This window comes from Acomys minous (genome assembly GCF_964271855.1).
Source record: "Acomys minous genome assembly, chromosome: 18".
Taxonomy (NCBI): Eukaryota; Metazoa; Chordata; class Mammalia; order Rodentia; family Muridae; genus Acomys; species Acomys minous.
In genome coordinates this window covers 53,119,594-53,231,152 of record NC_140501.1, presented here as the reverse complement: position 1 = coordinate 53,231,152, position 111,559 = coordinate 53,119,594, and the positions used below count along the sequence as shown (strand labels likewise).

Genomic DNA, 111,559 nt, shown 5'->3' with positions numbered 1-111,559 from the left:
ACTTGAGCATTAGTTTTAGATCATAAAGTTCTTATGAGTGGTGTCACTTGTAGTTTAATGAGTGACTTCCGCTGTCTTAGGGCCAGGCCCATCTTGACTCCCACAGGTGTTATGTTTACCTCAGTCAAGAACCCTTGACCCTTATCTTGAGCATAGTTTCTAAGTCAGCAAGAAGCCATCTTACACATGAAGTCATCTTACACATGAAGCCATCTTACACACGAAGCCATCTTACACGTGAAGCCATCTTACACATGAAGCCATCTTACACATGAAGTCATCTTACACATGACGCCATCTTACACATGAAGTCATCTTACACATGACGCCATCTTACACACGAAGCCATCTTACACATGAAGCCATCTTACACATGAAGTCATCTTACACATGAAGCCATTTACACATGAAGCCATCTTACACATGAAGCCATCTTACACATGAAGCCATCTTACACATGAAGTCATCTTACACATGACGCCATCTTACACATGAAGTCATCTTACACATGAAGCCATCTTACACACGAAGCCATCTTACACATGAAGCCATCTTACACACGAAGTCATCTTACACATGAAGCCATCTTACACATGAAGTCATCTTACTCATGATGCCATCTTACACACGAAGCCATATTACACATGAAGCCATCTTACACGTGAAGCCATCTTACACACGAAGCCATCTTACACATGAAGCCATCTTACACGTGAAGCCATCTTACACATGAAGTCATCTTACACACAAAGCCATCTTACACGTGAAGCCATCTTACACATGAAATCATCTTACACATGAAACCATCTTACACATGACGCCATCTTACACATGAAGCCATCTTACACATGAAGCCATCTTACACGTGAAGCCATCTTACACATGAAGCCATCTTACACACGAAGTCATCTTACACACGAAGCCATCTTACACAGGAAGCCATCTTACACATGAAGTCATCTTACACATGAAGCCATCTTACACACGAAGTCATCTTACACACGAAGCCATCTCACACATGAAGCCATTTTATACGTGAAGCCATCTTATACATGAAGCCATCTTACACACGAAGTCATCTTACACACGAAGCCATCTTACACATGAAGCCATCTTACACGTGAAGCCATCTTACACATGAAGCCATCTTACACGTGAAGTCATCTTACACACGAAGCCATCTTACACATGAAGCCATCTTACACGTGAAGCCATCTTACACATGAAGCCATCTTACATACGAAGCCATCTTACACATGAAGCCATCTTACACACGAAGCCATCTTACACATGAAGTCATCTTACACACGAAGTCATCTTACACACGAAGCCATCTTACACATGAAGCCATCTTACACATGAAGCCATCTTACACATGAAGCCATCTTACACATGAAGCCATCTTACACGTGAAGTCATCTTACACATGAAGCCATCTTACACACGAAGTCATCTTACACATGAAGTCATCTTACACATGAAGCCATCTTACACACGAAGCCATCTTACACGTGAAGCCATCTTACACGTGAAGCCATCTTACATGCGAAGCCATCTTACACGCGAAGCCATCTTACACGTGAAGCCATCTTACACGTGAAGCCATCTTACACGTGAAGCCATCTTACACATGAAGCCATCTTACACGTGAAGTCATCTTACACATGAAGCCATCTTACACACGAAGTCATCTTACACATGAAGTCATCTTACACATGAAGCCATCTTACACACGAAGCCATCTTACACGTGAAGCCATCTTACACGTGAAGCCATCTTACATGCGAAGCCATCTTACACGCGAAGCCATCTTACACGTGAAGCCATCTTACACGTGAAGCCATCTTACACGTGAAGCCATCTTACACGCGAAGCCATCTTACACGCGAAGCCATCTTACACGCGAAGCCATCTTACACACGAAGCCATCTTACACGCGAAGCCATCTTACACACGAAGCCATCTTACACACGAAGCCATCTTACACACGAAGCCATCTTACACACGAAGCCATCTTACACGTGAAGCCATCTTACATGTGAAGCCATCTTACACGTGAAGCCATCTTACACGTGAAGCCATCTTACACACGAAGCCATCTTACACACGAAGCCATCTTACACACGAAGCCATCTTACACGTGAAGCCATCTTACACGTGAAGCCATCTTACACGTGAAGCCATCTTACACATGAAGCCATCTTACACATGAAGCCATCTTACACATGAAGCCATCTTACACATGAAGCCATCTTACATACGAAGCCATCTTACATACGAAGCCATCTTACACATGAAGTCATCTTACACACGAAGCCATCTTACACACGAAGCCATCTTACACACGAAGCCATCTTACACACGAAGTCATCTTACACACGAAGTCATCTTACACATGAAGCCAACTTACACATGAAGCCATCTTACACATGAAGCCATCTTACACATGAAGCCATCTTACACATGAAGCCATCTTACACATGAAGCCATCTTACACGTGAAGTCATCTTACACATGAAGCCATCTTACACATGAAGTCATCTTACACACGAAGTCATCTTACACATGAAGCCATCTTACACATGAAGCCATCTTACACACGAAGCCATCTTACACACGAAGCCATCTTACACACGAAACCGTCTTACACACGAAACCATCTTACACACGAAGCCATCTTACACGTGAAGCCATCTTACACGTGAAGCCATCTTACACGTGAAGCCATCTTACACGTGAAGCCGTCTTACACGTGAAGTCATCTTACACGTGAAGTCATCTTACATGTGAAGCCATCTTACACATGAAGCCATCTTACACGTGAAGCCATCTTACACGTGAAGTCATCTTACACATGAAGTCATCTTACACGTGAAGCCATCTTACACATGAAGCCATCTTACACACGAAGCCATCTTACACACGAAGCCATCTTACACATGAAGTCATATATACTTTGCAAAGAGCTTCTTTGTAAACGTTTTTATCTGTTTGGTTGGTTTTTTCAAGACAGGTTTCTTTGTGTAGTCCTGGATATCCTGGAACTTGCTTTATAGACCAGGCTGGCCTAGAATTCACAGAGATCCACCTGCCTCTGCCTCCCCATTAAAGGCATGTGCCACCACACCCTGCTGTAAATATGTTTCTAGCTTTGTTGTATTCATGGAGCTGAGTTAATTGGCTTTTGTTTGCTTGTTTGTTTTTGTTTTTTGTTTGTTTTGGCTTTTTGAGACAGGGTTTCTCTGTGTAGCCTTGTCTGTACTGGACTCATTTTGTAGATCAGGCTGGTCTTGAACTCACAGCAATCCACCTTCCTCTGCCTCCCAAGTGCTGGGATCAAAGGAGTATGCCACCACACCCGGCCTGAGTTAATTGTTATATGAACATTTTTTCCCCAAAATTGTGCTGTGCTTAAATAAGATGTGCTAAGGTAAAGTGGACTGGACATGGTTTTGGAAGTGTTGGTCCAGCACCAGCTACAGTAAAGTCAGGCCAAGCAGAGTTCATCCTGTCTCACCCTGCTTGTTTTTCCCTGCTCCTGTAAAGCCAGCAGGGGCATGACCACAGCTGGCACTGAAACATGGGGCCATGGGACCCTTGGAGAAGGTAAGAAAAGCTTTCTTTAAATAGAAATTGAGGGTTTCAGCTGGGTCTGGTGGTGCAAGCCTTTAATCCCAGCACTCCAGAGGCAGAGGCAGGTGGATCTCTGTGAGTTCGAGGCCAGGCTGGTCTCTAAAGTGAGTCCAGGACAGCCAGGGCTACACAGAGAAACCCTGTCTCAAAAAACCAAAAACAAACAAAAAAGCATGAAAGAGTGGAAATTAACATGAGTTCTTCTCAGTCCTTTGAGACAAAGCATTTTGTACAACTCTTGAGATATTTGTTAAGATCCAGAAGGAGCAAAATAGTCAGAGCTACAGCTCTGCATAGCTCATCAACAAGGTCGAATCCCTGTTAATTATTTCACAAGCCGGGGTGCGGTGATATATTTGCTTGGGACTTCTCAGGAGGACAGAGACAGACAGACAGAGAGACAGAACAACAGAGACAGTCAGACAGACAGACAGACAGACAGACAGACACACACACACACACACACATGGGGGTGGGGGGGAATTTTTCACCATACATCTTGGCAGGTCTTGGCAGGGTGGGCCAAATAAGATTCCAATGGCTCAGACTTCCCAGTGCTCACAAGGCCATTTGGGGCTCTCGCCTTCCTGATGATCTGGCTAGGACTCAAAGCCCTCCAACCTGCAGCGTTTTTGACCACCAGGGGCTGGTGGAGCAGAGTTCCAAGGAAGGGCCCACGGCACTCCACCATTGCAACATGAGCTAGCTTGGTTGCCTCAAAACTTTAGAGTTTTTATTTGTTGGCTTGATTTTCTTTTCCCTCATAGAGGGAATAACTAAATATAAAAGGTCCCTTTACGGGAAATTTTATTTGTTTGTTTGTTCCTCCCTTGTAGCAGGAATAACTCAATATCAATGCTCCCTTCACAGGGGAAAAGATTAAAACAAGCCCAAGCTGTGGTCCAGAAGCAATTGCAATCAGGACGCAAAGCATTAAGTCAATGCTGTTTAAATCCCCAGAGGTATTAGATGTTCGTTATATGGAGGATATTATCTTCCTCTGCTTGTCGACCAATGCTTAAATAAGTGTTTACCTTTGATGGTAAGAGAAAAATTTGAAATTTTAGGTCATATCATTGGCTGTGCTCTTACCTGTCTATCACCATTGAGGATTTGGCTTTGCTCTTTAAGGCACTTCCTGGAAACTCTTGGTTAAATTCAACAACAACAACAAAATGCATCATTTAAAGCAGAGCAGGCTGTTAATGTATTAAACGATGCAGGTGCTAAAGCAGTAACTCCTGGAAACAATCCCTTCCTGGTAAGGAGCATATGCGAATTATGGCGCCACTAGGTTAAAACTCAGGTCTATCTGGTTCACACTGGTCATAAATAATTGGTGGGTTGCATTAGTATGTTGCTTGGGAATCTATAGGTAATTATCCAAAACATTCCCTCTTAAGATTTTTAAAGATACCTCATGGGCATTGCCTAAAATTACATCTTAAAATCCTATAGATTATGATTTTTAAAACTAATACAGACTGCTTTTAGTACTTTTATAGATGATTCTTTTTCTTTTCTTTTTTTTTTTTTTTGTTTGTTCGTTTTTTGAGACAGGGTTTCTCTGTGTAGCCTTGACTGTTCTGGACTCGCTTTGTAGACCAGGCTGGCCTGGAACTCACAGAGATCCTTCTGCCTCTGCTTCCCAAGTTCTGGGATTAAAGGCATGGGCCACCACACCTGGCTTAGATGACTCTCTAAAGACAAGGAGCATACATTCTATCTACAAACTCCGCGTGGTCCATAGAGATTGTGCCCATCCCAGATGACACAGCGCAAAAGTCTAAGCTTGCGGTGACCAATCAGCTTGTATTAGATGTTCCACTGACTCAGCTATTTATGGAAATATAGATGGTGGTTTATTGGATAGCCTGAGAAGAGTCAGAGTCTTCCAGTTATGATAGTCAACCCAGTGAGAGAAGACGGATGTTGCCAAAGGCCTGTGACTGTAGAGAGGATGCTGTGGAAGGGACCGTTAGGCACGAGGCGCTTAAGGATGGTGTCTAGGAAACAGAAAGTTGGGATGGGTGGGGCCCGGGTCGTTTGGAGATAGAAATGGAAAAACGGTTTCCTGTGCTCCTTCAGCTCACAGTCCTTGCAGTCAAAATAATAATGACAAGTAGATAAATCCAATCTTGTTGAAGCACGACAGTAATACTAAACTGCTGGCCCCTCTGTCTCTAGAAAACACTAGCAGGAAAATTTTGCCCAGGAGAAAAGCTAGAAACAGCGGTGGCTGTTATTGGTAAAAGGTGGCGCCCACACTGTTTCTTAGTCCCGATGAACACTCTGCTTATTTTTTATATCTTCTTTTTAGACTAAGCAGATGATGGCAAGTCTCCAAGATATTTTGGGTTAGAATGGATTTTTGTGTGATAGATTCCTAATGTTATAAAGGGATATGAAGGTTAACAAAAATTTAACTTAGAGATGTATGCCAAGCACTGCAAAATCCTAACCTTATTTAAAAAAAAAACTACTATTTGTAAATTGTTAAAGATAATTAATACATGCAAGTTAATGGCAAATTACCTTATAAATGATCAAATTCTTTCTTTCTATCCTCCTCCTCCTCCTCTTTCTCCTCCTTTTGTGGTTGCTGGTGGTTTTTCAAGACAGGACTTCCCTGTATAGCCTTTGGCCGTCCTGGACTCGCTTTGTAGACCAGGTTGGCTTAGAACTCACAAATATCTGCCTATCTCTACCTTCCTGAGTGCTGGGATTACAGGCACGTGCCACCACACTCGGCTTTGATATTATTTCTCAGGATTTCTGGGATAGGCAGCTTTCCTGAGAGAAGGTTTTCTATCTAGGTGATTGACAGGTCTATTTATACCAACTCTTAAGGACAGAGGCAATGGTATACCTTTGTTCTCTACTAGCAATCCCTGGCCAGCTAGGCATCTCATGACCTTTTAGGCTGTTCAGAAAGTTGTGTTTCCACCCAGAGCCAGAGAGACACTCATGTTCCATTCTTTTGACCAGTTATCAAAGCCCTGCCATTTTATAGGCTATGCTGAGGAAGGGGGGTCCTGAGGGTGGGCAGACCATCCTAGGTTGTTGCCTTGCTCCCAAGAGTTCGTTATATCATTTATCCCCCAAGCCCAGGTCCTCCAACATCAAGCCAACTTTGTCGGCTTCCTCCACCACAACTTCCCTTCCAGCTGGAGTTAGGTCTGAATCTCCTCTTTTTGATGAAGTGTGGGTTTTCTGAGTCTAGTGCCATAACCCAGGCCTGGAAAACCCCACAGCCTAGACCTGTCTGAGGGATCCCTGCCTCCTCTTCCCAGGTTCTCAGGAGCTGGCTTTGTGCAGGGGGTTTCTGGCTATTGTCCCGCAGTGAGACACTCCCTCCCTAACTGATGCCAACCACATCAACATTATAAATCTTTGTTGAAAAATGAAATAAAAATACACCGAAAAAAATAAAAGCAAAATTGCTGTGCACTACTTAATTCGATCTGTGCTGTCCTCACCGTGTGACTGAGGACCAGGGTTTAATGGTTTATTTCCTCCTGTAGAAAAGACCCTGCTTGTTAAGTAAGTGCCAAGTCTTAACTTTTTTCCAAACATTCATTGACAAGAAAATCAATGTCGATGGTCCAGAGTTCACCAAAAGGCTGGGGTCATGACCTCTCTCTCTCTCAGACTTGCTTACCCAGGAGAATGAGCTCTTTCATTCCGAGTGCACTCTGTAACTGAGCCTATCTTGTTGGGACAGCCATGCTCTGGTGATGCACCTTCTGAAGGCAGTTTAGTGTTTTGGGGGTCTGTGTATGGCCCTTCTGGCAGGAATGAGGCTACTCTAAAGGAACCCTTGTACCCTCTCTTTGACAATCAAGCAGTTAGAACAATGAACCCCCAAGGGACTGGAGTACCCTTAGGAATCCCATGCTGGAGGTGGGGGTGGGGGAGAAAAGGTTGAAGTTCGGGTACCAGCCAGAGGGGGGACAGGAACATGTCTCCCAGAATGAGATTTCATGCAGCTCTGTGAGCTTACCAGTCCACTCTTCTTGAAATCAGGCTGTTACTCCATATGGTCTGACACAGTGGTTTTTCAGGTTGTACCTTGCCCTCAGTGACTCCATTTTGGAAGTAGCAGTTGGCTCCATTTTGAGGATGGAACATGGATGCACCGTGGTGAACATGTAACATACACGTGGGGCCGGGTCCAGCTGAGCATCAGAAACTGGCGACTTATTCTTGAAGCAGGAATGCTGGCATCTTATACATTTTTTTTTTTAAGCCAAGGAGATTGGGACCAGATGAGCACACGAGTGTATTAAAATCATATGAGTAAAACCAAGCCAGAGAACCCTTTGAGCACACCAGACTGAGAAAAGAATACAGCTTCCCCCAGACCTCATGAAGAGGTGGACACCTAACACTGAGATGGTGACAAACCGCAGTGACTTGTCTTCCGACCTTTCTAGTGCATGCATCAAGGGACCAACAGTCGGACCACTCCTATCTGCCCTAGGGACGGCAGCTTGGATCAGTACCCACCAAGATATGGCCAACTTGCTTTGCTGTCCCTTCATTCACCTGGCCGCAGTACTACCTGTCACCTCTGCGGCCCCTAGCACACACCGCTTCTGCAGATCAGCTCTGATCTTGCAGCCTGGCTCTAAAGCCCTGGTGGCAGAGGCGACAGAGGCAGTGGGGGTGGCAGCAGCAGCAGCCACAGTCCTGCAGACTGATTTGTTACCTTATTCTGAGGATATCCTCCAGGCATCCCTATCAGCTTCTGTATCCTCGGGCCTTTTTGAAACTTCTGGAGTCTCTTTAGCACTCCATAGCTATAACTTAGACTAAATATATGTGCATTTATAGATGCAGATGCTCTCTTTCTACACACACACACACTTAATGTGTGATGTGAGAGTTAGTATTTGAAACGGAGAGAAAAAAATATTACCAACTAAATTGATGTTCCTCGTGAATTTGCTGTTACTCAGTGTGTTCTGACATTGTGGAAAGACACTAACACATTTGTGTAGGCTTCTGGCACAGTGCACTCATGACAACCTTATAGGCGATCAGGCTATGTGATAGGTCAGTAATGAACAAGGCTACACTTCCTAGGATGGCTTCTTGCCTTCTATTTAAACCTACACCTTGTGCCAATACCCAGAAGATGGGCTTGGGAGGCCACTGAACTTCTTCATTTCTTCTTTGTCCCAGTGTGGCCATATTGAATAAGTCTTATGCCCTTACCTTTTACTGTCACCTGCCTCTTCAATTGGCTTCTTGAGAACAAGTGGCAGAGTGTTATATCTGCCAGAACCTGGGCTCTGACCCTAACAACTTTGCCATTGTTTGCTTATTGCTTCCTTGTCCCGTTCAGTCAGCCCATCTTTGCAACGTGCTATAAGGCTCCCAGTTGCCTGGATCTCAGGCTGGAGTAGGAAAAGAGGTTCCTATAGTATCCCATGCCATCCAGGGTTGATTTGCAGCGGAAACTAGGATGCCAGATTAATTCCACAAGCAGACATGTCCCCTTAAAGCCACCAAATGGGAACGAACACACATGAAGCGTCCCAGAAGAGCTCTTTCTGTGAATTGCAGGAACAAAGAATTGCTTCTGACTTTGAAATTTTGAGAGAATTCCAAAATAGCCACCCTGCAGGCTGATGTATTTTGCACCCCCACTTTGCCAGCAATGCCGGGGAAGCAGCTCCCTCATTAAAAGGACTTGAATCCTAACCCAGGAACTCTAAAAACAAGACATTGGTTTTCAGTTAGTTAGAACACGCATTTGCTGCTCTTGAGGTTCAGGAACAGAATTCTAAAGTTCCATCCTTGGCATGCTGAGTCTTTTGAACTGATGGATAAGCTCAAATACAGAGGCTCTCTCCCGCTACTGCCTTTTCCACCTACTCTTGCTGTATTACCAAACCCACATTCCTATCTCCGAACTTGTCATAGAAACCCCTTTATCCCAAAGCAAGCCGTAAGAAAGGTACTGTATTCTGCTCTATCCCACTTCACTCAATTTATTTATTTATTTTTTGTTTTTTTTTGAGACAGGGTTTTTCTATGTATCCTTGGCTGTCCTGGACTCACTTTGTAGACCAGGCTGGCCTCGAACTCACAGAGATTCGCTTGCCTCTGCCTCCCGAGTGCTGGGATCAAAGGCATGTGCCACCACTCCCGGCAACTCACTCAATTTATTACCTGAGATCAGTCCTGAGTGGGTCCCTGCAGGTATCCAGGCAGGGAAGCAAACTGTGTGAAGAGATAAGAATTAAAACTCGGGGCTGGAGAGATGGCTCAGTGGTTAAGAGCACTGCCAGCTCTTCCAAAAGTTCTGAGTTCAATTCCCAGCAACCACGTGGTGGCTCACAACCATCTACAGTGAGGTCTGGTGCCCTCTTCTGGTGGACAGGCATACATGAAGGTGAAACACTGTATACTTAAATAAATAAATCTTTAAAAAAAAAAAAAAAGAATTAAAACTCAGTGCAGGAGCAGGGCCCGGTGGTGTACACCTGTAACCCCAGCACTCAGAGGCAAGCCGACCTCTGTGAGTTCAAGGCCAGCCTGGTCTACAAAGTGAGTCAAGGACAATCAGGGCTACACAGAGAAACCTTGCCTTGAAAAGCCAAAATGAAAGGAAGGAAAGAAGGAAGGAAGGAAGAAAGAAAGAAAGAAAGAAAGAAAGAATAAAACTCAGTGCAGACTGACTTCGTCAACCTGGATCAGACTTAGGGAGTCTGATTCTAAGAGGTTTATGGTAAGCATATTTAAACACAATAGGATTTGGAAATGGGGCTCTCCAGGCAGCAGAAATTCTTATACTTCCAATTCCATATGCACAATAAAGCTTAAGGTGTAATTGCATAGCAGCTCCTTTACAGAGTCCATGTGACCATGAGGGTAGGTTCTACAGCTAAAAGGCCTAGAACCAAAGGTGGCCTCTGACTGATAGGGAAGAGGTCAGCAAGCCATAAAATGCTTGTTACACCTCCCCTAGGTATGAATAATAGTCTAGGGATAGAAGAGACTGGAATAATCATTATTGGGAATTAGGATGATGTCTGTCCCTTCAGACAGTAGAAAGGCCACCAGCTTGTTTGCAACCTCCACTTTCAGCTTTCTGCACGGAATGCAGGTGTTTGATTTGATCTCCCCATTGATCGACATTCCTGCTTCTCTTAGCATTTCTCTGCGAGTACAAGGCCCTCAAAGCCTTCACACAGTCCCTTCTGTTTAACCATATTTTTACCATACTGCTGATTTTGCATTGAACATAGAATAACTAATGGGTCTCCTCTAGGTCTTTTTTTTTTTTTTTTTTTTTTTTTTTTTTTTCAGTTTTTCAAGACAGGATTTCTCTAAGCTTTGACTGTCCTGGACTCACTTTGTAGATCAGGCTGGTCTCAAACTCACCTGCCTCTGCCTCCCGAGTACTGGGATTAAATGCATGTACCACCACACTCCCAACTCCTTACCCCCCCTACTCCCCCCCCACCAGACCCCCACTTTCTACCAAGGGAAAGACTAGGAATGTCATCAGATGTCATCTGAAGCCTGGAGGTTTCCTGCCTTTGCTGTAACCATCCACCCAACCTTACCACTGATGTACTTGGAATGTGTCCTACTTTATGATTTTTCTTTATTCTGTTACTATTAAAACTTCACAAAGCTAGTCAGTCATGGTGCCACACACCTTTAATCCCAGCACTCAGGGATGTAGAATCCAGGGCAGCCAAGGTTGCACAGAAGAACCCTGTTTCAAAAAACAAAACCCAACCCCCCCCCAAAAAAAAATGCAAACTGAGCATGGTGGTGCATGCTTTTAATTCCAGAACCCAGGAGGCGGAGGCAGAATTTCTATGTGTTCTAGACCAACCTACATGGTCTACACGGTTAAGTTCCAGGCCATCCAAGGTTGCATAGCCAGACCTTGTCAAAACAAACAAACAAACAAACAAACAAGCCAAAACAAAACAACTCCAACCCTAAATCAAAACAAAACTGTAATCATTTGGAATTTGGTTTTTGAGATAACTTGAATTTGTGTTCCCAGGCTAGGATCACTCATTTTTAACTTCTCTTATTCTCTTTCAGGTGATAGGTGTGGTTTCTGTGTTTTTTTGTTTTTTGTTTTTTTGTTGCATTGACAGTTTATAAAATAAACCTGCCATGTGTTTTCTCTTGCTGGATTGCCCTTTGTTATAGATGCTTAAGCCACGCTGCTGATGGGAGGTGAGAAAAGTCATTGCATTCTCGGAGGGTGGTGGAGTCTATGGCAAGTATCTCAGCTGGTCTTGGGGCAGAGAGGGAGATCCTGAACCCACACTGTGTTGGCGTTCCACCACTATAGCAAACACACCCAGACAGTCAATTTAAAAAGAGCAAAGGTTCATTCCCGCTCACAGCTTTGGAAGTTGTAAGCTACAGTTGCTTTATAACCAATTGGTCCCCTTGGTGATGCAGCATGTGGTGGGGGAGGTAGGTCACCATTAAAGGCCCTTCCCCTGTGACCAGAAGACCTTCCCCTAGGGCCCACATCTTAATTCCCCACTGCCTCCAAATAATACTGATTTAGAGACTAAGCCTTCAATACACATGTGGGGACACTTAAGATGCAAACTACAGGCACATGCGCAAAACTGTTCAGTGACAATGACTGAGTCCTTGGGCACCTAGAGAGGTCACCTTGTTCAGTTCTGTACCTTGCGCCTTTTGAGAGCTCTGGGTTGGTGCCATGGGAGTAGGGAAGGGGTGGGGACATTGATCACTGTCCCTGCTGGGTCTGCAGTTGGAGATGTTTGACCAGAGCCATGTTGGCTTGTTAATTACAAGCCCACTCATTTGTAAGATTCGATTACAGTGGAAAATCAATGCACACCTTCTGCAAGGTGATGAATGCCAGGCAAGAAATAGCAACGGGAGGCCGTAGCCAGGCAGTGATGGATGAGAGCCTGGCTGGCCTGTGAATGGACCTCCTCCGCCAGGATTCTTATTTACTGAGAACTGACATCACCCCAGGAACAGCTATTGTTGATGAGCACAGGGGCATGTGTCAGTGTCTGGGGCCCTGCAGAGCCCCCCACAGAGCGCTGATCTCACGTGGTGTTTAGAAGAGTAAACAGTTGGTGTGACTCAGAGCACACAGTAAATAGCTCAGCCCACTCACATGAAAGCCCATCAAAGCTGACAGGGAGGGAAAGGGTACAGAGGTGAGGGCCGGAACAGGAGATGAGAAAAGGGCTTGTGCTCCTGGGTATGTGCCAGCTGAGCTCTGTGACTGAAGTTATCAAAGGGGAAGGCTGCATTTCATGATGACAAGTGTCCAGACTGCTCCCTCTGTGCTCCCGAGCCGGAACTAAAGGCTGACCTTTAGGGCCTAATACAACACGGCTCAAAGCACAGCACTGGCTCATGACCCTAGATCTCTATAGCCTGGGTTGATCCATCATCCATCACATGGGGGTTTGTGAGGATCCAAAGGGCTTCTGCATGGTCCTGTAAAAAATATTTTATTTGATTTTAATTTATGTGTGAGGGTGTCAGATCTTGGAGTCACAGACAGTTATGAGCTGCCATGTAGGTGCTGGGAATTGAACCCGGGTTCTTTAGAAGAGCAGGCAGTGCCCTTAACCGCTGAGCCATCTCTCCAGCTCTCTTCCCCATGTTTCTTATAGTCATTCACTGGCTGATGGTTGGCATTAGGCATGCGAACATCAGGTGATTGTTGTCACTGTCACTGTCCTTAAAGTTGTCCCAGTGTACGTTTTTGTTGTTGTTTGTTTTCCTGTCTACAGTGAAGGCACATACTCACTAGCCCAGCAGATTCACTTCTGACATGACTTGAGAAGTCAGCTCTGATGCAAAGCCCATGGAACAAATCTGCTTGGTTGTACCCAAAACCATCCTTAGCCATGAATGGAAAGATTTCAAGACTTTTAGGGTTTTACCTCAAAGTGTTCCTTGGAGTGTTGGAGGAATGAGAGTCCCTAAGATACAACTTCAGATAGAGGTGACATGAAGGGAGCCCTCAATAGGACTCATCAGATGAGCGGGTGTCCTTTCTAACCACCCTTCTTCTTGCTTTGGAAAGAAATGTCAAGTTTTGTTTTGACAAAAGCAACTGAACGGAGATAAGTTTATTCGGCTCACAGCTCCGGGTTATGGTCCATCATTCCCATACAGGAAATCAAGGCTGCAGGGACACGAAACAGGAAATCACATCTACATCTCAGTCAAGAGCAGAGAGAATGTGCACAGATGTGCTTTCTAGTGCTCATCTGGATTTCTCCACTCCTGTGCAGTCCAGCACCCAAGCCTAGGGAATGGTGCCACTCACAATGGGCGTGCCATCCCATCTCTGTGGCACTGCTTTTCTGGAGCTCCTCTGGCACAGCTGAGGAGATACCATCCAACGGGAATGTGTGTCTGAGTATTGTGATGCCCTCATGACTCTGCAGCTCAGCCAATCAGAGGGAGAAGCATGGAGAGTCAGGCTCAGAGTGGCTCTGAAGGGACCAAAGGCACTCAGGTGCCACCCACCACTTCCGTTCTGCATTGTCTCTTGCTTATTGTTAGCAGCACTAAGTTGACCAGACCATTTCTGAGGCAAAGCCTCTCAAGCTGAGGTGTGTCATGTGCCTCTGTCGGGGTCAGGTAGATTATGAGTAGGCTAACACTGGGTGTGAAAAAGCCAGGTTTCAAACTCACGGTATTTGGTTCTTTTCTCCATATTGTATCGGCACCAGTTAAGAATATGAAAATAAAATGAATATGAAATAAGACGAAAGCCTGGCGAGTAGGGAAGCACAAAGAAGCACTTCATTTGTTCTTAGCTGTCCGGTACAATATAAATGACCCTCAACAGCAGATCAACACGGAAAATCATGGCCCATTTCTGTCCTCAAATGCCATGCAGTCTTTAAAAAGGATGAGATAAATCTGTACTCAGGAAGTTTGCTCAAGAGCCAACAAATGAAAACGCAGCACTAACCAATTTGTATTATAGTTCAGGAGATACATGCTGGCACCCATATTTAATTAAAAGCCGATTTGAGAAAGTGCTGGAAAGCACCCAACTATTGCTAGCAGCTAGCTACGAGGAGCCTCTAGGCAGCTGGGAAGAGATTTAACTTCATCCCTTTTGAAGTTCAACTTCCTCCCCTTTCCTCCCTTCCTCCCCCCTCCCCCCTTCACTTCTTCCTCCACAAAATAAGCCATAAGCCGTGTCCCTAAGGACCACCTACCCTTGCAGCCTGAAGGAGCAGGTATGTTCCAGAGGTTAGGATGTGCCTGCCTCTGCCTCCTGAGTGCTGGGGGAGACAGTAAATTCTCTGGTGAAGGACTGACTACAAGGCAATTAACTGAGCTGGGCCCAATGCTGCTCTTCACGGTCATCCCAGCAAATGGCAGCAGGCTCTGCAGATGGAGACTGTCTTAAGAGTCTCAAAACAACTCATCTTGTTGAGAGGGGAGAGCTGTGGGGACCTGGCTGGGGGGAGGGAGGCAGGAAGGAGGGGTCATTTAGTGACCCCATCTCAGCTGATGCTTGATGCTTATCACCTGTTTGAGACTCTCCACCTTCAATTTTCTGCACGTAAGGAAAGAGCTGTGGGTAAGAACTCTCTTTAGTCTCTTTGGTGATAGGATAGTGGGCAGGCCAGTGGTAAGGCCTGTGGCTGGGCTTCTTCCAGCCCAGTTATGAGCTGGCCAGAACCATTCTCAGCTGGGGGTTGGACTCACCCCAGGGTTGTTTCTGTGGCCAGGTCACTAATTTGGGTGTCTAACAAAGTTCCTGTCAAGAAGCATTGTGCATGAGAACAAAGCCGTCTCCCAGCTCTTATTACAGACAAGCCCAGGGACTGCCCGGAACAATAGACTCTCTGATTCTTTCACACTGTAACAACCTCCAAGACAGAACCTTTGTTCTTCCCAGAGCCATTATTAGTAAGCAGCTCCCCTCAGGGCCACTTTTCCTTGAGGGCCAGGAGCTAGTCTTAATTGCCTCCATTTTCTCCTTGGCTGTGCTTAGGATGAAGTCCACATTTCTTCCCAGCATGGAAGCTTGGGTCAAAACTCTGACCTGGTCACATGGCTGCCCTTTGTCACGTAGCTCAGAGCCTGTTGGCTCAACTGGGGAAAACAAAAAGTTTCCACAGTTTGAGTGATTCTTGCCAAATTTGCTATCAGTGTTTGCTGACCTCCTGAAAGCAATCAGATTATGTGGGGCTTCTAAGGAGACTGTCCAGACCTGAGACTTCATGCTTCTTTTTGTTAGGATTGCTTTGAATAAATGCAATAGCCTTTTGCAGATATTAAAATTCTGCTTTGATCATCTTTTCAAAGTGCTATTTTAATTAATTAATATACATACAGTGTGGTCTGTCTGCAAGTACACCTGCATGCCAGAAGAGGGACCAGATCTCAGTCAACATTTGTGAGCCACCATGTGGTTTCTGGGAATTGAACTTAGGACCTTTGGAAGAGCAGACAGTACTCTTAACTTTTGAGCCATCTCTCCAGACAGTAAGTGTTCTTAAGTCATAGGTTTATGAATGTGTTGCCTTCCTCAAATACTTAGATTTAACCATTATATATAGAAAATTCTCTCTCTCTCTCTTTCTGGTGGGGGACAGGAGCTCATGTAGCCCAGGCTAGCCTCGAACTCACCAAAAATAACTGAGAGCTTTTAATCCCCCTGCCTCTACCTCCCTGGAGCTTAAGCCATGGGCGTGTGCACTGTGCAGAGTTATTTCAGTGCTGAGGCCAAATCACACGGGCATGCTAGAGCAGCTCCTATCAGCTGACAGGCATTCCCAGGAATTTACCTGAAGTTTAGTTTAAAAACATGATCTGGAATATTCCACATGTGTCTGGAGCCATTTCGTTCTGAGCTGTGAGACTTTATGGCTGAAGTAAGCCTGAGGACTCTTTGCCTTCCGTAGAGCAACACTGCTAGCCAGCTGGTGGAGTTGGCAAGTTTCAAGGTAAGGGAAGCTGATTGTCAATGTGGGAATGGGACATGAAATGCTGTGAACGCTCCCTGGCCTCTAGATAGAAAGTTTAGGAAGAAACAGTCCTGTGTGAAGGTTAACTGTTGTCCATGTTCCAAGAATACATGCAATCTATTTTGGATAAATACCCAGTATAAAATAAACTCGAGGCTACAGTAATCACCGTATGCTTTCCCTTTTGTCTCTACTATCTTCTTGAATCTATTCCTTATCTCTGTCATCTTTCTTTAATCCTCACTCCCCCATCCAGGTGATGCTTGACTTGGCTGGCAAGCTCCAGCACACACGATACATCAAACCTTACTTCTTTGTAATACATACATACATACATATATACATACATACACAATTTGTAGTATAGATTTTCCTGTTGTTGTCAGAGTCACATAGGTCAAGTAGACTACTTTTGTTTGTTTGTTTTTGTGTTTTTGAGACAGGGTCTCTCTGTGTAGCCTTGGCTGTCCTGGAGTTGCTTTGTAGACCAGGCTGGCCTTGAACTCACAGCGATCCGCCTGCCTCTACCTCTCGAGTGCTGGGATTAAAGGTAGGCACCACCATGCCCAGCTAGACTACATTTTAAAATTATATTTTCCTATTATCTAAGGAAATGATATTTCCTTAGTAAATGTAATGATTTTCCTAATTCTCTGGCTAAACTTTGCTTTGTGTATGGTGAAAGTTCATTAAAACTCATGGGGTCTGGTTGGCACAGTGTTTGCCTGGCATATGGGAAGCTCTGGGCTCCATTCCCAGGATTACAGGAATAACCAGAAAATTTTATACTTTTTAAACTTTACTTTGCCCTTAAACTGTCCCCTTGACTTCTGGTGTCTTTGTCTTTCATCTCCACAAAGGCTCCCAGGGTTCAAGTCCACCCTCTTCTCGTGTGTAGGTTCCTGCTTGGGTATTGTTTCATCCTTCCCTTTGAATCTGCGGGCGGGCACTTCAACATGAACCTCTTATAAATGCCATGTGCTTTGACACCATGTACTAGAGTGTCTTCTGAGTTGTAGGACCATTGTTTTGGGCTGGTTAGGAACTATCAGACTACAACACGACAGCGTATCCATTGTCCTTGAGTCATGGTACCACATTTATTTTATTACAACCTTTCCTGTAATGCGCCTACTAGATAACACAATTTTATGCCTACTGGCTACCAGAAATAGGTAAAATATCAAAGAATAATTCAAAATTCATAATCATACATTTCTTAAAAGTAAATCATCTTGTGGAATTATATACACATGTATGTATCATTACGATTTCTGGTGAGATGAAACCATAATATGCAGGCTTGACTTCCAGGTGATCAGGTAGTGCACATTTTTTCTTTTCCACTCTTTTTCTTGTCTACCTAAGAGAATTTCTCTGAAAGAACACATAAAGGAGGCGAGTCACTCACAGAGCTAGCCAGGTTAAGCCATGCTGGGTGCAAACAAGACCCCAGGAGGATCTCAGGAGGAAGGGCAACTCAAGTCTCTTACTTATTAGCTTTGACAAGCATTTGAACTCAAGAGTTCTAAAGGGTGCAATTGAAAACATAATGCTTTTTTTTTTTTTGGAGACACTCTGATATAGTTCAATGACAAATTGTGATATCATTTATAACGTTCTCACGTTATGGATATTAATGATAACACTGCAAATTATTCAGCCGTTGTATCATATGGAACCCTATGACGATCGCCCTTCATGTCTCAGACTTTTCTCTTCCTCCTTCCCTCCTTCCTTCCCCTGGAATGTCGGAGGCTCACCGTGACACTGTGGAATCTCTGCTGCCCAGACTAGTCTTTGGATCTGGATTCAGTTTCGGTCTCAAATTGCCTATATGGTTAGAGACAGGGACAGTTCCTTAGACACAGGGACACAAGGGTACAAGCTGGAGTTCATTCCCAGATTCTTTTGTTCTGTTCTGTTTTTGTTTTTGTTTTGAGACAGGATTTCTCTGTGTAGCCTAGCTGTCCTAAACTTTCAAACTCACAGCAATCCTCCTGCCTCTGCCTCCCTGAGTGCTGGGAGTACAGGTGCGCACCACCATGCCCAGCTTCATTCCCAGATTATTTGTTTGTTTGTTTGGTTGGTTTTTTGAGACAGGGTTTCTCTGTGTAGCCTTGGCCATCCTGGACTCACTTTCTAGACCAGGCTGGCCTCAAACTCAGAGATCTGCCTGCTTCTTATCTCCCAAGTGCTGGGATTAAAGGCGTGGGCTAGCACTGCAGGGCCATTCTCAGATTCTTAACATTTTTTGGCTAAACCGCTATTAAGCTTTTGTGGACAATTCACCGTCACCTTTTCCCGATGATGTTAACTTTATTAGCCCCAGCCAGCCTCTCAAACCTCTACTTAGTTTTCATTGCCACTGTCAACTTGATAAAACCTACAGTCACTCAGGGAGACGGAATCCCACGTGAAGAACTGCCTCCAACAGATTGGCCTATGGCTGTTTCTCAACAGGTTGGCCTATGGCTGTTTCTCTGAGTCGTGATTGATGCAGGTGGGCCTGGGCTGTGTAAGAAAGCCAGCTAAGCCTGAGCTAGAGAGTGAGCCAGTCTCCATGCCGCAGTGCTGGGGGTCAGGTGCATGCTGCCTGCCACCCAGTCTTTCTGTGGGTGCTGGGGGTTGAACTACCACTTTGCCCACTACACTATCTCCCCAGCCCACACCCTCTCGTGTTTTCTTTCTGAGACAGAGTCGCACTGTATAGCTAAGCCCTGGGCTGGAACTTGCTACCAGGCTGGCCTGAACGCATAATCTTCCTGCCACAGGTGTGTGCTACTATACTGGTGTCACGTCCTATAATTCTAAATTTGTTCGTTATTGCTTACCTTTGGCTGCTTTGCTCTCCGTTTATGTAAATTTTAAAATGTTAAAACTGAATAAAAGGAAAACTACTTTCCTGAGGGTCATTGTTATCTTTTCAAAACAGCATTGAAATTTTTTAACAATGGAGGAACAGCAAAAATTTATCAATATTTAGTACATATTTAACAATTAAAATTAATAAGCAGGAGATAGTAATTTTCATTTACTTTTTACCCCTGAACAGGCCCAAAGTTTTTTATTTATTGCTTTTTCTCTCTCTTTTCTCTCAGTAGCAAAAAACACAACAGTCTCATTGTGGCATTTTTATGCCCACTAAATTTTTAAAGATTAAAACCGGTTAAAAAAACCCCAATTATTAATTGTATTAATCATTAATATATTAAGTATTCAATACATTAAGTTCAGAAAGAAAAATGTTAAATCTGAGTTACTAGCTACATCTGCCCTGATGCTGTCAATACTCTATTACGCCAACTAATGAAAGAAAGGAAACAGGTATGAAATCCACACACTCATCGCTTGAGTAGTCATCAGTTCTCCAGTTCTTCCTCTGGGAATGAACTTTGATCAGCATGGCGATCAGGACACAGATCACAATGTAGAAAGGGATGATCAAGAAAAATGGCCAGCGTGTAGACTTGGAGCGGTAAGCAGTTTCAATATAAGGCCGTACTAGCAAAGACAAGTACCAGGGGTTAGAATGCAGGCGCCGGGAATGTAACACTGATTTTGCTGTGTGTGTGGCTGTGACTGTTAGAACACACATGCTACACTATACGCAAGCTTTATAAGTTACACATTTGTAAAAGATGTAGATAACATCGGATTACCACCACCGCCCCCACACCCCGCCACACACCCTCCCCCACACCCCGCCACACACCCTCCCCCACACCCCGCCACACACCCTCCCCCACACCCCGCCACACACCCTCCCCCACACCCCGCCACACACCCTCCCCCACACCCTCCCCCACACCCCACCACACACCCTCAAGCTCTTTAAATTCTTGGGCTTTTCTTTTTGTATATCTATTTTCTTTGTTTTATGTGCATTAGTGTTTTGCCTGGATGTGTGTTAGTGTGAAGGTGTTGGATTCCCTGGAGCTGGAGTTACAGACAGTTGTGAGCTGCCATGTAGGTACTGGGAATTGAACCCAGGTCCTTTGGAAGAACAACCAGTGCTCTTAACTGCTGAGCCATCTCTCCAGATCCTGTGTGTATCTATTTAAAGTGTGTGTGTGTTTAAATTCTTGTGCATGAGTGTTTATCTGCAGGTATGTATGTGCACCATGTGTGTGACTGGTGGCTGAGAAGGCCAGAAGAGGGTGCTGGATCTTCCAGAACTGGAATTACAGATAGTCGTGGACTTCCATGTGGGTGTTGGGAGTCAAACTTGGGTCCCTTACAAGAGCAAGAAGTGCTGTTGACAGCTGATCTATCGCTTCTGCCCATGTTCCTTGCTTTTCACTGGAGACGTCTCTGTTCCAGGTGGTCTCTGTTTGATCATATAGTCAAAATGAATTGTAGTGTGATCCCTGTTGCCACTGAAGCGCTCTTAAACTCTCATTTCTAGTAAAAAAAAAAATGTACTCTACGTAACATTTTAGGTCTAAATTGTGATTTATTAAGAAATAGTTGCCGGGCACGGTGGCACACGCCTGCAATCCCAGAGATTATTCAGGAAGGCAGAGGCAGGTGGATCTCTGTGAGTTTGAGGCCAGCCTGGTCTACAAAGTGAGTCCAGGACAGCCAGGACTACACAGAGAAACCTTGTCTTGAAAAACCAAAAAAAGAAAGAAAGAAAGCGAGAAAGAAAGAAAGGAAGAAGAAGAAAAAAAGAAAACAGTCATGTTTTCAGAGCCTTTCTCATAGATTTGTTTCAAAAATTCCTTTCAGAATATTTATAGTTTTGGTTTTCATATTTAGATCAGTGGTCTACGTTATACAGCATCAATATCGGTTGGTTCGTAACAGTGAGGGGGCTCCAAGGCCTCTGGTCTCTGAGAATACGCCCACTCACATGTACATACACATACATGGAATACATACATACCATTTAAAAAACCTGGCCGTATCATGAGTTCCAGGCGAGCCAGGGTTGTACAGTAAGACCTTTGAGAAGGTTTTGTTTTATTTTATTTTATTTTATGTTAGGATTTTCTCTGTGATTAATTTTATCATGCTTTGTAAGATCAACATCATTTCATCTTTCCTAGTCTTTTTCCTTTCTTGGTCTTTCCTTAGTTCAAGGCCTGGGTCATAGGAAACGTAATGAATACAGAGAGTGAGGGCAAACTTCACTGCTCTGCTCCTAGTTTTATGGGAAAATAGATCCTGAATTCAATTTTTTGATGTCCTTTATCATCCACATTGTGGATGCCACATGATGCCACATTGTGGCAGGTGAGGAATCTCAATCTCAAGGTCTGGCTTTCTTTTGATTTTTTTTTTTTTATCAGCACCAAGGACTGTACTAGTTGCTGTTTTAAGAGCACCTCATGGACTGGCTGATGGTGGAGGAGATTTGTGATCCAGCACTAGGAGGCGGAGGCAGGAAATTCCAGTTCTAGGCAAGCCACACACTCCTCCTACGGGTTAGACATCTTCAGGTCAGAGCACAGTGGTGTGGCAAGCCATTTTCTGATAACTGGGGGGAGGGCAGACAGCCTGGGTTCTCTGCTCTTGTTATGGGGGGGGCTACAAAGATGAGGTCCTTTCCCTTCCTTGTCCCATCTCAGCTTCCTTTTGGGGTCTGGGGTCTCTTTCCTGTTTGTAGTCTCCTTAGGGCCTGTGGAATGGCGCCAGCTGTCTGCACCACCAGAGTCAGGGGCTTTGACTCTTCCATGTTTCTGGTGCAGCTCTTGGTCCACACAAATTATCCCCAGGCACCTGAACTTGGACAGTCAGCGGCAGCCATCCTTGAGGCGGCAAATCCCTCAGGTCTTCATTGGTGGTCAAGCACTCCATGCGTTGGGGTGGGGGTCTTAACCTTCTTTTGTGGGTCCTCATTGCTGATAGGGGTCCTTAGACTGAGAGGCTAAGTTCTATGACCAAAGAGCCACAGCCAAGCTGGCCTGGCACCCACTGGTGGAATCTGGAACAAGGTACTGTTGAAGGGGCAACGCGATTTCAAATAACAAAGATCGTGGAATCCCATGCTCTTTTGTGTCTTATGTGAATGCTTGACACTGGCTGCCGGGAGGCCATCGTGGGCACAGGGACTATGCTCATTTCTCCAGGAAGAAGCCTTCCATGTCAACTATGCAAGTCATACAATCCGTATTAAAAGACATGAAGACCCTGGGGGACAATTTGGTCTTAAAGGTATATAATTTACATTAGAATATTTCCTTCATCTTCACATGGTCAGTGTGTTGCGCCGTGGTCTTCTAAAAGTGGCATTGGACACTTTCAGAAATGTCTCCGTGGCTGTTGGTTTTTCCTGTACCGCACAAAGGCATCAGGACAAAGACCTCACTTGGGAGAGAGTTTGAGTTATTCTAGTGAGCTTGGACAACGGTGTTTCTCCAACTGAGAAACATGGTTGTTTGTTGGAACTGGCGGTAAACAAAGTGAAAAAACAAGCATGGGGGGTGGGGAGAGCTGAAATATAGACCTGCTGTGCAACTTCCACAAGCATGCAGTTTATAGGAAAAGGTACCACAGTTTCCACAGGGAAGGCAGGAACAGCGAGAGAAATCATTGTGCCTTCAAAATTATATATATATATCCATCCTTCTGGATTTACTCTAAAGAGTGTCTCAAGACAAAATAGCAACAATAACACCTCAGGAGTAAGGGTTAAATGCCTTGCAATGAGTGCCATTTTGTCTGGTGTATTCTGGGACTATGGTGATCTGTACTGATTGACAGCCTTATAGTAGACACCCAATGGTACAGATCTGTTTTTTCCTTCATGGTGGTACCTGGGTTTGAACTCAGGGCCTGATATATGCTGTCTAAATTCCCTACCACTAAACTATATCCTTCCCCTGGTCTGAAGTTTATTCTTTTTAATACAGCTAAGTACACACTATGAGCTAGAATCAGGCTGAAGATTTTTACATGCGCATTTGTAAAGATGCTCTTTAAAATTTCTTTTATGTAAGTTTGACATCAAGGTTATCATGTCCTCAAATGATAAATGAGTTGATAGGACTTAACCTACCTTTGTGTTTTGTTCATTTGTTGTTGTTGTTTAAGATTTATTTATTTATTATTTATACAGTGTTCTGCCTACATATACACCTGCACACCAGAAGAGGGCACCAGATCTCATTACAGATGGTTGTGAGCCACCATGTGATTTCTGGGAATTGAACTCAGGACCTTTGGAAGAGCAGCCAGTGCTCTTAACCTCGGATCTCTCCAGCCCGCCTACCACTGTTTTAAGCGGTATTTCTTCTTCCTTGCAAAAATGTGTCTCAGTTTACCTTGGAAAGCATCTGGGCCTACATTTTGTTTTGTTTTGTTTTCCTGTTTTGTTTTTTCCTTTTAGGAGAGGGGTGGATTTCTTAATCACACACGCAAAATTGGGGAGAAAATTTGACTCTGGATTCTTGGTACTACCCTTTGGTTGACAATTCCTTGCCGCACCTGGGGTGGCTTTGTCATCCTGTTTCTTGTTGGTAGAAGACAGGAGCCCAAAAGTATGAACATGTCTCCTAACCAAGTCTACTTCATAAGGACAGGAGTCTTTTAATGTGAATTTCTGAGTGTTGGATTAAAAAAAAAATGCATTAAAACCACAATCATGGATTCCTTTGGCAGAGGCTTCTCTCTGCTTTGGACCTTGCTGTGCCTACTGTCAACTGACCTATCTAATGCTCTTAGGAGCCTTCTCAGGGTTTTGTTTGTTTGTTTGTTTTGTTTTGTTTTTTTGAGACAGAGTTTCTCTGTGTAGCCTTGGCTGTCCTGGACTTGCTTTGTAGACTAGGCTGGCCTCGAACTCACAATGATCCGCCTGCCTTTGCCTCCTGAGTGCTGGGATTAAAGGCGTGCACCACCACGCCCGGCATTCTCAGGGTTTTTTGTGCGTGCATGCGTGCGTGCGTATGTGTTTTAGTCTAGATTTGCTCCTGTCTCTGCATCCCCACCTCCCCACTTCCCCCTCCCTCCACGTCTTCCCCTCCCCCCGCCCATGACTGGATTCCAAGGTTGTGCTGCCACCACTCAGCATTTTTACATGAGTTCTTGGAATCAAGCTCTGGTCCTCAACTTGATGAGGCAAGCATTTTACCTCCCTGGCCCCGCAAGGCTCTAACTGTTTGCTAAGCGTTGTAAGACTTACTGGGGATTGGCTCAGCTCGCTGTTGATTGCCACTATCAATGCTTCCACCGGGCCAGGCATCTTGTGTGTTTTTACAGTCTGGAGGTAAGTATGTGGGCTGACAGTGGCAGTGCTTCTTGTTATTACATACCTGAAGACACCACAAAGTCAGAGGCTAAGACAAGCAGCCAGGTTCAACCATACCCAGGAAATCTGTTGGCTAATGGTGGTGTAAGGTAACAGCCATTTCCTGCGTGGCTTACTATTAGGGAAGAGGGAAGAGGGAATAGGGAGGGAGGAGGAGGAAGGAGAGGGACTTAGGCCTTGCTCTCCCCAGTGTCAGTGGCTCCCCTTTCTCACTCTGCTACTTACACCGTGATTGTTGCATTTTTCTGGTGTGCAATCGTAGTCCAGGAATGCATCTTCCACACACTCTTTATTCAGGCAAACCTAGAAGGGACAAGGTAAGTGATATACCAGCCAGACTCTCCCCTTTATTAAGTGCAAGATAGAAGCCACCCTGAAATATCACCTCATTCCGGTTAAACTGGCTAGTGGCAAAATGACAAATTAGCACAACTGCAACTTAATTTTAAATGGCTGAAGTTGACACTCTCAATGGTCCTAGGGGGAAGTACAGATGAAGAGCTGCAGTGACGCAGGACAACGGCACACGAACAAGAGACCATGAACCAAGGCATCAAATGTAAAGGGACCACACACAAAGTCTAGGGTAGAGAACATCCTAAGAGAAGTGAAAACGTCATTGGTCAGCACGGGCAGGGGATGGGCTGTGGATGATGCTGAAGACAGGGTGTTTAAGGCAAAATGGAAATAGAAAAAGCCAGAAAAAAGTGATCAGAGTCTAAGGGACAGAAGGAGTGCCATCAAGCTGGCCATGGCTTGGACCATGACTGTGCACTTTGATGATGATGATGATGATGATGATGATGATGATGATGATTAATTTGTCATCCTGGTCATTACATGAGGGGACTCTGACCCACTGACTGTGTTAATGTAATCACAGACGAAGAACCTGTTTTGACGTTTTGGTCTCTCATATCTTCAGATACTGCCATAAAAAAGTATGACCCAAACCTAATGATTCCAACTATAGACAATCCACCTGCAGCACTCACGACCAGGGAAACACCAGCCACAGCAGCTTGTTTTCAGAGGCACACTGAGGACCCACCGCATGGCTTCTGTATTTTATTCACAGTTAATGGTCTAATCTTCATCTTGTATACATCTGGTGCACAATACACTGTTTTGATGTACAAATGGAATTTAAAACATTTCATTTGGAAAACAAAACCGTGGCTCCAGTATGCATGTGTCTATCTTCTTTCTACCCATAAAATAAAATATTACTTAGTCTTTAAAGGGAAGGAAATTCTGACTTTGGTGATGTGGATGAGCTCTAATGATGAATGACACCACACAGACACAGAAGGACATATACTTCATGACCTTATTCATGTGTGGAAATTAGGAAGACTGTAGATACTACAGGAGGCCAGTGGTGATGAAAATGCAGAGAAGTCATGTAAGCTCGCAGTACTACAACTTACAGTAGTGAAAGATGATGGAAGATGAGTAAATCTAGGAGCATAAGGGACAGCATGGGGACAGCGGTTGGTATTGCATGCCTAGAGTGTGGTGAGAGAACAGGCCTGAGGTGCTTTTAACATGCCATATGCACAAAGGTAATGTACATGAAAATGGAAATCACAGGCATATGTTAGACACGTGGTACAGTGGTTTCATTTCTGTTGTGAGAAAATGTCCTGGCCAAAAACAACTTAGGAGAGGAAAGAACTTATCAGGTTTACAATTCCTTCTTATGATCTGTCACTGAGGGCAGGAACTCAGGCAGCTAGGCACATCCCATTCATAATCAAGGACAGAGAGAAATGAATACATGCAGGTTTACTTGCTTATCTGTTTAGGATCTCCTGCCTAGGGAATGGTGCTGCCCACGAGGGACTGTGCCTTCCGACATCGACTAACAATCAAAATGATCCCTTACAGATACTCTTGGGCCAAGCTGATCTGGGTAATTCCTCGGCTGAGACTCTCTTTCCAGGCAGCAAGTTGACAGTTCAAACCAACCATCACACGCTGGTTAGGTTGATTTGGTTTTTGCTTTACTTTGTGAGCTCTTTTATCTTCACCATTATTTAAGAATAATCACACCAAAAGACAATTCACACCAGAAGTGCTCTCTTTCCGTAACATTTTGAAAATGTAACAAGATGCAATAGGTGAACCATGAGATTGTCTCTTCTGGGAATTTGTATGACTTCCAAAAGGAATGGAAAGCAGCCAACGAGAAAGCAGCTGTGCAAGATCAATGGCTTCACTCTAGTTTATTTTTTGAGATTTGTTCTTATTGTCCAAACATCTATGTTGACTGCACACTTACATTTTGAGAGAACATGTTACTCGGTGTATGTACCAATAAGGACATACTAGTCAACACTGGGGGTACCAGGAGAGGAGGAAATAGTATACCACACTGGAAATACCAGGAGAGGAGGTAATAGTACACCACACTGGGGATACTGGGAGAGGAGGTTGGTTGCCTACCTTGTTTAAGTTGCAGATGGTCCCATCTTGTACCCACATCTTCTTGTTCTCTTCACGTTCATGGGCATATTCAAGGGAAATGCAGATTTGCCCACTGATATTGGCATAAATAATGGTGGCGGATCTTATTTTAATTATATTATCACTTTCATATTTACATATTAATTTCCCACACCTCAGGTCACTGTAATTTACAGATAAATGTAAGCTGTTATTTGAAGAGATGAATATTTGAATATAATTTCAAAAACAATAGATTTAAATTAAGCATTGCAATTGGCAATAAGATGTAGGTAGGCAATTAGTTTTGAATGTCGTGCACAGAGTCCTTCCTGGATTGTTAAAAATAATGAACTACTTAATTATGAACACATCGGTTATCTGAGTTACTGTTGTGATTGTTTTCATCTGTATTTGATCCTTAATTACAATAAAAAAATTTAAATGAAAGCATACTTGGGGCTGGAGAGATGGCTCAGTGGTTAAGAGCACTGGCTGCTCTTCCAGAGGTCCTGAGTTCAATTCCTAGCAGCCACATGGTGGGTCACAGCCATCTATAATGAAATCTGATACCCTCTTCTGCCTTGCAGGCATACATGCAGCCAGAATATTTATATACATAACTAAAAAAATCTTTTAAAATTCAAGAAAAAAGAAAAGCATATTCTTATAATCTTTCTGTGTATTTTAAAGCAGCCAAAATCCCAAAATTCTCAGTACTACATAGGTGACCAGGGCTGATTTATAACCACAAAATATGGAGACAAAACACTGGCACCTTCAGCAAATCATATCTGCATACAGACACATGCATGTGAATGTACACACACACACACACACACATGAGAGAGAGAGAGAGAGAGAGAGAGAGAGAGAGAGAGAGAGAGAGAGAGAGAGAAAGAGCACATAGATATGGCAATCGTCCCATCACGAAGCTAGTGTGATAGACCATTGTTTTTCTACCAACCACAGCCTTACCCTGAACACTCCAATTTTCTCTCTTCACCTATGTATTAAAACACACAGACATGGGATTGTTCCTCCTTCATGAAAACATCTATTTGTACAACAACAATCTTCTGACACCCTTGCAAAAAGCCCTGAACACAAACCAGATCTTAGAGCAAGTCTCTAGGGAGCCAAAACTCAGGTGCTTGCCGGTGGCCCTGAGGTGGGCATATAGCTCACTGCCATTTGTCACCATATATCAAAAACACCATGTGTTTGTGCTGCTGTGCCCTGGTCATGACCTTACAGGATCTTCATTCCTATGGTTCCCTTTCTTGTACTTTAATGTTAACTCGATAAAGAATGCCCATTCTTTGCTGAGTTGGCTCAGTGGTTAAGAGCACTAGCTGCTTCTTCCAGAACATCCAAGCTTGATTCCCAAGTCTGTACATGGATCACTCACAAGCATAACCCCTATAACAGGGGATGTGACACCCTCCTCTGGCCTCCTCAGTCATCAGGTATACAGCTGGCACACGGACTTATATTTGGGCAAAACATCCATACACATAAAACAAATAAACAGAAATTTACAAAGAAAGAATATAGAGACCATAGGTCAATGACAGGTGTCTTTATCTATCTGTTTCTTAGTTTTTGAGACAGGGCCGCCCAATGAACCTGGAGCTCACCATTTCAGCTAGACTGGCTGCCCAGGGCATCCTTGTCGTTCACCTGCCACTGTTTTTCAACAGCAGAGTTACAAACAAATGCTATCACGCCTAGCTTTTATGTGAGTACTGGGGATTTGAACTCAGGTCCTTATGGTTGAGCAGGAGGCATCTCACCCACTGAGCCATTTCCCCAAACCAGGATGGTCTATTCTTTGTTAAATTAAGGAGATAGATTATAAATTAAAAAAAAAAAAAACACCTCAATACTTATGGCTGACTTGGTAGAAATAAAACACTGAATGGCAAAAGACAGAAACTAATTCAGGCCCAGTTGAAGTAGCTCAAGGAGGATACAGCCTGGGTATGTGGGAAAAGACAGGGAGCCTTCTCCCCTCTGTCTCTGTGGCAGTCGGTCAGTCTGTCTGTCTGTCTGCCTGTCTCTGTCTCTCTCTGTTCTGTCTCTCTTTCTCCATGTGTTTGTCTCTCTCTGTCTCTCTCTCTGTCTCTCTGTCTCTCTCTGTCTCTGTCTCTGTCTCTGTCTCTCTCTCTCTGTCTCTCTCTCTGTCTCTGTCTCTGTCTCTCTGTCTCTCTCTATATATATCTCTTGCTCTCTGTCTGTCTGTCTCTGTCTCTCTCTGCACCTCTGACACCTATCAATGGATCAAACATGTCAGTCTTCACGGCCGCCTGTTATTTTACTTTCATGTGAAAGTAACTGGTAACATATTGAAGTGGAAGGCCACATTTCTTAGGGCGTACTTAGGTGCACAGGCCTTGTAGCCCACGTCGCTGATCCCGCAGTTTCCAGACACGTCGGCTTTAGAATTCAGCTCTTCATAACATTCATCTGTACCAAAGTCAGCTTCTGGAAGTTAATTGAACGACAGGGTGTTAGTCACTTTGGATGCTTAATACTTTACACTAAAATAAGTAATGAACATTTTCAAAATTCTGAAGTGGTTTAGAATACATTGCACAAAATACAACTGTCATGTAAACCGGAAAAGAAAAGGGAGATGGGGGATGGCACAAAACCACTTCAGTGAAATAACTCCAAACTTCAGGTAGCCTACCCAGTGCCTGATATGTAAGTTTAATAACCCTATACACATACACAAGAAAGTTATTTTTTTAAACAAATGATTGACTTACTGGTGAATAAAGGGTTTTTTTGTTTGTTTGTTTTTTGTTTTTTGAGACAGGGTTTCTCTGTGTTAACAGCTCCAGCTGTCCTGGCAATCACTCCATAGACCAGGCTGGCCTTGAACTCAGAGATCCATCTGCCTCAGCCTCCCGAGTGCTGGGATTAAAGGCGTGTGCCACCACTGTCTGGCCATAAATGCCTTTTCAATCAAACCAATTACTTTTCGCCTCTAATTTTTCTAGCTTCAATATTCCCAAGACCCAAACTACTTAGAGAATAGTTTCTATTTTCAACCTCCATGCATTCTCCTTCTGTTGAAGCCTCTGACTGGGACATTTGACAACCACAATTGCTGGGCTGGAGGAGAGCGACCTGCCACAACAACATCCCCGTCCAGCCGCTGGGTGGTGCAGCTCGTGACCTCAGCTACTTAGGAAGCTGGGGCAAGAGAGCCACAGAGGCAATGCCTGCCTAAGATGCAGCGTGAGTTCAAGGCTAGCCTGGGAAATTTAGCAAAGGTGTGGCCTTGGATCAATTCTCAGTACAAAAGATAAAACAAAGCAGACCCATCTATGTCTTCTAAGCACCCAGAAAATGATGAGGTGGGAACACCAAATGAGTAAAAGAGTACCGTTGCCAAATATATCACGGCATTGGCTTGTTCCGCTCCGACATGAGCCGTTGATGCAAATCCACTGATCATCTGCACACGGATGCCCATTGTGAACGAAGAAGTCTTCCTCACACACTTCGGATGTGCCGTTGCAGTACTCTGTCACATCACACTCCCCAGTGGCAAGCCTGCATACTTCCCCTTTTTGCTTTATCTGAGGAGTGAAGCGAATCACACAGAATAAGGCAACAGAGGAAGCAGAGAGAGTGTGTAGGTCGTACAGAAACAAAGGCTTTTACTGACACACAAGCATGGAGGTGCACTCTCACAAGGCTCCAGCCCAGATGAACAGCCTCAGCTAATTAATGACCATTGAAAGAGGGGGAGAATGAGTTTTCCCTAGGGGTGAGCCACCTAATTGATTACCAAATCTCAAGTGGTCACACACACACACACACACACACACACATAAACACACACACACACACACACATATATATATATATGTGTGTGCACATAAACACACACACACACACACACATATATATATATGTGTGTGTGTGTGTGTTTATGTGTGTGTGTGTGTGTATATTTATGTGTGTATATGCAACAATAAATGAACTCACATATATATGTGTGTGTATTATATATATATGTATGTGTGTATGCAACAATTAATGAACTCAGTGTGTTACATTTACATATTTATTCATTTGTATGTAAATATATATGTAACAATAATAATTAAATAAAAAGAGGCCATGAATTTCAAAAAGAGTGAAAGGGTTGTGGGAAGAGTGGGAGATAAACTAAATATATTGCACATATATAAAATTTAAACATAATAAAAACACACTATTAAACTAAAATATGCGCTGCTTATAGCACGTTTTTAATTATATATGCATGTGATAGGGACAACGTTTCCATTTCAACCATTTCGTACAGCCAGTACATTCTTGTTTTAATTTTTAGGGAGTGATTAATTCAAATATTATAGAAATGCAAAAGAAAATTAAATTTTCATGGTTGAAAGACTTTTATAGACAATACTCTTGACATTTTGGGTGGAAAATGTATATAAATAGAATAAAAGTTAAAATTATTTTCTTAAGAATAGAAATGTCCGCTGAGTGGTGGTGGCACATCCCTTTAATCCCAGCACTTGGGAGGCAGAGCCAGGCAGGTCACTATGAGTTCGAGGCCAGCCTGGTCTACAAAGTGAATTCAAGACAGCCAAGGCTACAGAGAGAAACCCTGCCTTGAAAAACAGAAAACAAAAACAGTTTCTGAAGACCTTAGTCGGGTCCCTCCACTTGGAACTCACCAAGCTCTGCAGAAGTGGGCGGGGAATTGCAGAAGCTAGAGGGACCGGAAGGCACCAGAGAAACACAGTCCACAGAATCAGCTAATAGGGCTTAGAGAGGCTCACAGGGACTTAAGCAACAGTCTCGGAGCCTGCATGGGTCTGCGTTAGGTCTTCTGCGTGTAAGTTAGGGTCGTTAACTTGGTGTTTTTGTGGGACCCTTTTCCTTCTACTGCGTTGCCTCAGCGGGTCTTAAAAAGAGGGTTTGCTTAGTCTTGTATCTTGTTACACTGTATCTGGCTGATATCCCTGGGAGGCCTGTTATTTTCTGAAGGGAAACAAAGAAGGACTGGATCTGGGGGAGAGGGACTTGTGGGGGCATTGGGAGAACCTGGGGGGAGTGGAGAGGGGACACTGGAGTTGGGAAGCAGCATAGGAGAGGAGAATTAAAAAAAATAAATATAGCAAATTTGGAAAAAAGAAATTACAATATAATTTTGAAGAGGACAATGTAGTAATACCTGTGACATAAAAACAAACCACTGACAAATGCCAAAAAGAAATTAGAAATGTCAATACTTTTCAACCGAAAAAGCTTCGGTCTGAAGAGATGTCTCAATGGTTGTGATGAACAGCACTGGCCATTTGTCCAGAGAGCCCACGTTTATGCCCAGCACCCACATGGCACCTGAGAACCATCTGCAACTCCAGTCTCAAGAGGTCTGACACTCTCTCTGGCCTCTGTGGGCACCAGACATGCACATGATACTCAGACAAAACACACATACCCATAAAATTTAAGAAAAAAATAACTTTTTAAAAAGAGAAAGAAAGAAAGAAAGAAAGAAAGAAAGAAAGAAAGAAAGGGCTCTTACTTGGCAGTTAGAACAGCACGGTCCACTAGCGCATGTTGAACCCTCTGACAGACCACAGTTGTTGGGGTTGCAGCATGGTGGAGGGTTGTCCATGCAGATCTGAAAGGCAAACCACATGCCTGAAGTGTCTTTCTGACTCCATTCACACTGGATAGACGTCTTAGTGGTGACATATTACATAGCCTACAGATGCTCCCCTTTCATGCTGGCAGACGGAAAAAGAAACCGAGTCACTTCTTCCCCACCTACAGACATTGATCGGCTCCCTGTGAGGTGCTACTTCCTAGTTGCTTCTGTTCCTAGGACAGAGCTTGCTGTGATGGAAATAGAATCCTCTGATACCACAGGACTCATCACAGTGGAGACACTGAGGTGGCAGCTGGACCCTGCCTCTTGTAGACAAAGGCTAAATAAATAAAATATGTGGGGTACAGAGAAGCTACAATTAGAATTTGTGTGACACTTTCGAGCCTCAGTAACGTAACTCTCAATGAGAGTTTATGGGCATTTAAAAGATTTTCTTCTTTTAAAAAAGATCTCTCTCTCTCTCTCTCTCTCTCTCTCTCTCTCTCTCTCTCTCTCTCTCTCTTCTCTGAGTGCATGAGTATGTGCATGCAATACTTGAGTGTAGGTGCCCATAGAGGCCAGAAGAGGGCATCAGATCCCCAAGCTGGAGTTACAGATAGTTGTGAGACACCACGTGGGTGCTGGGAACGGAACTTAGGTCCCTCTAAGAACAGCAGACATTCTTTACTGGGGAGCCATCTCTCCAGCCCCATCATTTCCCCCCTGCATTGGTCCATGCTGGCTTCTCAAAGACACTCAGGCCAAGATGGCCTTGGATGCTGGATATTCCCGCTTCCAGCCCTGCCTTCTAGACTACTGGAACTGTAGGCACAACCGTGCCACATTCAGCAGGTTGTTTCATTTTTAATTTTTAAATGAAGGGCTGGAAGATGATGCAGTATCTGAACATGACTGAAGTTGTTCCTTTTGTATCAATAGTAAATAATTACATGGCTTCTATTTTATGCTCTGGAATTCTGCTTTAGTAGCTTTAGCTATTAGGATTAGTAAAAATGAATTGTAACAATGAAGAGGTCCTTTTTTTTATTTTTGAGACAGGATTTCTCTATGTTATCTTGGCTGTACTGGATTTGCTTTGTAGACCAGGCTGGCCTCGAACTCACAGCGATCCGCCTGCCTCTGCCTCCTGAGTGCTGGGGTTAAAGGTGTGTGCCACCACCACTGGCATGAAAAGGTCTTTTTAGAAGATGCATTTACATACACACAATCACACATTTTAAAACTGTTTTTGCTTACTTTTATTTCATTTGCATTGGTGCTTCGCCTGAAGGTATGTCAATGTGAGGGTGTTAGATCCCACGGAACTTGAGTTTTGAGTTGCAATGAGAATTGAACCCAAGTCCTCTCGAAGAGCAGCCAGTGCTCTTAACCACTGAACCATCTCTCTCTCTACACACACACACACACACACACACACACACACACACACACACACACACGCGCGCGCGTGTTTTGAGGCAAGGTTTCTCTGTGTAGTCCTGGCTGTTCTGCAACTCACTCTGTAGACCAGACTGGCCTTGAACTCACAGAGATCCACCTGCCTCTGCCTCCCAAGTGCTGGGATTACAGGCATGCGCCACCACACCCAGCTCCCATACACATATTTTTAGTCCCTGGGGATTTGAAATGGTAAATTGGGAAAACATTCAGTAAGCAGACAAGAATCAGCCGTGGAGGTCAGTTGTCTTAGTGTGACTTCCAGCATGACTCTCATTGGGTAACAGGAAGGTTTCTGTGTTTTAGATAGCTGTTCAGCCCAGCAAATGCCATTGGTGTTGCTCACTACATGGACATCTACAGGGAAGTGATATCGCAGTGGTTAGAACTCAATTACATAACATTTGGTGAGGCTAAGACACAATGTTGTCAGATTTGAGTGGGAAGTTTCAACGTGTTTCCACTCAAGCCAAACCAAACAGAAACTCTTGGGTGATGGGCAATACTTTCTTTAAAAACACACTACTTATTTCTTGTAGTTTTAATTGCCAACTTACGACAATCTAGAATCATCTGGGGAAGAAAGTCTCAGTGAAGGACTGTCTTGATTGGGCTAGCCTGTGGACTTGTCTGTAGAGGAATGTCTTGATTGCATCAGTTGTGGGAGGACCTGCCCACTGTGGGTGGCATCATTCCCTAGAATTGGGGCTTGTATCACATATGAGTGGGGAAAGCTACTGAGCTTGACTAAGCATGCAGCTGCTTGTCCTCTGCTCCCTCCTTGAGTTGCCCATGGCTATGACTAGTGGCTTCGAGTTCCTGCTGCCTTGACTTCCCTGCAGAGATGGACCACATCTTGGAACTGTGAGCGGAGATAAACCCTTTCTCTTCTAAGCCATTTTGTCAGTGTACGTTATCAAAGCATCAGGAAATGGAACTGGACGCCATTTAAGCAAAAGAAATACAGTGACTGTAGTTAACAGACTGTATTGTACACTTGCTGTTTGCTAAGAGGTTGTGTCCTAACCCTTATAGAAGAGAGAGAACCAAGAGATTGCTTGGCATGAATTATGTTCTTGCTGCTCTAAGAGCTTGGGGATAAAGTTTATTTTAGTTCACCCTTTCCCCACTAAGTTGCATTTGTCAGGGCATTTTCGCACAGCAACAGAAATGAAATTAAGATAATAGCCTTGTAAGAGATACTTAATGACAGGAATTTCAGTTCTTGCTTTCCAATAGGGAGATTAAAAAATTGCTCATTCCCACACAGTACAAGAAAATATATCCCCCCCCAAAAAAAACACAAACAGACAAACAAAAAACCAAAACAATAAAAAAAGTGTGCAACACCACTTCTGACATATTTGCCAGGCAGTGTTGGAGCATGCCTTTAATCCCAGCACTTGGGAGGCAAAGGCAAGTGCATCTCTGTGTGTTGGAGGCCAGCCTGGTCTACAGAGTGATTTCCAGGATAGCCATGGCTACACAGAAAAACCCAAAAAAAGAAAAGAAAAGAAAATGTATCTATGCGAAGCACTCACAAATTACTAAGTGATAACATCCTAATTCTTAAGATAAGGGGAAGAGAGAAGAGGGAAAGGGGGCCTGGAGAGATGGCTTAGAGGTTAAGAGCTCTGACTGTTCTTCCAAAGGTCATGAGTTCAATTCCCAGCAACCACATGGTGGCTCATAACCATCTATAATGTAATCTGGTGCCCTCTTCTGGCCTACAGGCCAGAACACTGTTTACATAATAAATTAATTAATAAAATCTTTAAAGACAAGAGGGGGAGAAGATGAGGGAAAAGGAACAGAGGGAGGGGGCATGTGGGAGTAGAGGAGGAGGAGAGGATGGAAAGGTCAGGAATGAGAGGAGAGCAGAGAGAGGGGAGGAGAGAGAAGAGGAGAAGAGAGGGAAGAGAGAAAGGAGAGGGGAAGAAGGAAGAGACAGGAGGAAGATGTTGAGCCCATAAGTCAGACATGATGGCTCAGGCCGGCAATCCCAGCACTCAGGAAGCTGGAAGCAGAGAGTTGTTCTGAGTTTGAGGCCAGCGTGGACTACACAGAGAGGTCCTGTGCTGAGGTGGGTGTGGAGAGCATGCTGATGCTGTGTGAGTTGACAGGCTTAGTTGTGGCTTTCATATGGCATGCATCGATCATCAAGTCATCGGCTTGCACATGCTCAGAATTAGCATTTCGTTAGGTGTCAACTATATACTAATAAGGGTGGGATAAAAAAGCCAGTGTATTAGTATGGATAATCTACCAATTGGTGATATGCCAAGCTGTTAGTTCACCCTTGAATCTGTCCGTCTGTTCCTCACAAAGGCCTTTGTAGAAGGATGACTAAGAGAAATGAAGCATGCTGACCGAAGAATGGTACAGATGTTAGTTAACACTTGGGCGGTCCTGGCCACACCCCCTAAATCAGCACTGACCTGCAGTCCACCACAGTCGCACACTTCCCCTTCTTCCAACTTTCCATTCCCACAGAAGGATGACTTGTAAGATGGCTGCAGCTTCGGCTGGTTCAGAAGACAGTTGGAGTTTTGACTTGAGATAAACTTAGAAAAATGCTCCATGCTGCAGTTACTGAAGGTCCTTACACCGCTCGAGTGACTGAAAAGAGCCCAAATGTCCAATGTTTGTGTTAAGAGTGTCCATGGACCATCGACCCTAGGATAACACTAGTTAGGCAGTCAGCAAGTGCTTCCAAGGAGCATCTAGACCTCTCTCTGCACAGGACGGCAACTGTGCAAGAACTCCTGTGGAAACCTTTAGTAGGAATAAGCAACACGGAATTTTATTATCTTTTAGATTGCAGATCTTTTTTTTGTGTATGTGTGTGTGACACTGGCTTCATGGTTTAACATCTACCTTACACATTACTTCATTTCTTCTGAAGTTGTTGATGCCTTTTCCTCCTGGAACTTCTGAACTTTTGGACACCTCCACTTCAAGGAAGGCCAACAGTCTTCATGTCTTTAACTACACTTAGTCAGAGGTGATTCCCCCCAACATAGCTTTTGAAAAACTCCTACATCTTTGGTCTTCTACCTTAAAACCTGAACTCCATAAGTCTAGTAAGTATTTCTTTTTTATATGTATGTCTAGGTGTGTGTATTCGTGTGTGTGTGTGTGTGTGTGTGTGTGTGTGTGTGTGTGCGCACGCGCGCATGCATGGAGGACAGAGGTCAGCCTCAGGTTTATGTGGGGCTGGGCAGAGCAGGGATCCAGTTTGACACACATCTGTGCTGTAACACAGAGGATGTAGGAGCGTGTGGAGGCGTGCAGACTGAGCACAAAACACAGTTGGCACTCAGGGTCACTGAGTTCCACCCTTGCTAGACTCAACCAGCTCCGGCTCAAAAGTATTGGGGAGCACTTGTATCTGCTCAAAGATAGCAGGTGGGTTTCCTTGGCCCTGCCTCCTGAGCACATCACGATAGGTGTCTGCCTCACATGGGCTTACACATTCATCATTTAGAGGAGAAGAACCCAGACAGTGTGCATAAGTTATGTGCAGCTCTCTGAGGGAACTGCGCGTCTGAGGGCTTCAGAAACTCATATCCACGAAGGCTGCCTTAAATGGATTGATGATGGAAGACATCTTAATTGTGGACAAGACCAACCCTGGGGGGGGGGGGCTCTGGTGGACTGTGGGAAATGGAGAGTGCAGCAGAGCACTAACACACACATTGCTCCCTTCCTCTCGGCTCTTGACTGTGGATGCTCAGCCGTCTGGAGGTCTGGCTGCTGTCACTTCCCTGCCATGTCAGACAGTAGCCTCAAGGGAGCTTGAAAAAGCCCTTTCTCCTATAAGTTGCTTTGGTCGTTTTTTTGTTTTTGTTTTTGTTTTTTAATTTTTATCATAGCAGTGGAAACAAAGTGAGACAGGGCTCTGGTAAGAGATAAATTAAGTGGCAGGAGCATCGGTTCCCTCTTCCTAACGTGGAGGTAAAGCTGTGAGAATATAGTTTATTCGAAGCACTGAAAGCTCAACAAAAGGACAGACACTCCATCTGGCAAGCTGACCAGGACAAAACCTTGGAGTGTCTTCTATACCAACCCCATGTCTGTAAGGAAACACTTGCAGCTCCATCTGCAAATTACATTCAGAGCATGTTCTCCATGACAGCCACCACTTCCCTGACGTCACCACCTCCTGCGGGTTAAGGCAGGAGCCCAGCCGAGCAGGAGTTTCTATGCTTGCTCTTGTGCTTTTCTCAGAATGCCATCAATTATGTCAGACCTCCTCTTTGGATTGCTTGGGAGTTTCTCACCAGCGCCAAGACTGTATGACCTCAGCCCACGTCTCGCCACTCATTTCTTGCTGCTCAGCATCCTTGTGGCCTCCCCTGCCAGCCTTGGGTCTTATTCCTCTACCTACGAACAGTTCACCACACAGGGATGGCTTCTCAGGACACATTTAAAATAACTCCCTCTTTACTTTAACCTCTTTTACTGACATTTCCTCGAAGGCACTTGTCAGCCAGAATATTCTTGATTTAGCTGGTTTTCTTCCAGCACACTGTAAGAGGGTTATAATTATTTGCTTAAAAATGAAGTAGTGAGCCAGGCATGGTGTCCCTCCCTTACCTGTTATCCCAACCCTTGGGAAGCAGAGGCAGGAGTGTCACAGCAAGTTCAAGACCAGCCTGGCTTACGTAGCAAGCTCCAGGAACATAGCACAGACTCTGTCTCAAACAAATAAATCAAAGAGGAAAACAGAAAAGGAGTATGCGATTGAAACTACCTACTTAAATGATAGGTTTTTAAAAGTTATTTCATTTTGCCTTTTATTATTCTCAACAATAACACCACATCGCATTATCACGATCATAAGCATACATAATTCTGTGGTGGGTGTGGCTAACATGAAACTATTCAGATGTGAATTAATAAACATGAGGATCTGAAAGTCTAATCTCTTGTATAGATAACACACACACACACACACACACACACACACACACATTTTAAAAGATGTTCAGTGGGACTTTTGGGGACTAAGGAGGAGCAGGCCATATAAGGGAGGCTTCCTACCCATGTGCTGTCATGTGTGCACCTGTTTGTGAGGACGGAGTGGATGTTGCTGCTGATGTATGAAGATGTTGCTTACATGAAGATGAACAACAAAGGTTTTTGAACAAATCACCGTGGTTGTGACTGTGTGTGTGTATGTGTGTGTTTGTGTGTGGACATGGAGTTTTTGTTGAACACAGTTTTTGGTTATATTAACTATACATAATGGGATTGATTATACATTTCCAACCACTGTCACATGATTCCTATTTGTGTATATGTGTGGGCACATATGGGTCACAGCACGCAAGTGGGGGTTAGAAGATGACTTGCAGGAGTAGGGTCGTCATGACTGAGTGGATCCCGGTGTGGCAGCTAGTGCCACTAACACTGTACCATCTAACCAGCATGGTTTCCATCTAAATACCAGAGAAGTAAGGGAGAAAAAGCAAGAGAGTTGGCAGGATAGCTCAGTGGCTAAAGCTGGCAGCCTGAATTAAAGCCTAGAAACCCACATAAAGGGGGAAGGAGAAAACTCAGAGCTGTCCTCTGACCTCCACATGCATGCTGGGGCATGTGCATCCCTCCCCATACATCATGTGCAGACACGCAAACACACACATACACACGCACACACACATGTACACGCACACACACATGCACACACAAACATATTTGAAAGGATGTTTAATAGGACTTTCAAGGGCTAAGGAGCAGGTCACACAGGGAAGCTTCCCATCCATGTGCCGACATGTCTGCTACCCTTCTGTGAGGATGGAACAGATGCTGCTGCCAGGACACGGTGCTAATGACAGCTCGTCCAGGCCGTGGGCAAGTTTACAGCCCCAGTCATCACATGAACTCGCTGGGTGCTCTCTCTCGTTCTCCTTCCCCCATTCAAGCACCTCTGAATTTAGTTGGACACTTGCTTTCCTTGCACAGATCCTGGCAGCCCTCAAAGGGCAATAAATGAAGAGTATAAAAACAGGCTTATGACTTCTAATTAATCAATTTTGATATGAGGGCCACATACTGGCAAAAAGTAGCCTCCCCCCAAATCTCTGTAATTTAAAAATTAATTAGGCCTTTTCTAAAAAAAAAAAAAAAAAAAAAGCACTCCAACATCCTAGATGGCCTCATTGGTCAGTTCTACCAAACAAGTTAGAAATCACTGACACCGATGTTGTGAAACCCGAGCGAGTGTCACAGGGTCAGAGGCATCACAACAGAGCACAGCTGCAGGCCCAGCTATTCTCACCAGCACTTTCTCCAGGTGGAAAGTGAGGAAACACTACGTTCTGTAGGGTTCTAACTACGCTGGGTCTCCAAGTCCCATGTCTGATGCAGTGAGAAAGTGCCTTGACCAAAAGCACTCAGGGGAGCAAGGGGTTAATCCAATTAACAATTCCAGGCCACTGTCTACCAGTGAGAGAGGAAGCTATGGCAGGAACTCAAGCATCTAGTCACCCACAGTCCAGAGCAAAGAGAGAGACTACTGGGACCCTGGCAGCCTGCTTCGCTGGTGAGCCAGCAGGTACCCTGCTAATGCCACTGAAAGCAGGCCCCTGAGGGCGGTGGAAGCCTTTCATCTTGGGGCCAGTAGCTTGGGTGGCCTGATGAAGAGGCTGGTTGTCAGAAGGTTAGCCAGGCCGTGGAACGCTGCTTCTGAAGCAAGCAATTTTTGGTAGAAAATGAGAATAAAATATAAACACCCACGTGCAGTTGCCCCTTCATGTCCCTAGGGGGTGCTGTTCTGGGACACTCTGGAAATTCAAATCCTCAGGCGCTGGTCCCTCACAGAGGATGACAGAGAGTCTTGTGACTTATGAACATCCCTCTGTATACTTCCCACAACCTTTCTATGATGCTCAAGGCCTAAAGTCAATGCTGGGCGAACAGCCATCATGCTGTGCTTCAGGAAGTAGAGACTAAGGAAACAGACACAATAATTTTTACTCAGTTGTGTTGCTTGAATCTGTGGGGATGGAACTCAGTGACCCCCGAGTGCCAACTGTGGTTTGCGCTCAATCTGTATGGCTCCACACGCTTCTTGCCCACCTTACTTGTCTCTGAACTCTCAGTGTTATGACATTTACATCCTAACCAATGGCCTGAGTCAGTATTACAGCACAGGGATCTGTGTCAGCCAGGAACCCCAGCACGTCTCTCACAAAAGGCACAAAATCAAAGCAATTATTTGAGTTCTCTTCACTGGGGATACTCACCATCTGGCACTGTCTTTGGTTTTAAACATAATTATACTACGATATGATAAGTAAATATATCAACATAAAAAGATTTTTTTCTTTCTCTGCCCATGGGCTTTGGGTGGTTCCCAATGAGGGCCTGTGGCTCAGTGGGCAGAATGTCCACTGTGTTGGTTAAGTTTTTTTGTCAAATTGATACAAGCTGGAGTTATCTGGCAAGAAGGCGCCTCCACTGAGAAGATGACTTCACTAGATTGGCCTGTGGGAGTGTCTGTGGGGCATTTTACTGGTCAACGGTTGATGTGAGATGGCCCAGTCCACCATGGGTAGGTATGTCCTGAACTGAAAAAGAAAGCAGGCTGGGAAAGGCATGAGGAGCAAGCCAGTAAAGAGACTCCTCCATAGCCTCTGCCTCAGCTCCTACCTCCAGGACTCTGGTCTTGCCATGACTTCTCTCAGCGATGCAAAGTGTAAGATGAAACACACCCTCTCCTCCTGAGGTTGCTTTTGATTGTGGTGTCTATCACAGCAATAGAAGCCCATCTAGGATGCCCGGTTCCTAACAGGGTGGTTTTCTTTAGCTAAATATACAGGGCTTAGCTTAACGCAAACCCTAGGGGTGAGGCGGCAAAGTCGAGGCTCTTACGTTGCTTCCGGGTTCATCACGCAGAGGGACGCTTTGCACGGGCATTTGCTCGGATCGTCGTAGGCTATTCCCATGCTGAGACTCAGCAGCTGAACTAAAATAATTGCAAGTGATTCCAGAGTTACGGCTTTGGGGTGCTGAAAAGAAAACACACCAGACCACAAATGCACGTGTACATGCTGCAGGAGGCATTCTGCTTGCGGCTTGGAAAATGCAACTAATTATTAACAATAGCCACATCGTAATGTGGAAGCGTGTACTGTGCTTGTCATGGAAGTGCTACCCGCACTGCAGCAGTGCATTATGGGTGGCCACTACAAACATAGAAATGATCTAAAAATTTGTTTTTTTAAAAGAATGTGAGTAAAGTGAGACACTCAGAAAGGATGATTTAAAAATTTAAATGGGATATAATTTAGTTAGAATATTGAGATGCATAATAAAAGTAAGTTTGCAGGGTCTGGAGAGATGGCTCAGCATCTTAGAGCTGCTCTTCTGGAGGACCCAGGCTTGATTCCAAGCACCTACATAGATGCTCACAACTACCTGAAACTCCAGTTTCAGGAGATCTGACACCTTTTCTCTGGTTTCTGAGAGCACTGCATGCTTGTAGTGTACAGATGTACATGCGTGCAAAGCACTCATACACATAAAATAAAAACAAAATAAAGCAATCAAAAAGATTTTTTAAAATTGTGAGTGATTAGAAAATTAAAAACAGTGCTGAACTTTCTCTCACGTTAAAGAACAGCCCAGAGCAAGCGTCTCATCTTCTAGATCCAGACAGAAATGACACAACCCCACCCAGGGTTGTTCAAGCCAACCGTCTCCCAAGTGCTCACAGGTTAGGAAGGAAAAGCCTGGTGTCCATTTGCATGGGAAGCAATCTCACATATTATGAAGGCTACAGCAGCCACGGGGCAGAGCGCTGTGTCGGATGAAGCATGCATTCATTTGACATGAACGTGGACATATATTATATTGTGTGCCTGTGGGTGTGTGTGTGTGTGTGTGTGTGTGTGTGTGTGTGTGTGTGTGTGTGTATGCGCACATATGTGAACATGCTCATCTGGCCATGCATGTGGAGGCCAGAGGTTCACCTCAGGTGTTTTTCTCTTTACCCTCCACCTTATTTTTTTTGAGACAAGGTCTGTTGTCAAACTTGAGGATGATAAATTAGCTGGTGCGGAGCACTATAGCTCCTGGGGAGCACTTTAGACACTCCCCTCTTTGTCCTCCTAGCATTGAGGTTACAGCATGCGCTACCAGACTCAGCTTTCTTATGTGGTGACTGGAAAATCAAGTTCTCATGCTCACATAGACGGTACCTATCCACAGAGTCACCTGGTCCTTGTTCATTAGTCTGTAATAACCACAGTCTATGTATGTGAAACAAGTGGTATACTTGAATATGCATAATTATATATTTATTTATTCTATATTTTATTATGTATATTTTTATGTATGTATATTATGCATATAATATATTGTTTTGTCAATTAAATAATTAGAACTTTAAAGGGTACACTGATTAATTCTCACTTGCTTCTCAACTAACAGCTGTGCTTGGGTTGTGTTTTTCCATACAGGTTTTTAGAAAGCAGAACAATAGGTTATGATGCCTTGCTGGCCCTGCACGGCCCTGAGGGATTATAGAAAGAGAGAGGGTGGTGAACAAGGCACATTAGTGAGCCAAGCTGCACCTATGCATTTCAGCATCTCACCCCTGTGGATATTGGCTGTTGCTGGGTTTCTCAGCTAAAGATCAGTGATGGTTATCCCAAAGAAATGTGGAGGAAGAGAGAAGTGATGGGGAAGGCCTCTGCCAGTCACCGCTTCTCCACAGGAACCACTGTGCCTTGCCCATGAATCTCAGACTTTCCAGTGCTCTGCAGCTGGACATTGCTTGGTGGCCAGTCTGCCTTTAGACAGATGTGCTTTCTCTTCATTAACACTGAAGCGCTTGCTTCATTTTAGTTCTGTGTGTGTGTGTGTGTGTGTGTGTGTGTGTGTGTGTGTGTGAATGTTTGAGGAAGTCCTACACCCCACCCTTAGAGACCAGGAAATCGCTTTCTCCATAAAATAAAAGCTACACTTTCCAAAAATACAGTTTATGAGTCTCAAATACAATTTTTCTCTTTCCCAGCTCTATTGTACTCTGTTTTGCTTACTAGAGGGAGGTCTATGCTGCCCCTCTGAAACTCCAGCTGACATCATGTAAGGAGTAGATTCTATAGTGAGAAGCACTGGTGTCAGAACCACATCAGTGTCAAAGCCCTTGGAGCCCAACAATCATGCCATCGTCATCGTTGTTTTTCGAGACAGGGTTTCTCTGTGTAGCCTTGGCTGTCCTGGACTCGGTTAATAGGCCAGGCTGGCCTCGAGCTCACAATGATCTGCCTGCCTCTGCCTTCCAGAGTGCTGGGATTACAGGCGTGTGCTGCCATGCCTGCCCCTACAATAATGGACATTTTAATGAAAGTAATATATCAAGGGAATTTTAAATTTTATACTGTTTTATACAGCATCCTGTTACACATTGTTTAAATCTCTCTCTCTCTCTCTCTCTCTCTCTCTCTCTCTCTCTCTCTCTCTCTCTGTGTGTGTGTGTGTGTGTGTGTGTGTGTGTGTGTATGAGAGAGAGAGAGGGGGGAGGGGGAGCTGGTTGTGAGCTAAGGATGTGAGTGGGTGCTGGGAACTGAACTGGGCCCTCTGCAGAGGAGCAAGCACTCTCCAGCATAAAGCCTACCCCCCCGCCCCGCCCACCGCCTTCGCCTTGTACATTTTACCCAAGCAGCTTACAGCAGAGCTTACCAGAGCAACAGCTCCTGCGTAGTCTTTGTGACACATCTTCCCCTGAAAGGTGGCACCAACATAATTGGAAGCATCTCTGTGGCTAAAGTGGAGATAGATTATAAACACAGAAATTTGCAAAAGTAAGCATAGCTAATTTGTCCATAGGACAGGTTCTAATTTTGCCCACAGATTCAAACTCTTAAATTTTTCCACTAACATTTGTGTGACAGGGGTTAAGATGTGCCCAGTGCTCCTGCATTTTCTAAAAACAATAAAAAAGTTAAAAACCCAGAAAGTGCATTTTCACAGAGATTTCTATGAACATTAATTCAATGCAGTAACTATATTAGAATAAGATGGATATATTCCACAAAATAAATATAATAAGAATAAATACAATTTCCTTAAAATGACTAAATAAGGGCAAGGAAGCTGGCATGGGGGGCACAGTAGGGAAGAGATGTGAAGTCCCTCATACTCTGCAGGAGTTAACCTCCTGCACTGGAGGCGTGCATGCTACAGAGGACTAAAAGCACTGCATTTCGCGCACCTTCTGAAATAACCAATGTCGGAAAGCAGACAGCCAACTAAATAGGAGATGCTTGCATACTAAAAAATTCAATACAATACAGTATGGCTACATTGCCTTTGTGGCGTGTTAGAAGGGTGGTTCTCAATTTGTGGGTTCTGACCATTTTGGCTGAGCTCTCTTGCCAAAAATATTTACACTATGATTCAGAACAGTAGCAAGAATACAGTTATGAAGTAGCGGTAGAAATAATTGTACGGTGTGTGTTGGGGAGTCATCTTAACATGAGGAGCTAACTGTATTAGTGGTCACAACTACTTCTCGCCACCACCTTATTTTCTGAGACAGGGTCTCTAACTGACCTGCAGCTTGCTGTGAGGGCTGGGCTGGCTGCCTAGAGAACTCCAGGGATCTCTGTGCTCTACCCCCTCAGCCCCGGGGTTACAGCAGCACAGGCCACTGGGCTTTCACGTAGGTAGGTGCTGGGACTCTGCCTCAGAACTTGGGTCCTCAGAAATGCACAGCAAAGCACTCTACCCACTGAGGCATCTGTTTAGTTCCTCCTCCTCCTCATCATCGTTGTTGTTTTATATTATTATTATGTTTAAGGCAAAGCAAAATGGTTACATTCATACGATCCAGACAGGCCTTCCAGATGTGAACTTCTGATGTGCAACTGGGGCGTGAAATGGAGGGGCATGTGCTCTGTGGCAAGAGGGCATTTGGAAACAGGACTGAACAAGTGAGCTCAACTCCAGACCACCCAAGCGAGGGGTCCTAATCACCCAACCATACGTTAACTGCTCCAATAACAGTTGCCTGCTGTTGTACACATGGCGGGGGAGAAATCACAGACATCTTGGTTTTTTTGTTTGTTTGTTTGTTTGTTTCTCTAAAACACCTGTGGATTCTTGGAAAGGGGTCATATGTGCCAGTTTTTCTTGATATAGTCTGTCATAGCTTGAGAGTGTACATACACAAGTAAAAATGCCATATCGTGCGGACGCAGAACAAGGTAAGACTGTTTCCACTTCAGGAACCTGTAGAGCAACTCATTGGCATCACCAGTGGTCGAGATTTTGTTTTCGTCGATCCAAAATTCCAGGGAAGACAGAATTACTGTAAGATTAAAGGGGGCAAAGATCTAAAATAGAACACAGACAGAAAACCTGTTCAAACAACATGGTCTAGTGGGACTTGGCAAAAGAGCTTTGAAAATGAAATGAGCTCAAGTTACGCATTTAGTAACTGGAGTGTAGATCTGGACTCAGTATTTAAAAGTGTTAGTCAGCGGTAAGTGTCCTGGTCATAAAAGTCACACTGGATACGTTAGGTTAATTTGTTTTATTTTATTTGTATTTCGGCTGCATATATGTATGGGCATCACATATGTACTTGGTGTTCAAGGAGGTCAGAAGAGGACATGAGATCTCCTGGAACTGCAATTAAAGATGGTTGTGAACTACCATGTGGGGTGCTGGGAACTGAACCCAGGTCCTGTGCAAGAGGAACAAGGCTCCTAACCACTGAGCCATCTCCCCAGCCCCCTGGATACTTTATAACGCTTGCATTTAATCAAAGCCGCCCCCTCCCCTTGAAGAATGTCTTGTATATACTCTTTGCAATGACCTATTCTAAAAGTATAGGAGAGCAGAAACTTTAAGCCCAACTTAATGGGCCTTACATCACCCAGCATGCATCTTTAAACAAACACTACAGAAGGAGGTATGGGGGTTGTTAGGAGGCAGCAAGTGTCGTGGTCTGAGTGGTCCCTCAGAGGCGCCAGCATGTGGATACTGGGTCAGCAGCTGGTGGCATTGTCTGGGAAGTTTTAGGAGGTGTGGCCTTGCTGGAGGAAGTATGTCACTGGAGGTGGGGCTTTGAGGTTTCAAAGCTACACACCACTCCCAGGGCACTTGCTCTGCTTCCTGCTTTCCGTTCCGGGCATGAGCCTTCACCTCGAGCTCTAGGTGTCATGCCTGCCGCCTACCACCATTAAGGACTCTAACCCACTGCAACTGTAAGTTCAAATAAACCCTTCCTTCTATAAGTTGCCTTCATTATGATGAGTTTTCCCCCCCAGTCTTCTTTTTTAAAAATTTGCTTTATATCCCAACCATAAGCCCCCTCTCTTCTCTCCTCTCTATCTCACCCCTCTTCTCTCTATTCACCTCCCTTATTCCTCATAAAAGGGGAGGCCCCCAACCATCCCAGAACAACAAGTCCCATCAGGACTGAGGAAGTCCTCTTCCACGGAGGCCAGCTAAGGCAGCCCTGCCAGAGGGAAGTGATGGAAAAGCAGACAGCAGAGTCCATGCCAGAGACGGCCCCTGCTCCCCTTACTAGCTGCTTTATCACAGTAATAGAAATGTAACTAAGATAGCAAGTGTAAAAGCATTTTTAAAAAAAATACAAGAAAGAAAATACTTACAGCATTTGCCAGTCCAACCAACTGGAAAATCTTTTGAGTGGCAACGGCTGTATCAGCCCCGATATGATTATACTGTAAAATAAATTTGTTATATTTGCACATACTTATATTTGCTTAACACTGATGACTGCAATTCCTCTGTTATAACTTCAATATATGCAGAAGGAAGAACTCAGATAAGCAGGCAAAAAGATGCTGTTTGTAGGGATATGTGGAAGGAAGAAGTGAGAACATTCCTTTTCAAATTCTGCTTGCAATGCTAGCTCTAGCAGCTAGCTAAACATATACAAGCAGCAGCAGGAAAAATAAAAACTTATTCTTTAACTGGGAAAAAAAGAACTTTAATATAGCCATAAATTGCTTAAGTCACTAACATATTTTAATTGGCATTATTTTATTATTCATACCATATGATACATAGTATGAAAATGGAAAATATAAAAAATGTGAAAAAAGTACAAGATGTAATTCCACTACTAATAAAGTAAAAATAATAGGTCATGACAGAGAATGGTAGTTTTAAATTATTTAGGCGTGAATATCTCAGTGTTTGCCTGTATGTGTGCATGTACACCACACACATGCAGTGCCCATAAAGGCCAAAAGAGGGCACCAGGTCATAAGGGCTAGACACAGAGGCTGTTGTGAGATACCACATGGGCGCTAGGAACTGAATTCAGGTCCTCTGAAAGGGCAGCAAGTGCTCTTAACCATAGAGTCATCGCTCTACCCTCAGGAAGTAACTTAAGATTGAAAAAATTCCAGAATCTATATATGGAGAGCTTCCAAAATGTTACATACTGAGGGATTCCATCCATACAACATTTTGGAAACGAAAAAAAAAAAAAAGTAGAAATGAAGGAAACATTAGTTATAAAATTGGAGATTGATTGAGGGAGGTGTATGGCTAGAAAGCAGCATCAGCAGCTCTCTGTTGGGGTTCGAGAATTCTGGATCTTTTTTTTAAAGTAAGTTATTCAGATTACATCTTAATTGTTATCCCCTCACTTTGTAACTTTCCGTTCCCGCCCCCTCCCTCTTTCATTGTATTCCCCTCTCCTAGGCCTGTGACAGAAGGGGACCTCCTCCCCCACTATAAGATCACAGCCTATCAGGTCTCTTCCTGGTAGCCTGCTTACTCTTCCTCTGAGTGTCACCAGGTCTCCCCACCAAGGGGAAGTGGTCAGATAGGGACACTAGACTTCATGTCACAGTCAGTCCCTGCTCTCCACACAACTGTGGAGAATGTGCTGTCCATTGGCTAGATCTGGATAGGGGTTCTAGAGAATCCTCTATCTTGATTGCATTGGCTGCAGTGTGCAGGTTGCTGCAGCACTGGCAAAAACGTCTGTGTAAAGAGATGACAGGATGTGCACATGTTCTTGCAAATATGTGTGAATACACAACTTTCCACACAGAAGAAGGAAAACTAACAACCAACTTAAAAAATCCTCCAGTTGTGACAAAAGGAATAATGAGGAGCAAAAAGGAGGGCAAGAAATTGAGTTTATTAAAATCCACTAATGTGAAGTTAATAACTCTCCTCTGTCAAAAGTTGATTCTGTGAGACATTGGAGAATTGCTTTTTTTTTTTTTTTTTTTTTGTTTTTTGTTTTTTGAGACAGGGTTTCTCTGTGTAGCCTTGGCTGTCCTGGACTCCCTTTGTAGACCAGGCTGGCCTTGAACTCACATCAATCCGCCTGCCTCTGCCCCCCGAGTGCTGGGATTAAAGGTGTGTGCCACCACGCCCAGCCTGAGAATTGCTTTTCTAATACTTCATTGATAACAACAACAATAATAATAATAACAAACAACTAACAAGACAGATACAATTGGGATACACTTACCATTTGTTTCTCAACTACAATATGTATTTCCACATAGTGAGAGACAGGTTGCTGTAGCTGAAAAAAAAATTCACAAACTCAATATTGATACTGAAGAATGGCCTCAATTGTTTTAGTTTTTATCACTACTGCCAATGAGATCAGTGTGGTGAGGTTTTCATATTGGAAACTGAACTAGAGAGATCACCAAAGCAGGGTCTCCCCAAGGCGGTCCCCTGCTCCAGTGTCGGCACTGCATCAAGCATTTATTTTATCCAGAAAACAACCCACCTCCCCTTTCCTTTCTCTGTGTTCTCATCGATATTATATGTAGTCATTAGCTGAGTGACATTCCTCTTCAATTTTATCTTTAAATGTAAAAGTACTTCTCTGTACTGTATGTGTACATGTGAGCATGTGGGTGTGTGTGTCACATGTGTGCAGGGCCAGTGTTTGCCGTCCTCTTGGATATGTACTTGCAGTTCTTCCCCACGCTGGGTAGAAAAGAATTCACCCACATTTTGCTTTTGAAATTTCAACAGTTTTAGATACTGGATTTCGGCTCTATTTAGAGTTTATCTAATTTTATCATTTAACAAATTAGTATCCAGCCATCCCCAGACCTTTCAGGTTTCCTTTCTGACCACACAGTCCTGTCTCACAGTATGTCTGTGGAACTAGTGCTACATCTGGCCAATCTGATGTTTTTGTATCTGGTGGGCACCTGTGACTCCTGTCACCTGCATTGTCACACTGTTCTTTGGTTATTTTTCTTTGTTCTACCTTCCAAATGAACAACCTAAGTTTGTAAACATCTCCTGTTAAAAGCATTGGGGGCATACCCAGAGGCAGCGGGGGGGGGGGGGGGGGGGGGAGGGGATAAGCAGGCCATATTGCATTAATCTTTTAATTGTTATAAAATGAGCAACTATGATTTTATAAGTAGGGTAGAAATTATCCTTAAGTGATTATTACTTATATTTCCAAAGATGATGATAGGCTAAAGTCGAGTAAGTAAAAAAAAAAAAAAAAAAAAAAAAAAAAGAGTAAGGACGTTGCCTATTTCCAACAATGGTGGCACTGACAGCCATAGTAATGTTCCATAAGGGGAGGAATGTAATAGACACAAAAATAAAATAATCATAGCAGCACAAAGCAGACTTGTAGGTTTTAAAGAGCTCTATGCTAGTGGTGGACAACCCCCTACGTCACATGACCGAGGGCAGCTGTAGTAACTAAAACAAGATCGGGATTGAATTCTAGGGATGCAGAAGATGCAGCCACTTTGGAGAGTAATCTGGGAGCTGTTTAAAGTGTGAAATACACTTATAAGATGACCTAGCAACTCAGTTCCTAGCATAAACCCAAGAGAAATAAAAGCTTATTATCAGCACCAACATTTGTTTACAAATGTTCCTGGCATCGTACTGTTTAAACAGTGGAAATCACCCAATTGCTCACCTGAGAGTTAATTAAATGTGGTATATTCCTGAAATGGAATATTACTCAAACATAAAAATAAATTGGCATTTCAAAATACTGCAATTATGTGTACATTGGTAGCCACCAACAGTGATGCACATCTGTAATCCCGGCACTCAGGGTGGCAGAGGTAGGCAGATCTCTGTGAATCTGAGGCCAGCTGGTCTACAAAGTGAGTCCAGGACACCTAAGGCTACACAGAGAAACTCTGTCTCAAAAAACCAACCAAACAAAAAAGAGTACATTGGTGGGTAAAAAAAAAAAAAAAAAAAAAAAAAAATCGCAAAAGAGACACATTTGACGTAAATAGTTCCCAATAAATTGCAGGCAAAATGGAAAAGATACTGTTATTTAACTTAAGACCAGACCCTAACAAGATACAGAACAGCAGCAATGGATGTGTTTCTCAATAAGTCCTTACAGACGTGGACAGACACTCATTAGTAACCACTAACATTGTTATATTGTTCAAGAAAGCCTTGTATTTACTTTGAAATATGACTAGTGCAATATATAATACAAAACACACAAAACAATATGACATTTTAAAAGTATCTTAGAGGGTAAAATCTGAACAATTTTGAAATAGTTGATTAAAAAACAGTATAAGATAAAGAATAAAGGAATAAGAACATAATACAACTGAGAAATGAGGAGGTGGTAGATTAATTTGCTTTCTTTCTTTCTTTCTTTGTTTTGTTTTGTTTTTTTTGTTTGTTTGTTTTTGTTTTTGAGACAGGGTCTCTCTGTATAGCCTTGACTGTCCTGGACCTGCTTTGTAGACCAGGATGGCCTCAAACTCATAGTGATCTGCCTGCCTCTGCCTCCAAGTGCTAAGATTAAAGGCGTGCTCCACCATGCGTGGCCTGATTAAATTTTTTTCAAGATTTATTTATTATGTATTCAATGTCCTGCCTGCATATGCGCCTGCATGACAGAAGAGGGCACCAGATCTCATTATAGATGGTTAGAAGCCACCATGTGGTTGCTGGGAATTGAACTCAGGACCTTTGGAAGAGCAGCCAGTGCTCTTAACCTCTGAGCCATCTCTCCAGCCCCCAAGATTTAATCCATGCTTTTTCTACATGTGTGAATTAAAACTGATACCATGAATGACTGAATAAAGCAAAGTCGCTACGTTAAAAACAACAACAAGCTATCTGAAAGAAGCACAGTTTCACTGAGACATCCGCAGCTTTAAGATACTAGCATACAAGCCAGTCTAATAAGATTCAGCAACTTACAAAAAGCAAAGACGTGCAAGTAGGAGGGAAGATACAGGAGGAGGGGCTGCAGACGGAGTGGGAGTGGGACAAGATAGGTGCATGGCGTGGACAAGATCAACACACACATCATATGCATGTATGGAATTGTCAAAGAATAAATGCAATTATTTAAAAACCAAAACTATATAAATTGATAGTATCAGAAACAAAGCGGGGGGGGGGGGGAGCAACACTAACAATATTAAGAAATAGTAGGAAAAACTGAAAAACTAGTTTTAAAGATTGTGCCAGATGAGCTTTCTGACCAACATATCCCTGTGGTATCTATGTGTGTGGGGAGGTATGTAAATAATTTGTTTATCAGAAAATTACTTGGCACCACTAGTTAATCCCTTACCTTGGCACTTTGTATATTATACTGCAGATTCCTTAATTCAGCCTCCTTCTCAGCGTAGAGTAAAGCGTCTCGTTGTCTAGGCTCCACTTGATAGATCACATGCTCAAAGCCAATGGAAGATTCCAGCGGCTCGATTCCATAGCTAACATTTCCAAACTGGAGAAAGCCCCTGACGAAAGATAGAACAGCAACAACAGCGAGCTATAAATGAAACAGTGCGTGCGAAAGCGGCAGTCGGTTGCCATGGGATCAAGTCCATTAATTCCTACTGAGCTCCTGAAGGGCCACAAGCTGAGTGGCACAGAAGAGGGATGTGATGGGGATTTCCCAGCTCTAAATATTTTTATGACCTCTGGGGGCTGGAGAAATGGCTGAGTGGAGAAGAGCACTTACTGCTCTTGTAGAGGACCAGGGTTTGGTTCCCAGCTCCACATGGCAGCTCACAACCACCTGTTGCTCCAGTGTTCTCTTGTAGGCACGTGCACGTGCACACACACACACACACACACACACACACACACACACACACACACACACACACACACACAAATAACAAATCCTGGGAAATTTTTATGAACTCCAAATTTAAGAAAAACTTAAATTCGGTATGAGGATAGAAGCTATTATTTAAAATAATTTCCATTTATAACTCATTTTGTATTCCATATACTTACACACATACACACACTAATTTAAAAATCACACTATTTTATATACAATTATGTGTTACAACCTGAGTCCAGTACATGTGCTAATAATCGCCAAAGAATTTGGATAACCTTCAATGTGTCCTTGGAAGTAGCAGATATTCTGAAACACAAAGATAAAATGTACAATGTCCGTTGTGGTAAAGATAACATTATCAAATACCTCAGATTGTGAGCTACTCTTTGTATGTGTCAAATGCCAGTCATTTTCAAAGTGCCACTTCACAACTTTCCAAAGTGTTCTTATGGTTTTGTAAATAAACAACCATATACATTTTCTACATTTTCATATTCTCCATTCCTCTTTTTCCCCCCAGGGTCTCATTATGTAGCCCTGGCCTGCTTGGGACTCACTATGTAGACCAGGCTAGTCTTGATCTCCTGGAAATTTGTCTGCCTCTGTCTCCTTGAATACGATTTATTTTTATTAATAATTAGGATATGGCAAAGACCATCAAAAACTTGTTTTGTTTTGCCTTCTTCTGTCTTAATTCTACATGTTAGAGAAGCAAAATGAATCCAAAGGAGAGATTATTTTCAGGAGTATTTTGAGTGTGATGCTCAATTGGCTTGCACAGAGCCTCTCACAGAAGCCAGTAATAACCCAAGAAACAGGGTCGCTACATTTGCTGAGCTTCCCACTATGTGGCTTCCCACTTCTTTCTTGCAAGTGAGACAAGCAGGGGATCAGGAGGTTCTGGGAGGCAGCCTGGGGCCTCTGAGGTTCTGGAAGTGAGATGCGAAGCCTTGGAAGAGAGGGAGGTACAGAAGGAGGTCCCAGGATGCACACTCAGGTTCAACTCCTGTATCTGCCATTGGGCTGAGGATGTGGTATCGCAGAGAGACCCAAGTGTTTTCCAAGGCTACCTCCACCCACCCCTGTAAACCCCGCCCCAACCCACCCACCCATCCCCATAGGCCCTTCCCCCCCCCCAGACCTCCCCTCCCCGCTCAGGGAGTATTTACATCACTCTCTCTAGTCTGTCTTTGAGGACAGAATGGAGGTTCCTTTTCAGGAAGGGCGGGTAGAATCCACCTGGATCCAAGATGGCTGCCAGGCTGACCATGTGACATCATTGAGCCTTGGTGTAGTTTCTATACCTTAGCATAGACTCACCCACCAGCCCCAGGGACAGAAAGTACTGAACCATCAAAGAGTCAAAGAGAGGCAGGCAGTTCCTGTTGTATAGATACTGTATAACCTCCCCTGAGCAGGTAAGCTGAGAACTGTGGGGTGTAGAGTGGTCTACTCTGTGTATCTGATAAACTGTGCTGGTGATACTCAGCTAAGGTTCCATCTTTGACTCTGTGGCATTAAACAGCTATCCCTCCAGGCTGGGGACAATAATCCCTGGGTAACATGGGAAGCTGGCAAAAACTGAGACGCTTAAGGCTTACAAACCCAAGCCAGCACTGGGGACGCTTACAGTTGACTTCTTTCAATGCTGGGGTTTGAACCTAAGACCTTATGCATGCTAGACAAGAACTCTACCACTGGACTATGACTCCAGCCCAAGACTGAAAACTCTTCAAAGATTCATAAGTATTTTGATTGCATCATTAAACATGGCCCATACATGATTAAAAATATATTAGCAGGTGTGGTAGTGCACACCTTTAATCCTAACCATCCGAAGTCAGAGGTGCCGGCAGATTGCTGTGAGTTTAAGGTCAACCCAGTCTACACAGCAAATTCTAAGCTAGACAAGGTTACATAGTAAATTCCTGTCTCAAAAGATAAAATAAAAAAGTACACAAGTTGCACGCATGCACATATACACATCCACTCACAGATACTTAAATAAAGGTGGGAAAGTGCCACAGAGTCAAGAGAAAAGTTCAATGACAGTTCAATCTGAAAAGACAGGATTTTTAAATTATCAAATACCAAAGCAGATTCTAAAACCAATGCCAAGAATGCCAGAGAAAAACTGGGAGCGATAGAGGATCAACTCAGAAGTCTAGAGAAGTGTGGAGGATAAAAGGCCAGTTAAGCAAAGGTCAAGAAACCTTTCCAAATCAGTCAGTGAGAACTGCCAAGAAGGCCTCACTCTACAGGGGAGGGGACAGAGGTGGAAGAAGCTGGAGGAACATAGCAAGGTGGAGTCACAGGACAACTGGGGGCAGAAGCAGAGGGATTCCCCACAAATCCTCAGAAGTGGCCAAGTTTGGACTTGCCTCACTTAGTCAGGAGTCAAGGTCAGCCCTACTGTGTTTATGCAACCGTGGTGGAGCAAAGCCCAAAGGAGCTGGTCCAAGTTATGCTTCAGAAACCCTTTCATTAGCATCAGCTTTTAGTAAAGACCAAGAGTGAGCCACAAAGATGCCCTCAAGAGCAAAGATGAGGATGCTGAGTCTGCTGGGAAGTGGACATTGATGCTGGCCAGATGTGCTTTCTGGTCACCAGAACTGACTGAGATGTCTGCCTGGAGAGAAGTAGGCAGTCAGCAGATAACAACCAGTCTTTCTGGCGTGTTATTCACAACACAAAGAGGCTTATTAAAACAGGAGGTTGTAGGGAGAGGGGCTATGCTGTATTTGTGAACCTTCTCAGTGTTCAGCCTCCAAGCAAGCCGTCTGGCCAGTGAGCGGCAGCTGGGAAGCTGATGTGTAGGAGGAATGTCCTGGGTTGAGGCAGACATGGAACCTTGGCCTGCACAGCTGCACCTCCAAGGCGGACACACTGGATTGGAGTAAGCTGTAGCCCAGGGTATGCCCTGGGACATCATTAAGATGAGGAAGCAACGAGCCAGCAGGGACCAGAGTCTGACACTGAGGGAAAGGACAAAGAGAAGCCTGAGTGACCACTTTCTCCCACGCTACAAAATGACATCACAGACTTAACACACGGTGGGCAGGAACGAGGACAGACTTTGCTAGGATACTCCAGACAATCAATGAAACTGGTAACAGCTACAAGTGTCCAGGGGTGGAGGAGACAAAACTCAGACTGCTTACATGACACTGTGCAAACAAAACATTGCAAGATATGTAAAGAAACAAACAAGCGCAAAATGATTGGAGAAAGGAGGCATTTGAAAGACTCTCCCAATTTCCTAGAGGCTACATGCTTGGATTGCCACCCTGCCCCCAATGCCCAGTGTGCTGGGATCAAGCCATGGAGCCTGGTTGTCTACACTGTTAATTTCTTCTTTGGCATAAGTTGTTATGTCCATGATAGCATGCTTTTAGGGATCATTACAGTTTGGAAACTCATAAAAATGATTCTATGAATTTTCCTGTTTTTACTTACTTGATAGGCTTGGATTTTCCTAGACTAGAAAGAGGCTTAAGGCAGTGACAGGAACCCAGATTATCACCTCGAAGCCCTGTGTTCACTGCATTTGATACCAACATTTAAGCGCTCAGCACATTTACATGTAAAGTAAAGCGTTCTTTTCACAGAAGTGTTTCCACACTTGCTTATCCCAGCTGTCCTTGAACTCCCAACCTCCCTACCTAAACCTCCTGAATCCTAAGACTATAGATATGTGTTACCATGTAGGCTTTTGTCTCATAAGATATTTGTTGTTGATCTTATTGTTTGCTTCTTTTTAAAAATATTTATTTATTATTATGTATACAGTGCTCTGCCTGCATGTACACCTGCATGCCAGAAGAGGACATTAGATCACATTATAGATGGTTGTGAGCCACCATGTGGTTGCTGGGAATTGAACTCAGGACCTCTGGAGGAGTAGTCAGAGCTCTTAACCTCTGAGCCATCTCTCCAGCCCTGTTTATTTCTTGATACATTCTAGGCTGGTGAACTCCCTATGTAGCTGAGGGCAACCTTGAACTATTAATCAATTTGTCTCTACCTCCTAAGTGCTGAGATTAAAGCTTATATCTTTATCTGTCTGTCTGCCTTTCTCTCATACATACATAAATATGTAAATCTCTCTATATTTATATTTAACATTACAACATTACTGGACAATATGCATAATTTATATACCAATATCAACTCATATGTGCCTACTAAGACATGATAGTGTTAATTGTCAATTTGACAGAATCTAGTCACCTGGGAGGTGGGTCTCTGGGAAGGTCTTTTGAGGAATTACCATGATTTTATTCATTGGGTTGGGTGTACCCATCTACTGTGGGTCAGCACCACTCCCTGCCTGGGATGCAGGCCTTTGTAAATGAAGAAAGGGAGCTAAGTCCAGGATGGCCAAGGCTACACAGAGAAACCCTATCTCGAATAAACCAAAAAAAGAAAAAAAAGAAGAAGAAGAAGAAGAAGAAGAAGAAGAAGAAGAAGAGGAAGAAGAAGAAGAAGAAGAAGAAGAAGAAGAAGAAGAAGAAGAAGAAGAAGAAGAAGAAGAAGAAGAGGAAGAAGAAGAAGAAGAAAGGGAGCTGAGCAGTTGGATGCATCCATAACTCTCTGCTCCTAACCATGGGTGCAATGTGAACAGCTGCTTGAAGCTCTAGCCACCGCGCTTCCCCAACCATGATGAACTTATTAAACTGTGAGCCAGAAACAAACCCTCTCTCCATTAAGTTGCCTTGGCAAAGGCAACAATGCCTATACTCTTATACAGCATTAGGAAAGCACATCAAGACGCAAGGACCGTGTCTATTATTTGTCTTGTTAAAATCTCAGCCCCTGAAAATGATGGCATCACTATCTAGAAAATGAAAATGCAAAGGAGAAAAAAGAAAGAGGAGGAGGAAGAAAAAGTGGGGAGAGGAGGCAGCAAACACAGGGTGGGCAATAGCAAAAATTTAACCAGTGCACTTCAGACATGGGGAGTTCTGCAGTTCTACTCACATTTCTCAGTTGCTTCCCACCCTCCACCCCCACCCCCACCCTCATCCCCACCCCCACCCTCACCCCCACCCCCACCCTCACCCTCACCTCCACCCTTGATTCAAATAATGTTTACACACACACACATACACACACACACATACACACACACACACACACACACACACACACACACACGTACACCATTGGGAAACCGATAGTTTGGAAACGTTTTAGTCTGACTCCATTTAATAATTACCTGCTTAATGGACTAAGCACATACCACCAGTAGGAAATGATTAAGTTCACTTAATTAAAGAGGGGGCCAGGTGGTGGTGGCGCACGCCTTTAATCCCAGCACTCGGGAGGCAGAGGCAGGCGGATGGATCACTGTGAGTTTGAGGCCAGCCTGGTCTACAAAGTGAGTCCAGGACAGCCAAAGCGACACAGAGAAACCCTGTCTCGAAAAGTCAAAACCAAACCAAACCAAACCAAAACAACCAACCAAACAAAAAACAAACAAAACCCAGCATAAAACAAAAAACAAAACCTAAAGAGGGCATCTCATACCCACAAGGCCGAACGTGATGGAACCATACCTGAAAATCCTGCTCAAGAGGCTTCATGATCCCTGCATTGTTATAACTGTAAACTCTAAAGTTGGGAGGCAAGAACGCTCTGCAAAAGCAAAGATAAGACACATTAAATAGAAAATTGCTTCTCAAATAACTTTTAGAAGTTCATTATCATACATCATCTGTAGGTAAGTTTGCAGAAATGATTTTTCAGTATCCAGATCTTTCACCTCTGTGAAATGTCCCACAAACAGTCAAAGCTATTGCTTGCAAGCCACCTAAACAATAGTATCCTCCTATAAGAAACCAAACAGTCAGAGATGCCTGCTGTGCACAGACCATGGACGGAAGGAAGCTGCCTTCTCCAGGCCGTGTTAGACCCAAATGCATAGAGACTCAAAGTGTCCCATGGGCAGATGGCAAGTGAATTCCGAGCAGCCCCACCATTGCTGAGACACTGCGACTGAGGACATGCGTAAACGCTGAGCCCAGCTGAAAGATACAGAAGGAACCAGGCAGAAGCACCCACTAACTCATTCCCAAAGCCCCCATGTCCCAAAGACATGTGGGAGAGGGTCATGGAAAACCAGCCATTTCCAAAGAGAGGCCTCCATGTCGGAGAGAGAGGGGTAGGAAGGGGGTCACAAGCACAAAAGAGAGGGTAGAGCAATGGGGTGCATCCATCAGAGTTTAGAGCAATAGGATGCTACACACACATGGAAAGGTGGGTCCAAAGCTTGACTCTTATGAAGAGAAGTAACAACAGTTAAATCAACAATGTAATGAAGAAAAAAATCCTTATGTTGAAGAAAAAAAAAAGAAGGAATGGGGCTGTAGAGATGGCTCTGTGCTGTGAACACTGTCCATTCTTAACACCCACGTGACAGCTCACATTCCTCTGCAACTCCAATTTTGGGGGTTCTGATGACCTCGCTTGCTCTCTGCAAGGACTGTGCACATAGTGTCCACACACACACACACACACACACACACACACAGAGAGAGAGAGAGAGAGAGAGAGAGAGAGAGAGAGAGAGAGAGAGAGAGAGAGAGAGAACAAAGGCACAAATGCAAAATCTTTTTGAAAACTTAAAAAAAAATTAAAGGGCAGTAAGAGGAGCCACGAGAGACGTTTGCAGACAACTGAGGTGTGCATTTCTACAGAAGTTTAAACATGAAAAATCGTCATATGCTCATAGGAAACAATCTTTAAAACTAGACCAAATGAATCGGTAAAAGGAACGTTCAGGTCTGAGGGAGTCACCACGCACACAGGCACACAGCGTAGGGTCAAGAAGCACAGTGGGAGAGGTGGGGGGCGGATAAACACAAGGGATAGGTCAGTGAGTGCAGAGCAGATTCAGTGAGCAAAGGGATGAGCCAGCCACTCAAATTCTTGTCAAGCCAAAGGCAGCATGCGCTGCCCAACAGCATCTTGGAGAGGCTGGCGGGGTGAGAACAAAGCCCTGGGGGCTTCAGGGGGGGGGGGGAGGGAGGGGGTCACTTTGTGCCAGCTCTACACAAATTTCAGCAAGCGTGGCAACAGTGCTAGTTTGCTTATAGTCATACGCTGGTGGTCAGGACGGGCTGGGAGTAGACCTGCGCTGCTGCTGGCTGCCTATGGCTTCAGTGCCCCCTTTGTCCCCCCACCCCAGCATCCTCCATCCCCACCCCCACCCCTGCCCCCAGAAGCGCAAGGCCTACGAGTTTGTTACAGAGATGTCATAGTCTTTGAAACACAAAGCTGGGGGAAAAACGAAACACAAACCAAGGAACAGTTGCATGTGCCCGTCACCCCAGCACTTGGGAGCCTGAGGGAGGAGTAATGGGTATTAGGCCAGCCTGGTCTACAGGGAAAGAGTCTCTCTCAAAAGAAAAACAAAAGGAAAAAAAAAAAAAAAAGAACAGCCCATAACTAGAAAATTCTCAAATGTAAAATCATCACACGTCAGGTAATTACCAACAACAGTGACAGTGAAATGAAGATAGTTGACAAGATATGACAGTCACCTACTTTTGCATTAGGTTCAGAGTGTATGTTTTCCCCTCAATTTTGATATTGTAGACCACCTGGAAGGAGAATAGATTTTTAAAAAACAAATAGGAAATAGGGTGGGGCGGGGGGTTATTAAGGAAAACATTTATTTTACACAAACGCTGCACCCCCAAATCATATTAATGCCATAAATAAATTTTAGATAGAATTTTCTAAAGAATGGATTACTTTTTATCCAGTAACTGTGTTAGCTTGCCAAAGACTGAGATCACTATTTTATAGTGATCCATCTCTGGGCAGACAATAGCAAAATTGCGTCATAAAAATTCAGCATACAGAGGGGTGTGTGGTATTTGTGGGTTTTGTAGAATTTGCTCATGGCTTGGGTGCAGAGCTCACTAAGTACTATGGCAATATGAAGGCATAGAGATGCCGCCTGCAGCTAACAGCTAACCGTCCCCGCACCCCGCCCTGCGCTCTGTGTGTCGGCAGAGACCTGGCACCTTTTACTCTACAAGCATGTGAATAACAACATAGCTCAGCATATTAAGATCTTGGTTTCCTCTGTTTTCATTTGCTTGTCTTTGGTTAGAAGATTCCACATCTGTGAGATTTCCTTGCAACTAGGTTTTTACGTAGTGTAAGTCAAACCCTTTCTACAAACTCTGCTTTACACTTTTTCCTTTGCCAAAATAAAAACAGGGTGCATTCTTGCCGTTCAATCACGCCTATACAGTTTTTGCTGTTGGGTTTTGTTCTGACTTATTTCAGATTTTAATTTGTTTATAATTGTCTCATCTATAAATAATGACAGGCTTTTTTTTTCCCTTTCCAGTTCTTAGGCCTGTCTATCCTTTCTGTCGCCTTCTTTCCTTCTTGCATGGGGTAGTAAGGACTTTCAGGACAATGGTGAACAGAAAATTAACAGTAGGCAGCTTTGCGTCTTTCTAGATACTTCCAACAGTTCAACTTTATGTCATTGTTACGGGACATTTTGACTTCTCTGTAAGCTGCTTTGCTTCTAGTTCTTAATTGTCAGGTACATAAGCTATACTAGATTTTACAGTAGGTAAAACTCCAAGGCACCAATTATAATCCTAACTGAAAGCAGTGTCATGCCCACCCAGTAGCGCACAGCCCTTCCTGACAGCTCAGCTGTCCAGCATCCAAAGCCTTATGCTTGCTATTTTGTGAATATTTATTTAAACAGTGGTTTGCTTTGCATGCTTTTTGACTTGCATAAATGTTATTCCTCCTTAAGTGCATTGTCTACTTGCTTAAAACCTGGCCTCAGACACAGTAAGCATTGTTGCATGCCCTGGCCCATGGCTCGGGTCCTCAAGGCCGAGCAAGCGCTCCTAACCACTCTGCCATCTCTCCAACCCTTGTGTTATTCTGTCTTTAAGACATCTTCTTCCCTTGGTATTCAGGTGTGTCAAAGAGTTAGGTCCCCCACCCCACCCCTGCTGTCAGTTTGCAAACCTGATCCAAGGACTCCATTTTAAAAATGATGTCTCAATTAATAAAAAAGTGTGCCGTACCCTCTCCCCTCAGAGCTTCCTGTTACTCTAGCTGGGTTTTCCTTCTCTCCCCCTTTCCACCAGCCATTTGCCCTCTGCGGATCCCCGACTTTGACCCTTGTACTTGGTGTTTTACTCCTCTGTGAGTTCTGCCCACTTACACTTTAAATATTGTCCTCTTAGCATCTGTGTTCTCAACTATGGGGCATCAGAGCTCGTGTCAGAGTCAGTCCCCGCTCTCCACACAACTGTGGATAATGTCCTGTCCCTTGGCTAGAATATAGAGATTCAATATTTACTGCGTGTATTGTCCTTGGCTGGTGCAGTAGCTTGAGCAGAGCCCCCTGGGTCTTCCCCTTGGTAGGGAGGCCTGGTGACACTCAGAGAAAGGATAAGCAGGCTACCAAGATAAGACTTGATAGGCTGTGACCATATGGTGGGGGAGGAGGTCCCCTTCAGTCACAGTCCTAGGGGAGGGGAATAGAGTGAAAGAAGGAGGGAGGAACGGAAGGAGACAAGCAAGGGGATAAAAACTGAGATGTAATCTGAATAAATTAATAATAATAAAAAAAGAATTAGTGTTCTCCACTAATTATAAGTGTGTGCTGTGGGCCTTGAGTCAGTAACTACAGCCGTCTTCTCATTGGTTCAAGGGAGCCAGCAGGCTACTTACAGGCTAACAGGCATGTAGGTGTTAACAAAAGAGACAATTTCAGCCCCAAATTTTACAGTTAAGAGAATTGATTTTTGCACTTTTCTACTCGGCCGTTGCAAATCAATCCTGTGGAGCTCTCTGAAAACCATTCCCCTCCAAGGAGGATCCTTGTTTCCCAATTAAAAAGAACACAACCACTTTTTAAAAATGTCCCCTTTAACTTAGTGATTAAGGTTTCAAAAACACACACACATTCTAAAAAGATGGATAAAAGTTTACAAGCTCTGGCTTTTAGCGCTGTACATGGAGAAACACCAAGGAAACTCAAGCATTTAATGACCGGGTACAAGGGTTTGCTACTTTAAGTAACACAAATATACAAAACAAACAAACAAACTAAGCAAAGGACAATAATGCTAAAGAGAAGCAGAAACAGCTTAATAAGAATGAGCAGGGCATAGTGGTGCACGCCTTTAATTCCAGCACTTGGGAGGCAGAGGCAGGGGGATCCCTGTGAGTTCAAGGCCAGCCTGGTCTACAGGACAGCTAAGATAGCAGAGAGAAAACTCTGTCTCAAAAAACCAAAAAGAAAGAAAGAAAGAAAGAAAGAAAGAAAGAAAGAAAGAAAAAAAGAATGAGCTCTCTCTTTGGTTTTGGTTTAATTTTTCAAGACAGGGTTCCTCTGTGTAGCCTTGGCTGTCCTGCTGTAGTCCAGGCTGGCCTCGAATTCACAGAGATCCATCTGCCTCTGCCTCCTGAGTGCTGTGATAAAGGCATGCACCACCACCTTATGGCTTTGAAAAAAAGAATCTTAATGAGGAACATACTTGAAAAGTAAAAAAATAAAATAAAATAAATTCTAAACACATCATGGTATCAAATGGCAATTATCACTTCTCACCAAAATAGTCCTCCAACCATACAAGGGTAGGTGGATGGGGAGAGAGCCTTCAGTGGATCAGGTCGATATGTGGGTATTCAAAACTACTGAAGGACCTCTGGGGTTGGAAAACCCGGCGTTACAGCAATGTTTTCTCTAAGCATTGTTAATTTTGGCCAGAAACCAAAAACCAAAACCAAAACCAAACCAAACCAACAAAAACAGAATATAAATATAAAATCTAGTGAGTAAGCACAGATGAGAAATATCAAGGTAACTTCTCGACCAGAAAATATTTGCGTGACTTCTAAGTCATAAGCAAATTGGTAGTTACTTACCTGTGATTCGTAGCCTTCGCGTGAGACGGACCGGATTTTCTCTGGCACTGTGACGTGCACTTGTAATCTCTTGTGAGCTGCAAAGATGCAAAAAGTATTTCTCAGAGCCACACTCCTTGTGCATCTTCATCCTTATCCCATGAAACGTGCTCAACCTGAAACTGGTTCTAGAACCGGAAGTTCATCGGAGCCAAGCCTGGGACCACCCATCCCCCAGTTTATTACTTAGGGGTCCTTAGGCCTGTGGGAAAGCCCCACGCTTTCCCATTTCAGCAGTAGCGAGTTGGTGGCCCGGACTTGTGCAGGTGCAATCCCAGGATGTACAGGTGTGAACCTGGGATGCACAAGGCAGTCTGGAGGGAAAGGCGAGCAGAGCTGACACCCAAAGGCCCCGGGACGGCTTGTTACTCACCGCCTTCTGTTTGGGGCTCGATAAGCCCGCCAAGTCCAGTCAGCCCACTCAGCAGAATGAAGATGAGCCACATGGCCTGGCGCCCTGGACCCCAGCCCCGGGAATGGCAGTTGGCCCGCTACAGGGCAGTTGGGAGCGCGAGGTGAGGGCTTGTGGGCAGCACAGCTCTGTGCTGGGAGGCTTGTGTGTCGCTCCATGAAAGTTGGCAGGGTTTTATTGGGTTTGGATTTTATCTGAGACTAAAGGGGGGAAAGGGATGGGCGGTTGAGGGAGGCAAAACTCACTAAGGAGAGACAGAATCCACGGAACAGCCGAGAAGCAGCAGGAAGGTTCATATAAATTTATGTGGACTTGTAATTTTGTTTTGTTTTGTTTTTTTTCTTTTCAAGACAGGGTTTCTTTGTGTAGCCTTGGCTGTCCTGGACTTGCTTTGTAGACCAGGCTGTCTTCGAATTCACAGAGACCCGCCTGCCTCTATCTCCTCGAGTGAGTGCTGGGCTGGGATTATAGGCCTGCGCCACCGCGCCCGACCCAATTAAAAAAAAATTTATTCAGATTAAGTGTCAATTGTTATCCCCTCACTTGTATCTTCCAACCCCCAGCCCCCCCCCCCGCCCACTCCTCCCTCTTTCGCCCTATTCGCCTCCCCTAGACCTCTGACAGAAGGTGACCTCCTCCCCCACCATATGACCACAGCCTATCAGGTCTCATCCTGATAGCCTGCTTCCTTTTCCTCTGAGTGCTGCCAGGCCTCCCCACCAAGGGGAAGTGGTCAGATAGGGGGCGCCAGAGCCCATGTCCCAGTCAGTTCCTGTTCTCCCGACAAACGTGGAAAATGCCTTGTCCATTGGCTGGATCTAACCAAAGGGTTTAGGTTTACTGCATGCATTGTCCTTGGTTGGTACAGCAGTTTGTGCACCCCCCACCCCACGCAATTGGTCTCCAGGTGAGAGGGGAATGGAAGAATGGGGAGATAGAAGGACCTAGAAGGTCCAGGAGCCCCCACAAGAAGATCATCAAGGCCCAGCAGATCTGGCTGAACTTTTAATTCTTAATAGCAATACTATGCTCTGATATCTAACAGTACTTTACATGTATACAGATGGCGGCAATCGTAGGTGGAACTATGACCCAGATCAGCTGCTAAGACAGACCACCAAGCCTCCAGCTTGTTCCCTGACAATCCTCACAGACTAGGTTTGTCTACCTTGAACTTTTCCCTGAGACGGTGGAACTCTGTATCCCTTCACTTGTAGGTCCCTGGGTGGATCCACCCACAGCAGCAGTTCCCACTGCTGCGTAGTGCACATTAACTATATCCCCGTGTGTTTGGGATTTGTCTAGAAACATCCCTGTGTGTGGCTTTGGTTTAATACTCAGTTGATTCCCAGAGCGACGTTGCCAGATTGAAGAGTACGTCTTGCAAATACTTCTGAAGGGTCCATCAAGACTGTGCTACTAATTTCCATCCCCACCAGAAGCGTATGAAGACTCTCCATTCTCTGTCCGCACCATTCCCGTCAGCGCTGTCAACTTGACACAGCCTAGAGTCACCAAGAAGGGTGTCTAAACTATTGCTGAGGTCCCATCGGCCTGTGGGGCTGTCTGGCAGGGGGTGGGAGTGGGGTGGATTTTCTTGATTGTTCATTGATGTGGGAGGGCACAGCCCACTGTGAGGGGCACCATTCCCTGGGCTAGTGGTCCTGAGCTATATAGTAAGTTGGCTAAACACGAGTTTGGGATTGAGCCAGCAAGCCGCATTCCTTCCTGATTTCTGTTTCATGTGTCTAATTGAGCTCCTGCCTGACGTCCCTTGATGAACTGTGACCTGGAAATGTAAGCCAAATCTCTCCTCCTCTAAGTTCCTTTTGGCCATGGTGTTTGTCACTGCAACGGAACGGACCTAGGACAAATGTCTGCCCTCACTTTCTCGATTTTGTTTATTTCGGTTTGAATTTGTTTTTCCTGGTGGCTAATGAACTTTAGCATTTCATATGCTTTTCCGCGTTGATGGACAACAATATATATGGTAATCTCTATATATGAACCTGAGAATACATTCTAGATAGGACCCCTTTATTGGAAGTAATGACTGTAAAAATCTGTGTATACTCTTTGCCTTCAGTAGCTTTTTGTTACCACTAGTCATGATCAGAAGTTTTGTTTTATTTTGGCCTGATGGGGTTTTCATATGAATTTTATCATGGATATTCAATTTACAGAAATCCCTTTTCTGCACAAATACACTGGCCACAAGACTTTGTTCGTTTTCAGTCCACGTTCTGAGTTAAAGTACTGAAGCAAACTCGTGGCCCTGAAATGCATCTTGTTATGTTTTGACCTTTTCACATGTTTTTTGGACTGATTTACCTGGAGAGATGGCTTAGCAGTTAAGAGCACTGTCTGTTCTTCCAGAGGTCCTGAGTTCAATTCCCAGCAACCGCATGGTGGCTCACAACCATCTATAATGAGATCTAATGTGCACTGTATATATAATAAATAAATCTTTAAAAAAAATAAAGACCATTTAAAAAAAAGAATGAAATAAGACTATTGCTCATATAAAATGACTTGGAAGGACTCCAAGCACATCTACTTTAAAAAGGCACCTGAATAACTCTCTGCCCCAGTTAACCCCTTGACTGCCAAAGCAATTTAACTCTGGCCCAAAGTTCCCCAGCACTGACCATCTGGACATGATGGTATTTCTTTTCTTGCATAACCTAGAGACCTTTGCCCATCCAGAAGCACTTATGACCTTCAACCTCAAAGGGCTGGTTGTGAGCTCTTGTTTTTGCAATGCTATGGGCCCAATCCACTGGGCTCAGGACTGTCTGCAGCATTCTGTTGGGTTTGGGGTGGGGGTGGGGCTTCTCAGACACATCTTCCTTACAGAGGAGCTTGCACATATCTACCTAGGAAAATGCTGTTTTCTGCCTCATAGAGGCATTCCACCAGGTCACATGTTTGTCTGGCAAAGAAGCCCTTCAATTCTAAGGTCTAAAAAGGTGAAGGGGACCCTGGTGTCACAGGAGTCTAAAGCCCTCTAGGGCCTTGTCACAACCACCTATCTATAGCTGCCCCTCCATGTGGCTCCCAGTCTAGAGCTATATATGTGTATGTATCATAGACTATATCATATATATATATACACACATATATATATGTAGCTATATAGATAAATGTATCACACATTGACTACCACCACCTGAGTGTTAGTTACCACTGATATTTTCCTTAAAGCTGAGGGAAACCGAGGCACAGGAACCCTTTCTCACGACCACAGCAATTAAGGAGCAGATCAGACGTCTGTACTGGCTGGTCTGGTTCCAGGTTTAGGAAGCAGATTCTCAATACAAAGAGCTCAGTCATCAGAACCAAAGGTGGAGGTTCCCCCACCTGGTCAAACTACACCGGATAGGTTATGAGGATGAGGGACTCCACCTGCAATGAGGGTGTATGTGCATTTGCATGTATGTGAAGATACCCAGCTGGGGCAGCAAGGAGGGAGGACACACCATCCAGATTGGGGCTTGGTGGACAAGGCCGCTGGGAGGTTCCATAGGAGAGGAACGTGCAGCTTGGGCACAGCGTCAGGAGAGCCTGTCTGGCGTGAGTACAAGAATCAGGATAAAATGCTGGAGAGAGGCTGTTAGTGGGAGTCACAGGGGTGATGGGGCCAGGCTGGGTGGGTCTCAGAGCATGGATCTTATCCTGGGTGAAGCTTTGAGCATCCAACGGGTGATATGCGCAGTTAGGAGGCTGCTTCTATGAGACTCTGGTGCCCAGAGCAGGACAGAGGGCAGACAACTGCAGAAGACTGAGACCCAGAGTCTCCCTAGATGTGACAAGGGAAAGGAGGTAGGGTGTGGGGGCAGGGGAGGCACACAGCTACATCAGCTCAAGCCTGGCAGTGATGGCTGAAACGCACTTCCTCTGACTCCACAGCAAGTTTCAAATACAGTCTGCATTGGTACCTGAGTCCATGCTGCTCAGAAACAAAGATACGGACCACCCACAGCATCCTTCAGGAAGGCTTCTTGGAGAGAGCTGGTCCAGGTCACACAGCACCCTGGAGGCCCATGTGACACTTCCGACCCCTCAGAAAGCAGTGCCCCCTCCAAACAGTTGCCTGGCTCCCCAAGAGCCCAGAGAACTGAAGCATCAAGGTCTTAGCTTTATTGAACAAAGGTCCCTAATCTCGGATCAGCTGCTTCAAAGTGAGCAGGTGTGGGGTTTTGGCTGCAAAGGTACAAACTGGGCTGCCCCCACACCTTCCAGTCAGGGTGCGAGCTTTCACCTGATGGTGTGGTCATCCTCAAAGCATCTCCTGGACCAAAAATTACATCACATCTGATCACTTTCATTTCGAGAAAATCACTGGCTGGCAAAAGAAGGATGCTGCTGGCTCTGGATAAAGGTCGTGTCCAGAAGCTAAAATGTGTCCCCAGCAGATGACATTACACTGGCTAAATCTTGGAGGTGACTGATGGGTTCTTGAATTCAGTCTCCAGCCACTTGATGAGAATCTGGTTCACTTCAGCTGGTCTGGAAGGGCAACAAAGGGAAGGTCAAACAGGAAGCCAACTGTCCTCATCAAGGCAGACTGAGGAGACCTGGCAGACCTGAGCTGGGCAGGATTAAGCCTGCAGAACTCATAGGTCAGGTGACCAGGGAATCGCGCTCTCCTCACCCGGAGGGACCCCAGCCTTCCTTACTTCTCTATCTGTGTCCAGTGAGCACAGTCCTTGATGTGTCCCCGTTTCAGGTAAGGGATCTGAAAGAAAACCCCACGCAAGGCAGATCAGCAGTAGAACGTTCATAGGGCTGGTTCTGGGTTGGGGCAATGCAGAGCAGAGGCTTCTGGGAGAGGACCCTTTCTCCCATGATCCCCATAGATCACCTTTGGAGGACCCTTGTGTGGTTCAGGACAGGAATGAGGAAAGGAAGAGAGAGAGAGAGAGAGAGAGAGAGAGAGAGAGAGAGAGAGAGAGAGAGAGAGAGAGAGAGAGAGACCTTATCAGAATGTCCTGGGAGAAGTCTGTGACGTCAGCAATGCAGCTGGGTCAGGGCAGAGCATGAGCTGAGCCCCATCCAGCCTTGTGGGGATGACTGCCTCTGCTGCTTCCCTTCTGGGCACCAGTGCTCTCTTCTATGGACCCTCTGATACCCACTGTGCAGGGCTCTTCCCTTACCCAGTTTTCCATGTTCTTGGTCAGTTCAGGGCGGAGTACGAAGTCCTTCTCAGCTGTGACCATCAGGGCTGGGACCATGATCTGAAGGAAACAGGTAATAAGTGAAGCTGGCACTTGGCCGCCCTGACACCATCGGTGCTCAGGGAAGGATATCTTGGGCATCTGCCATTAACAGCCCTCACCCCTACCGCCCTGGCTCTGCTTCCACCAAGCTTTTCAGGGAGGGTTCATCAGAATTTGGATCTAACAATACAGGTGTGTGTGTGTGTGTGTGTGTGTGTGTGTGTGTGTGTGTGTGTGTGTGTGTTAGAAGGGTGCGGGGAGCTGACCTCGTATGTATTTCAATTAGTGTGTGTGTGTGTGTGTGTGTGTGTGTGTGTGTGTGTGTGTGTGTGTGTTAGAAGGGTGCGGGGAGCTGACCTCGTATGTATTTCAATTAGCTCATAGAACCAATTAAATGGCACCAGGAAGAAAGATAGCTTTAAAAAAAAAAAAGATGTATTTATTTACTTATTATGTATACAGTACTCTGTTTGCATGTACACCTTCAGGCCAGAAGAGGGCATCAGATAACATAATAGATGGTTATGAGCCACCATGTGGTTGCTGGGAATTTAACTCAGGACCTCTGGAAGAACAGTCAGTGAGTGCTCTTAACCTCTGAGCCATCTCTCCAGCCCAAGATAGGTATTCTTAAATAAAGGACAAGACTCCTCTTGATTTAAGAAGAGACGCCAGGAGCTGCAGAGATGGCTTAGTAGTTAAAAGCATTCTCTGTTCTTGTGGAAGCTCCAGGTTCTATTCCAAAGACCTGGGCTTGGTTCCCAGCACCCACATGGTGCTGGCAACCATCTGTAACTCCATTTCCAGTTGATCTGACGCCCTCTTCTGGCCTCTGCCGGTATTGCATACATTTGTTGCACATAGAGACAAAACAAATACTTTTTAAAAAAGAGAAGCCAAGATTCAACAGCATGACAGTAACCTGTGTGCTACCAGAGAGGATAAAAATGACTCCCTTCCCATGTGGTGACAGATGAAGGGGACTCCAGGGATGCTGAGATCTGGAGAATGCCTCACAGACTCTCTTCTCACTCCACTGTTTTTGTTTTCTACTCCCTGTGCCCCCATCTTTTTTCTTTCAGTGCTAAGGGTGGAAGCCAGAGCCTCACATGCTAGACAAGTGCTCTACATGGAGCTGAGGCCTTCACCCCTTAACTTTCGTCTGAGTCGGGGTCTTGCAGAGTAGTGATCCTCCTGCCTCAGTCTCTGAAGTATCTGGGATTACACACATGCCCCATGTGCCTGATATTTCTTGCAGCCTTAGGCTGACCTGGCTGCAGACTCTGCAGGACACCTTGCTTCTTGTCACCCTTCCTCAGTGACCTGTCATGTTCAAAAGTGCCTTTGATGCACCATCCTGTCTACCCTACAGTGTCCCCTTATTTCCCTCCACACCTTGACCCCTCTGCTCTATAGAGCTGCCGTGTGGCCACATGTGTCAGTGACAGGTGAGCATCAGCCGAAGAACTACTTTGTACCAGGACCCTCTCTCAAAGCTGTTGGCACATGGAACTGTTTCTCGATTGCACAGCTCTCTGAGGCAGGCACTGGTCTTGCTATTTCTTCACTGCAGAAAAGGCAACAGAGCATCAGCCCTGCAAAGTGATCTTCCAAGTGTCACACAGGGATCAGACCAAGCCTGTTTGTAAGTACTCCATTATATGTAGTGAAAAAGGAGGTAACTGGGTTCCCAAAGGAGCTGATGAAAGTCTGGCTCCTAAACTGCTATGCTAGCTTTAAAAAAGTACAAGTTTTGATTTTTTAGCATTTAGGATGTAGAATTATTCTCTTTATAGACTCAGAGATTTAAAAACCATCATCTGAGCCAGGCGTGGTGGCACACGCCTTTAATCCTAGCACTCAGGAGGCAGAGACAGGTGGATTGCTATGAGTTCGAGGCCAGCTTGGTCTACAAAGTGAGTCTAGGACAGCCAAGACTACACAAAGAAACTCTGTCTCAAAAAACCAACCAAACAACCAAACAACCAAACAAAAAACCATCATCCGGCAGACTGATGAGGAAATTGCGATTCGAGACAAAACCAAAATGTGACACAATCAGAGGCAAAAGCCACCTCTGTTTAAGAACCCAGCATGCCTCTGTGGTTTGGTGCCATTGTCCATACCATCCCTACAAGTGACCCTGGCCAAGCAGGGTCCCACTAGGAGACTCACACATCCCACATAATGCTGTCATTGCCTGGCCAGGGCCTTGCTCATCCTGAGCACCAGAAACTATTCCAGGGGTCTCACCAGCAAGAGGCTCTAACAGGAAGCCATTAGTGGAGCCCACCCGAAGCCCAGAGGAAAGGAAAAAGCCAAGGCCCCAGTGCAGGACCCGGGTCTTGTCAGGTGGGAGTAACAGGGCCTTAAAGGCAGCTCTGTGATCCTGTGTGTGTGTGTGTGTGTTGTTACATATGTGTGTGTGCATGTGTTTGTGTCTGGTGGCTGTGTGTCTGTGGTGTGTGTTGCATATGTATGTGTCTGGTGTCTATGTGTGCGATGTATATTTGAGTGTGTATGTGTGTGTGTGTGTGTGTGTGTGTGTGCACAGCAGGAGGCCACAGTGCTCACCTTCCGTCCCAGTCCCTTACAGTTCCACCTCCAGTTTCTTTCTGTGTTCCGATACCAGTTCAGAGGACCTCTGCGGAGAGGATCAGACAGTAACGCAGGTGAACTTCCAGGAGTGGCTCACAGTGACCCACGCTACCCAGAGACAGCTATGCCAGGGACAGTTTTGCTGCAGGACACAAGAGTGGGGTCCCCAGACACAGGCTGCCTCTTCACATCCGCTGCCTCCTCAGCGAGGCTGAGTACAGGAACTCTCTGCCACCAGGCTGGTGCCTCTGAGGGGACTTGGGGGCCAACAGAAGCTGATCCTATAGGTTATCCTCACGTTCAAGGTATGTACCAGAGAGTGGGAGCTTGGGACAGCCCATCCCCACCCGGAAGCCATGTTCCTGCCCCAGGAAACTCAGTGAGAAGGGCTATAGAGGATGGGAGGTAGCGCAAAGGCACCACCATGCATGTGCATTTGGGGTCACATGGTTTTTGCTTTTCTGAAGACAGAATGAAATCATGTCTCAGTTCTTGGAGGAGCTATGGCTGCAAATCGATGAAAAACCCCTGCCTTTTGGGCACCCCCAAAGAACAAGCTAGATTACCCAAAAGGAAGCTGCTCACCACAGGTAGTGGCACAGGGGTATTCAGTTACAGACAGGTCCCTATGATGCTCACAGAGGCTGTGGTGGGAGCAACTGCCCCCATCTTCCAATAGCTGAGTACCCTTCCACCCTGTCTGGGGTCCCCTTCTGCTTACCTGAAGCCAGTCTTCTTGAACTGCTGTACATAAAACTCAATTTCCTCCTCAGTAGTAATCTTGCTGAGGCTCGGATTTTCTGGAGTGTTCACAAGGACTCCCCCTGCAAAAAGACACCCGTGTCCTCCTGCTGCAGGCCAAATGGCTCTAAAGCTGCCATTCCCAGTGGATACCGCCCCATCTGAACGTGGAGTGAAAGCCTCATGTGCCGCTGTGCCTGTCCATCTGCTCTGTCTTCACTGACTTTCTCGGGGTTGGGATCCTCATTCTCATTATAGAATGCCATGTTGTCTTCAGAGGTTCGCACTGTCCTGGAAGTGCCCTTAAAGGCACCTCAGGGACAAACATATCACTTCACTCTACAACCCTAGGAGTTAAAGACACAGTCACTCCAGGCTTTGATGCTAAACGTCAGTCAAAGGAGTAAGTAGATCACACTGGTGCTCCCGCCCCGCTGGGCCTTGATCCCACCTGAGCACCAACCCCTGACCCCAACGTGCACCTGGTCCCACCTAAGCAACCCCCACCCCGCAACCTCAACCTGCAAGTCTGGCTTCTTTAGTGCTGATCTGTCTCCCTGCACACCCCTGAGCTCTCTGTTGGCAGCACCCCAGCCCAGGCCTCCCTAGCCAGGTGCTCAGAACATGGAACCGACAAACTAGCAAGGGACTGAAAAGAAGGGAGGCAAGGAAGCAGTTCTCGTCAGAGGAGAGGACCTCTAAGGTCAGGTCCCAGCTCGGCCTCTTGACACAGGCCAACCTTCTGAGACCCACTTCCTCTTTATAATCAAGAGGTCATAGCAACAGCATCAGGAGCATCAGTGACCATCACTACTTAGATACAAATGAGCAATGGCTAGGGGGCAGTGCTAGAGGTGAAACAGGCATTTGTGGGGTGAGTGCTGGATGCCGGGGGTGGGGTGGGGGGTGGCTGAGGACATGAGCCCAAATCTGATTTCAGTTAAATCCCACTCAGCAGGGTGACCATGACGGTCCTCATGAGGGGAAAAGGAGTGATCAGAACAGGACCTCGGGGCGGAAGGACCAGCAGAAATTTAGGTGGGGTCTAGTGCAACCTGCACTGCATACACCGGTGACTGCAGCAACTACCTCTCCATCCTGGGATGTGGTCGGCCCAGATACTGTCCCCAGGTCCTCAAAACATCTTAGGACTTTGACACTCAGCTCCGTAGTGTAGTGGGTACTTAGGTTAGTACCATTCATCATTAGGAGACCTTTTTGGCCAAGTCAAAGCTCAGGACGGCAAGGCAAGCTTAGGGTTTCTTCTGGGGCAAAAGGGACAGGAATCCACTAGCCCTCTGCTGACGTGGCCCTGCTGCCCACTCCCTCCCAGGGATACCTCTTACCCAGTTCAGTGGCTTTGTGCAAATTGAGGAAACCCTGAGGGAAGAGAAGGGAGGGAGGACGTTGTGAGTGAGGCAAAGTAAGAAGATTGTAACTCACATCACAGCAGAGCTCACGTGCATGAGGACCACAGGAGAACTCTTTCATCTGGGGCCGATGTGCTAAAACATACAGGGGATGGAAGCCAGACACCAGGGATAACGCAGAACACTGGGCATTGTGTGCTCCATGCGTGCCCTGGGCATGACACCTATGGTGTTTGATTCATCGATAAGGCACTGCCATGAGATAACCAGATCTGACATCCCATAATAAAATAGAATAATCACAGCAACATTGCAATAGATAGCTCCCACTTGTGTCAACACAGAGCAGATGACATACGACTGTGTTACACTTCTCAGGGTGGCACACAACTTACGACTTATACTTCATCTGTAGACTTTGCCCTTTGATATTATTGGATCACGGTTAGCCAAGATTGACTGAAATCACAGAAAGCGAGACAGTAAACAGGCCCATGCCTTAACACACACGCTAAGCCTGGAGGGCAGCAAAGGGGCCTCTCAGGGTGAGAGGAGGCTGAGCTGCAGCTTCCATCCACAAGCTGTTTGGGGCACTTTGCAGATCTGAGTGAATGCAAACGGCTTGGGCTTGTCAGACACTGGGAGCAAGAGATGAGACCTCAGACTTACAGAAGGCAGGGAATTAGATCGGGCGGCTCCCTGGCTGGCCAGAGAGGAAAGCTGAACCCAGGCCTCCTAAATGTGCAGAAGCACAGACGGAAAGGTAAAGTGAAAAAGTCTACCCATGACGGGCAGATGGAAAGTTTATCCACTTCAGCTTGCTACTAAGAGCAAACAGAAAGGCGTCCCTACAGTTCCATCACAGAAAGGGTGGGGATGTGGGGGGGGGGGCGCCGCCTTCACAGGTATGTGCATTTGAATTTACACTGTTTGTGCGATATGGAAACTCTTGTGGTGTGAACCAAAGAAGTGATCCTGGTTAGTACTGCCACCAGAATGTAAGAAAAATAATGTTGAACCACCAAAGAGAGTGGGTCCAGAGTCCAAATAAACAGGCTGGTACCGGTCAAACGTTAATAAGATGAGCTCATAATCCAACATAAAGCGCACACACACACACACACACACACACACACACACACACACACCTTACCCTCTCATCATTTGCTCGGAAGAAGCTTTTGAAAGTCCGACTCATGTTCTTTTCCAGTTCAGCCTCGGCCACTCCCTAAGACAGGCAAGAAGGCAAAAGTAAAGCTCCCTTCAAGGAGCCCGGCAAACGGTAGCCCTCTCTCGTGTGACTGAGGCCAAGAGGCCCTGGCTTCAGTCCCATCCAGCCCATGTTCTGTTAGAATTACATTCCTCGATTTTTATATTTGTGAGCCGTATGCTGGAAAAAAAAAAGTTAAAACAAAGTATAAGATGCTAACAGGGGTGCTTCCAGGGAGATGGGTTTGTGGATAATGCTGTTTTTGTGTTGCCTGGGTTCCTGCTATGAGGGATGACTTCGAGGAGGCTGCTGTAGATTTGAGGTAGTGGCCAGGCTCTGAGCAGCTAAGTGGTGAGACGTCTCTGCCCACAGCTTCCCCATGCTCTTCTCCGTTTGACTGTGGTAACTTCAACCTTCTTCTTCGATTTGATCCAAAATCATTACAGACCTTTGGAATGCTCTCAGGGCTATCTCCCTCAGGACAGAGCAGTGCATTTCCTTTGTTTGGAGCTGGGACACAGGTCCTTGGTGTTGGGTGATAAATTACCAGGTGCTTGGGTCTCGTGAGAGTGTTATTACACATCATGGCTTATCTATTATAGGCCACGACAGGCTTTCAGATGCCTTGTGGTCTGGATGCCAGGGCGCAGGCATGAGGAATAAGTAGGGAGAGGGGAGCCTGGAGGTACACACCTCCCAACACCTCTTCTACTTCCTCTTCCTGTCTATCATCCTTTCAAGTGTAACATACATAACTATGAGCATATTTATGGCAAAACAGAGATCCCCCTGCAACGTGCAAATGTACTCAAATGTCAGAAATACCCCTGGGATTTCTTTTTCTTTTTGATTTTTTTTTTTGAAACAGGATTTCTCTGTGTAGCCTTGGCTGCTCTGGACTCGCTTTGTAGACCAGGCTGGCCTCGAACTCACAGAGATCCACCTGCCTCTGCCTCTGCCTCCCTGAGTGCTGGGATGACAGACATGCACCTCCGCAACCGGTTTATGCTTGGTATTTCTTGGGAAGTACTCATGGTGGTCACTAACTCATCTTGTGAATATAGTTTAACTCCATGGGGTGTCAAAGAGTTCTTAGGGAGTTAGGCAGGTGGCAAATACCTCGAGAATAAAGCAGCAACAGCAAGGACTGTAAAGCAAGAGACAGTTTACCCCGATTGCCCCAAATACAACTGCTTGTTTTTACTGAAGGAGAGAACACTGGAGCCGGACTGGAGAAGATGAGTGGGACCCGGCTGTGCAGATGGAGGAAGGGTACTCTGGCCTGAGGAAAGAGCTGGGACGCACAGGCTTACTGTACTAGGGCATGAATCCCACGGTAAGCGCTTTGTCTTCAGTGCTAGAGAGACAGCTCAGCTGGTAACTACTTGTCCTGCAAAAACAGGGACCCGAGTTTGATGTCTAATGCCCATGTGAAGAACTGAGTGAGGTGGCACACATTTGCCAAGCCCAGCTGTCGCAAAGTGGATTCCTAGAGCTTGCTGGCTAGCCGGCCCATGAGATGAGAGCGAGGTGGCTCCTGATAAAACAGCTGGGTATGCTTAGGGTAGCTTTCAGAAGTTCTTCAGTATCTTGGAATTACCACAGAATTGGCTGTGTGGGCGGGAGACTGTAACATTTGCTAAATCCTCAATAATTCACTGGGGACTTGATAACGGGCCTTGCTGCTCCAGGCTTGGCATTTGGGACCAGAGATCTCCTCCCCTGGGTAGATGCTTAGAATGCAGGTCCCCAGCAGCTCCACAGAACCAGACTTCACTTTACCAACATCCCCCAGTAGACCCGCACCCCAGGTACTCATGATAGTAGCTGTCCAGTGCAGCGGAGGTCACATGCCACCTAGCAGACACTCGCCATCTTTTCCTCCATCCACCAACGAGCTTCAGCCCAACATGAAGTCTAGACATAACGCAGAACAGAAGCCAAAGGGCCACAGAGGCATAGGGAACACTAGCCAGCATTGCCCACAGCTGATGGCATCATATACTTCCTACAGCTGCTGCTCAGGAATAAAACCACCACAAAACAGGACCAACAGCAAGGACACTCCTATGGCTAAAGGTTTCCCCCACCAGATACACAGGGGCACAACAAAAAAACCCAAGATTTTGAAAGCCTCGCTGGAGTCAACATCCTTCCTTATATAATTTCTACTTACTCCTGCCTTCCCTCTTTTCCATTTATTGAGCTTTTCTGGGCACCTATTAATTAATACCTTGCTTCAACTATAGGAAGAAAAATTAAGAATGAAGCCAGGCAAGGTGTATGTGAAACTGGGGAGCAGCCTCAGGCAGAATGAGACAGAGAAGCTTAGAGGAGTAAGAAAGAGGAAAGAGACCCTCACTCCGGGCCTCGGGATCGATTTCCTTTTGGCTGAGAATCAGGAATGTCACCCTGCAACAATGAGGACCCCAACATTCCAAGGCCACTATGAAGATGCCTCCTTTCCCCAAAGGCCCAAACAAGAGCATCAGAGCAGCTAATGGCCCCTGCGTGCTTACGGCCTCAGTGTAAGCAATCTTTGAGCTTAACCTCACTGGTGTTTTTGTCACTCTCAAACATGAACTGTGCACTGCAAAAACTACCTCACAGTGTCACAGGAAATTCTTAAGGAAAGTGTTGGAGGAAGGTCCAACTGTGTTTTCAAATGCCAATGTCAGTGCCTTGTGATCTGGTTACCGCTCTGCCATAGGCATTGCTATGAATGATGGACTATCTCCTGTAACCGTGTGATGAAAAAGGGACTGTTCCCCAATTATCCTGATTGGTCAAATAAAGATGCTGAAGTCTATGGTTGGGCAGAAGCGAGGGAGGTGGAGTTGTAGGTGCCCAGGCTTGAGGTTGAGAAAGGAAGGGGAAGGAGAAGACAGGGGAGAAGGAGGGAGGGAGGGAAGAAGAAGGGAGAGAGGAAGAGAGGGAGAGAGGGAGAGAGAAAGGGAAGGAGGGAGGGAGGGAGAAAGGGAGGGAGGGAGGCAGAGAGGTCCCCATGAGGCAAGATGGCATTGAGCACGTGGCTGTAAGGACAGACTGATGGAGCAGAAGCCTCCTGAGAGCCATCAGATTGGCAAGTGATTGGCTTTTCTATGGGGTTTAAAGGTACCAGGTACCAGGATTAGAATAGCTCAGAATCTGCTCAGGATAGTGCCTACAGCTTAATAATAAATCATAGTCTCTCTGTGTTAATCACTGGGGAGCCAGCTGCTTAAAGAGAACCGCGGTCATAATAATTTCTTGAATTAATTAACTTAGGAAGAATCATTCTTCTTTCTACAGATCAGAGAAAGGAGTAAAGCACCTCAGAGTTCATGAGTGCCAGTGCTGGCTGGAGCCACGTGTGTTGGAGCCTAAAGGCCAGTGTTCAATGCTGGCTCGGGGGCTCAGAAGGAATTGTCCCTTCCTAGCAGGGCTGCCAGAACATTTGTCATGGTGCAAATGCAGCCTTTCCCCACATACCCAGGGACACAAGCCATCTTAAACCTTCTCCTGTTCCAGTCTTCACCTTTGTACCCTCTCCTTGTCTGCATGGCAGACTTCCCTGTGGGTTGAGCACAACTCTGTATCTGCCTGGTTTCTGAGTCTCACCACCTCTCGGCTTCTGTTTACTCTTCTAGGCACCAGGTCAGCGCTCTGTGGGGGGCTCTGCAGGGCCCCAGACACTGACTTATGCCCTGTGCTCCTCAACAGCAGCTGCTGCTGGAGTGATGTCGGCTCTCGATAAGAATCCTGTCCGAGGTTGATTCACAGGCCGGGCAGGCTCTCATCCATCACTGCCTAGCTATGGCTGCCCGTTGCTATTTCTTGCCAGGCGTTCATCACCTTGCAGACAGTGTCCATCGATTCTCCATTGTAATCGAATCTTATAAATGAGTGAGCTCGTAATTAAGAAGCCAACATGGCCTTTATAAAACATCTCCAACTGCAAATTCAGCATTTGGGGATGATCAATGTCCCCACTTCTTCCTGACATGGGCACAATGTGCAGAATCAAATAAGGTGGCCTCTTCAAGGGTTCAAGGGCTCAGGACCGTTGTCACCATGTGGCTTTGTGCATGTGGCTGTATGAGTCTCCTTTCTGAGGACATCATTGGCTCAGCCCTACTGTACCCCGGGGCCATCCATAGATGCTGCAAGAGCAAGGTGAGCCAGGAGCACACCCACATAGCAGTGTGGGATCGAGGGGGTGGAGCTATTTGATGGTGATAGGAGGAAGCAGAGCTTCCTGAAGGAGGCGTGGCTGCTGAGAGAACGCCAAGCCACATGCATACATGGTTAAAAAGTCTTCCCGTAATTCAGCTCAGCAGCTGCTGGGCTGTGTAGTTCAGTAGTTAGAGTGCATTGAGGACAGACTCTTGTTCTTTCTGATCAGGTGACCCACAGCGTTCTCAGAGAGCCCCTGTGAAAGGGGTTGTCAGACCCCATTACAAGGATCCCTACAGGCCAGGGCTGCCATTGAACGGCATCTTTGTGGAACTTTTGCTGATACCTAGAACAACCCCACACTCTTCCAACACTCTTGAGTGCCTGCTGTCGGGCTCTTAGGATGTCGGTGTCACTTCACAAGGCTCAGTCGTCACTGAGCAGAGGACAAGGTCCCTAGCAAGAGCTGGAGACCAACAGCTTCAAGTGAGCACTCAGCCCCTTGCTCCACACCTTTACAGAAGCAGCAGACGCCAGCCAGGCACCATCCCGGGCTCCTCAGCCTGACACAAAGATATATTCACCTATCACTAAGAACCCACTGGGTCTGGGGTCAATATGGTTGAGCCTGTTTGCAAAGTCATTTCTTTCTTTCCTACCCCACCCCCAGCCTGCACCCCAGACAGAGTTGTTTTTTTTTTTGTGTGTGTGTGTGTGTGTGTGTGTGTGTGTGTGTGCGTGTGTAGCCTTGACTGTCCTGAACTCACTTTGTAGATCAGGCTGGCTTCAAACTCAGAGATCTTCCTGCCTCTGCCTCCTTGAGTGCTGGGATTACAAGCATGCTCTACCATGCCCAGCATTTTTTGTTTGTTTGGGTTTTTTTTTTTCCAAAGTCTTTTCTAACTAATGCTTCAGAATATTTAAGAGGCAGAGATAAACTGAAAGAGGGAGAGAGAAAGTAAGGAAGAGGAGAGAGGAGAGGAAGAGGAAAGACATGAACAGAAGGGAAGGGAAGGGCAATGCAACATTGGCCCTGTGGCTCTTGGTGCCCCACACTTACTGGTTCTTGAAAGTACAGTTGATAATTTAAAATTGGGAGAGATCTGATAGCTTTCATAGGAGAAACATCCGGATTTGGAGGCGCGAATGGAGTGTTCAGGCTGGCCACTGCCCTGCAGGAGGAAGCAACATTAAAAGACACAACTGAGCATATTTCAGGTTGAAACGGAAGCCGAGGTGGGAGGTCTCACTCTGGCAGTGAGAGGGAGAATGGGATTAGAACAGCAATTCTTAGCCTATAGGGGTTTCCCCCACTCAACCTACCTGCCTTACACACACACACACACACAGACACACAGACACACACACACACACACACACACACATACACACAGACACACACACACATACACACACACACACACACAGACACACACACACACATACACACAGAGACACACACACACATACACACACACACACACCTTTTTTTGGGAGGGACTGGAAGCAATCACTACAGAACTAAGGTACATAACTAAGGGTTAGGGAGCCCAAGGCAGAACATGGGAGAACTGGAGACCAGGGCATGCTGGGATGCCTCACTCCGGTCTGATGCTATTCGGGCAAAAGCTCCTTTGGCCAGTAAAATGTTACAGGCATGTGCCACAGTACCCACTTCAAGGCCACATTTTTCTGGCTTTTGATCTAGGGTGACACTCTCCTGTTTAACGGGGTGACTCTGTAAACCCTTCATCGCCCCTTTATCCACTCTCTTCAGAGTTAGCACTGAGTTCCCACAAGACACTCTGGCTCTGAATGACTTGCCTTGTTGTCAGTCATTAAGTCAGACTCAGTAGGTCCGCGCTAGTGTGCTTACCTTCCTATTACATAGCTGTCTTCTGGGCAGTGCTGTAGAGCAGAGGAGCCTGTAGCCGTTCTTGGGGACTCTAAGTCCAGCCATGTAAATCCTTACTGCACCTGGCTGCTTACCTCACTCTCTCAGGGTAGAAGAAAGCCATGTTCCACACCAGCACACCAGCCCAGTCATGGCCAATGAACACAGCTTGAGGGATTCTCTGGAGGAACAAGAAGAGAAACGCTAAGGATGGACTTCTGGGATGGGGAGGGAAGAGCCAAAGGCTCTCCTTGACAAGGCCAGCGATGCCACCAGAAACTCCTCTAAAGCATGGACCACTCTTAACTCCACCACCCATGCATCCTCATCCTTGCTTGGTCTCTGCGAATGATTAGGCGTTGAATTAATGTCCTTAGAAGACAGGACCCCTAGGCACGAGTTCCTTCTCTTTCGCTCTCCCTTCTCTCAAATCGTTTTTTGTTTCACCTCACCTTGTCTCCTAAAAATGGCAACTTTCCTTCCCAGGTTCCAAAGTCATCATCCATGGCGTGATTACAACTCTACCCTTACTCTTTTGGGAGCTCTTCTCTCTTAACTAGCCACAAGAAGTCCAAAATCACCTTCCATCTCTGCTTCCCTTTCTGAAGCTGTTGCTAATGGCAACGGCTCCCCTGAACACCTACTATATCCAGGAGCGGTGGAGGTGCTCATATCCACACCTAGAGTCCTTCCGGTAGCCTGGAATGCCTTTTATCTAGGTGGGAAGTGATCCGCTTTGTAGCACACACATGCTAAGTGACAGTCACAAGCTGTGACGCAGGTCTCCCAACCTAGACTAAATCAGGCTCTCTTCCCTTTTCCACCATGCTGCCCAGTTGGCCATCTGAGGCCTTTCAGGTGCCTCCAGCCTCTCCACCCACTCTGAAGGTGGCTCCTTGTCCCAGGTCCCTGCCATGCTCTGTCCCTTCATATCCCATGGTGCTCCACGCCAGTCACCTCCCTAAGTACCTTCACTAGGTCCAAGCAGGCTCCATGCTTCCCTCCTGTTTGAGCCAGCACACAGGGAGTAGCCCTGTGTGGTTCCCCTGGCTCCTACCCTTCTGATGGGTCTCAACATGAGACACTTCCTTCGCCATAATGTTCCCATGGTTTCAGTGAACCTGGGCTTCCCAAGCAGATATTTCCGACTTGGATCTCTCCTCTGCTGGTGGTGGATTTTCTTACAACTCAGCCCTTAGGGACTTTCTCTGCCTGAATGGTTGTTGTCTTTGGGGAATAGATCTGTCCCAGTGGCTTCAACTTCCACCCCTGGGGGCAGGTGCACAGCTGGCCCAGGTTTCTGTCTATGTCCTATCAGATCTGTCTGGGCATGGATACGTGACCATACTGACCTGAAACCATGAGTCCCTCTTTCCAGTTGGAAACATTCTCAGCCAGCTAAAAGTTGTGCATTAAGACCACCAAGTAAAGACTGAGTCATGCTTGCTTAGATGTCTCCATTAATACACGCACACTCACGCACACACATGCACACACACTCACCTATGCACATGTGCACGCACACACACATACTTATGCATGGACATGCACACACACTCACCTATGCACACGTGCATGCACACACACACACACACACACACACACACACACACACACACACACTCATGCACACGCATGGACATGCACACAGATCCAATGCCATGGAGTGGAGAGAGCCCTCATCCACTCCTGTCTCTGGTACAGTGCTTACTGTTGAGCCAGAAGTCAGTCACCCCAGCCGTCTCTCCATCTTATATCTACCTCATAAGCGAGGCTCCACCCTACAGTGTTTGCATCCCATTCCAGCCTAATGCTGTGAGGCAGAGGGCATGGTGGAACAGTCTGGGGAATGGTACATGCAGTCCGCAGATTACTGTGACTGCTGGCTTTCATTCCCGTGACTGAGTTTGACATTGCCAGCAATGGCATCATCACGTAATGATCTGAGATTTGTCAGAAGGGCTCATGTTTTAATGAGTTGTGAAACACTGGCTTTGAGATCGTTTTCCCACGTCTTTCCCTGGTGCTCAAGGTTCCTCTCCCCTGACAGAAGCCAACAAAGGGATTTACCTCCACTTTCCTGAACGAACAGCTAAACACCTGCTCCAGCCTCACCCTTGGATATTTTTAATTTTGGAACTCCCCCAACCACACACATACACTGCCTGAAGCCCATGTCTCCCCTCCCTGGTTCTCTCTGCTCATGGTCACCAATAGCCAACCCGCCCCTCTTCGCCAAGGCATCCAGCTCTTTTTTCATCACCAAGATCCACAGAGAACTTTCCAAAGATGTCAGCGAGAAGGAATGACTTACCAGCTTATCCAGGAAAGTCACCATTTCCTAAAACGAAACAAAACAAAATAAAGAAAAGAAAAGAAAAAAAGACATGATGTCACACAGTGAAGGTGGATAGAAACTCCATTAAAAAAAAAAAGGTCAGTCAGGTAGGTCATATCATGAGAGTCTGTACCCTTTTCCTGAACCACACTGGTCCCTCTGCCTCCTAAGACCCCTGCAGTCTCTGGTAGAAACCATGGACTCTGTCCTGGAGAAGCACACACGGACACCTTCGCTTCATATTCTGCCGTCACTTCTAGGAACTCACAGAGCCCACGAAACCACAACAGCATGGGTGACACACCCTGCTGAAATACACACGAGCACCTCTGTTGCTGGTCTTTTGCTACTCATGGGTTCTTCTTTCTTTCACTCTTCCTCACCCTTTTCTTCCACCATCTCAATCCCCTAACACTAGATTAGGGGAAAAAAAAGAGTAGAAAGGAAAGGAAAGAGATCCCTGAATAAACTCAGAGGTCAGAAAGGGGGTGACATCATCATTAGACTACTTCCTGCTGATTAGGGACATGGAGTTCCTTGGGGAAGTTTGATCTTTACCATCAGGATATCTAATTTCTTCTTGTTTCTTCTTTGCCTGTGACTACTCAACAAACATGACCAATAGCAACTAACAGCAACCAACACCAAACCAACAACCCAACACGTCTCTTGGGGCCCTAGCATTTCTATACCCTCTGAAAAGTCCTCAGAATTCCAAATGTCACACAATCGCAGAAACTGTCTGCAGCTGGAAAAAATCATGCCATGGCTAGAGCACGAGGCAAACCTCAGTCAGCTGCTGTAGACATTCTGAAGCAGACTCATATCCCCACACCTGGGATTAAAATGAAAGCACATTCTTATAATTATATTTCCGTGTTTTTTAAAGAAACCAACATTCCAAAATTTTCACTCTACACCTTTCCACATCCTAGTTCATCATAGAGGTGAGAGTGAGTTCAGTGTCCTTTGCACACTCCACAAGCTGAGAATCATACCTGAATCCTAAGAACCTTGTAAGACATGCAGCCCCAGCCATTCACTGCATCTTACACCCAAGAGCATGACCTGCAAAAGTTGACCCCCTGCATCAAAGGCTATACATAGTAAAAGGACCAGCTGGGTGTAGACACATCTCCAACCATCACTGAATTTTAACAAACAGTATTGCTATATTGTATGCAGCATTTAAAATTTGGAATCCAGAGGCTATAAACATACTTTATGAGTAGATTTATGAGTAGAATACATGCTCCCATCCTATAATAAAAAATCATTTATGAAGCTGGGCATGCTGGCACACACCTTTAATCCCAGCATCTGGGAAGCAGAGGCAGGCAGATTGCTGTGAGTTGAGGCCAGCCTGGTCTACAAAGTGAGTCCAGGACAGCCTGGGTGACACAGAGAAGCGCCCTGTCTCAAAAGACCAACCAACCAACCAACCAACCAAACAGACATATTTATTGCAGCATTTTTCCAGGAGCCAAAACAAGGCATCAATCTAAGTGTCCATCAGTTGATGAAAGATGCAGAAAATTAGGGACACATACATAAAGGGATACTAGTCAGACACAAAAGGGTGAAATCAATGTATTTGTAGATGATAAAATGAAATAAGCTGGGAGAGAGAGAGAGGAGAGGAGAGGGGGGGGAGAGAGAGAGAGAGAGAGAGAGAGAGAGAGAGAGAGAGAGAGAGAGAGAGGCAAGCTCATTCTTATGAGGTCTTAAATGGTTATCTATGAGACAGCTAAGATAGGACACCGGAGGAGGGTGGGCATGAGACTGGCCAAGGAATAAATAATTATGATCAGAGAGAGAGGGGGGTAGGTAAGTTTCCAGAGACCCACTGTATAGAAAAGTGACTGTAATTTTAGTGATGATATATTCTTGAAAGATGTCGGGTGAATGTCATGTGCTGTCACCATAAAACGATGACCGCCATGTGAGGTCATGCATCTGTCAATTACATAGATGGGACACCATTCTATAACGGATATTAAACATCTCGTTACGCATGACAGACCACATTACCTGTCAATTAAAGATAAAGAGTAAATAAATGGAGAGCCCAGCTTTAGAAAAAGTAAGAGTTACATGATGAACTGCCACATAAATTTTGGAGTTGTAGTTGAGGGAAATGGGCTTGCAAGATATTTGGGTAACTATGGTGACAAAGTTTGATAGGCACTCAAAGAGAAGCTGTGACATGGGGCTTCACTCCACTTCCTCTGACCCTACATTTGAAGCTACTTTCAGCTTTTTTGTTTGTTTGTTTGGTTGGTTGGTTAGTTTTTGTTTTTTTGAGACAGGGTTTCTCTGTGTAGTCTTGGCTGTCCTAGACTCCCTTAGTAGACCAGGCTGGCCTCGAACTCACGTCAATCCATCTGCCTCTGCTTCCTGAGTGCTGAGATTAAAGACATGTGCCACCATGCCCAGCCAATTCCAGCTTTTTAAAAAGCAACTTTACATTAAAATTATTGTTGATTTTTAAAAAGAGCATGTTATAAATATAAGTCACACATCATACAATTAGCTTCTTTAAAGCCCACACTTCTGTGGGGGGCTGGTATAATCAGCGTTGTAACACTGCCACCACCATCCAGTACAGAAAAATTTCACTGCCTTAAAAGGAAGCTCTGTACCAACCAGGTTTCCCTTTCCATTCCCATTCCCTTGAGTCTTGGCAGCCATTAATCTAAGTTCCCTCTCGATTGCCTATTTCCAACACTCCATATAAATGGCATCATGTAGTATGTGCAACTGGCTCCTGCTTAACTTTGTAGCTTCCAGATTCACTCATGCGGGACTCGCTCTGCACTGCTTCCTTACTCTGCCTGACTGAGTAACTTCCCAGCACACAGAGTATGGCGCAGTTCCCACACACTCGTTAGCTGACGGTGTTTGGGTCCTTTGCACTTGCAGCTTTGAACAGCGGTGGCTGGGCTTTCTCATCATCAGTTCTCTTGGGCTAGTTCCTGGTAGTGGATGTACTAGTGATACCTCAAAGGTAGGATAGGGCTTTTTCTCTTCATCTTGTTTGTTCTGGCCTCGGGACCCCATGCGAGAGCGTGGTTTGGTTTGTTTGTTTGTTTTGAGGAACCCAGAGGAAGCAATCCTGAGAACAGATTCGGACAGAAGTAAGTGGGAGGCCAGGTGAGTGGGTGGTGGTGGGATGGGAGGGGTGGGGAGATCTGAGCAAGATATATAGGGAAGAGGAGAAGAGTCACAGCTGGGAAACTGAGGCAGGAGAGCAGCCCTGCCTGGAAGCTGGGCAGAGAAGCCACCGTTTACACACAGTGCTGGTCGCTGACGATGCTCAGGATAGAGTGGGGAAGGGAAGGCTTTGCATCTGGATCTGTGCCCTGTCACCATGGGCAGCAGCAACCTTGGGCTGCCTCCTTTTGTCTGGGAAACACTATGCTTCATACGTGCTGGCTGTGACTTAGCACTGTCTCCTTCGTGCTCAGTGAGAACCAACACCCAAATGCTGCTGCGCATTGTGCTTTCTTGGGCCTTAGAGGGACACCCATGCTTCTGGCTTATGTCATGGGGACACGCAGGATGGAAAGGACACTGCACATGTTACTGAAGAGGCTTCTTACCTTACACAGCACTTCCATGGCGTATTCTTCTACTTCTGCAATTAGAAATGAATGAATGAATGAATGAATGAATGAATGATAAATGCCAGGCATGCTGGTACACGCCTTTAATCCCCAGCATCTAGGAGGCAGAGACAGGCAGATCTCTGTGAGTTCAAGACTATCCTGGTCAGCATAATGAGACCCTCACACATACGGGGGCGGGGAGTAGGGGGGAGGGAGAGGGAGAAGGGAGGGAAAGAGACAGACAGAGAAAATATGATTTTAGTTTTATAAATAAGAACTTCCCTTTATAAAAAAAAAGCCCTCCCAATATATTGATTCTGTTTACTTTTTTAAAGTCTATTTTGAGTTGGGTTTTGAATATGACATAAGATAAAAGTCATCTGGGCATGGTGAAACACGCCTTTAATCCTGGCACTCGGGAGGAAGAGGCAGGCAGATCGCTATGAGTTCAAGGCCAGCCTGGTCTACAAAGGGAGTCCAGGATAGCCAAGGCTACACAGAGAGACCTTGTCTCGAAAAACAACAAAACAAAACAAAACAAAAAGATAAAAATCCACCTATCTCTGTGGGTTCGAGGCCAGCCTGGTCTACAAAGAGAGTCCAGGACAGCTAGGGCTCTTTGTAACAGAGAAACCCTGTTTCAAAAAACCACTATGTGTATATATACATATATATATACATATATATATATGTATATATATATGTCAATTTGATTCAGTTTTGGCTTCTTTTCTGTCACTTGTTGAAAAGCTAGCCTCTCCTCGAGGTGTGTTCGTGGCACCTTTGTCAAAGGCCAGTTAACGTTCACGTGCATGTGCACGTGTGTGTGTGTGTGTGTGTGTGTGTGTGTGTGTGTGTGTGTGTTTACTTCTGACTTCTCTAGTCTCTCCACTTTTCAGGACCTCTGACTTCACACTGGTATCATATCCTTTAACTACTGTGAACTTGGAATAAGGTTTGAAACCATGCAAGATTTAATTTCAAATCTCTCCAGCTTTATGCTTTTTCTCAAAATGCATCCAATTCTTTGTGGATGTGTGTGGTCCTGCATGCACTGTAAAATTTCTCTATTTCTGTCTAAAAATATGCCACTGAGCACCTGGGAGACAAAGCAAGAAATTGAATCTGAAGCCAACCAAGATAAATAGCAAATACCTGCCTCAGGGGAAAAAGAAACTGTCGGAAATTTGGTAAGTGCTGCATTGTACCTGAAGACTCCTTTGGGGAGTAAGTGCCTTTTTAAAAAAGCCAATAATAGCAATTCCAGTTAGCACAAAGAAAAAAAGTGTCATATAAACAAAACAAAACAAACGACACCAACGACAAAACAAATGGTGGGAATATAAGAAAAATAAGCAAATCATTTAATAACGGTTTTAATCCGTCTATGTCATGCACAGGTTCCCGGCCAACTGAAAATATAAAGCAAGTGCTCTCATAACGGAAGCCGGGGGCTCTGGAGATGAAAGTGTCCCTCTAGTCTAAAGTTCAGTTTCTTGTGTCATTCAGGATGCAGGAGTCACCGAGCAGATGCTGTCCCACCTAGGGGATGATGCACCGCACCTTCCAGCATGACAGGTCAAGGGAGGTGGTAGGTGTTCCTGAGAGCGGTCAAAGCCCCCGACTGGGCCAGTGGGCTTCAGACACAGGAGTCAGACATGACAGCTGCAATCAGTGTGGTTATGGGGAGCAGCTTAGAGAGCCCAGCTGTCCACGGCGTCATTGACCCTTTGGAGGAGCTGGGTTTGTGCCTGGCTGCATCATGCCCCTGCCTCCACACCTGGGCTCTGAAGACCTTTAGACTAAGAACTCACCCGAGCCTGACACAAATGAAGAAATCTTCCTATCCAAAAAATGCTTTGTAAATGTACATATGGCCTTAGGATTGAGAGGCTATTTAATGCTCTGTAGCCACAGCACTTGGATCTGACCTACAATTGTTGCAGAATCCAGTAGTTCTGGAGAATAGAAGGCAGGGATGCGTGTGTGTGTGTGTGCGCGCGCACGCACTCATGTCCAGAGCAGTGCTCATCAAAGTAGCCCAAAGATGGGGCAACCCAGTGGTCTTTGGTGGAGGAAGGCACAATCAGATGGTGGTTTGGACACTGAAAGCATTTATCCCGAAAGAGAGCTGCAGTCCAACAGGGATAAACACAGAGGCAGGAGATCAGCCACTCTTGAAATGTTGGCTATTGTACTGAGCCCACTGACACAATGACGCATCATGTCACAGAGAGGATGCAGAATGAGTGTGGCCAGGGCAGAGGGGAGGGAAAGCGGAGGACTTAAACTCAGTCTCTCAGCTAGGTATAAGAAAACCTTTCTAGAAATAGTTGGTGTACCCTACTTTCTCCATCTCTGATGACCAGCAGAGGGCGCCCACCAGCACAAGCCTGTGGGCCTCCTGGGTTACTCAGGGTGTTCAAAGAGGAATCCAAGCCCAGAGACGTGGGACACCGTGGGAAAGGATCAGGGGCTCATCAGATGCACTCAACCTACCTGGACAGGGCAAGCCTAAGGGGGGCTGGAGAACTCAGGGTGCTAGAGATGTCGAACGCAGAGAAGCATGACCATACGGGACATCTATCATCTACGGCACAGGCAACTCACCGGGAGGGGAGGACGACTCTCCGTAGCCTTTCATGTCTAAGGCTAGAACCCGGAAGCCCGCCTGGGCCAGAGCAGGGATCTGGAAAACAAAACAGTTCAAGGGCAAGGCAGTGTGGTCTCACCAGGCCCCCTAGCTGATGCTCCTTGTTTGCATCCTTTCCTCCCTCTGTCTTGTAAATGGCTCCACCTAAAGTCATTCCCATGGAGCTAGAAGGTGCCCATCTCACAGGACTGCCACGGGCAGTGGTGGGGGCTGTACACTGTATCAAAGCACACTGGGCAGGACATCTTGTATATTTCCGTGTTCCTTGCTAAGATTTCCCAGGAGGCGGGGTAGCATGTCCTCAAGAGCCTCCTTCTGATTGATGCAGGTATCTTGAGGCTCAGTATCACCCCAAGGTACTTCCTATGCCCAGCGCTGTTGAGGCATCATGGTCACAATTTGGAGAGGATCCATCCATACCATCTTAGGCTACCCTACACCATCTAAATGCCCCGCCCCCTTTTCACCCTGACATGGGAGGACCTTCATCAGTTTCCTTTACCTGGTACCGCCAAGAAAACCAGCTCTCAGGAAACCCATGGCACAGGCATATGGCAGGGCCAGAGCCCATCTCCACAAAATGTAGGCGGATGCCTGGCTGTGGAAGAGAGGGAGGTATGACAGGAATCTTGGTGCCAGTGCAGGCAGAACTGGACTCCCTCATGCAGATGGCATTGCACAGCCATTGCAGGGGATAGCCAGATCTTGTCTGACCCAGCCATCTCAGATCAAGACCCAAAGGCTAGGTAACAATGGCTGGGAACTGGCAATGGCCAATGTGGGTAACACGCCAGGAAGTTTTCACTATGATGTGAAAAGGTTGAGAACAAACAGAGTCAGAACAATTTAGCTTCCTCTCTAACATGACTTGGTATGGGCACTATCTTATAATTTTCAACTGAGAGTTTATTTTGTAGAAGTCTATGTCTAACTTATGAAAAACTATTTACATCGCATGTGCGTGCATGCGTGTGTGTGTGTGTGTGTGTGTGTATGTGTGTGTGTGTGTGATGTATGTGAGGATACACGTGTGTGTATGCATGAGTGACAGCCAGAGGTCAACTTTGGGTATCATTCTTTGGTGGGCTGAATGAAAATAACTCCCATGGCCCCCATGTGTTTGGTTAATTGGTCTCCATTAGGTGGAATTGCTTGGGAAGGACTAGGAGGCGTGGCCTTGTTGGATGGGTGTGTGCTATTCTCAGTGTGCGCTCCCCATCTCCTGCTTGGGGATCAAGATGTGAGCTCTCCACTGCTGCTCCAGCCACTTGCTGCCATGCCTTTGCTCAACCATCATAAACGCTACTCCTCTGGAATCATAAGCCCAACTATACTCTTTATTCTATAAGTTGCCTTGGTCTTGGTATTTTATCACAACAATAGAAAGGCAATGAAGACACATTCCCTAAGGACTGCCTACTTTCTTTGTTTGTTTGTTTGTTTGTTTGTACATAGAACCTCTCATGGCCTGGGACTTACAGAGTTCACCATTCTTGCTAATTAGCGACCCCAGGGATCTATTTGTTTCTGCCTCCCAATTGTGATTACAAACGCAAACCACTGTTTTGTTTTTCACATGGAACTCAGGCCCTCACGCTCGCACAGTGAGTGTGTTACTCCTCAGATGTTTGCTTTTTAAATATGACCGTTCACATAGTCCTTTTGGGGAGGGTTTTTATTGGCAAGACGACTGTTAGGGCTTCTAATGTCTGTGTTATCCTTCCTCCCTGGCACAAGCTGATATTTCTAGACATACCTAGCCCTAGGAATAGCTGGTGTAGTCACATGACTGAGTCCTGGATCTTCAGAAAAAAATGTCGCCTCCACCAGGGGCTCCAGTCACTCACTACACTTTTTTTCTCTTTTGTTTTCCTAACTGTACCTTTGTGGTCTGGCAACTGAGCGGCCATTTCTATTTCATATGTCATCCTATGGCCTGTGGTCAGCGGGAACTTGCCTGGCTTACCTTCACTGTCACATATCCATGGCTGACGTCATCTGGATTGCAAGGGATTGGCAGAGGGGCCTCAGGAAACTAAAAGTACAATGGGCACAGTGGAAGAGAGTGTGAGACCCTAGACATCACTTCTGCCACCCCTCCTGAGCTCTGGCGGTACATATGGATCACCTATAGTGCCTTACATTTTGGGCATGGCTAAATTCCATCAGCTGTCTCAGTCCAATGGAGACCTGTGACTGAGTTCTGGCCAATGGAATGCAGATGGGAGTACACAGCCCCCTGGTCAAGCCAAAAAACAAAACAAAACAAAAAAACCAAAACCCACACATGGCTCTCTACAGTCCCTCATCGCCTATCTTATAACTGGGCATCCTATGTGACTTTGGAAGCCCTCAGTGGGTGAATGTAGGTCCTCTGTCATCCCAAGTCCCTTAATGACACAGGGAGAAAGAAAAGTAAAACAGCGCAAGAGTAAAAGCACCATTTCCTAAACAGTGAGAGGGTGAATGGCTTCCCAACACAAATAGGAGTGTTTTGACTTGCTAGATTCTGGTCAGAGCTCCAAGGATCTGCCTGTCTCCATGTCCCCAGTGCTAGGAGTACACACAAGTGCCACCATGCCCAGATTCCATGGGCGTGGTAGAGACCACATTCAGGCCGCATGCTTGCATGGCAGACACTTGCCAAGTGAGCCATCTTCCAGACCTTACCCACCTTTCTCTTATCTTAGTGTCCTGACTTGCCAAAGGTTGGTTTAAACTCTTGCTCACTGTCTGCACAGAAAGAAATGGATGGGTGTTGGTCAGGGGTGTGGACTTCCTGAACTAAGGGTGATGGCCTCTCTTTGCCCCAGAATCACCCAAGTGAGCACTTTGGTCTCCTAGCCAGACTGCCCAGACTGGACGTTACCTGTGTCCCTGTGACCTTCTCCAGTTCTCTCAAAGCGGAGTCTGTGTTGCGGACCAGAATGGTGACCATCCCCATGTCACGGGCTGGCTTCAGATTACTCCCGAAGTCATCCAGGAAAACAACCTGGACCCAAAAAGGACGGGTGTCAGTCAGAAGAAGCACCTTGTGTGAGGGGAACCTCAAAAGGAAACACAGGAGAACAGGACCGGGGGCAGCTCTGTGATGAGGAAATGAAGAATATGGATCCTCAGGGATGGGGAAGGGGTCTAGGTGCTGTCCTGAGCATCTTGTCCTATTCTTGTCTGTTCTGCGCATGGGTCCAAGCAGAAGGAAGGGACAACACATGAAGGAAAGGGACCTGAGTCCGGCTACCCTTCAAGATTAGAGTAGGAGATCCTAATACAGTGTTTTAGCGGAGAGACTCCCAGGACACTTAATGGGCAGAGACAGGATTCAAGTAGGACGTGATGCCTGGGCAGGGATTGGACAGGGAGGCTATGGCAGGAGACCTACTCCTGATCACCCTTTGATGGGGTGACTCTCATTAGCTTTGTGTTCTTGGCAAAGTCTCCCAGGGTCTCTGTTTCTTTATAAGTAGTTACTCTCACAGAATTTGATGGAACCTACAGCCACACAAAGGACTACATCAATGGAACATTCTAGACTGAGCTATGGGTCAAAAACATCCCCTTCTGACACAGGAGGTATGGGCCTAGGACCGTGCTGCCAGGCCCCAAGTGCGTGCCAGTCTGTAAATCTGTTGTAAGATCTCCAGAACACCCTTTCCCTGAGAGAGGACGTGTCGACTGACCTCACTGGGTTTTGCCTTCAGGGTGTCCAGTACAAGCTTGTAGATCTGAGGCTCAGGCTTGATCATCCCGACCTGACAGGACTCTATCAGGTAGTCAAAGTGTTGGCTCAGCTCACACATCATCTGGGCCAGGCTGGCTCTCTTGTCGCTGTCATCCAGCCAGTTGTTGGTGACGATGCACGTTGTGAATCCTGGGCAAGAGTTTTCCAGGGAGTGGATCAGCTTAGAGAGAACTCTGTCCAGCGATACCTAGATGCCTGCAAGGGGCCCCCGAGGATGGGGGAGTCCCCTACTGCGGCTCCTGCTTGCTTACTCCAATCTCTGCATTATACAGATTTCATTAGGGAAGTGGAGAAAGAATCATCCTTACCCACGAACGCCTCCTGGCACAGTCCTGAGAGCAAGCAAAGCATGGAGCCTTCTGAAGATCAGGTTCCACTCCTTACTCCTACTGCCCTGTTTTATAAGACTGTCTATGTTTCATCCGCTCATGGGGTTCTTTCCACTTCTGGGGGAGTCAGGGAAGATCTACCTATCTTATATTAACAGATGAACAAGGCCCACAGTGAGGTTCAGTGCTCCCATGTAGTCTATGCTAACGACAACTCTGCTCTGTTTAAAGACTGTGAGGGTCACTGCGACCGCCAGGGTGGGCAGAGTTACGTGAGGCAGGAAGGAGATCCTGTCCAACAGGACTCAGTAGCCCATACTGGTTCTAGGGTCTGACATCAGGCAGTTTGGTCTAGGCATATTTAAGCACAGTGCAATTTTGGAAAAAGTTTGCTGATGGCAATTAACTCCATCGGTGCGCCCAGCAAAGCGTAAGACATGCTTACATTGAAGCGCTTCACAAAGGGCATACGGCCTCTTCCATAAAGGTGGGTTCTATTGACTCAGAACGATGCTCCAGAGAAGCGTGTAGGGAGGATGGCTGAGATAAATATAATAGTCTGGAGGATGCAAATGTGGCCCGGCCCTACAGATAGCACAGGTCACCAGGCTATTAACTGCGTTCATTCCGCGCTTTCCTGGCAGGAAACAGGTGTACATCTTCATCCTTTGAAGAGACAACCTTGTGTGTTTAACATTTCTTGTTTCCCTAGTCCTTACCTGTGGGCACAAGGACCTCAAGATCTTTACAAAAAAAAAAAAAAACCCAAAAACCAAAAACCAACCAAACAAAACCTCTTGCCTTGACCACCAGGAACTGCATTCGTATTTCAAAACTGGAGAAACCTGAAAAGAGACGGCACCTTCTCCTGGCTCTATCTACTCAGTCAGCCATGGCAAGAGACAGGAGATGTCGGAAACAAGATACGGATGAGCTGAAGACGAGGGAAGAGTGATGGACGGGGGATGAGCTATGGCTTGAATGTGTCTCCCAAGAGCTTGTGTTGGGAACCTAATTCCTACTCTTACAGTGTTAGTGGGCAGAAGCGTAACAAAAACAACCAGACCATCAGAGCTCTGCCTTCATGGAGGAAGTCAGTGCCTGTTCTAGAATAACTGGGGCTGCAGGCTGGAGATCCTGTCCCTCCAGCACTCACACTCTATTCTGCCCTTCCCTTTCCCAACATGGTGTGGTATAGCATGAAGGCATGGGCCTCTTAAGCTTGTGCTTCCCAGCCTCCAGAGGCAGAAGAAGCCATGTCTGTTCTTTATAAACTCTCTACTCTCAGGCCTTTTGTTACACAGCAGCACAGAGGACCTAAGTCAGATGCCCTGGTCAATGCAATGACGCAAGTCTGATGTGGACGGTTTCACTGGTGCTCATAAAAAAGAGGCAGGCACCAGGATATGCATGTGACCTCATGTCTTAGACCACATGACGTCATCTATACTCCTGCCAGCTCAGAGCACCGCCACCCTGACGCCCAAAGATGGACACTCAAAAATTGAGAAAATCAGAGTTGCTGAGAAGCCATGTTTTAAGATCTGTGACAAAAATTTGGTCATTTGAATAATTGCTGATACCAGTTAGTACCAACGAAAGAGCAGAATTCTGTTCATCAAGCAGTTACCGGCAATTGCTTTATTATATAAAGTTATGTCATTTCCTCAGGGATCCTAACAGTGCAGAGTCATCTCATATAGTAAAGCAGGCTGTGGTTGCTTGCTTCAAGAGTGTGTCAGATCTGTGACCTTAAAACGCACTTCGTTGTATTCTGATCCTAGCTCCGAGAGGGCTCTGGTGTAGTTGAGCCATGAGATGGGCAGCATAGAGGCTCTTACCTTTCTTTTTTAGAGCAACAGCTGCCTGGAGCATGGGGCGGTTGATGCTTCTTGCCGCCATGGCTTGGCTGAATATTTGGCTTATGGAGAAATTCTCAGGAAGACTGCCTCCACAGGCTTTGGAGCGCCTCCTGCAGTTTTCATCCATGAGCGGTGCCCACTGGAAAGCAAGCAGGTTGTGGGGTGGGTAGGTAGCGGGGTCAGTGGTTGCAAAGCTTAGAGAAGGTTTGGCAGCACCACTAAGTTCAAGAGAGAGAGAGAGAGAGAGAGAGAGAGAGAGAGAGAGAGAGAGAGAGAGAATGTTCCAAGCCTAGAAACATGTTCCTGAGAAAAATGGCTAAAAGTGCTCTGAGCTGCAATAATATAACAGAAGCTGGGAAGCTCAGAAGCACCTTAAATTCCTTCCCCACAATTCTGAATTCTAAGGGCAAAGTCACGATGCAGACAGATGGTGTCTGTTTCATAGATGATGCCCATCACTTTTCTCAAAGGAGAAGGATCTAACTCTCTATGGCTCCTTCTCCAAGGACTCCAACTTCACTCTAACTGCACTCTCCTGACTTAGTTACTTCCTGAAGGTTCCATAGCCTAATGCCGTGTGTGTCACAGACACTAAGATGACAGCCAGGCTTCAAAGGGAAACTGCACAAATGGCTGCTGCTACAGGCTGAATGAATATAAGGTCCTCTCAAAACTGGAACACTGAAGTCTTTAACCCCTGTACCTCAGAATTTGACTTTTGGGGATAAAGTCTTTAAAGATGAGATTCAGGTGGAATGAGACCATTGGGATGAATTCTAACTCAGTAAGATGGATCCTCAGGGGACAAGATAAGAACACAGCCTGATGCTCTCATTAACTAGAGATACTGTCCTCCAAGTTTGATCCAAATGGCTGTGCTATTGTTTGAGGATGGAGCCTTTGGAAGACACAGGGGGTGGAAGGTCAGTGGGAGCATATGCTTTTAGGGGACTGTGGGGTGTTAGCTTCCTAGCCTCTCTCTTCTAACTGGTCCATAATGTACCAGCCTGTACCAGTGGCCAATCTTGGACTGGACTCTTATCTGTGGGCTATCTAAATATTTTCCCTTTAGAAGTTAATTGCCTCAAGCGTTGTATTGTAGCAGCCTAAAGCTAACGCGCGCGCGCACTCACACACACACACACACACACACACACACACACACACACACACACACGGAAAGCCATATATTGACCCAGTGAGAAACTGGCTGCTTGCAAAAAGAAACCTCAGAAGAAACCAACCTCTCTTGAGACTCTAATCTAGAACTTTGCAGCTTCTGTCTAAACTATCTGGTGTGTGTGTGTGTGTGTGTGTGTGTGTGTGTGTGTGTGTGTATACTATGGCCACTTACAATGGACTAAATGATTGTATCCCACTGAAGGTGCATATGTTGGAGCCCTAACCCTCTTTGTATAGTATCTGGAGACGATGGGCATCGTCTATAAAACAGTGTATAGCATCTGGAAATGACTGAGTCATGAGTGCAGTCACCAGTATGCATGGAGCCCAGATGCCCATTAGTCTCGGGATAGGTACACAGAGTGGGGTTCACCCATACAGTGGATCCCCAGTAGCCTGCCTGCAACAGCACCTGTGAACACCACGTACACAAGGCCTTGCAGAAGATGCCAAACAGCAGAGCTCCCCTTGTACAAACGCTAACACAGGCAAGCACGATGCAGGCTAGGGATGAATCAGAAGTTGCTTGCGAAAAGGTCATGTCTACGGGCACACGAGAGGATCCCACCATGCCCACCATGGGTTCTGGCCTGGTGCTAAAGACACGAGGTGTGTTCAGTTTGGAAATCTTGCCCAGATCTATACCCTGTGCACCTTTCATTTTCATACTGTACACAAATGAGAGCTAAGAGACAAAAGTCATCTCTGTGCTGCTCAGATTTTGTTGTTGTTGTTGTTGTTGATTTCAGGCAGATTGGGTCATTTGGGAAGAGGGAACCTCAGTAAGAAAATCCCTCCATCACATTGGCCTGTGTGCACATCTATGGGGCATTTTTTTCAAAATTAATGATTGATGTGAGAGGGTCCGGCCCGAGGCAGGACCTCTGAGCAGGCGTCCTGGTTGCTACAGGAAAGGCTGTTGAATTTACGTAGGCTCTAGAGCCAGCCAGTAAGCAGCACTCCCTCCATGGTCTCCGCTTCAGTGTTTACCTCCACATGTTTGACTTTCCTCAGTGATGGACTGTAAGCCGAATAAATTCTTTCCTCCCGAAGTTGCTTTTGGTTATGGTGTTTGTCACCACATAATAGAAAGCAAACTAGGGCAAATTCCAAATAGAATTTTTTAAAAAACTATTCAAATTTTAGGCATTTTTATTCTGGTATAACTCGACTTCTCAGACTTCTAACCGAGTGAATTTCTAGATTAACAGAAACCGCTCAGGAAGTCTCAGTCGGATGCAGGTCATGATGCTGCTTGCTGGGAATTGGCTTTAAAACCATCACCCCCCACAGCACGGAACATGCGTAGCATCCCTTCCCTCTTCTGAACAGCGCTGCTGAAGACGTTTTTAGTGGTTAAAGCTACAGAGATCTTTGCTCTCCATGGCATTGGTGTAACTGTCCTCTACTGTGTCATGTGTGCACATAAGCGTGTGTGTGCATGTGCGTGTACATGTATGATAAAGTGACTGCAATGTTCTCAGCAGTATCACACACAAGTGAGCCTTTTCTTTGTTATTATCATTATTATTATTAATTTGGAGTTAGCACAAAAAGTAATTGATTTTATTATGGGATCTCATATGCTTTGTGTGTGCCTTTTAATTCAATTATTTTTCAAATATTTCATATAAGAGTACTGTATTTACAGCATGCCAGCCCCTCCCTCTCACTCCCCCAACTCATCTTGTGTTTTTTCCATTCCCTCCAATTTAGTGTAGCTTGTTTGTTTATATGTATGTGTTCATGTGCACACATGTGCATGCATACATGTATGTGTATATGCATGTATGTATATTTAGGGCTGACTACCAGGGATTGGATAATCAATTAGGTGGCTCATCCCTGGAGAAGATTGATTTTCTCTCTGTCTGTCTCAGAAATCATAAATGGTCTATAGCTCGTCATCTAGGGTTGGGGTCTTGTGAGATTTGCCTCACCCACGCTGGCTTAGCAACTGATGACAGCATTGTGATGGTCTTGTTTAGGCGGCCACATTAAGATTTCACAGCTGTAGCTTCCTTGTCACATATAGAAGGAAGACACCAGCTTCCATCAGACACCCTGATCCTCTCTGTCTCTTATGCTCTTTTTTTTTTTTTAAACCAAGGCGGTCCCCAAGTTCTCTGATAGAGTAATAAATGTCTGTAATAATACAATTTTTCAAAAAGCATATTTAAAAAATATGTGGGCTTATAGACAGATTCTTTATTGACACACTCATTGACTGTCTTATTAAAAAAAAATAACGGAGACTTTAGTACCAGGTACAACTTTTTTCCTGGCCTCTGACTGGGTGATACACACAACACTGAGCATTCCCAGGCTTCACACTCAGCCGTGTGTGGGGGCGGTGTGTGTCATCACCTCATTTTACTAACAGCACAATGGAGCTTTGGAGAAGTTAAAAAACCTGCTGTGGTCTTGCTCTGTAAGTAGGGCCTATAACTTCAAACCCCAGCCCCTGACCCCAAAGTGCCCTGCTCTGTAGTTACTGAGTTAATGGTTCCAGTGCCCCTGTCTGAAATAGCTACTCTGGTTGTCATGTGTCCTGTCACAGTTCCTCAAGGTTTGGACTGTCCCTCAATCTGATGGAGACAGACTGCAGCCAAGTTCTAAACACACTTTCCAGCATCTGGCTACTTTGTAAATTATATGGGGGTGGCAGGAGTGGAGAAGTCACGGTGACGTTCACAGGGAGTTGAAGGTCGGGGCCAGGATGGAAAGATGCCGAGAAGCCCCCAGTGGTCCACCCAGTGCCCCATCACCTGGGAAAACGTGATCTTCCCTCTCATAAGTTGCTCACTGGGTCCCTCTGGGCATTCCTGCTGGAAGGCATCAGTCAGGAAGTCCCTGGAAAACACAAGAAACAGTGCCACCGCCAGCTCTCTGATGGCTTCAGCACATGTCCCACAGCAGGGACAGACAACTGTCCTTTATATTCGTAGACAGGCTATTGTCAGACAGGACGGGAAGATATAAACCAAGGTCAAGGTTGTTCACATATAGCCATTCTTAGCTCACAGTCTTCAGAAGAAACATTTTTTTTTAACCTCTGGTATCTATTATGCACATATAGTTCCTATTTCCTCCTAATCTCTGATTTCTAAAAACACTTCCTGTGCTAAGGACTGAAATAGCTCTCCTTTAAGATTCCTACACTGAAGTTTCTACCTTCCAGTACTTTACAATGGGACTATATTTGGAGAAGAATCTTTAAGGTGATAATGAGGCTAATAAGACCTTTGGGGCTGGTCCTGATTTAACATGATCGGTATTCTAATAAAAAGAGGCTATTTGCACACACACACACAAGCACAGAACATGGTTGAGAGATTCACCAGAGGGAACCCACTGTCACAAATACAGTGTGAGATTTTTGCATTAAGAATCTGTGGCTTTGGGCCAGCTGGCGTTGAAGACTCAGATGTGATTAACAAGAGATCAGAATCACTGTGATTAAATCTTCTGGGAGGTATTTCATCAGGGTTAGCATGCAGAAGCTGTGGTCAGGGCCAAGGCTGCATCTCCCACTGGCAGCCAAGCCCGACAATGTGTGAGAGTCTCCCCAGTGGTATTAGTTTTGATGACACAAACGGTGCAGAATTAAAGGACTCGAGGAAAACAATTGAACGTTAGCATTGTGTGGCAGGGTCAGCAAGGAGACCAGCCTCAGCTGTAGTGGAGACTCTGACATATTAGAAGCACCAGGGCCATGGTACATCTACCTAAGACAGTGACAAGTGTGGAGTGGAGCCACAGCTGAGCCTTTGAGACAAACTGTGTGAGCTGCAGCTGGCAGTGCTGGGGAAGTAGAGTCTTTTTAATTAATTAACTAATTAAAATTTGAGGGTTTTTTTTTTTTTTGAGACAAGGTTTCTCTGTATAGCCTTGGCTGTCCTGGACTCAGTTTGTCGACCAGGCTGGCCTTGAACTCACAGAGATCCACCTGCCTCTGCCTCCAGAGTGCTAGGATTAAAGGCATGTGCCACCATGTCTGGGTTTGATCCTAGAATTTTAAATGTTAAAAATTTTTAAGCCTATGGAAATTTAAAAGTCAGACTGTATTTTATATTGTAATATTAACCTGGGGGGGTCTTGGGTACAAGCAATGACACAGGTATTACCTAAAGGGTTATGCTTGTGTGTCAATGTTGACACGGTGTAGATTGTCCTGTCACAGTTAGTTTTTGTCAAGTTGGTACAAATCTAGACACACTTGGGAAGAGAGTACTTCAGTTGAGGAATTGCCTCCATCAGACTGACTTGTGGCCATATCTGTGGGGCATTTTCTTGAGTAATGATTGACGTGGGAGAGTCTGGCCTACCATGGGCAGAGCCATCCCTGGCTTCTATAGCAAAGGTAATGGAGAAAGTCAAGAAGAGCAAGGCAGCAAGGAGCACCCTCCACTATTTCTGCTCCGGTTCCTGCCTCCAGGTTCCTCCTGCTCTACGTTCCTCCCTGGCTTCCTGGGTGATGGGCTGTAACCTGTGAGCCAAACGAACTCTTCCCTCCCCACCCTGCTGCTCTTTGTCACTGCGTTCATCACAGCAACAGCAAACTAGGACATCAACTTTGTTGAAACCTTGATCTTGGACTTCTACCCTCCTGAGATACTCTCTTGCTAAGCCAGCCTTTTTTTTTTTTTTTTAAATAGACTATCACTCTTTCAGGTAAAGTCATCCACTCTGAGACCTGTGGCCCTGCCCAACTTTCTTATCTCTGTCACACTTTTGCCATCTGTATTTTTCTCAACAACCTTATTAAGGTGCAATTGACATCAAATTGACACATTTTCAATGTATCATTCGACAACGTATAGTGAACTCAGAGCAATGCAAATACCACCTCAGTCTAGGGTTGGAACGCTGTCATCTCCTCAGTGAGATTCCTACAGTCTTTAGCAGTCGCCTTGCAGTTTTAAGAATCAGAGTGCAGTTGGGTGGCACAAGCATTTATTAGACTCCTAAGGTGTGCAAGGCTGTGTGCTTCAACCTGTGATGTGAAAGATGGGAAAATAACATCCCCATCCTTAGGGAACTCACAGTGACAGGTAAGCAGAAAGTTACAGTATATGAGCGAGATGGGGAAACCTAGGAAAAAATTTATTTCAGCCTGGAGAACGGGGATCGATTAAAAACAAAGCAAGCAGAAATAGCCTGGCTGCGACAGGACTTTGCTACATTTATACAGCACGAGTGTGGGCAGGGGTTATCTTAAAGTAGAAGCAGTTTGAGACAGGCAAGAATTCACCTGCCATTGGAAAACATGGACTCTAATTTTTATTGCATTTATTTATGTGTATTATGTGTGTATATGCACATAACGTGCCATAGTGCACATGTATAGGTCAGAGAGCAACTTGAGCAAATCAGTTCTTTTCATCCACCATGTGAGTCTTGGGGGATTAGAACTCAGGTTTTTGTGCTTGGTACCAAGCTCCTTTGTCCGCTTAGTCATCTCGCCAGCCCCTGAGCATTGTACTTTAAGAATGCTTCATCAAGGCAGTGAATAGTGAATGGGATATGACAGAAAACTGGTGAATCAAAAGATACAAGGGGGGGGGCTGGAGAGCTCCAGCTGCTCTCCCAAAGGACCTGGGTTAGAGTCCCAGCACCCACACGATGGCTCATCACCATCCGAGCTCCAGTCCCAGAGAAGCCAGCACCCTCTTCTGGCCTTAGTGAGCACCAGGCATACACATGGTACAGAAATATACACGCAGACAGAACACCCACCCACATACACTGAAAACAAAACACAAACAAATAATAGGAGACACAAGGAAACTTCCAAGAATGTTGCTCTTCTCAGGGTACTGCTGTCACCTTGAACTTTGGTCACTAGTGTGAGTGGAGTTGTTATGTCTGCAGGCAAGCATGCTGAAAATGCCCAGGGCATGGAAGATGCTTTTACTTTACTTTCTGAAACCTACACGATTAGCTCACACATCTGATGGGTAAACAAGCTCAGAGCCCAGCACTCTGACCTCACTGAGGTCAGCTCGTTTAGCCATGGCCTACTCTACAGCACCTGGCAACAGCCCTAACCATGGCCACAAAGCAGCTGTGTGGGGTTCCGTCAAGTGGCACGCTCAGTGCATCGCCCTGTAGACACGGAGAATTTCTGTAAATGGTGGCATGGACCAAGAACACAGCTGCCCGTCCACTTTACATAGCAACTAATTTAATCCTTACCCCAGAGCCAAAGTGAAAGGCAATGTCTTATTTAGCAGGAGAGATGACTAAAAAAGACAGGTTAAAAGCCGGGCGTGGTGGCGCACAACTTTAATCCTAGCACTCGGGAGGCAGAGGCAGGTGGATTGGTGTGAGTTCGAGGCCAGCTTGGTCTACAAAGCAAATCCAGGACAGTCAGGGCTACACAGAGACCTTGTCTCAAAAAAAAAAAAAAAAAAAAAAAAGGAAATGAACTCATCATTCCTTCCTCAGTTTCCCCTCCCAAATGCATGACATCTAATGGGCAAGCACAGGTGGATCTTTTTCAAATATAGTCCTCTGTCAAATTCTACTTAGCTGCAGTGTGCTGAATCCATGGTGGACTTTGTAGCCACTTGTTTATTCTTTGTTTCCTAGTTATTGATGTATTTATTCTCCCTGAACAGAAACCTTTCCAGAACAGCAGCCAAGGAAGATACAAAGTCACAATGAGCAGAGAGGGAAGAATCTACCTACTGTGTGACCAAGCAAGGGACTCTCCCTGCTGAACCCCGCTCTCTGCATCTGAAAAGGGGCCTGGTGCTAGATGCTGAGCATCCTCTACATTGGCTTGCATGATTTATACAATATAAAGGTTAATTCCTGTGGGCCTTTAGTGTCATAAGAATTCTAGAATCATCAAATGAGGCAGCTTTCCAGACCCCAAGCGGCCATTATGTGGTTTCCTCTCAATGGTAATTTGTAATTACCCATTCCTTCTTTTCCTTGGGTCCCACCAGAGCGACTTTTCATCTTTTTTTTTTAGTTGTTTTTTTGTTTGTTTTTTGAGACAGGGTTTCTCTGTGTACCCTTAGCTGTCTTGGACTCGCTGTGTAAACCAGGCTGGTCTCGAACTCACAGCGATCCGCCTGCCTCTGCCTCCCGAGTGCTGGCATTAAAGGCATGTGCCACTACACCCTTTTCTCCTTTCTGGTTATAAAACATGTTTGTAAAATGAAAGGTTGGAAAATAAGAGAAAAAGGTAGAAGAAACACAAGCCATGAACTCACATACAATTAGTAACATCTGGATCTTAAAAATGTTTATTTTTTAGCTGGGCACAGTGGCACATGCCTGTAATCCCAGCCCTCAGGGAGGCAGAGGCAGGTGAGTCTCTGTGAGTTCTAGGCCAGCCTAGTCTATAAAGCGAATCCAAGACAGCCAAAGCTACACAAAGAAACACTGTCTTGAAAAACAAAAGTTTATTTTTTAAATTACTTTTTAAATTGTATGTAGCCGGGCAGTCGTGGTACATGCCTTTAATTGCAGCATTTGAGAAGCAGAAACAGGCAAATCTATGAGTTTGAGGCCAGCCCAGTTTATAAAGCAAGTTCCAGGACAGCCAAATCTACACAGAGAAACCCTGTCTCAAAAACAAAACAAAAAGCTCAAAACCAAACAACCAAACACCCCCCCCCCAAAAAAACCATCTGTGAGTACAAGTGCCCTAAGAGGCCAGAAGGGGGCGTCAGATACCCTGGAACCACGAGACTTGGTTGCTGGCTCAAACTGAGTCTTCAGCAAGTACACGGTCTTAACTGCAGCCCCACGTCTGAATATTTTGTTATTTTTCTTCCAAACTTTTCCTACAGTCCCTTGCTTCCTCCCTCCCTCCCTCGTCTGAAACCCGAGCTACTACTTTCTGGTATCAGCGACAGCCTCCCCGGTCCCTATTTCCCTGGGCTGTGGGTCGTTTCTGTAAACTGCTGCTGTGTTCGTTCTCCTATGCCGCCGGCCTTTGAACTGAACTTTCTTTTAAGTCGCGGCGGGTATTTTAATGACCCGGAGCAATAGAATTAACCCGGTAGCAAACAGCTTATAACGCCTCCTGTCACAAAGGGCAACTCTGAAGTTTCTCTTTCTTTCTTTCTTTCTTTCTTTCTTTCTTTCTTTCTTTCTTTCTTTCTTTCTTTCTTTTTCTTTCTTTCCTTTTAGCAAGGTTTAATTATTTAGCGTTTGGAAGGGTCATGGACTCGTGCACACTGATATCTTAGTACCAGACAATGATTTTGATCTCGCCCAGGCTCACTGGGAAACAGTTTGAAACTTGGGCAGGACATGTGGGCAGGGCACCCGGCGGGGCACCGGCCTAGCGCGGGTCCCCTTACCTGGGCAGCGCTAGGGCCTCCTCGGTGCGGCGGAGGGCGCCGGCGATAGAGGGAAGGGCCAGCACTCCGTCAAGGTCGAACGCCGCCACTCGCAGCGCCATAGCGGCCCGGGCTGCAGCTCCAGTCACACACAGAGACGAAGCTGGAAGGCCGAAGCCTGGACTGCAGAAACTTAAGATCAGAGCCTGGCTAGGCTCAGCACCGCCCCCCCGCCACGCCCCGCACCGCCCCCCGCCACGCCCCACCCCGCCCACTGCCAACGATGCCCTGCCTACTCACTCGGCCTAGCCTGGAGCGTCCCGCGGAACTTTATGCCCAAGTGTCAATCCTGATCTTGGCCATTTCCTCTTGCCTAGCCCTAGGACTAGAATCCCAGCAAAACTGCCAAGGCTGCCCTGTTCTCAAACTTGGAAGGGGAGGGGAGGGGAGGGAAGGGAAGGGGAGGGGAGGAGAGGGGAGGAGTAGTACACATCTTGGCAACCCCTTACCATCTGCCTGCTTCTCCAAGCAGTGTTTCTGGAATATATCCACACAGCCCCCCATAGTGTGCCAACCCAGAATTCTTTCACTCTCAAAGCCTAGAATGAATAAATCGAGTCTGTTTCCCCTCCATACATTGTATATGAAATAACACTGCTTAAAAGTGAGCTGGGCTTCTCGGAGATTTCTGGAACTTTCCTGCCCCTTGGCCCAGTGCTCTCTCTAGTTAAGAGGGTTAACAAGCCTTGCCCATTAATGAGATCAATTAACAAAGCCACAGTTTAGTCCAAGGCTGTTGTGAAAAACTGTCACCCTTACCAAAATTAATCATTGACATCTTCCTTTGCTCTGGCTGCCACCAGTCAGGTGGTGGGAAATGGGCTTACTGTGGGTTAATAACTTTTGTGAGTCTTTTGGACACTTGGCGGTCAACTTGATTGATTACATGTAGATCAAGTACCTGTGTGCACCTGTGAGGGATTTTCTTACATAAATCATTTGAGGTAGGAAGACCTGTTTTTTTTGTTTTGTTTTGTTTTTGTTGTTGTTGTTTTAATCTGGATCTTTTGAGCTGTGAGGACACACCTTTAATCCAGATTTTTTTAGGTGGAAAAATAGGCCTTTAATCTGGCCTGCACCATCTGCTGGCAGCCTGCATAAGGATGTGGAAGAAGGGAGCTTGCTCTCTGCCTGCTTGCTCTCTCTCTCTCTCTCTCTCTCTCTCTCTCTCTCTCTCTCTCTCTCTCTCACTAGCAAGCCCATCCCCTCGCTGGCATTAGAGTCTACTTCTTTGGGATTCAGATATATACTGAAGACCAGCTGAGATGTCCAGCCTCGTGGATTGAGCAACTAATGGATCCTGGACCTTCCCTTGGTAGATGGCCATTGTTGGACTAGCTGGGCCACAGCCTGTAAGCCATTGTAACAAATTCCCTTTCTTTTAACTTATTTTCCTCTAGAGAACCCTGACTAATACAGACAGACATACAGACCGGACACTGAGAGAGATACACACACACAGACAGACAGCACCCCAAAACAAAAATAAGCAAAATAAGCAACAATGAAAAAGAATATACTACAAGGATCCTTCAATAATACGGTGACCTCAAAGTAAAGTTGATGTTCCCCGCTAAGCCTAGGAGTTAGATTGCAGCCCAACTTGCGCACAAACTCTTAGCTATAGACCTCTGACTTGACAGACTTTCCTTTGGGTTCCAGATTTGCCTACCCAACTTCTTAGTCCGAATCTCTGCTTGAGCGTGGAATGCTCTTCCACAGCTCTTGACTAAGGCTGAACTCTGCTTCCATCTCCCCTTCAACAATTGCTCCTTCCATGAGCCTGTGATTTGGTCAAGTCTCCCCTAAAGACTTGGCCCCCCAACCAATGGCCCTATTTGGAAGGAGGGTGGCAGATCCTTGAAGAGTTGAAGGTCACTGGAGATATGTCCTTCAAGGGTATATCATGACTCTGGCCCCTCTCTTTTCCTCTCCCTTGCATCCCGTCCCTGACAATGGACAACCTGAGGAAACAGGAGTTTGTGCTAGAACTTTCTCCTGGTGATGGTGGGAGTGTTTTTGCTATGTGCTGTTGCTGTGGGCAATGGGGCCAACCAGTCATAGAAAGACAGTTCCAAATCTATGAGCCAAAATAGGCTCTAAGCTAACAGCCTCAGGGACTGGTACAAGGGCGGAAAGCTGGCTTGTAAACAAGAGCTACCTGCCCTACTAAGTAACATAACCCTTGGCTCAACCCAGAGAGCTTTGAGCTGCTTGCTGACCCCTGGCTGCTCCACTGGGCCACACGTGCTCTGGAACTTGTTTCCAGGGCTGGCCATCTGACTAGGGCAGAGGTAGCAGTTTCTTTCTTAAAGGTTTGGCTGCCTGGAGACAAATCCTTCCAGAGATTTTGTTGGCCCAGTCCATCACTCATACTTAGTATGTTTGCCCCTTCACCCATATTTAATACGTCTGCCCATTACTCATAGTTAATACATGATTCTTTGAAAGAGCTACAGTGATTTCTATTGCATACATCTCCATTTTGACTGGTAGAGTGTTACTGAGTCCAAATAAATGTGTTTATAAAAGTTACAAAGCAGACAAAAAAACAAAAAACAAAAACAAAAACAGCAAAAGCAAAAAGCAAAAAAAACATGGCTATAAAAATATAGACTTCACAAGCCACCCCTTAGAAAGAAAAATATGAAGTCTTGAAAAATGGAACTCCATCTTCAAATGGGAATTGTCCTTGCTTAGCATGATAGTTAACTTCAATTATCAACTTGGCACAACTTAGAAGGAAGAATTAGCTGTAAACGGGGTCAGACTGTAGGATTGTCTTGGGGACTGTCTTGATTGCTTCCTGGTGGCAGCCCAGATAAAAGGACTTGGAAGGAAAAGAGTCACTGCTTTGGCCAATTGGCCTTCACTGTTTTTGTTTGTTTGTTTGTTTTTGTTTATCTAGACAGGGTCTCTCTGTGTATCAAGCCCTGGCTGTCCTGGACTTGCTTTGTAGACCAGGCTGGCCTGGAACTCACAGAGATCCGCCTGCCTCTACCTCCTGAGTGTTGGGATTAAAGGTGTGCGCCACCATGTCAGCCTTGGCCTTCACTCTTGAGCTGACGTTCATCCCCCTCCCCCCTTGCTGCTACTGCTGCTGCTGACTCTTCACTAGGAATAGAACCAGCTTCTCCAAGCTTGCAGCAGAGGCTGAAGACAAACAGCAGCGCTCAGAGATCCCGTGGGACAGCGGTTCGCAACCTTCCTAAAGCTGTTACCTTTTAATATAGCTCTTCGTGTTGTGGTGACCTCCAGCCATAAAATTATTTTTATTGCTCCTTCATAGGGGTCATGACCCACATGTTGTGCTCCACTGCTCTCTGGATTCAAATTCACTTTTATTCCTCTAGACAGCACTGACTACTGCAGTTCTGAGAAAGCTCCTGGCTCTCACGCCAGCCTTTCGTTTCTTTCCTGCGGCCAGCCTGGCTCTTCAGCACATTATGGGACTCTGTGTTTGCCGAACTCAATTTCATCCGTAGATTAATGGGCTCTATTACATTCCTCTGCGGTTGGATGAGGAGTTCACATTTATAGGAGAACAGTCTCCCTGCTCTGGGTATTTCATTTGAGCTCAAATTTAAGCTGCTTCTCAGAGGCGCTAAACTTATGTGTTTAGTGGGAGATTCCTTTAGTTCATTTGAGAGGTATTTAAAAAGTATTTACTATGCCTCTCGCACTACTTATTGTGTGCCCCAGCGACTCATCTATAAGGACGACAGACAAATGGTAAGTGTTTAATGAATGAAGCCAGTTGCTTCCAGAGGAAGAAGGCTGGGGATGTTTCTTGGGGCTACCTGTCATTTCTCTTGTTTGTCATTAACTCAGCGTCCTATGTACAGGAAGCTGCGTGTTCTAGTGGCTTCTGTCACTCAGGGCCCACCCAGCTCCTGCAGACGACTTCTCTGTATTTGGACAGTGTTCGCACTCTGTGTGCCGTCTTCTCTTGGTAGACTCCACAAGCACTGCAACCCTGCCCCCCAAAGCCCCCTGAGACGGGTCATGTGACATGGGTGCCTTTACCTGAGACTGGGCATGACAATGGATAACCTGAGGAAACAGGGGTTTGTGCTGGAACTTTCTCCCGGTGATGGTGGGAGTGGAAGCATGTAGTTTCTCTAGGGAGGCTGAGATAGAGCACCTAGAGTCTAGTTCTGAGTGGACACGGTACCTTGGGGTTGGCCGGGCGAGAGCCTTGTTGAGGCTGTATCGTGACATGGTCCCACTCTTACAGTGGTGTTTTTGGCTGTAGAGTTTCAAGACCTTCCACCACATGGGCCCCTGATTTAATACTGGCTACGAGGCTTGGTGACATTTATCATTATTCACTGAGCCATCTCTCTGGCCCCTGGCAGTAGGGCCTCTAAACTGGCTTCTCTTATCCTCCCAAGCCTCTTTGAGTTATTGATATCCTTAACAATCCCTTTTCTGCTTACATGACTGAAAGAAAACTCCGGACCTATAAACAAGAACACTGTAAGACAGATATCGCTTAGACACAACCCGTGACTTTCGACAGAAGCGCCGCTTAGACCATAGAATTACATTTCCATCCACCCTGTTTCCCAGCCAGAAGTAAATCCAGGGTAAAGGCCCAAGCTCACTAGCTCAGGTGGATCAGCCCTGACTTCACACAGGAGCTGGTGGGCCAAGGGAGGGCATGAAAGAAGGGTCTCCAATGGCGGTTTCATAGCTGCCCCATGCAGATAGGGAGGGTGCAGGCCCCATGGCTGCAGTAGTCAAGTGCAGGGGACTGGTCCTGCACTCTGATCTGTCTTGTGCTGTATTATGCTTACTTGCTTTCTGAGCTCCATTCTCCAAGCTGCCAAAGGCTCACACAAATATTCTATCATCGCCAACAGAGACACTTCTTAGTCATCATCAGCCTTCTAAAACCACTCTGTAGCATCTCCTGGGTCTCCTGATGCCTCTGCAACTTGAGGTGCATCATTGCTAAAATCCACCACGCCCTTGACCTTCCTCCTCTCTCTTCCCCTCCTGTCCCTTCCCCCTCCCCCATTTCTCTTACTCCCTGGCTCCTGGCTCTTATCTAAGGAATGTGCTTCCACTGAGGTTCCCTCTCTCTCTCTCTCTCTCTCTCTCTCTCTCTCTCTCTCTCTCTCTCCTCTCTCTCTCTGTGCCCCCCAGAGGGTGGGAGAATAAACAGATGCATCTGTGCCCTCACCCTTGCTCCCAGACCCCCTTCCCCAAGATGCAGACATTAACACCACATCATCAGACTCCCAGTGGAACAATTCAGCTGTTACTTCTAGCTGATTTCCCCACACTCCATGCTCTCCCAAAAGCCCATGGAAGCTCCTTCCTCCTCCCAGGTCCCCAGAACTCTCTTGCTCTCACCCAGTGTCTTTTTTCCCTTTGCTGTTTGACCAAGGAAACTGAAAGTCCACTGTGTCCCAAGGGCTCATCAAGTGACATACTTCTTCCTT

The 111,559-nt window shown here is 45.6% G+C and overlaps 2 protein-coding genes and 1 long non-coding RNA gene across 3 annotated transcripts; 1 reads left to right on the top strand and 2 right to left on the bottom strand.

The window, feature by feature from the left end:
* Window positions 1-17,702: 17,702 nt before the first annotated feature.
* On the bottom strand, window positions 17,703-64,963 carry ADAM2 (ADAM metallopeptidase domain 2). The gene is made up of 21 exons (XM_084767568.1): window positions 64,807-64,963; window positions 64,395-64,471; window positions 61,020-61,075; window positions 59,030-59,108; window positions 53,701-53,777; window positions 52,968-53,136; window positions 49,884-49,940; window positions 48,037-48,108; window positions 46,583-46,749; window positions 45,095-45,176; window positions 42,281-42,417; window positions 36,841-37,021; window positions 32,879-32,977; window positions 30,716-30,911; window positions 29,700-29,805; window positions 27,319-27,502; window positions 25,096-25,173; window positions 24,745-24,874; window positions 19,964-20,123; window positions 18,383-18,452; window positions 17,703-17,996 (listed from the first exon to the last, which is right to left on the bottom strand). The coding sequence occupies exons 1-20, from the start codon at window positions 64,877-64,879 to the stop codon at window positions 18,413-18,415; spliced, it is 2,220 nt and encodes a 739-aa protein (XP_084623694.1). The 5' UTR covers window positions 64,880-64,963; the 3' UTR covers window positions 17,703-17,996; window positions 18,383-18,412.
* A 133-nt stretch (window positions 64,964-65,096) lies between these two features.
* On the top strand, window positions 65,097-68,877 carry LOC311589261. The gene is made up of 3 exons (XR_014776474.1): window positions 65,097-65,292; window positions 65,909-66,003; window positions 66,198-68,877. It is a non-coding gene; the product is annotated as an uncharacterized lncRNA (long non-coding RNA).
* An 86-nt stretch (window positions 68,878-68,963) lies between these two features.
* On the bottom strand, window positions 68,964-106,263 carry EPHX2 (epoxide hydrolase 2). Its single transcript, XM_084767570.1, has 19 exons — window positions 106,071-106,263; window positions 100,515-100,599; window positions 96,544-96,703; window positions 94,312-94,502; window positions 93,501-93,623; window positions 92,598-92,666; window positions 91,134-91,229; window positions 90,589-90,667; window positions 87,973-88,007; window positions 84,347-84,373; window positions 82,128-82,213; window positions 81,199-81,310; window positions 75,927-76,001; window positions 74,750-74,783; window positions 73,384-73,486; window positions 72,639-72,708; window positions 70,002-70,082; window positions 69,525-69,583; window positions 68,964-69,354 (listed from the first exon to the last, which is right to left on the bottom strand). The coding sequence occupies exons 1-19, from the start codon at window positions 106,169-106,171 to the stop codon at window positions 69,276-69,278; spliced, it is 1,665 nt and encodes a 554-aa protein (XP_084623696.1). The 5' UTR covers window positions 106,172-106,263; the 3' UTR covers window positions 68,964-69,275.
* Between the last annotated feature and the right edge of the window lie 5,296 nt (window positions 106,264-111,559).

Coding starts and splice junctions, on each gene's coding strand:
- ADAM2 (XM_084767568.1), bottom strand. CDS start 64,879: ATGTGGCTCATCTTCATTCTGCTGAGTGGGCTGACTGGACTTGGCGGG. Junction 45,177..46,582: donor GATATGGCATTTTTACTTGT/GTATGTACACTC, acceptor TCTCCACTTTAG/CCACAGAGATGCTTCCAATT. Junction 24,875..25,095: donor AAAAATGCAACAATCACGGT/GTAAGTAGCAGA, acceptor TGGTGTCTTCAG/GTATGTAATAACAAGAAGCA.
- EPHX2 (XM_084767570.1), bottom strand. CDS start 106,171: ATGGCGCTGCGAGTGGCGGCGTTCGACCTTGACGGAGTGCTGGCCCTT. Junction 90,668..91,133: donor GGTTTTCTTGGCGGTACCAG/GTAAAGGAAACT, acceptor TTTGTTTTCCAG/ATCCCTGCTCTGGCCCAGGC. Junction 69,584..70,001: donor CCAAGAACATGGAAAACTGG/GTAAGGGAAGAG, acceptor GTTTTCTTTCAG/ATCCCTTACCTGAAACGGGG.